The sequence below is a fragment of the Catharus ustulatus genome, chromosome 2 (genome assembly GCF_009819885.2).
Source record: "Catharus ustulatus isolate bCatUst1 chromosome 2, bCatUst1.pri.v2, whole genome shotgun sequence".
In the NCBI taxonomy this organism is placed as follows: domain Eukaryota; kingdom Metazoa; phylum Chordata; class Aves; order Passeriformes; family Turdidae; genus Catharus; species Catharus ustulatus.
In genome coordinates this window covers 19,649,817-19,793,995 of record NC_046222.1, presented here as the reverse complement: position 1 = coordinate 19,793,995, position 144,179 = coordinate 19,649,817, and the positions used below count along the sequence as shown (strand labels likewise).

General features: G+C 41.3%; 2 long non-coding RNA genes across 3 annotated transcripts; both read left to right on the top strand.

Moving 5' to 3' along the window:
* Positions 1-43,209: 43,209 nt before the first annotated feature.
* Positions 43,210-87,042, top strand: LOC116992857. 2 transcript variants are annotated; one of them, XR_004417121.1, is made up of 4 exons: positions 43,210-43,980; positions 62,263-62,387; positions 63,465-63,557; positions 84,097-87,042. It is a non-coding gene; the product is annotated as an uncharacterized LOC116992857 (long non-coding RNA). The 2 variants fall into 2 exon arrangements; XR_004417120.1 differs by lacking the exon at positions 43,210-43,980 and adding an exon at positions 51,605-51,938.
* A 20,797-nt stretch (positions 87,043-107,839) lies between these two features.
* Positions 107,840-112,256, top strand: LOC116992858. Its single transcript, XR_004417122.1, has 3 exons — positions 107,840-107,927; positions 108,493-108,615; positions 109,649-112,256. It is a non-coding gene; the product is annotated as an uncharacterized LOC116992858 (long non-coding RNA).
* Positions 112,257-144,179: the final 31,923 nt, after the last annotated feature.

Here is a 144,179-nt window from a genome sequence, read left to right as displayed (position 1 = left end):
GTTGCAGAGGGCACCTACTGGAACCAGCCTGGTACTGTGCACTGGGAAACTGTCCCTTGTGGCTTCATTTCATTTTGGTAAGTTCATTGCCTACTGTTTTGTAAATGAATGAAATACTGCTGCTTTTTCTCATTTTTGGAATAAACTGAAGATATATCTGCATCATTCACATAGAGGTATCCAAGCTACGTCCAAACAAGGGGAAGCAGGCTACAGAGAAAGAGACCAGCAGAGTAAAAAGGAATAAACCTTTGTTTAGACAGGTCTTCCTCTACACATAATTTTGTTATTGATTTGTAAGTTACGGAATAAATCATCTGGGAAGCTGCGGGAAATAACTCTGGTCTGTGAACACTGGTAAGGCAGAGAATTGGGCTAGGCTCAAGTCACGAATTGGGTGACAAGAACCACCCTCTCTGTCTACTGCTCTGGTTTCTGTGAGTGTCTCATTGTGACAACCCAGACCTGAAACTTATTCCATGAAAAGTGTCAGATAAAGCTGCACTGTGTTTCTTAGAAAGTCTCAAGGCTGGCACAAACATCCAACCAAGGAATGGGAATGCCATGTTGTTCAATTGATGACTCACAGCCATAAATAATAGTTAGTCAAAGAGCTAGAAGAAGTGACTAGCCCACAGACAGAATCCATATGTTGAAATATGTTTGCATTAATTTTTTGCTGAAGGGCCTTGTATAATGAGGAGATTAGTAAAAATCAAAGTCCTTTGTGGATAATTTATGAACAGGAACAAAACAAGGTAAGTTATGAACTGCAAAGGGTTCTCCTAGTTGTAGTCATTGGCTTGTGGAATTCAATCAATGCCTAATAATTCAGATCTTTTTTTAAAAAAAAGTAATTTAAATGAATACCATTAATCTGGCAGAGTGGACAAGTTCAAAGAGATCAGATGGTTAAAGAAACGCTTTGAAATAGCTGGACAAAGGGATCTAGTTGGTGTAAGAATAGTGCTCTTTGATTGTGCCTTTTAGTGTATCTGGTATCTCTTTTCTGCAGAGGCTTTTGGACAATAGTCAATGAGCATAAAGGGTTGCCATGAGGATGAGGACTGTCCATGATTTTGACTAGACTGGTAGATCAGACTATGAGCAAGAAATGCAGACAGAAACTTCATCACATCTCGCTGAGAAGCCTGACGTGTCAAAAGTTTAAAAACAGCTGTTTAAAAACCTGTCTGAGAATTGGCAGCAGGGAGGGAATAGAGAGCTGCCAGCTAAAAAGGGCTTAAAAGATGTGATTTTGAGCACACTGGTTAAATGTGTTTTTCCCCAAAGCAGCCATCCTGGTGGACTGGAGAAAGGGAACTTACAAAACTGTGTCCCTTGGTATGTACGAGAAGGGAGGAATAACTGTTCTGATTTTTTTCCAGATCCTCCTCTAGCAGCTTTTCTCCCTCCCTGCTGCTTCAGCTCAGGCTTCACATGTCTCTGGTGCATGTGCCAAGCAATCTGCCAGCCTCACGTTGCCTCTCCCTTCACTTGTCACGAGCACTGACCTCCAGCACTTGCATTAGCAAAACCTTTCCTGCAGCTAAGATCATTAGATTACTTTAAGCATGAAGAGGCTCAAAAACATTGCAGAGCACAGGATGATTGGTAAGTGTGCTACAGAAGCAGAGAAAATCCACTTTGAGTTCCTAAGGGCCAGAGTTTTTAAAGGGCTTACAAACCTGCTCTTGATAAGGATTCTTTCAGCATTTTCTCAGCAGAGATGAAGTCATTTCTAAAGTACTGCAATCTGCTACATGAAGGCAATGAGTGATTTTCTAATGCTACTTGAAAATCTGGTGTGAATCTCTTTCTTTGCTTTCTAGGCTTAGCCATACAGAAAATTTGTTGAAGTTTCTTTTCTCCTCTCCTTGTATCATGGCTCTCCAGTCTCACTGCTCCTTCCCAAATCAAGCTGCACCACACACAGAACCTCCTGCTGGAATATGCTATACATGGCATAGATTTCGGGTAGGAAATACATGCCTTTATACAGATGATGTGACACTGCTTTCAAATCAAGTATGAAGGATTTCTTGCAAGCAATATCTTAAGGCATTTCGGTGTTTTGGTGCTTGGTAACAATTTTAAATTGATCTGAATATATCCTAGACCTTTTTCCATAAAATGGCAACTTTTCAGTGTTGCGGGCTTTGAAACCTCCTGCTTTTCTTTGAAGTGTAGAGGAAGCTGAAAAACCCATTTTTCTTTAGCTGCCAGATGTGCAATCCCTGCCTCTCAGACCATCTGCAACATGAGTTCACTCTCTAGCAGCACATGTGGGTGAAGCACAGCAACCTGATGGCAGTGGGTGAGAGCACAGACAGTTTAATGTCATCTGGCATTAACAGGAGGTCAGAACTGCATGCTGGTCACAGCTTGGTAACACCCACTTCCACTAGAGAAGGGATAGAATAAAAAGACTGCCTCTGAAGAGATAATCAGAAGTTACTTCAACCTTGCTTTAAGCAGTAACTCCAACTCCATCATTCCTAAGCCTTTTTGGAAATGCTGAGAAAAGACATATTTAGGAGTGAGCAATCACTTTTGTGCTTATGAGAAAAACGTGTTCTAACCACTGTTTCTCTCTCTGTTCTCTTGGAACTTCCCCTTTTATCCATTGCCAGTTGAGCTTCCCACTCTAACCTTTTATTGATAGTTAATTGTAACCACACTACTCTGATTTGTCTTATCCCTCATGGCAGGGGCTAACAGCTCAGGTAATGGGCTGTGGCATGGTGACCTTTGCTTACCACAGCTCTGCTCTAAAGCAAACCCCATAGGATTGGTGCACTCAGGCTTTCTGCTCCTGGAGGGCAGTGCTGTCCAGAAGGGTCACAAATTTCCTGTAATGTTTTACAGACTGCATATGTCTCTTTGGGGGAATAATTGTTCTTCCTCAAGCTTCCAGGAGTTATACATACATAAAAGGAAGAGAAAATACAAGACACACAAGTTCTCCTTTTAATATCTCACTAAGCATATAGTGCACTTTCATGTCTGCTGTGCTCCAGGCTGTGTTGCTCTGGCACGGTGATGAAAAGCAGCTTCTTTGATTCATGCTCAGCTTTCTTCTCAATAATACCTGAGTAACACTAATTTGTAGTGGAACAAATCAGTGTGAATCCAGGAGCAAGTCCTCCTAAATGGCTTCAACATCTGCTTTCTTCAGAGAAGCCTAAGGAAAATAAAAGCATCCAACTTGACTCTTAATTCAGTGCTGAATTACGCTGTTACTCTGGTTACTCTGACAGAATTCAGCTGCTTTGGGAACTGGCACTGTGAATCTGAAAGATGTTGAGATACACTGGCCTCCTTCACTGATCTTTCACCAACTCCTCACACCAGCAGCAGGCATGCATTATTGTCCATCTCAGTTTGAAAGGAAAACACAGAGGCTGCAGCACAATGCTGTCCAGCCCTGTGACCTTTCTCATGGCTCTACGTTGTCTTCTTTGGAAAGAGAAACAGTGAGCTGTGACAGACAATGACATTTACACGTGTTGACTGCTAAAGTGAATATATTTATATGTAGTCATTTGAGAAAAACCAAATGTGATCTGTTTTGGGAAGATAGGCACATGGGCGAATTGCCATGTAAAAGGCAGGCTAAAAAACCATAGATGAATGCAAGAAGGCAGAAAAAAAATACTCTATTTAAAAGTTTGCATTCCTTGAATTGGTATTCTTCACCTGAGTATCAGTGCCTGGAGCACAGTGTGGATTGCAGTTTTGTCTGGTCTTGAGTATGGCGTGGGGAACATCCAGGATCTGCTGTGTGTTTCATTCACAGCTGTGTGCCTGAAATAATCTGAGATTTCATCAAATGTTTGTCTTCCAGTCACAGGTTGCACACAGGAAATAAATTCACAGGTATTCAATGTGGTATTGGATAGGATAAAATCAGGCTTGTATAGCCTCCTCTGAGGTACTGTGTAGTAATGGTTTGGTTCAGGGAGGTCCTCTGGGGGAGCTGGATCCTAGGTTTGGGGTGCAGGCAAAAGGGGGTCAGGATTTGGCTGGGGTCTCTCTTTCCTCCCTGCTGTGGGTGGAGAGGACTACACATGTAGCAGGGCAAAACCAGAGCCAAGGTCTGCTGGCCTCTGCAGCATCATGAAATAATGATAATTTTGTGATTTCAGAGGAAATCCTATGCTGCTCTCAAAGCCTGAGAAAACGGAGGAGCGAGAGGAGTGAGAGATAACAGTTTAAAGATAAGGAATTGGTATAGCTCCTCCAGACCCTGCTGGAGACCAGTCTCCATGTGAGTGACACTGGTGGATCAAGTCAAAACCAAAAAACTAGGAAATGGATCACTTCCATCCAAAATGCTCATGTTCTTACAATAGAGGGGGCTGAAAGGAATGGCTGAGATCTGGAGGAAAGGGCAAGAGCAAGGTTAGTTATCACAGAGACTGTGAGACTGTGAGACCTTGCTCTAGCCACCAGAGCTCTATGTCAGGGAGGTGTGATGGAAACATGTCTTGAAAGGGCTCTTCAGCTCTGCCAGCCAGGATTTTTTTTTTTTAATTCCCTCCTTCTTTGTCCTTGAATGCCCCATGAAAATTTCAGAATCAGTTTGGTTGACAGAGTGGATGAGAGAATGGCCTGATCTGTGCTCAGCTCCACAAAGGCAGAACAGTGTGAATAGGTGTCTCTTGTCTGGGGAAATGGGAAAAACCCTCACCCAGTATTTGCAAGGTAAGAGGTAGCCATGATTATTTGGGTTCAGTGCATTTCACATGATGGAGTTATTGGTAGCTTTTGGGAGCTTGCTTCTGATCTCCCTTCAGTCACAGGTGTTTGGGCTGGCTAGTGGTTTGCTTGTGTGCTTTTAGGGCAAGAAACATCTGACCTTGTAACAAAGGCACTGCTCCCAGCCTTAGAAAATCCAATGCTGTCCACATGAGGGAAGCTAAAAGCCTGCCTATGCTCTAGGGAATGACAGGAGGTAATAGTAGGCTCACAAACAGTGAACAAGGGACCCAGGTCATTTGCCCATTTCATAAGTGCACAAGGTGTCTTGGTGGATGAGTAACCAGATTATTCCCTGTGTCTTTTCCCCTGGAGCATCAGAGACACCTAAGAGATAAATGGTAGCACCAGCTAATGGCCCTGTGTTCCTGTGGAACCCTTCTCAGCATGCTTTGGTATTAGGATCAGGGAGCCACACTCAGGTCACTGCAGTCTCCTGCCCTGCTCCTTTTCCCAAAGTAAGTGACAGAGCAGCTGTAGTTTGAAATATTAACCCCATTTACTATCTCTTGTTCCATGTTCTACAGCCTTGAAAAATATTGTTTTGGCCCTTAGTCTGTATTTTAGGGATGAGGAGTGCCTCTTGTTTCAAAATGTAGATAGCCACTGAAGTCACAGTCCAGAATGTGAAGTTTTTTGTTTCTCAGTTTGCTTAATACTGTGATTTAGCTCTAAAAAAAACCCCAGTTTTGAAGCAGCGATTCATAAGCCCCTCATTTCATAAAGCCAGAATGTAATAAAATTACTGACAGGTTGACTGAACACTGTGTTTGTGTTTCATATAATAACTCTGAATTGGTTGCTTGAAGTATGGACACTTAGAAGTTCTTTCTTATACATTAAATATGGGGGGAAAAATGGGGAAAGTTAAAATGGGACAGTCTTAATGCACACTTTCATGGAAACAGGGAAGAAACAAACAGATTTGGGTGGGAATGCCAGCCTCTGAGAACAAAGAGGGTAAGCACAGCAACCCCTTAAATTTTCCCAACGCAAAGCAATGTTCTGGTTTGGTTTTTTTTTTCACCAGCTGCTGGTTTTCTTTTGATAAAGTCTTTTATTGTAAAGAACTAAAGAAAGGAGCAGCAGCTTTGTTGCATCCAACCAGAGGCAGGACTGTGGGCAAAGATAAATTTTTGCTCTTTTAAAGCAGAATGAGCTCTGGAGAAGCTGGGATAAACACAAGCAAGAGACAGAAAGGTGTAAGAGACAGTTGAGAGCCTGAAATGCAGACTCGGAGTGCCGATAGAAATGCAGGGCTGTCCTTCCACAGCAAATAGGTGTCAGCTTAGATGATGTGACACCATTGAATATAGGAGATCCCAACAGAAAGGCTGAATGAGTCACATGCCTAGAATAAAGTCTCTCCACATTTCCAGTCAACCTATATATACTGAGGTCTCAAACATCTAATGGGTCTTACATGGCAGCTCTTGGACACATCCTTTGTTAGCACTTCTTTTTCCTTATCCCTTCAATGAAATTGCTGATGATTTCTTCTAAAACTTAGCATATAAAAAGAACTATTTTATTTTCATTTTTCATATTCCTAAGAAGAGTCTGCATCATCATGAGAGAAGGAAACTTTGCTGCTGCTTTATATTGCTGCATGCTGCCATGAGTAAAAGTCTTTTTTTTGGGTGCTTCAGGGGAGCAGCCAGCTCAATATGAGCTGAGGGACTTTGTGTCAGATTCAGCTTCCTTTCCTTTTTTCCAAGTGTCAGCTAGTTTATTCTAAGTCAAACACTGACAAGGAAGCACATATCATAGTTAAAAGAGAAAATCTGTAAATGATCTAAATGTTTTCTTCTTAAAATGTGCTTCATTAACATGCATCATTATAGACATCTCAAAATAGTTTTTGAGTGAGTAAACGAAAAGAGGTCTTAGCCTGATAATGCACTGCATTAATTCTGTGCTATAACAGACTGACATGTTACATACAAGAGAAAGATTGACAACTTCATAGAGAAAGAAAATTGTCTACAACTATTAGACTGAGTTAATGAAAGAGGGAAAAAGGAGGGGGGAATGCTTGTATTAAGCACAATATGATCATTAAACTAATGAGAGGAACGTTATTTCGCCATTAGCTTAAAGAGTAGGAATTTATAGCAAACTAATGTTAGAATTTCAATGAGTTTTGTTTCCATTTCTTGGTGAAGTACGAAAAGTAATCCCAGCCTGCAGGAGCTAGAATGTTATATGCACACTCATACATTCCTATGGCACATGTCACTTTAGAGGTGTAATATATCCACCTTTCTGTAGGGAAGGAGTTGGGATGTTTTTGCCTATTCTGAATTGTTTAAACATGACTGAAGGTAACATTCACCTGATAGTGTTTAAACCTCACAGTGGATATCTTTGTCTGAGCTCACCACACTGTTCCCTCTGTCTTGGGGATAGGGGACTGGGGGCTTTAGGACATGGTCTGTCTGTTTGAACTTATTCATGCTTAAAGTTAAAATGAGGGGCCTCTACAAGTACCATTTCTTTCTTCATTGACTGCAAATGGTGTTCATGCTGTCTGCCTTGTGTTTGAATGTAAACACATTTAGTTGGATAAATGCTTTATGAGGGTTTGAATTCAGTTAATATATGATACTTAGGTGTCAGTATCTGAGTGTAAAAGGAGTGTTTAAACTCCCATCATAGCTGAGGAAGAATCTTGTCCAAAAAATCTGTTTAAGATGTGATAACTGCTTCAGATATCATGTCTAAACCATGAATTTTGTGTGATTAGGACAGGGAGAAAAATATTATTATGGTTTTAGATAAAAGTTGAAATTCAAACACCCAAATTCTGATAATCAAGATTAAGCAAGGTTAGCCATTTACTCCCTTAAAAAGTATGAATGAGTATTTTCCTTGTTTTGTCTCAGCTTCTAACAAACAGTGATTTAAGCACTCTTTAAACAGAGCCTGCTTCAGAAATATCATCCTAATAGTCACTTAAAAGTCACTTAAAAGTCACTTAGCCTTTGTGAGCTTGGCTGTTCTCTGTAAATTTATTAAACCACCCCAGTATCCTACAGCTTTGAGTTCTACCATACATTAACACATTGTCCCCCAAAATTAAGCAGTTCCTTTGTTTAAAACTGGTGGCTTGCCAATGTTCAGAAAACTTGTATATTGTGGAGAATGATTGTTCCTTATACACCTTTTTGGACAACAGTCAGTACCAGTTTTTTTCTTGCCCTCTGTCATATTCACTCAAACAAACACGTCTTTTCCATGCCAAAGTTTAACCTATATGTGTTCCTTTCCAGCTGAACAAGTTTCATGTCTTTCTTTGTCATCCTTCCCTCTGTGCTTTTCTAGTTTCTCTTTTGTTGGACATGGTCTGACTGTCGCAACCTGCTGTGTGTGGTAAGAACATGTGGCTTAGGGAAATGGTGAAATACTTTTTCCTTTCAAGGCCTTTTACAGACAGGGCTGATACATGGTTTTCCTTGTGTGGCCTCAGGCCACACTGCTGGCATTTTCAGAAAGGTATCCACAATGACTGGAGTTTTGCTCATAGCTAATGCAAACCCATTCATTATCTACATATAGATAAGGCAGATTATTTTATCTCAAGTACCTTACTTCGCTTTTAAGGGAAGCTTCACCTGCCACTTTATGTTTGGGGTCACTTAAGTATTGTGAGATTTCTCCAGAACTACTCACTGATGGTTTCAAGCTTTAATACCAAGAATTGCTTGCTGTTACTGGCAAACATCAGCACTGTTACATTTCCTGTGCCCTGGGTTGTTTCTGGATGTGTTCAGTGACAGAGAACACAGTTTGTAGATGGTGCAGGGCCTTGGTAGTGGGTAGCAAGTGGTGACCTCAGGATTCCTCACCTGCTCTATTAAGAAATATAAAAAAAGATTTGAATAAAAGCACTGTTTGAAAAGATACCAGAACTGGAAGTGTTTTTTATATAAATGTTGGCCCTTGGACCTTGTAAGATCTGCACATGTTGAAGGAGATTGTTCTCCTGAGGGCCTTACTTAGTTGTGCTTAAATCAGTCAAAGAGCTACAACAATGCTTTAGGCTCTGGAAAAAAAACCTATCTTTGAAATGTTTGGTACAAGATCAAATAAAATAATAGATGCTATCTACCATCCTAATTAGATGAACGTAATAAATAATGATCGGGCATTGATAGTACAAGATTACTGATGGAATTAATGAGCATCTGTAGATCCTTAGATGAATCCTTGCTGCAGCACTGCCCTGATGAGAAAAAGGCATTTGACAAGATTATGTTGGTTTGGTCCTTTAAGTAGATTTGGCTTGTACAATCATTTCTCGCCTTGATTTTGTTGCTTTATTATAGTCCACAATCACTTTGACCTAAAAAGAGGCTAATTTCTTAATTCTTAAAAGCTATGCAAAAGAACAGGGTATCCCCTTTCACTCATTTTATTTATTACTGTTCTTGAATGGTTGGAAACACAAATTAGGGCTAATCATAAACTGCAATGCATGAGATCAGGAATGTGTGAGGTTAAACTATTACTTTATGTGGATGAAATACTTTTATTTATATCAGATTGACAGAAATATTTTCCTCATGTATTGGGCATGGTATTCAACTTTAGGAAATGTTCCTGGCATAAATCAATTGGACTGAATTTGGGTTGATGGCAACCTCCCAAAGTATAAGAAAGACAAAACTAATCAATAGCACTTTTCAATGGCATTAGACTAGTTTTAAATAGTCAGATGTTCAGTTTCCTAGGAAAAGTAATGAAATTGTTAGAGCTAATCTTAATCCTTTAATTATGGAACTGACTAATGACTTAAACAGATGGTAGGCTTTCCCCCTCTCTCATTATGGGGGAAGGTTAATACAATTAGAATGAATATATTACCAAGCCTTCTTTCTGCCCTGAGTACATTACCAGTTTCTGTTCTATTTTTCTTACTTTTTTGAAATTTAATGTGTTTCAAGTTCTTGGGAATTAAGAAAGAAAGAAACAAAATAAAAAGTCATTAAGAAAATTTAGGAGCCTTATACTACCCAACATTGTGTTGCATTATATGCCTGTATCGGGGGGCAGGTGGCTTGATTGCTGAATGATTATTTTTAGGGTCCTCAGTGTGGTAATAGAGAGAAAATTACTATCTTCCCTGCATTTATACGGCATTTTGCATTCTGATAACTTGCCTCCTTCAGGACATTTGCTATGGTTGAAGGCAGCTGGAAATGCCCTCTCTCACAGGTAGAATTTTCAGCTTGGTTAAGCTGCAAATATCTGATGCTCAACCACCTCTGCTGTGGGAAAACTGGCACAGAAAGTCCTAGAAGCCTTATGGAATTTGATGAGTGTATGGCTTTTGTATATCTTGAGGAGAAGCATGCATTAAAGTCCAACAGATGAGAGAGTGAAACTCAAGCATACAGTGACAGGACAATTTGAGACCCAATATTGCCACTGTGCTGAGTCTTCCAGAGCTCTTTTTGCTGGAGAGCTGTGGCCCCATTCAGCAGGATTAGAAGCGCCATGACCAGCTAGAACCTACACAAAAATCCAGTCACTGGTGTAGCCACCAGTTACTGGCATCTCACATTGCTCAGTCTAAGACCACATGATATAGCTCTTTTGACTTAGTCATCTGATTGCCTTCACAGGAAATTTCCAGAAGTATGTCTTAGAGCCTTGTAAATAATTTTAGTTTGATTCTGCATGTAGCCTAGATCATTGACGTTGTCTGTGAGGCGACAGGGATAGCTTGTGGGATAGTGCTGTGAATTTTTCTCTCAGGGATCCCTCTTCCTCCTAGTAGTTTATTTTCCCTTGCTTTATCTCCTCTCCATTTTTATTAGTCTTTCTGCCAGCTAAATTTTATGTGATGTGTTTAAGTTAGTATGATGGGTAGTTTTACCTTTTGTATGGTAATGTCTGTTGCCATAAAAGAAATCCAAGAAAAACTAGGGGAACTGAAAATAATATTGGACTTATTTCTGAAAAGGCTTGCATGATGCAGAGAACAATTTGGGAAAAAGACAGCAGTGTCAGCAAACTGCCAAATGACAGCCTTCATACTGTATTTCTGTCTTCCTGTCAGGAGATTATGCAGTATCTTTATCACAGACCACATTTTAATAGGCAGTTCTGATAATCTCATTTACAAATTCACCCATTATACAGGGACATTGATTTTACATTTACTTCCAAAATACTGCTGTTCTATACAAGCAAGTGTTGCATATATTCTAACAAAAGCTATTTAGAAGATCTTGTGCTGTAGATGTTTGGGACTTGTAAAATTTATTTTGCACGCTTGCATGGCAACTATCTTACTCTCACTTCTGCACTGAAATGTGAAGAGAAGTGGTTTTTTTGGATGGGCATAATATTTGTTATGCATCTTGTCTCTTTTGTGCCTTCTCCCTCTGGTTATTGTTGGTTTCTTTGTTTTTCTCTGTTTCTTTTTCTGATTACTCTGAAGTGAGTTTTGAGAACACCTCTTTTACCTTTCCTAGTGTAGTCAGAACTAAGGTGGCCCTTTTCTGCCACAAATCTGATCAGACGGAATACAGCAGAAGAAATTATAGAAAAAATATCAAGGGTTAAATATAGCGTTCCTGATGAGAGGGAAACTACTTTTCTCATGTGGGCAAGGAAGGGAACATTTTTCAGGAAAGAAAGAAAGTCTAGAGTAGAGGAATTTGGTGAACATCAGATGAAATGGGATGAGTGTATTTTGGGTAGACAGACTATAGCAGTCTCACTGAAACACACTGATTTCAGCAGTTCACCTCTGTAACACAGAGAACTGCTTCCAAAGGACTTTTACACATGGATGAAATTTGGGGTCAGTTGAAGTGAGTTTTGTGTGATTTTCGTGGAATCTAGTCTGGCTTCTGGTTTCTACCTGTGCCCTAAATTGATTTTTAAAGTGAAATTTTAAAAAATTAAATTGATACATACTTCAGAAAAGATTGCCAGGTTTTATGTAAAATCACAACTTTTAAGATGGAATACATGTATTTTGAAGACGATTTTATATGGGTTTTTTTGTGAAGATCCACACATGGAAAGGAAATAAGGATTCACAGCTCAATGGGAAGAATCACTGAATACTGATGAACCATAATTTTCTATCACACTAGGATAAGACTATCAAAAATACTTTGTGGGAGTTGGGTAGTTACAAATAAAAATGAATATTTTAAAAAAGTTAGTGAATTGAATTAAAGCCTACATTAAAACTATAGTATTGGAACGATAAACATTGTTTTGCAAGTTTGGGTCATATTCAGGTCGTGTAGAAAAGAAGTGGAAGAAGCACTTGAAAATGTTCTAAAATTTTTTACACTTTTCTTTTAATGATAAAAGAAAAAAGATCAAGAATTCACCTGCAAATGGAATTTATTTTTCTTTTGAATTTAAACCCCCAAATCTCTTTCTCCTACGCAAATACATTTTAATCAGGTGAAAACTGCCAAATACTGTTATTTCTGCAGTACTGTAGCAAGTGGCTACAGATGGTACCTGAGCAGAGGGAGATGCTATCAAGGTCAGAGATTCAAAAAAAACAAAAAGGCAGATAAGCTTTAAAAGACTTAAACATGAATATTTTCTCCACATTCATTGTTCCATAGAGCTTTGTGGCCAACCTGAAGAAGGCAGTCCTGTGTCAGTGGTGAGGGTCATCAACCCCTGTCAGAACAAAAGATTGTCATCTTCGATTGGATCTCTGTTGCTGGATTATCCTGGTCATTGTTGGCCAAAGAAAGCAGTACAGGTATGTGGGTGTAACACTATAATTCTCACAACTTCACACTTCTCCAAGAGTAAAATGTGAGGTGCCATCTGTGTTCAGTGTTTTCTTTTTTCCTCAGGTGTGTGAGCTTTAACTAGAGGAAAAAGAAATTATCTTCTTTTTGGTACCAGATGTTTCCCCATGAGAGGCAAGATTTGGGTGCTTAGAAATTGACTTGCTGGTGAGAAGAGTTCTTTGTGCACTAGTTAAGAGGTTGTTTATGCTCCAATACCTGTGTGTTCAAATTCTTTCCAGACTTCTACATTTTCTGGTGTTTATATGCAATCTTTATCCAATAAAAGAAGAATTGGGCCATAAAATTGGAGCTGACAGGATTGAAAGGAACCCCTTAGATTATTCTGTCCATCCATCCTCTCTCTGCAGGGTGACATGAAGCAGACTTTCATGGTGGATTATGGAAGAGCACCAGACATCATCTGCCTGGACTTAAACATTTTGTGCTGTCCCATATGACATCCTTGTCTGTAAACTGGAGAGACGTGGATTTTATGGATTGACCACTCGATGGGTGAGGAATTGCCTGGATGGTCACACCCAAAGAGCTGTGGCTTGATGTTCATGTGGAAAGCAGGGGTGAGTGGTATTCCTAAGGGGTCAGTGTTGGACTGGCAGTGTTTAACATCCCTGTACTCCCTCCTGGAACAGTGCATCCAGCTCTGGGGCCCCAACAGAAGGATATAGACCTGTTGGAGTGAGCCCAGAGAAGGGCTACAAAGATGATCAGAGAGATGGAGCACCTCTCCTATGAACACAGGCTGAGAGGGTTTTCCAGCCTGGAGAGAAGGCTCTGGGGAGATCTTAGAGCACTCTCCCCAGTACATACAGGGGGTACAGGAGAGCTGGAGAGGGATTTTTACAAGGGCATGGAGTGATAGGACAAGGAGAAATGGCTTTAGAATGGAAAAGGAGAGATTTATGTTCAATGTTAGGAAGAAATTCTTTACTGTGAGAGTGATGAGGCTCTGGAACTTGTTGCCAGGAGAAACTGTGGATGTCCTTTCCATGGAAATGACCGAGACCAGGTTGGATGTGGCTCTGAGCAACCTGGTGGTCGAGTGGGAAGTGTCCCTGCCCATGGCAGGGGGGCTGGAATTAGATGTTCTCTAAGGGCCCTGCCAACCCAAACCATTCTGTGGTTCTATTGTATTTCTGAGACAAATTGGTATTTCTCTTTTTTAGCTGACCATGTCTGTCTGAGTCTGTCCTCTGTAATGCAATGTGTTTGTGTTTTCACCCACCAACTTAGTAATATTTTTAGATGCCTGTATTATTTACCTAAAGTAAAATATTTACGTCAGCAAAGCATTTTATGAAAGATGCCAAAACAACAACAGAGATTGCTTGACCTTGGTATATTTTTATTTATTGTAGATCAGCATCATTTCAGTGTCTGGAGCCAAACACCTATAATTTGTTTTCGCTTGCACTTTTCAATTTTGTAATGTATTAGACATATTCTCTTATATACATTTCTCAAGTTAATGGAGAGTTAAGGAAGTAATTATTCTTCCTTCAAAGTTTGTTTTAGCCCCCCATTTAACACTTTAAATCAAATCCCAAAATCAGCCTTGTGATTATTTGGCTATGGGACTATTACACTTTTGTTTTGGGTATCAACAGATGTCAGGAGTCAGCAGCACTCTGTTCATTTGCTACTCATAGGCCTATTTATAATGGTGATATACATTTTTGTTTTATGAAATGGGAAGATACAGAGAACTCTCCCTACTTATCATTCACTGTTCTGTTTCCTTTACTTAGTCTCCTAAATGTAAAAGTGCAGTTTTCATATTTAAAAGCAAATATACTGAGACTTCAAAATGGTAGGAAGTTAAAATGTCAGTGAAAAATTACATAACTCCAAATGGCAATGAAATGCAAGGTTATACAGTTATGCAACTATTCAAAATTCCAAGATGAGACAGCAAGTTGATAATTTCATAGCTGTTTTTTTCCTTAATTGAGTTTTTCATGCAGGCCAGGAAAGTAGTTCTCTTTTTGAGTTGGAAATCTCAATGAAAGCCTCATAAAAACTCTTCTTGTTAAGGTTAGTAGTAATAATCTTAAGAATACACAAAGTACCATAAGAGCAGAAAGAGTTTGTTGCACTCTGCTAAATGAGGAGCAATGTTGCTGGTCTTTTGTTCATCTCTACACAGTGCTTTTGTATCTTCTTGTCATTATTCATAGGTTAAGTTGGTAGAAAGACCTTTCTTGCTGCAAAGGTTAACTGAAGATTGGACTAGTGCACTCGTTCTGTGTCCTCAGCAGCATCTTCCACTTTTAAAATCCTGGTTAACACTGGATGATATTTTTCTCCTCAGATTGTCATTGCAAGATGTATAATTATAGTATTCTGAATAAGCAGGTTTTTCTCAATATGAATATAGTTCATGTGTGTGTCACAGCAACATCATGCAAGTACAGAGACTGTACAGGACAGGCTAAATGTTCTGAAAGAATAAAATTAGAAGGTTCATGAGCACCTCTGAATCTCAAATTGCCAGCTTTATTGGTGTGCATTGGGTAAATGAAATATATAAAGATTTTAGAAAGGTTTGCTTGATAACTCCAACCAAACATGTTTTGAGACACTGTGCAAAATCATTCCTGTCTTTTTGAGGATCTGGAAATGGCATAGTAGCCTGTTTTGGTATTAGAGGCAAAGTCTCTTCTTTACAGAACAGCTACAGAGTTTTAACCAGTATAAAAAAATGCCATGTGAATCAAACATCCTAGATCTTGGAATGGAGGGGTCTTTTCACTTTAGGCAGAGACTTGAGCAAAGAAACAGAGTTACAAATCAACTCAATTTAGTTCTACAGCTAAGACATCATTTTCCTACCTTTTCTCTACCTTTCTCTAGTCAGTCCTTTTGAACAGAAACAATTTTCTGTCAGGTCTCAGAAGGAAATTAACAAATGTAATTTTGATGTCATGCTAATTATCAGAGCCAAGAGACAAAAAAGGAGTGCTGTCCTTAGAGACAGCTTATGGAGAAGAACAATGAAACAGGCTACCCAGGAAAGTGGTAGAGATACCATCCCAGAGGGTATTTAAAAGATGTGTAGATACAGCACTTAGGGACATAGTTTCACAGTGGACTTGGCAGTGGAAGGTTAACAGTTGCGCTTGATGATCTTAGAGGCCTTTTGTAGCCTGAATTATTCTATGAGTCAGTGATTATGGGTGCCTGTCTCCCTAATGGGAAAAAGCACATTAGGAATAGGGCTCAGATGTGGAATAACCTACAGATCAAGCTGCATGTAGAAAACAGCTTGAGCCCAAGTTTCTGTGGTTTAAAATCACTGAAAAATTGACCAAATTGATGGCTGAAGCTGTCTAGTGTTTTCTCTTGAAATATAAAGTCATTATTAAATGACTGTGTAAGAGGCGGGGAATTTCAAAGCAAAGAGACAAAAACATATGAGATGGAAATTGTTTCTTGAGCACAAGGTAAACAGTTTTTAGAAAGAGTACCAGATTTCCCTGAACAAATAAATGCTTCAGAAGAAATATATTGGAAAAGTTTATAAGCAATGGAAAAACTTGTAGCTCAATCAGAAACATAGGACTGTCTTGAGAATTGAGTTCAAAAGGAGTTGGCCCTGATAAAAATCAGGAAGCATTTAACCTCAACTACTTAAAATATATACAAAGTGTGGGAGAAACACATAGCCCTTATTTCCCTCATAGAATACTGGAATGACACAGGCTTAAAAAAAAATTTATAATAATCAGAAATTCCCTTCTCCTTTCCTCCCCAAATACACTGCTTCACTTTTAAAGAAGGGAAATGCTAGAGTATATGGGTGAAAGACAACAATTCCAGTCTCAACATTTTCACTCTGACACTGAAAGAAAAGCCCAAGAGCAAGGCTATAGCTCTACAGTGTAATGCCTGTTTTTAGAATAAATTAAAAGTATTTAAAAGGAATCCAAACAACCATTCACCCTGTCATGTGACCTCAAATACCGGCAAGACTTTTCTCACTGAGCCTGGAACTCTTAAAGACCAAGTAGGGAACAAAATTCGATGGGAAAAGGGGCTTGGTTGGAAGTCAGCTTGGGCTGCTCCAATTGAATTATTTCAGTATTTCTGTTGTCTAGAAGATAAGCTGAAGAAAAACTGCAGTAGAGCTAATCTCTTGGCCATCAAAAAATGTTTGATACTGTCCGTATGTTGGGGAAAAATACCCACCCGTATTTGGAGAGGTGTGATTACTCCAGGAACCATAGGGCAGGTAAAGGCTAATGGAAAGGAAAGCAGTGGTAGTGAGGATTAAATTTTCTCTAGCTTCAACACTTCCCTTTTAATGAATAATATATCTTGAAGCAGCTACATTTTAGTGTTTTCACTAGGCCCTGTCACGGTCCGCACAACCTGAGTGGGGGCCATGATGGTTCGTTCGACCGCAGGGTGCAAAAGACAACAGCAAGAGACTCAGGTTTTGTTCAGCAACAAGCAGTAAAGCAGTTTATTGAGGGTCAACAATTCAGTTTTGGGGTAATGGTGAGAGTGAGAGAGATAAAAAGATGATGAAGTAGAGAGAGAAAGAGAGAGAAAGAGAGAATAGGGGGAATAACTACCAACAGATGGGATGTTCTTGGATCATCCAGTGATGTCTTCCATCCATGGGGAGAAAGAAGTCTCAAAGTCTTTTCTGCGAGTGATAATTTTATAGTCCATTCCAAGGCGAGGGGCCACTGGCCAAAAGGTGGGGAGATTTATGGACTATTGTGTTCAGAGGACCACGGCTTCAAGAATCAGGTGCAGAAAGTACGGCTGTTCTAGCCCCGTACCTGCCCGAGTCCATTGTACCATGATGGTACAGCACACACACCTCTACACAGCCCCTTGGCAAGCAGCCACCTTGGCCAGAGCAGAACTCCTGCCCAAAGTGAGATATGGGGTCCAGAGGTCTCAGTCTCTGACGATGATTGTGAGGCAGATCAGGCAATCTTCAGACCGACCCTTACAGGTCCTCAATTAAAAAGTTTGGGATATGTCACTAAAGCCAACAAAATTCGGATATGAAAAAGCTGAATGGTCTTGATGGTCTGGGGGAATAAAGAGAGGGGGTGAGATTTAGTAATGCAGTGTGTAAGACATTTAGCACTTAGGATTAAATAAGATTTTTGCCTCTAAACTGGCGCACATCAGCTAGAGATGTTAAAAAAGAAAATGGATAGAGGATGCCTGTGATCCATAGCAAGATGGGAAGGTCTAATACAGTCCCACAGTCTTCCAGAACAGAAAAGAGAAAAACAAATGTACTAGAAAAACAAATCCTGATGCCACTGTATCCTAATATTATGTCCCCTAGGTCACCTGAAATATTGGTAGCTCATGTTTGAAAAAGTAACTCAGGCTGGAGCACAAGGGAGGAAAGGCCACCAGAGTGATCAAGGATGTGATGTGCTAGCATGGTATGTGAGAATGTGGGATCATGGAGCAAGCCTTCCCCAAGAAACGGTGCAGGCAAGACATCTGCTGGTTGGTTGGATGGATCTTGGTACATTTATGAGTGTGATTATGATATGGCTGCCTGCAAAGGCAGGCAACAGACTTGATCTCTCAAATTGTGCTCCAGCAATGTGTTCCTAGGCAACCCAGCAGATAGGGATGGAAGATGCCACCTTTTATTGTTATTGGAGCACAATCAAAGGCAGAGCCTAAATGGACCCTGATTTCACAGAGAAATATTCTAAAGGTATGAAAGTCCACAAACTCCTAGCCACAGACACAGGTCATCACCACATATTACCATCACAGACAGTGAAGCTGCAGGCATGAGCCACTGAGTGATCTAACCTGCTGCTGAAGGATGTAGAGTTGTCAGTGTCTTCTTTTATGTTTGTTTCTGATTCTTCAAAATAAAAAGTTCAAACAGACTAGTATCTTAGCCAGAAAAAAAAAAAAAAAGCACACAAAAAACCAAACACTCAAAGAGCAACCTTCTCTGAGGACTTTAAATGATAAACCAAAGAGGAACAAGAGCATAAATACTTAAACTAAGTTTGAACAGCAGCCAAGCAATGTTCTCCTATATACAAGCATAGGTTGTGCCAGGACTTTAGCATTTTGTGTTCAGTAGGTGTCAGTGTTGTTGAATCTTATAAATCATAATGCTTTTGCAAAGTTAAACTGGTAATGAATGCAACTGCAGAGTGATAAGAACTATTTGGCATTTCCATGTGCTCTTGGAAGTAAGTTTTTATGGCTACTGCCCAAGATCACAGGTATTAAAAAACAGGTTTAGTGGATGTCATGACCATCCAGTTGAAAGTTTTCAGGGGCTACCAGTACTAAACATACGAATGATGAGCCTAGCTTTGTGCTTTCCTATACATGTGGAAACTTCCAAGCAGGTAACAAACTTTAACAATAGCTTTATATCATCCCTTTTTCAGGCAAGAAGACTAGAGGTAAAGCTGCTATACACCATCTTTCCTTCTCCATCTCCCCAGCCATTTTTGCACTTCAGACTGTGAGTTTTCAATTTTGTTCCTCAAATAGTACAATTCATTGATTTTATTACCTCCTTTCTTTTTCTGGTTTCTGCTTATTTCCAGAAAATTGCTGCTCAGGGTCGTATAATTTCATTTTTCAAAGAAATCTGAAAGTCTTCTCATGGTGAATTTACTATTAGTGTATTAAAATTGGGTAGAAGCACTTGAGAAAGTTCAAAAAATCATATAAAAATTTTGGGGTCAACCATTTTAAGGAACTGCCATCTGCAGTCTAAAAAATTGGAATGAAGAATCAGATTAAAGGGGAAAAAAGTAACTAATGCTGGTTGCTACAGTTTTAGTTTTTTCAAATGATCAATATCCCCCTACAGGGAAAGTTCTGTTCATGCTTGAAGCTATACAGAGCACACATTACAGCCTGGAAACCCCAAACTTCAGTTTGGGATTGAATATCTACAAAAGGAATCATAGGTTCTGTGTCTGACACAGCCATAATTAAGCAGTCTGAAATAAAGGGACTGGAATATAAAGGACAAGAAATAGGCAATTCTTACTTCTCATTTGGACCTTAGGTTTCCCACTGATGCCACTGGCACCTCAGCCTGGTGTACTTTGCTGGGTGCAGTGGCACTTTTCCTTCTAGCCATCCCTGCCAGTGACTGCTCTGCACTCCATTCTTGATTCTTAATTCCCTGCAATAAGCAAGTCTAGAGAAGAAAATGTTGACCCAATTTGTATCCTTTACAGTAATAATTATCAGTATTGTGCCACCCTGTCAAGCAACATCCTCTTTAGAGTCAATCTTCTTTTTGAGAAGTAAAAGCAAAGCTTTTCTCTGGCATCATTAAGTAAACTTCATAACCTACTTCTTCTTTCCCTAAGAAATACTGGAGTGTAGTTTTGATTGAATCTTGTGTTTTGCCTGGGTTCCCTCTGTGTGCTTTTTTTCTTTAGCTAAGATATTTTCACACAGGCCTGTTTCTCTCATCACTTTGCTTTCTTCTGTATTTCCTTTATGATGCCTCTCTCCTAGAAAAACATTTTAATATCTTTAAGGGATGTCCTCTCTTGGAGGTCTTGACAACTATATTTCCTCATTCATTTGCAGTATCTGTACTTCGTATTTCCATCAATCCACCTTTGCCAGCATGGGGGTTACTGAGCTCATTACAACACAAAATAAATGAGCAAAGGCCACCACACTTCTGTTTTGTAAGCACAGTGTGGTTGGCAGGCCTTTAACAACAAACACATGTCTCCTGCTAGCTTTTATGTGCTTTCATTAAACTCATCATAACCTCACCAGAAACTAGCTGGAACTGTTATCCTACTTTGCCGTGCATTCCTGCTTTTGTCTTAACCATTTGGATATTTTTAAGGCCTGTGATTCTACAAGATGTTTATGACATGCCTCCTGCACATGTGCTCCATGTGCCAGAACTCTTTCTTGCCACATCATTGCCTGTGTAATACCATGGAGACAAAATTAATGCTGGTAACATGTAAGTTATTTTTTCAGGGAAATACCTTTAATTAAAGAAGAGGCCACACCTAGCTGAAATGAATAAAATAAAGGCATTTGTTCTGAGGCTGGAGAATGCAGACAGAATTCAGCCTTCATTGTGGGCCACCTTTATTCATCTTTGGTACCAGATGAATAAAAAGTCAATGAATTAGTGACAAAACTGCATACTGCACAGATACATAAAACCAGGTACGTGACTGCATCCTTACTTGGTCTAAAAACTACTAAAATTTGGATTGAGTATATAATTTGAGTTCTGTTAGAATACTTTGATGCACATGAATTAACAAAGACAAGCATGCTGACAGATAAGATTTATTACCAAAGTATGTTGAGTCTTTACAACTTTGATAGTTGTTTCTTTTTTATTTTTTTTGCCACAGTGTATCGAGCCTTTTAAAAATATCTATCCTTTCCAAAATGCTATATTGAAAAGATTTTGGGCAGTGTATGAAATTTTCTTTACAAACCATTTCTTTTACTATTCTTCCTCTATAAATCTTGAATTGGAGCATCATAAAATGATCCGTGTTGAAAGGGACCTTAAAGATCATCTTGTTCCAATCCTCCTGCCATGGGCAGGACACCTCCCACAGGTTGCTCAAAGCCTCTACCCACCCTTGAACTCTTCCAGGGATGGGGCATCCACGGATTCTCTGTTCCAGTGTTTCACCACCCTCACAGAAAAGAATTTCTTCCTAATATCTAATCTAAATCTCTGTCAGTTTGATGCCATTCCCTCTTTTTCTATCACTCCGTGCCCCTGTAAAATGTCACTCTCCAGCTCTCTTGTACTGGCAGGGTCTTTAAGGTCTCCCTGAAGCCTTCTCTTCTTTAGGCTGAACAACCTCAGCTCTCTCAGCCTGTCTGCATAGGAGAGGTGCTCCAGCCCTCTGATTGGCTTTGGACTTCTTCCAACAGGTCCATGCCCTTCTTATCTTGAGGGCTCTAGACCTGGATGCAGTGCTCTAGGTGGGGTCTGCTCAGAGCAGAGCAGAGGGGCAGAGTGTCCTCCCTCACCCTGCTGACCACACTGCTTTGGATGAGCCCAGGATATGTTTGGCTTTCTGGGATGCAAAGGCACATGGCCAGCTCATGATAAGCTTCTTGTCCATCAACATCCAAATTGCTCCTCAGGGCTACTCTCAATCCATTTTCTGCCTAGCCTGAATTTGTGCTAGGGAATGCCCCAACTTCCATGAACTTGTAAAAAGTCCTTGATAAGAAGATAATTGCTTCCAAAGACTTTGTCAAAAGTGGTGAAGAGGATAACTGTGTAATGCAAGGGCATCTGATATCTGCTAATATTGAGAGGGTATTTACATATTTAAACTGACACGATGAAGTTGCCCGGAACACGAGTCAGAGATCACTCCATAGATTGAAGTCACAAATATTGCTCAATAAATGCCAATTAGCACCTTAAGCGAGACCCCTCCAAATCAGTTGTCACCTTTGACACTATGCAGTGCTCACAGTGACAAAGTCCAAATATTTCCTAACATTTTCAATAGTTCCTAATGCCACCCGCTCACATTTATGACAATTATTATTTGATGAGCTCTCATTTCTATTCAGAGAGGCAAAGGGCAAGGTTGTGAGAATGGTTAAAACATAGAAGAGACAAAAAATCTCCAAAAAACTCTTTTACTTTAATCTTGTGCATGCTTTCCTTGAGGCCAGACAGAGAGCCAGAGTTTAATGTAACAACACTGGACCTCAGACCTAGCAGGGTTTTCCTCAGTTAGCCTATGTGGGGAAAGTCTCTGTGAATGCATTTGCCTTTGTTCATATGGTGCAGGAAATGCAGACAACACCCTGAACTGACAGATGCACCTTGCAGATAAAGGTCAATGGAACCCAGCGCCCCACAAGTAGCCCCTGATATTCCAGATGAGGGACACTTTCATGGCCTTCAGGGATGGAAGAGATAGGGGCTAGTGTACATCATCATGCTCAAACCTGCAATTTTATTTGCCGGTTTTTGTGTCTTGTCACAGCTTGGAGTAATGGGAAGCATTGTTTGTCCTTTGTTTGACAACAGTTTATGTAAAGGCAGTTTCCCTTAACGTTTGTCCAGATCTTTAGCTCAGCAGTGGGGAATCTAATTTATTGCAAAACAAAAAGAGAACACAGTAGAAGGTGATTGTAAAACCAAAATTATTGGCAGGGGACAGTCTTGTACCTTAAAGTACTCAGACTTTTTAAGGTACAGAATTTCGGGCTGTGTCAGTGTCTTTCCAGTAAAACAAAACTGCATTATACTTCTTCTGTGAAATAAAAACCCAAAAACCCAGCTTTCATGGACTACTGTCCTGACAGGATGAATCAGAGAACCCTTCAGGTGTGCTTTGCACAGAGCACAAGCTCTCTGAATGAGCAAGGTAAAGTTAAATGGATCCAAAACCTGCATGGACACAGAAGTGACAATGCTGCAGTAATGAAACTGCATCTCATAAACATGTGAACTCTGCCCTTTTTAAATACCCACATCTCTTTGTTTTGATGACACAGGCTTTTAGGCTGCCCATGGTTGTAGGGCACACGAAGAAGCTGCAGGAGTTGCAAGCACATCCTTGTGAGTGGCTGAAGGGAGAGCTCTGCAGTGGTTTCAGTGACACCTTAGTACAGGAAAAGCACCTCTCTGTGCAGTGCAGGGCAGCCACTGCACTGTACCCAGAGTGTGAAACATCTGCCAAAAAAACCAGGATGCTTCAGAAGGGCCAGGGTGCAAGTCCACACCTGAGCAAGCACCTTCAAATCCAGCAGGTACAAAACAGACCAAAGCTCTGCAGTGCAGATTGGAGAGGTGGAGGTGCTCACCTGCAGTCACTGCATTTTCCCTTGGGAAGAAGTAGCTAAGAAATGGGAGAGTGTAGCTTTAGCTTTCCCAGCTGGGAACAAACACCCTTGCAGTGCAAAGACAAAGAGGTGAATTTTTTAGGTCCCCCTCTCTTCCCTACTCGGGGGTATGTTTAAGAGAGTCCCAGTGAAGGTGGCTTGCCCTGTGCTGTTTCACAGAAGCAAATTGTGAGCATTTCTGTAATGATTTATGGCATGGTTGTACTTTAGGAAGCTACAGATATTTTGGGCATTTCTCCTCTCAGCTGAGGATTCATAGCTGACTGGAATAGCATGGACCAATTGGTATGAATTAATGCAATAGAGATAAGTGCTTATTAGGTATATTGGCAGATTCTCTGTGAGTAAGCTTAGGGTTCAGAGATCAGTTGTACAGACACAGGGTTTTACAAGTGTTGGATGTTGTCAGTGAGGCTCTAACAAAACTCCCTGCAAAACATGCTTATAAAACCTTAAAAGCAATTGAGGCTATGTTGCTGATGGGGAGAATTTTTTAATGTGATATGATAAGCTTTGAGGAGAAGAGGGTAGGCTCACCTTTATTTTCTTTTTAAATTGAGGTTGACAAAAACCTTAATTTATTTTATAAATATGTATGTAATTGGTGGCATGGCAGACTGCCATGTGCTGTTTTACCTTGAGCACTGATAACAGAAAGGATGTTACACAGGAGATTAACATTATCTTTCCAGGAAAGAATAGTACCAGGTTGTTTTTTTGTGTTTAAAGTCTGTGCTGATGGCAATATCTGTGGCGGGTGGTCTCTCATATAGCTCAGAATCTCACAGTTTTCATGTCATAGTGGCCAAAAAGTGTCCTGAAGACTGCAGGTCTTCTCACACATAAGAAGGTTTGCTTCTTCTCTTTCTGGCAACAAAGCCATGCTACATCAACTGTTTGATTTTTTCAGTTTTCTGCTGTGGAGGAAGCTATGGGAAGGGGCTTGAAGTAGCTGCTACTGTCTAAACATAAAGGTCTAACTGAGATAAATCACTGATATGCACTTCTGGTTAGAGTAATTGAAAGGATGATTCAGGAGCTCCTGATCTTGGCTGCTGCAAGGTGAAAGTCTGTATTAGGTAGACTTCTGACTCACTCTATCCCAATATCATTCAGAATCTCTAATCTGAAAAAGCCTACTATTTAATAAGCCAAGTAATGACAATTCCATAGAGGCTTCGTGGTGTCTTGACTAAACACATTTCCATTCAAGACAGTGGGACTGCAGCTACTTCTTCCATGTTTAACCAAACACCAAGAGATAAACTGTTAACTGTGGATATCTCTCATTAAGAATTTTAGGCTTGATGAGAAACTTGCTTCTGCAGTGAAGCTCTCCATCCCCTCTTACCACACCTTGACCTGCCTACTGGCGTGGTTTTGGATTGCACAAAGCAGGCACCTCTCATGTGAGTAAAACCCAGAAGTGTCACTCCTGCACACTGCAGGAGCTATGGTATTCCATGGGAACATGGAATGGTTTGCATATACCCCAAAGAGGTATGAAACATTAGTACCAACTTGCTATAGATCTGCTCCTCAGTAAACTTGCTAATACAGACATAGTTTGTATGTCACCTCTGTGGTTCTGAGGCCAACTACATTCAAATAGTTACAAATCTTTTTTCGCATCCCTGAGGTCTGGATCAAGCACGATATTCACAGCCTTCTATGCATGAGCTCTATGAGTGACTTTGGAATACATATAGTGGATTGAGAAAGAGGGGACAGAATTGCTGAAGCCTGAAAGGCTTGATCCATCAATATTTTGAAAGCTTTTTTTACCTTAAGATCAGCTATCAGCTGAAATGGCTACCTGAGATCTGTTGAATGAGAACCCATAAATCACAGAGAAGAAGGAAACTTTTTCCTGACAGCTGATCTGCTATGCTTTGGAGCACAGGTATGAGAAGGCCTCTAACATATATCTGCCAGTATAACTTGTCAGTCCATCCTGAGATGCTTTTAGTGGAAAGACTCCCATGTTAACTGCAATCAGTTTAGACTGATACACAGCAAATGATTGAGTTTACCTGGCATTTTTGGCACAAACATAAACTTTTTGTTAAGTGCATTCAATATACAGTAGTTTCACGAATACAAGCCGCACGGATTATAAGCCGCACCCCCGGTGCCTCGACAATGTTGCTGTCTTTGTCAATAGATAAGCCGCACCCCGAATATTAGCCGCACTTTCGTTCGTGCGCAGCTTTCACAAATTGGCCAATTAGTAACAGGATCGCGGCATAGCGGGCTTTACTGGCTCGGGGCGGGGCCAGGAAGGCTCGGCCCGCTCATGGTTGCCGACGGGGCCGGGTGGCCCAGCTCAGCGCCACGGCTCGGCGGGGCTGGCCGGCTGGTGCTGCCGCCGCCGCCGGGCTCGCTGGCCCCCCTCTCCCGTCAGCACCGCCCCGCTGCCGCGTTCGCTCGCCCGGCTGGCAGGGCTGCCGCCGCCGGGCTCGCCGCCCGCCCCGCTGCCGCTTTCGCTCGCCCTGCGCCGCGCCTCGCGAGCGCCGCGCCCGCCCCGCGGCGCTTTCGCTCGCGGCGGCGCTTCCGCTCGCGGCAGCGGCGCTTCGCTCGCGGCGGCGGGGCTTCCGCTCGCGGCGGCGGCGCTTCCGCTCGCGGCGGCGGCGCTTCGCTCGCGGCGGCGGCGCTTCCGCGAGCGGCGGCGGCGCTTCGCTCGCGGCGGCGGCGATTCGCTCGCGGCGGCGGCGCTTCGCGAGCGCCGCTTTCGCTCGCCCCGCCGGCAGGGCTGCCGCCGCCGCCACCAGGCTCGCCGGCCGCCCCCTCCCGTCTGCACCGCCGCCGCGTTTCCTCGCCCTGGCCGGCACTGCAGGCCCCCGCACCGCCGGGCTCCCCCACGCTGCTGGCCCCGATTATGCTGGGCTTCCCCCGCTGCCAGGCAGCCCCACCCGCCGGCCTTCCTGCTTCTGCCATGCTCCCCTGCACTGCTAGCCCCAGTTCTCCCGGGCTCCCCCGCCATGCTGGCTCAGGCTCTGCCGCCCTCCCTGCCCCGCCCTGCTGGCTCAGGCTCTGCCGCCCGCCCCCACACTGCTGGCCCCGCCTCTGCCAGGCTTTCCCACCTCTGCCGGGGCCGGCCGGGCTCCAGCTTGGCTTGGGGCTGCCGCGGGCTCTCACTTCCGTGTTGGCAGCTTTTAGAATTTTGTTAATAGATTAGCCGCCCCGGAATATTAGCCACACTTCCGGGTTTCCACCAAAATTTTGGTCAAATTGGTGCGGCTTGTATTCGTGAAATTACTGTAATTGTATAATGGCATATAGCATGCAGTTGCAATAACTTATTGGAACTAATCCTAGCTCTATTTTTTGTGGTTAAAAATAGATATAATGTTGTTAAAAGTCACCTGAAAGTTACTTTGTCTGTTGTGGATGTGTGATGAAAATCCTGAGAGCCTCAGAAATTGAATGTTGGCACCTGTGAGATTTCATTTTACTCATTGATGTGTGATGCAAATGTGAGCCAAAGCAACTGACACAGTATTGCTTGTATCTCACATGCCACTGCTGAAAAAAGTGTCATAAAAATGAATCACCTCTGCCCTGATATTATTCATGTTGTCTATAATATCCATGAATATAAAAAATAAAATCAAAATACAGGGAAAGTGAGACCAAGTGAAAAGGCAACATCTCCACTGCTCTGGAATGCTTGTTCTAATGCTGGTGTGCAAGAAACTCTTAATAAATGTGATGGGGATTACCTGAGCCCTCAGGGGACGTTTTATGAAGACTTTCCTTAAGCTGAACCCATGCTAATGTTCCATGTAATTTTCATCCATGTGCGTTTGGAATGAACTTCATTCCCCAGCAGGAGGGAGGAAATAAAGACTGCCCATGGACAGCTGAAGTTAAAATATTTCACATGACCCAAGGTAATGTTCCATCCCGTGTTTGGATAGGTGTGATTTAAAATACATGGTGAAGCCTGATAAAGGACAATTTTCAGAAGAGGGTTTTTTTATGCCAGTGAAATATTTTAATTTTTCCAGGGGTCACTTGCGCTGAGTTTCTTCTCCAACTCACCCTAGGCAGGAGTATGTGTTTTCCCAATTACAGTGGATGGGTAGAGCTGAACATCCCTAGGTCAAAGACACCCCTTTCAAACAGGCATTGCCATATGTTTTCCACAGTAAAGGAAAAGTGCACTGCAGAAATGATGAGGTTTGGGAAAAGGAAAAGCTTGTGGGGCAAGGAATGTTCTGGCGACACTCACCCAGCCCCAATACACATACACTGTCATTTATAGCAGTGAAACTCCTCTTAAAGGAGACCTCCAAATATGAAAGGACTTGTCTGCCTTATTTTTCAGTAGAATTCTCCGCTGATCCATTCATATAGACACTACACTTTTGCTCAAGAGATTACTTCATGCCCGGAGGCACAAAGCTGCTCTGTGTGCTTCTCTGAGCCCTCAGACAAAATGTTCCTGAAATGCCACTTGTGCCATGGTTGCAAAGCTCGAGTCTTCCACAGCTGGCAGCAGCTCTGCCAGCTGTGGGTGGTGGGATAACAAAGAGACTTGCTTCTAAAGCTGGAAGCAAACTGCTCAATTACCCTTTCTTCTTTTGTCTTGTGGTTGGATACCCACTGGTTTGCTCAGCACTACTAGGAGCCTGGATGGTTTAAGCCTGTGGCATAGCTTTTCAAGCTTCGATAAGATCAATTTGGTGTGTCAAATCTCACCTTTGAGGGACTTTCCTCTGCCCTGGAGGATGCTGTTCTGTGTGCTGACATACTACATAAATATTGCTGTTCATTTCACTTCTGGTAGTTTTAATATGCATTTCTTTACTCCTGCAATCAAACTTCACCACAATATAACTAGAAATGTTTGAAGTGCTCTATTTTGAAGAAACATTCATGCTTTAAACTGTGTAGCCTGTGTACAATAGAAGGCCAATCTGTAGGGTCACTGACACAACAGACCCATGTATCTGTTCTTCCATATTATTATAACTTTTTGAACAAGCCATCAGATTTTTTTGTTGTGAATTCTGGGTTTATGGCAGCTAGTCCAAGCACTATTAGTCATAGCATACAACCTAATTCACCCTCCCTCTACAAAACCCTACTGCATCTTTATTAATTTCAAGCTTTGACTGCCTAATACTTTTCTCTTCTAAACTATCAGCATTTTCTTTGCAATCAATTAACAACTGTACGTTGGTAGCCATTCAAATAATACATCAGAGCCCTTAAAGGTCAGTTCCAACACTAAGTGAGCAACCTTGTCGTACAGGAGGTCTTGGTGTAACTTGATCTTCCTGCTGTAATCCTGCACTGAGTACTGAAAAGCCTACTCAGGCATGCATTGTTAATTCATTAAAGAAATACAATATTTTTAATAATTTAAAATCCTATTTTAGAGCTCTGAATGCAGTATTTCTCTGCAAATAGTGTCATACTGGATTTTTTTTGCTTTTAATGTTTAGGATGTTAATAACAAAATTTCTTCTCTTGTTAACTGTCATCAAATTGTAATGGGTTTAGGCTTTCTAAATGCTTAAGAGTAATGATAATTGTGGTGAATGCAGTCCATCTTCTTCATGTACGTTTTTAATGCCAATAGAATAGATTCCTTTATGATAACAGAAATTATTATAATGCTGGCTGAAAATGAATACATTTTGCTATAGTATACGTGCTAATACATTCCTAAAATTAAATTGCAAGCATTTCAGTCTTTAAAAAACTTTTCAAAGATTGAAATATATGGGATAATACAGTATCTCTTATGCATTATAGCATACTAAAAATGCTCAAGCAGTCATACTGTTCAATAAACTGAATTTACTAGCCTCACAGAAAAGCACTACAGAGTTTAATAGAAAAGGTAACTTTTTTTTACATGCTTTTGTACCTTTCCATGTGATGCAGCAAAGAATGAATACTTGTGGGAGGATGGCTCATAGCTGCAGATAGGATAGAACAGTGCCTGGAGTCTAACTCAGCAAAGCATTTAAGCAGCTGCTTTTACCAGGGTGAGAGTCATCCCACTGAGCTTGAATGGGAGACACAGATGTCCTCATTTCCCTTTGACCTTCAGGAGACAGGGTGCACTGCTTCCTACACAGCAAAACATGGAGAATAAGATATTCTGCCACTGTGATGGGTTCAATGTGAAAAACTGGGATTTTGGAAGTAGTAGATTTTCTATGATCCCATTGTGTGGCTTTAATTTCCAAGCTGTCTGAAGTTAGGCTGGTTTTCTTTCCTTGCATCATCAGAGGGAGCAATCCTGGCTCAGTAGGGTTGTTTCTGACCACAGAGATTCCTCTCCAAGTGCATTGTACAAATGCAGAATAATTTAGGTTGGCCCAGTCCAATCTCTGGCTTCAAGCAGGGCCAGCCTCAGTGTCAGAACATATTGCTGAAGAATCAATACAAAATGCAAAATCAAGCTGACAGTGTTTTTAGTTCACAGTAGGCAGTGCAAAAGGAAGGCCACTGCTGGTGCTCATTCTCAGGCAACTGGAAATTTGCATGAAGGCTGGAAATGGTGGAGCCAAAGTTAACACTTATTGCCATGGACTACTGAAGCCTAAGCTTCAAAGGCTACCACAGTCTTTTCCAATGGAAGGCTTTTTTTCCTAAGGAAAACTTGCAGTAGTGTTTAAAAGCAGTGCTTCATGGATGGTTTTTTGCCACAATTTATTGACAGAAAAATGCACTTCAGGGAAGGCCACTTTCCTCTCAGACAACTGAATCCTCTGTGGGAATTGCCCTGTGTGTGTGAATGTCTGATATAATGCTTCCCCTGCAGCCCCTCTGGTCGTGGGCCTGGCTGTCCAAAAAGTGTGTTATAATGATGGCTGGCTATACAAATGTATATATTGAAGGTGAAGAATAGAGGAAAAGTCTAACCTTGCCTTTTTAGGTGTTCCTCTCTCTTCTCTCACCTTACAACTCTTCCCATGTGTATAATAATAACAGCTTGGATATCATCCTGCAGTGCCAAAGTGCCTGTCCTTCCTGTAGTTTCACCTTGGCTGCCTTTTGGACAGCTTCTCAGCCTCTTGGGGCCACACAAACTGTACAGTGGGGTGACACCAGGAGCCCTGTTGAAGATCCACGAGCGAGAACGTGTTGAAAATGTGGGAAATATTGCACACTGATATTTTGAGAGGTAGTGCTCTCTGGTGCAAGGAGCATGCCTCCCTGCTTCTTTAGGGCCCAGTGCAGGAGGCAGGAGAAGAAGGAAATACATTTTATTCAGGAAAAGCGCTGGACAAGTCAATACAAGAAGTATTAATGCACAGGTGTTTCCTTTCTTTAGGACTGACCCAGTGTAGAAGTCTGCCTTCACAAGCTTCTGCAGAGGCTCTATTGATTAACTGGCTAAAATGCAGGTTTAGCAATATTATAATGGCAGAACATTGTTGTTCACTTACGGAAAAAAAATGAACTCCTGCCACTCGTGAAGAGCCACAGCCAGATGGGAGCAAAGGAAGGCTGGAAGCAACTGCCTTGCTCAGTGGGCAGACCTGGAGCAGGGGAAGGATTTCTGAAGCAGCCTTCACAAAGGAAATGATGCTCTTTTGACTCACTAATTCCATGAATTATATTACTTTTTCTCTGGCTGACTTCCTGATCAGATCACTAGTGGTGTTTAGCCTCAGTTTTGAAATTAAGTGCAGTTGCTTAAGTGCTTTTCTGAATTGCATCAGTAGAAGGGCTGATCCTAGGTCCATTGAAGTCAACAGAAAGGTCTCAATTCAGCCTGATGCAGCTGAAGCAGAGATGATTAGTAGCCTTAATGGATGCTGCTACCCGAACACACAATGTTTTGGCTTGTGTCCTCAATTTAAATGCTGAAACTGTTATTCACTGTGGGGGAAAAGGTAAATCCAAGACTTCATCCTGTATTTTAGGCATTCAGCTTGTATTAGTTACTGATAAAGATCATGCATTCTGATAGAAATTCTTCAGAATGGTTTTTTACAGATTTTTTTCTAAGGAACACAGATTACTATGTGCTTATCTGGCAGCATAGCTTGTGTGTAGAAGCCAAAAATAATTGTATTGACTCCTCCTGGCTCCCCTTTAGAAACAAAAACCAGCAGTTCATTGTCAGCTCTTTCTCAGAAGTCAGAGAGAAAAGTTTTCAAGATGAGGAATGTGGTATGCACCAGCACACTTCTGCTCACAGCTAACAAATACAGGATTCCTGCTTTTCAATTTTGGTTTCAGGAACAACTGCTTTTAGAAGTGCCTTATTTAAATGGGCCTATTGTGGTAAATACAGCAGAGATGGCAAGATATCATAATATTTTAATTTGTCCAACCCTGTAACAGGTAGTGTAGATAACAGTCTAGGATTACAGATGAAGCAAGTGTATCTCTCTAACTTTGCTGCGCCAGTTTCAAATATTTTTAGTTAACAGGTTTTTTTTTTTACTTTCTGCTTCCAAGCTGGTACATTTATGCTAAGTACTTTGAGAAAACAGAAGTCTCTATGAGAGCTTTCCTAAGATGCCAAATATTTGTAGTGTTTGTAAATATACTTACTGTATAAGTGTATATGTGTATGTTGAAGATTTGTGCGTGGGAAAGGAGATGGCTCTTAAATGGTTAGCCAGGGCACTGAGGTATGTCAGCAAGAAAGCCCATTTCTGATTTCCATACTGGCAAAGAAGGTCTGTCAATTAGCCAGTGCAATGGAGCTGTGCAAAAACACCCTTGCCAATGTAAGCTATTGCTAATTACTAAGCTGCTTTCAGAGGCAGGTTTTTAAACATTCAAAATCCATAGCAAATATGGTGTGCCTGCTCCTAGCCCTCTCCTTATCCTCCTTCTCTCCCTGCAAAGGGAACTACTTTCATGTTTTATTTATTTGTAAAGAGCTTTGCAGTAATGGGTTCTTTAAGTCCCCTTGATGCTGACATCTTTGCATCATTTCAAAATAGCACAGAAAAATGATATTGTCCTCCTGGTGCCGGGGCTCAGCATGAAATTCCTGTCACAGTGTTTGTTGTTGCAGCATTTCTCTGAGCTTAGGGATATTAGCTGGCAGGAGATTTCCTCTCTCAACAGAATTTTAAATTTTGGTTCGATGCAGAGGTATGCAGATAAGGAGCCCCTCTGGAGTCTGCATGGCAAGGAGGGCCCAGCTCAAGTTCTAGTCTACCTCAGCTGCTGTCACTACAAACTTCTCAAGAACCATTCCCTTGTTGGGAGAAAGGAGAATGGGAAGGAGGAGGAAAGCACACTGGCTTTCTGAAAAAGTTACTTCTCCTTCCACCAAAGATTCTCTTCTGGATGTCTGATGGTTTGTGAGAACTGATGTGTCTGTTTGGTGCCTTCTCTATTCCTGTCAGTAATAGCTTCCCATTGTTACGCTGACTGGTGCTGGTGTGGAATTAGAACAGGCAGTGCCAGGGAACAGGGAGTTTCCTACACCTGCTTTCCAGTTGACACATTTTGGCCCTCTATGGCAGGCAGCAGGGGTAGAGATTCTTATTTACTTTTATTACATGGAAGCTTTGCTCATGACATCAGGCTGCCCATCAGGGATAAGTAAGGAAAAGTATTTCTTATCCTTCTCCATTGAAGGAGTAGCTTTGATTTTGCAGCCAGGCCTTCAGGGTAGGTTTCTTCTATGGAGTTTATATATTTTCAGTCATCCTCAGAGACCTCCCTCAGTTACACTGGTGTAGCACCTCTGCATCTGATGCAGTCCCTGGTGATTTACCCACCATGAGAGAGGTGTGTGTCCTGGACTCTCCTCTCTCTCTGCTGCTTTCCAAACAATGAGCCAAACAAAAGCTTCAAAGCAGAAGCAGTAGCCATTTGTTCATCAAGAGTGCCTATCAGTTTCTTGCAACAATGCCCATGGGTGTTGTTATTTTTTCTTTCTTTTTTTCCCCTTCTCTGAGCAGCCCCAGATCTTCCCATACCAATAAATGTGAGTTATACATCTATCTAGGACTGGGAGAATATCAAAAGTGCCTAGCTCCTTATTTGTTGTATCTGGCTCTGTTCCAGGCAGCTGATTAATTTTGATGATTCAGAATCTTTGGCAATAGAACACTAAAAATATGAAAAAATATACAATAAAATATATTGAAAGCAACTTGAAATGTCAGGTAGAATTCAGTGCAAATAATGTACCCATCAGGGGAGATTAATGGCATTTCTACACAACACTTCACTTCTTCTGCATTCTAGATGGGAAAATAACCTGTTATTCTCACAATTAATCACAGCTGTAGATGTGGGTATTCTTTGCATCTGACAACCTCTGCTCTCATATGTTTTCTACCACATGTGTGCTTCTCTTCCCTTTTAATTATTTCTTTGTATCATTCAAACTGTCCTTTGACTTCTCCTGCTTGCTAGCAACTCTCATTTGCAGGTGGCCCTTCCCGTCCTTCAATCCTTTATTTTGTGATGTGGAACATGCTTATTTCTGAAAGGATTTCTTTTTTCAAAAGGATTATTTGCTTTGGCTAGTTTGGGAAAGAAATTGTGCTTTCTCCTTACAGCTCAGGTTTTTCAGCAGACCTTTACGTGAGGGGGACCTTTGCTGAAAGAAGAGGAAAATTACTCCTCCCTGGTGTGATGAGGATGTCAGGCATGGGTGGTGTCAGGTCTTCACTTGGTCTATAAGATTATCTAAACCAGATGAAAAGCAGGAGATTATCTCTTCCCCAGATGATGGGCTTTGGTAAAGAAACTTCTCATGCTGTTCTTGGATTCTTCTTGCAGCTGGTGAAAGTGGCCAAGCAGACCTGAGGACCAACAGACCAGTGTTGCTGTAATGAGTTTCACAATGGAGACCCCTGAAAAACCACAGCAGTGTTGACAACAAGGGATTTTGCCAGAAAATACTTGAATAATTTTCAGTTCTTTTCCCTTGGAGATGTAGAAAAAGGACCATGGAAGTGATTCAGGCTTGCCATAATGCAAATGTAATGACCCTCAACATAAGGTAAGACTATGTCTGAAATGACTGTCATGTAGGTACCAGTATTAATTTGGTTTTACTGGGGAAATGTAAGTCATCAGTGAGAACTGAGTTCAAAACCAAAAAGCAGGACTTTCAGGTCAGGGACAAAATTATTTTGCCCTTTGTTTTATTGGCTGCTAGTTCAGCAACACTGCCAGGCTCGTACGTGGCTGGGGCAAGAACAGAGAGCAGGAGGCATCCTGCAGTGTCACCTGGTGTCACACCTGGTGTCACACCTGCCAGCCACGACATCCTGCTCTTTGCCTTCAGGGAGAGCATCTCGTGTCTGGACTCACCCGTCCCACCAGCACTCTTGAGGGAAGTAACGAGTCCCAAAGGAGAGCTCCTCATTGCTCATACACCACTTTGCAGTGAAATAGGTTCCTCCCTTTCAGCTAAGGTTCTGCTTTTAGCTTTAGCAGAAACCTGACCTCCTTTTGCATTGTTTCCTTACTGTCTTGTGCCTCACATTTGCCTCCCTTCCCTCTCCCATATTTTCCCTTCCCTCACCTTAAAATTGTACTATTTGCTGGTTGCCTTATCCCTTTCCTTTGCTATGATGTAACAATATGTATTTGTTGGTCAGTGTCCTTTGCTTTTACGTTACTTTGACTTGCTTTGGGGTTTTCTTTGTCTTAGCACTTCTATGCTCCTTTTTTTAATCCCTCCTTTTAATTGTTCCTTCTCTTCTCAGCAAGTCACACTATTCTGTTGACATACTTTTTCTTTCTTTGCTCCCTTTAGTCTCCCCAGATCCCTTCATTCTCTCACCTGTGACACTTTTACTTCTAGTTTCCTTTACTAGAAACTTCATTTGACTATTCCAGTGCTTCCTTTAAAGAGTTCATTTCCAGGAGAATTTGAGGATGATGTCATGTCTCACGATTTACTGCAGGTCTGAATATTTTCAAAGAGCAGTATTTCTGGATTGTAGCCAAAGCACCAAACCCCTCATTCCATTATGTAGTCTGGCTAGATGAGGAGATGAGTGTGAGAACCAGCTCCATGTCTCAGGCATGAAGCTTGAGCCTGGATCTCCAGAAGCCTCTGGAGAGGGTTTGTAGCTCAAACCCATCCAGAGAGATACACTGGAAGTTGGTAGTGCGGGAGGACATCAGCAGCTGGTTCCTCACTTGTCTCAGCGTGGAGTGCCAGGGGCCACAGCGGTGCTGCTGTGACAGGTCTGTGCGCTGCCTTTGCTCTGCTCCCAGCGGCGGGGCACGCACATCCCAGCAGTGCAGCACCTCCGGCACGCCTGCTCTGCACAGGGGCTCGAATCAGGGCAGTCCGTCTCTCTGGGGAGCCGCAGCTCCGAGGATGAGGAGGGAGCTGTTTTCTGCTCCGTGCCGCTGTGAGCAGCCTGTCAGCGCTGCTCTCGGGCGGTCCCGCTTGGAGGCTCAGGAGCAGCTTGTCCAGCTGCCAGCGCCTTGCCAGCAGGTTCTGCCTGCGGGGAGCCTGAGACGAGGAGAGCAGAGCCGAGCGCTGCCATCCGCTGCGGTGCTCATTGAACACCCGCCTGGCCGTGCGGGGAGGGCGGCGGGGGAGCCCTGACCGCTCCCTCCGGGGTGCTGGGGAGTAAGGGCGGGCACCAGGACAGCTCCTGGACCAAAGGGCTGGCACGGGGGAAGGGCGGGGATAGCACGGGCAGGACGAGTGATCAGTGAGTGGTGATCGGTGAGGTACGGCTGGCAGGCTTGTGCCGGTGTGTGCTCGCCCGGCGAGTTCCCTGCCGGTGCCCGCAGCGCTGCCCTCCTTTATGTCTGCTCGGCTTCTGCCAAGCCTTTAACTGAGTGGGGGCTGGGGACCGCGAGTGGGAGCTTGGTCAGCACAGAGGCACTTCCCCAGCGCGGACCTTTATTTATTCCCTTTCGGCTGCTTTCCCATCTCCTTCTACCACCAAGGCTGTCCCCACCCCGAGGGAACCTGCGTTCCCTCCCGGGGCTGCCCCTCTCCTTTCCTTCTCCTCCTGCCACACACCGATGGGAGTACTAGGAGTGCTCAGAGCCGAGGTGCGTGGTGTTTGACCCAGGGCAAAGGTCTCCTCAGACTCTATTCATAAGAAATAAGTGAGGCAATTCTTCTTTGGATGCTTCCCTCCCCACTGCCCTCAGCAGGCAGGTGCGTGCTCTCCCTCCCTGCCTCTGAAGCCCTCTGAGCACCATCTCCTGCACTGCCTCTTTCCCCAGGCTCCACGTTTCTTGCTTTCAGGCCCACTCACTAAATCTCTTTCCTTCAACTATGCTTCTTTCAGAAATCCTTCTGATGGCTTGTTCTCATTATCTTCATGAACAATTAGAGTGACTCTGTCAATGTAATTTCTATGCTCTTTCTCCTTGTCTTTGAGCAGTGTGAGTTATACCCCTGCTCTGTGACTGCAGCATGCCCCAGCTTTTCAAAAGATGGGGAAATATTCAAAGGTGCCTAAAAACTTCCATCCTTCCACAGCTTTGTGGCTATTTAATTTTTTAGAGGAGATTATTAAGGCTGGCTGCAAGAGAGGGTAAAGAAATCAGTTAAAAAAACTATAACAACAACAAAAAACCTGAGGGCTATTATTTCCTCTTCTAGGAGGAAAGCAAACAGGGCCACTGAAACCAGAGACATCTGAATTTTCAGTTGGTACACAGAGTTTGCTGGATGCCTCCATCTACCCCTGGTGAAGGAAGGATTGTTTGCCTGAAAGCTTCATCTCCAGGAGAGCTCTGCTTAACTGAGGCACCAAAACTACCTGTGATGCTAGTGTGCATTGAGCAAATGTTTAAAATAGGGTAATGCTGGCTCTGCTGATACTGAAATTCTGGCTAGGCTTCTTTTCAGTGAGGCTGAAAAGGATGCCACCTTGCACAAAAGGCATAAACATATATTTGTATGCAGAGTCTTGGATAGTTCTGAGATGATATTTGAATTTAAACATTCATTAAAACTGAAATAGCTTCGAGTCAGTGGGTGAGCTGGGAGAGACAGACAGATAATGCTACTGTGAATGGGGCCATATAGTGATGCTTTGTTCCCAGCAGATTGTGCAGATTCCAGTAATGTTTTGTCTTTATGTGTTTCTCACCTTCTGTCTTACCTCTTTAACTTCCTGAAGGAGCAGGGAAATAATTGAAGGTTGTGCTGGCTTTCTAAGTTGCTGTAAATAGCCAGGAGAGGCAGAGTTTCAGGGTAGTAAAGTCGATTTCTTGCCACTCTTAGAGCTATTGACACAGGCTCTCAGGAGGCTGGTGCACACAGCACCAGGGGTCCCAGGCCCTGCTGTCCTGACCTCTCCTTTCTGTTTGGAATTTGAAGATCCTGCGGGTTCAGGAGGATTGCCCTTGCCACCCCAAGGCAATCTGGCTCCATTCAAACCCCACGGCAGCAGGAGCCTGCTCAGCTTTCCATAAGGATTCACTGTTTCATCGTTTGCCATCTTCTTGCAGTTTAATAATAGGCATCTGGTACCTGTCACTGTCAGCTCCCAGGTACTATATTTAGACAGATCAGTATGGTGATCCCAGTGTTCGTGTCAGTGGGCCACCCTAGAAATAGCACTGAAATAACACACTAAATAAAGCAGCACTTATGGGAACAAAAATAGAGAATTTTGTTCCGTTACGTACAACAAAGAAATTAGAACCTCTCTCATTTAAGGTTTTAATACAGAATTGAATTTATTCTGTACCACCCTCACCTCATTTTTCAGTCTCTCTCTTTTTCTTTTTTTTTTCCCCCCCATAGATATTACCTGTGGAAAATCCTGTAGGTGGAATGGTAAGACAGAAGCTCCAATATTTGAAACTGAAACAATAGAGATAATTTTGCATCTGCAAAGAGATAAAAAATAGCTTTCTGGAAGGGTGTGGCAACCACAGTATTCAAATATTCCTATTAAATGAAGAAGTGTGGAATAACTTTTAGAAGAAATGAAAACATATTCTTTGCAGATTCTTAAACCTACCGAAGTCCATTTTTTCCCCCTAGAAAACAAGTAGAACACAGTGTTTTAGTTGATATTTCATTTATATTTCTGACATTTTTGTACAGCCAGGAATGGAAAAGTAATTAATTAAAAATCATGAGTATCTGGATGACTGGAAGCTGTGGAAAAAAAAAACCAAAAACCCACAAATCACAAAATATGCAGTCATTACTGAGTTAGGTAGAAAACCCCAAAACCTTGAAACCCAAAACCCGATGAAAGTTGTTTAGAGTGTCAGTGTTTTGGAAAAAAAGTCTGTTTGGATAAACTCTTAAAAATATTTTCAGAAAATTGGCAATGTGAAAAATGTCTCATTTGTCACATGGGATTGTAAAAATATCAAAAGATTTCTTTCCAGTGTTCAGTTTTTCTCATTTTTAAAAGGGAAATTGCATTTCAAAGCTGAAAGCTATTCCAGACTCAAGACTGAAATGTTTTATGAAAATGTCATTGCTTTTAAACATTTTTAATGAAAATTTTGCAAAGTTCATGGCTTCACAGAATGTTTTGCTGCGTTCAGTTCCTCGTTTTCTAGGAAGGCAAGTTAATTGTGAAAAGCTTTTGGAGGAAGGTGCAACAGAGCAGCTTCCCACTCAAAATCTTCCATAACCCAAGATGACAGTCAGTAGTTTTGTGGTAATTTTCAACAGCAGTTCCTCATATTTGCATGCTTAATGAGCTTCTTTCTTAACTTCAGAGGTTTTGTTTCCACTGTGGATTTGTGGGTAAACTGCAAGAATAACCCCAGATCTCAGTTTTCTTCTTGGATACAACAGGCTTTTGGGTTTCCAGGGTATGTGGTGGTGTGTTTTTCTTTCATTATCTTGGCAAGGAGAGTGAGCATCTCTTGGTCCCCAGGTGGAAAGGGCAGGTACCTTCCTCTGCTGTTGAATCTGCAAGGAGTTGGATAGGGACCTGTCTGTGGGCTTTTTTACACTGCTGATATTTCTAGCTCATGAAAAGGAAGGGAAGGAGGGGAAGGAAGGAAGGAATCTTCCATGAGTTTCACAAGGAAAATGCAATGTCCTCACCTGCAGAATCTCTTAACCTCTCCCAATGGAGCATCCTCCATGTAACCATGACAGCATGTAGAGTAAACCATGGTTTTCTCCTTTTGCTCCACTCCCTTAAAAAGAGGTTCTTCCCTGTTTGGCTGTGTTGGTGTCTCAAGCCAAGCCCCTGCTGGGAGCTTGAGGAGAGCATTTCTAGCAGCTCTGACGCTGTGCTCCTTCTGGCCACCCCACACCTCCCAATGAAGACCCCCTTTAGTCCCAGTCCTGGTGCCTCCAGGCCCTGGGAAATGAGGACGGCAGCTTCCAGCCTCTGCCAGAGAGACAAGGTCATGGGTAATGGAGTGTGTGTGAGGCTAATGTGACCTCAGAGCACTTTAAAGGGCTGTGTTCTTTCCTTCCACACCAAAGGAAGAGCTATTGCAGGCAATTTGGCAGGAACTAGCCAGCAATTAATTGAGCAACAATTTCAACCATTGCAAGGCCTTATTGCGAGGGTATTGATGGCAAAGTGACTGATGCCTCCCAGGCTGCAGGTAAATGTGATTCCTGGTGCTGGAGTCAAGCTGACCAAGGGGAGTCAGTAATGACAGACTTGTGCTAAAGAAACAGGCTCTTGTAAGAATGAGTAACAGCAATATACTATATCACATGTAATGTTACACATATCTGTATGTTTCCTGATTTTTAATATGAAACAGTCTTGTTTAAGCCTAGACAAACAGAAACTATCTGGCTGTGGATTTTGGCAGCTAATGCTGTTAAGGCAGGCTAAGTTGAAAAAGTTTGACTCTTCCCCCTTTTGTGCCTTGGTTGATGTATCTGGAAGTGGATATTCATGTGGGTGGTGTGAGGAACAGTGCTTTTCGGGAGGACCAAGGAGAGGAGAATCCCCTTTTTTGCTGTGCTGGGCATCTCTGTGCCTCAGGGCTCCTTTGTAGTCCTCTTCTGAAGTGGGGCTGGTTCCTCCATGGCCACTTTTAGGGATAAAGCCCCCCAAACATGGAAAAGTAGGCTGCAGTGTTTGAGAAGGCTGCCAGGGTACACTGCTGAGCCTGTCTTCCCTGATGGCGTGGGATTTGTTCAGCTGTCAGTGCTTGTGCCTCTCCAGTCATGCTGCAAGCCTGGGCAGGGGAAACAGTTACACAGAAGCAAACGATGAACATTATTCATTATCCTGATTTTGCTGGGAGGGCTCAGCAGTTCAAGAGCTCTGAGGGAGTAACTGAAGCACTAAAAACAAAGAGCTGACTTGTTATGGTGCTTGAGAGAGGAATAAAAAAATAAATGGGAGAAGGGAGTTCAGATGTGTGGGAGAATGCTGGTGGCTGAAATTTCAGCCTGCTTGAGAAATTGTCTCTCTTCTTGTATTACTGTCTCAGCTGGAGTTTTTGTGGGGCTGCTGTAGCTAAATTTCAAGCTGGATGAAGTTGACAGAAGCACAAAAGGGAGTGTTCCTTGCTCCTGCCCCAACAAAAGAGGGGAGGGAGTGTGGGAGTTGTTGCTCTCACAGGACTCGGTTTTCTGCTGCTTCCAGATAGATCTTTACTCCTCGATGGTCCTTCTCTCAGGAAGGGTAGAATCTGTGCTCAGTGTAGCCACCTAAACTCTGGGATTCACCTCAGTTTTCTATTCACCAAATCTAGGTACAAAAATTTTGAACCCACTTATTCTCCAGACCTTTCCCTGGTGATGAGACTTCACAAGGCACTGTAGTGCACAGTGCTTTGCTTAATTTTTGCACTGGTGGAAGACAAGAAGTGCTAAGTTATTAATGTTTCAAATGAGATATAAGTCCTAAATCCTTGTTAATCCTTATATCCATAGCACAAAACCATACAAAGGGTAAGATGTGCAGAGCCTCGGCTCATAAGAAGATGCAATTATGGAGTCAACTGCAGGACTGGGCAGTGACGGGGAAAAATTCAGATGTTTAATTTGGTGTGGAAAAAGCGAGGTTCACAACTTGTATTTTCTATGTCCCAATTTTATAAGCCTGACAAATATATCAGGATACTGATAGAATGAATAACTTCTGGTTTTAGCCAGAATAAATTGTCTCTCTGTTAGTATATCCCTCTCATTTCCTGTCCTTGTGGGTTTCAAGTGAGATAAAAAAGAATTTTAAAGTAAGTTGGAAAAATCATAGCAGCAAGGTGAGGAAATTGTATGGTAACTTCTGGCTTCATCAAACAGCCAGGTCTAGGTCCATCTGGGCTATGTTTATAATCTAATTCCCATAGCCCTTTTTCCTTGCATACAATTTTTCCATATTGCAAAATACTTCGGTAAGGTGAATGGCTGTACTGGAATGGGTAGGGAAAATTAGGCAGAGCCAAAAAGCAAAGCTTGATACATTCAAACCATCTTTCATGATTTTAGAAGCCTTTCCCTCTCCCTTCCCTTGGTATTACTGATGGATGCAGCCTATCTGGAAAATGGACATGCATACACTGCTATATAGAAGTGGGTTTTGACTGAGTCCTAAAAGATTTTAACTCATCCATCAATTGATTATTTTGTCATTGCTACATAAGGCTGTTCAGCATAGAGCATCTATTACTGAGGCTCTGATTGAAACATTGCCCTTGTTGTGCAGAACTATTTAACTTTGTCTCTTCAAAATGAAATGCGAAATGTTTCTTATCTTGCAAAAAGACAGATTTATTCTCAGCCTTTTGAAAAACAGGTACGTAACCTGAAAACATTGCTTTCAGTGGGTACCTGTACAGGTGACAAGTTTTCACCATCGAGGCTTAACTTTCAGTCCTAGTGAAAATAACACATTGTGAGTAACACAAAGATTGGAATGCACGCGTCCTTCCCCCAGAAACTCCCTATTTTGTGGCTTGCACAAGCACGCTTGGCAGACAGATGGAATACGGTTTGGAATTAGCTGGTCGGGTTTTTACTTGAAGGAAGGGGTGGCGAAGACGACGGCGTGGAGGGGGTGGTGGTGTTATTATTTTTTCCCTTAAAGGGTGGGCTAGGCTGGGATGTGGGGTGTTTCTCGGGAGCGCAGGCGGGCTGGCCCCGCCGCCGCCGCTGGGTGCCAGTGCAGCCCCGGCAGAGGCAGCGCGGCCGCCGAGCCCCGAGCGCTCCGCCCTGCCCGCCGCTCCTCCGCGCCTTTCCTGCCCCATTCTAACCAGCGAAGTCCCCGTGGGGCCATGCTCCTGCGGGACTCAGCGGAGCGGCTCCCCCTGCTCGCATCGGGCTGAGTTTTCCCACCCTTGCAGAGCAGGGTCAGTGCCGAACAAGGGAAGGACGATGTTCCTGCTCCTTGCCTCCCTGTGCAGCTCGCCTCAGTTGTCCCTCACTGTGGACTCCTGGGGCTGGAAACATCAGAGGCTGGGAATGAGGTTTATCTAGTCACCACTCGGTTGATTGACTAGAAAAAGATTTAAGCTTTTCTGAGTAACCTGGTGCTGTGGGAGCCTGCTACTACCCTTTGGTAGTGCTAAGAATTTGTGACTTATTTAGTGCAACACCTTTGGTTTCAGCAGAGGGAGGAAAGGGCATCACTTCTTTCTGATAGCATCACTTCTTTCTGATAACCAGCTCTCTTTGTTGTTTCAACTTGGAAACTTAAGAAATCAATTATACAATTGATTTCCAAAAGGTAAAATTGGGCTGGGAAGCTGTAGACAAGGATTCTTAGTGTGCAAATGCAGGAGTGGTAATGTATTACCTTTACAGCACTTTTAAACCAGCAGCTTCCCAGCTACTGAACTGGTGTTCTAGAGGCAGAAAAGTATTGTCTTCACCTCCAAAATAAAAGTAAATGAGCTATGCAAATAAACTGACTTTCTTCAGTCGCGCAGGGAATCCATAGCAGAATAGGAAAAAGAAGGTAGAACTCCCAAATCCTGCATACCACCACTGGCTACATAGAGAAATGCATAAATACAACTACTAGGAGAGCTATGTCAAGATATGTAGCCAAAAGCCTAATGCTAGGTGGTCTTTTGAAAGCTACTGCTTCTAGCTAGTGCTATGATACCATGAAGGTAAAGGGACCATGAAGCTGCTGTTCAAAAGCACTTCTACAGTCAGCAAAAGTTCTCCTTCATCAGCAGGTTTATTTATTTTAGTCAAGTTTTATAGCTTGAAAAGAGGATAGTGCCTAATGCCAAGTTGTGTTTTTTTTGCAGATTAAAAACCTGGAGCCTGCCATCTCTGAAATGGCCATAAACATCCACTAATAATGTTAAGGATCACAGATGGGCATCAGGAGGAGCCTAGGCTTTGAGAAGAAACCTGTCACTGGGGCATCATTTCTCCAGGAGCTGTCAGGAGCACTGTCTCTTTTGAATGGTTCCTGTTCACAAAAGTAACAAACATGTCATTATTTTGTATTCCCAGAGAGCCAAAAGGAGGCAGTCCACTCCAAGCTGCCTTCAAAAGCAAAGATTCTGCAATCAGAAGCTGCAGCTCTGTGAGAGCTGAAGGAAGACGTGAGGGAGGAAGCAGAGAGCTGTAAATGATGGATACCAGTCAGGTGTGGCTTTAAAACATGCCAGCAGGAATGCCTCTTGGCAATGCCTGCATAACAGAAGCTGCTGAGATTGGGCACGACTGACAATGTGAGGTTGTCACCTCTGTCTCATGGATATCCTGTGCTCAAAGATGAAGGTAAGAGGTGGAAGGGGAAAGGGTATATGACCAAAAATGAAGCTGAGGTACAGCTCCCCACATGGGTGTCCTTTCCATGAGGCCACAGTGCTGACCGGGTCTGTTGAGCCTTGAGTTTCATCCCTCTCTGGAATGAACAAGTAAAATTCACTCACCTTGGTCTGTGACATACTTTCTGTTTTTCTTGCTTCTCCTCAAAGTAAAAGCCTTCATGCAGAAAACAATGTTCTTTCTGCCTGTGTTTTCACTTTTCAGCTCCCTCTTTTCTTGCTCCAGCGTGTCACCAAGAATATCCTTTTCCAGGAAAAAACGCATCTACTCAGTGTTTAAAGCATCACATTTCTTCTAGTTAGAATTGAAATAATGCTAATTCTATTTTCTTGCCTAATTCTATTTCCTTTCCAGGCCATGCCAATTATGAAGACATTCCTGCTTAATACAGGTGTTCTTCTCCCTTTATCATCCAGATCCATTTAGCAATCGAGCGTCTGTGACATCATTCATCACCACTGACTGCATTACAGATGCAGCCAGCACCACGCAGCCTTCAAATTGGGTGGTGGTAGTGGCAGGCGCCTGCTAACAGAGCAGAAAGTGGAGGCTGGCTTGCAAACAACCTGGTGGCTGCTAATCTATGACACAGGGAAGGTAAATACTGTGGGGTGCCTGAAATGTAATACCCAGGCCAAGTTTGCCTAAGCAAGATCAAGGGTATGGTGGAAGGTGACCTTGGTTGTCCCAGTTCCTGAAAAGGCAGTTGTTAGCCATCCATCAACTTGCTGCCCACACAGGCCATCTCTCCTGTCAGGTTTGTGAGACTGGGAGGAAAGCCCCTGGAAATTCAAGTACCCAGGGGGATGGGGGAGCTTGCAGCACCGAACTCTGGAGGTGAATAACACGTGACTGCTTGTCTTTGGCAGCTGAGCTGGGAAGCAAGAAGGAAGGATGGGAGAGAGAGACCTCTATGAGGCTGAACGGCATTTCCATCTTCAGCTGTCAAATGTGAATGTAAATTGGAAATATCAAACACTATTCCCAGTAATGAATATGCTTTTCACTTGTGCATCACAGCCTACAAATGCCTGAACATTTCCATCCCCTCTTCCACTCTTGTTTTTTGGTTTACTTGGATTTCCTGTTTTTAAATTCCAAATACTGCATTATAGATGTGCCTAAGTAGTTGCAATGAAAGAAAATGATGCTGCCAAGTTAAAAGGGGAAAAAGAGAGTATCCTACACAGTGTACATCAGTTGTCACCATAATATTGGTTTATATTTGCAGGTCATCGTGTTCTGAGATGGCAGTGACCACTTCACACAAAACCTCCCCAAGTGCTTGTTTGTTTGGAGGGGTCTGGAAGCATGGTGGGTGCTGAACCAGTGTAATGAGCTGGTGTTTGCAGCAGCACCAGGTTACTCGCTAAAGTGTGTGCAAATGTGTGTGCACGCTGTGACTGTGACCTGAACGTGCTGGCTGCATGGCTGACTACCAGGATGCCTCAGACAGCTGCCTGTGAGGTGGCCTCAGGGTGACAATGGCAACAAAGGAGCACCAGCCCCTGTGTCTCTCTGAAGGAAATGGACTCAGCTGCTATCTCAACCCTCTCAGTTTCTCTCCTTGTCTCTTTTCCCCTGGCAGAGGTCAGCTAATTACAGCCTCAGTGGCTGTTTCAGTGGCTGAGTTCCCCCCACACTTTTGAGCACACCTTGGATAAGGTGAGCCCATGCAGCTGTCTCTCCACAGATGAGCTGGGCTTTGCTGCCCACCTTTGGGGAAGCAGCTTTCCCCCCCACCAGTGTGACTGCCCCTTGCCCTGCAGAGGAGAAGGTGGCAGCTCTGGGTGTAACTGCATGGGCCAGGTGCTGGAGGACAGGGACTATGAAAGCTGTGGGAGACAGGGCTGTCACACTCACAGGGGCTCCTGCCCTGATGGGAAATCTCCCTAGCCATCAGGGATTGCCTTACCCTTTTATTTTGGTCAGGGTAAAAAAGGAACAAAAGGACAAGAGGTCTCTATGAATACGAATGTCTGATGCCACCCTGTCTTTCAGCTGGCACATTTCTAGGAGTTTGTCTTTCTGTGCCTTAGGACAACTCCAGTGACAGAAAATGAGCTGAGCATCCTAGTGTATTCTTCTGTTCCTTCCCTGTGTCCTTCAAAAAAAAAATGTTGGTGGTTGAAACTTTTTTTTTAAGCTCCTTCTTTGGCCTCTGAGAATTTTGGTGAAACTTGGGTCATGTTTCTTCAGATTTGTCAGGAACTAGAGATGTATTTGTCTCTTTATTGTTAACCGAGTCTGCACCTTCAGCTTGTAACAATGTGGTCCAAACTACTGGGAATAATGTTGTGTCCTGCTGTTGATGAGAATGGCATGGCTGTGGCTGTGGAGTCACTGAGCAAAATTTGTGTTTTTTCTCAAAACAGAAGGGATCTCAGTAGTGAGCAAATTGAAATTTCCTGGGCTTGTCAGAGACACATGAATGTGGTAGTTTTCATAAGGCCAGACTTACTTATCATCAGTTTTTCACACATGGTGTGGACCTATGTTGAATTTTTTCAGTCTGGGTAGAAGAAGCAGAGGTGGGAATGAGACACCAGGTTGCCCCTGCTGTGGCACTGCTGTGAAAGGGTACAGGGGGCACTCCATGTTGGTGCCTGCTCCCAGTCACACATTTTGGCTTGAGGGATAGACATGTCTGCACAAAGATATGGATTTTTCTCTGCTGTTTGTAGTGGAGTAAAACTCAGCACCTACTAAAGTCAATGCTTTTGCATCAGTGTAAAAGTGAAAAAAATACCTCCCCCTGAAAAAAACAACAAAATACAAACTCAAACTCAAATCAAAAAACAACCTCTCCCAGCAAAAAAACACCACAAAATTGCAAGAAAAAGGAGGCAATGGGTCCGGATTTACTTTTTCTGAAAGATAAAATTATCTAATTTTTAATTTTTGAAAATTGTAATAGTCCTGTTCATGAGCGTTCAATGCCTTTTAGCAAAGCTTAGAATTAAAATATTTTTTTTTAATGACAGTTTTTAGTAAAACATCCTGCAGGGTATGCAGGAAGGGAATGGCTGAACACTTTTCTTTGCTGGTGACTATTTTGAGTCATGTGGTGGTTGGGTCCTTATTTGCTGCACCAGAAGATGCTTGTTTCTTAAAATTGTGCAGTGAGACAGACAACCAGTCAGAGTAAGGACATTAGTGCTGAGTCAGTTTTCCAATAGAGATGTGAAGGTATTAGCTGTATCTGTGGATATGAAAAAATACATTATCACCTAGTGCCTCTTAAAACTTGCCAATTTATTTATATTCTTCACGGGTTGGATGTCTATTGCCAGAATTTATGGCAAACATTTGAGATAAAGGTAGTTGTAGGTTTGACAACAAAAGTGATAAAGAAGCTGTGGAGGGCAATGAAAATTGATGGGGAGAGAGAGTGATGAACAGCAAAAGGGCCATTACGGTCAAGTGATGGGGTAGAAGGTGAGAAAGAAAGAGAAATGGGCTGTTTGCAGTAATTTGGATATCTTCAAACCACCTTGTTCAGCTGCCTGTGAACATCAGCTTACTTTATTTAGTGTTGCATTTGTTGGTAATGTCACTGCAGTGAAGTGAGATACCTGAATTGTCCATACTCATGCCTTTTTGTTTGTGAGCTGCAATTTGCGTATTTTTTCTCACTTCTTCCCAAGCCTAAGAGAAAAATATTCCCAATACAAACAAATGAGGGGTGTAATTTCTAGGACAAAGACCTAAAAATTGCTGTCTTTTAACAAAAGTACTCTTTCTTTAATGCACTTTCATATATTCAAAAAATGGTCTTGTTTTCATGGACAAAAGAGGGAAAGGGTGGTTTTGGAGGTATGTTGTTGGATGGATGTGGGTTTTCCCTGGCAGCCAAGCTCTCAAGGAGGACTTGCAAGTCTATTATTTTAACACTAGAAGGGTGCACGTGAATCGGTTTCTCATGCAGTTTATAAAAAAAAGCAGTAAACATTATGACCCCTTTACCTACATCATGCTTTTACTTACTTTACATCATGCCTCTGATGATAATGCAGTTACTTGTGGAGGCAGCTGGTCCTTGTCAGGCATAATGTAATCAAAATCCAACTGCTAATAAAAATGAAAGAAAAGGGTAAGAGAGGAAAATTTAGCAGCCTCTCATATCACTAGTGAAGTTTTGATGACTTAAAATGTCAAGAAGAGGGGATGCAGCATTTAGGGAGAGTTTTTTTAAAAGTTTTTTTCCATCTCTGAAGTTTCTGTGACCCTACTACTTCTGCTTAATGCTGGTAGCTGGAACAAAAGTATGAACTGTGTTCCCTTTTCTTTACCAGATTTAAGTGTGGAGAGAAAGGGAAAGTACAAGTTTCTGGAAAGCAAACCAGAGAAACCTCAGAACGGGGAAAACTTCTGACTGAAGAAATGCTGATAATTTTGGGAAATTCTGCTAGCTGAAATTCTGTTCTGCCCAAAGCTCTGGGTAATGCCACAGTGAAAGTCTCCCTTTAGCTCATTTCACATTTTATTTGTTTTGATTTAAAAATTGCCAGGGAGGTAGAAGGTGGACAGATGTGCTCTGTCAGACGTAGCAGGAGTGGGTATGAAACTTCTGTGAGTGCTCCTTGTCTGCTTCAGCATAAAGTCAGCCAGCAAATTGAAATCTTCTCCAACAAGGATTTAAATTAAATTGACTGCCTTTGCATTGGGTCAAAGCAAGAGCATTCATATAATCAATTAATGTGGCTCAGCTTTGCGGATGGCAATCTCCAGTTGAGACAATAATGAACAGATGGGGTTTGTAGCTTATTAAATTGCTACCTCCGTGGCATCTGTGCCATGGACTAAAAAGCAGGTAGGGTCATGTTTTGCATAAATGTATTGCATGACCTTGGGGGAGTCTTTCAATTGCTTTCTGCCTTGGTTTCCCTTCTCCCAGAAAGGCTTTAAAGCATGAACTCTTCAGTGCCTACTTAGGAAGATGATTCTCTCCCAGTGGCTAAGACCTACATTTGGAGTTGCTGACGGTAAAAAAATATTGGTTGAGCTATTTTAATAATGCTGATGTAGACCCCTAGTTTAGATGCAGCTACATGGGCAAAAATAAAGCATGGCTTTCTGCTGGATAAATACATTCTCTTCGTGAAGTGGTTGTGGTTTTTTCCCCTCTGGAAATGGGGGGGTGGCAATGCCTTAATGATGTGCCAGAAGTGGCTGTCAGCATGCTCTGCCTCAAGCTCGGAAATGACCAGAAGGAACCTGGATAGATGAGTGCCTTGTTAAACCTGAGGCATAGATATTGCCAAGAGGAAGGGTGTATTAGCTGAAGTTCAGCTCTGTGGCCCCTCAGCTTATAGATGGGCTGGCAGAATGAGCCCCTGACTTTGCCTCGTGCTGTGGGAAGATGTATCATGGGTCTCAGCAAGAAGGGTTTGCTCATATAATCACACTTGAAAGCCCTCTTCTAGCACAAAGCAGGCCTGAGCAGCTCTCTAACCCCGGCTGCAGTACGTTCCCAATCCCACTTGTCTCTTTTAGCTGCAATAATGTAATTGCTGCTATTAATAATAAACTGACAGGCTGTCTTTAAATAACCGTAAGGCTGACAGACTAGTGTCGGTTGGATGCTCCAAAGTTTGACTAACAGCAGGGAGAAATGGAGCAGCTCCATTCTCAACTCTTCATGCAGTTAAAGAAAGGCTGGCACTGGGAAGAGACAATGGAGGGCTGACACGTGGCACTGGGACGCCTCAGGGACTTTCTGCACAGCAGTTGCTGTGTGACTTGCCTGGTTTCTCTGGGAAAAGACATTTTCATGCTGACAAGTGAAATTTCTGAGCTTTGCTAGAAGTTCTCTTGTCTTTTAGCAGGTGTAAGTTTAGGCTCCTATGTAAATATGTATGCAGCCAGTGGCCAGCAGAACCAGAGTGGAAGAAGAAGCCAAATTCCAAGCTGCCTCTCCATTTACCCTCCTTGGGTGAGCTGGGCTGGTGCTCCAGTGATGAGGCTGACTGCCTGCAGAGACATGCAGCCAGGTCAAAGAGATGCTGTAATCCTGCAAGCTGTCTCTGGGGAGCTGGAGTTTAGCCCAGGCCTCTCAGCACCTGTTACCAGCATGGTTTGTTTGTGTTGGTTTTACCTGTTCTGTCCATAAAGGAAGCATTTTGAAAAGGGACTAAGGCAGAAGGATGGGACCATAGGATCAGAAGACAGTGTCAGGGCAGACACCAGCAGAGGCAGAGTGGAGGGGTGCGTGGGGAAGATCATGGCGCCTGTGTTTAGATACGCCACAGGTCTCTGACAAGCAAAACCCAACCACTCAGGACAGCTACTATGAGGGGAGGGTATCCAAATCTGACACGTTTCCAAGGCTGGGACCTAATGTCTGCTTCCAAAGCCTCAGTGGGGGATGGAGTACTTCTGCAAACTGGGTTTTGCGAGAGAGGATCTGGCAGCATCAGCATGCGGATGGGCTGCTCTGATATTCAGTGAGCTCCCTGTCAAATGAGAGGGGATGAACAAGATAATGAGCCAAGGAGAAAGAAGCCTGGCATGTGCAAAAGCCGTAAAAGAGCTTGGGTATTATCTGTGTATTTTAACCCCTGAATTATTTTTTGGATGATCTAGCATGCTTATATGAGGACAAAATGGGTTTCTGGCCAGCATGGACATTTAAAGTCATTTTTGAATCTCTTTCAAAGCTTCATTAATATCTGCAATTATGGGCAGCTACAGTGCACTTGACCCAGCGTGCTAGTGTCACCAGGCTAAGCTGAATGAATCAAAAAACTTTTTATCACAGTCTCTGACCCTGCTTTGGATATAGACACAGGGGGTGAGTAGTAAAATCTTTTACCCGCACCAGGTGACCAAGTCCGTGCATCTATGCAGTATGTGTTCCCCTTAAAACCATTTTTGTTTGCTTATAAATGTCTTTAATACTTAAATGAGGTTATGGAATTTCTGTTGTATTTAAACTATTACATAAAATGATAGTTTCCAGTGATGAGAACAATTAAGCATGCAGGATATAATGAAACTTGATAGAGATTCAGCTGCTGTCCCCCGATTAGTGTGCACAGCTGTGCATGTGTGTCAGCATTTGCAGGTTAAAGAAGCAATTAATCTGAGCAGGGTGAATGTGAAACTCTTATTTGAGTACACAGACAGATTGTGAACCTCAGTCCCTGACTATTTTGTTAAGGTCACAACTCAAATTGCAACCAGCTAAGTCTGTTCTTCTCACATCTCACAATTCTAATCAAACATGAGGGGTGATACTGGTGAATGGTGGCATAAATGCACATTGCCAGCAATTTATGCACGTAGTGTTAACTGACATGGTGATTCATATCTGCTATGATTAAGAGCTGAATGGCTTTGTAGGTCTTGATAAAATTTCTGTGGGGTTAGATTTCTAAAACAATAAAATGTCAAGGAGTAACATTTGATATTTTTGCTCCTGAACAGGCTTTGTGTGCTTGGGCGAGCTCACAAGGGCTCTCAAGCATTTGGCACAAACAGCACTAGTACCTACAGCAGTTGGTGTCCCTTGCACTTTGTCATGCTGTGAGATTTGCAGGGTGTGCTTGCAGGCTCTGTGCCTCCTGCTGGGCAAACAGGAGCTGCAAGTGCCTTTGAACATCCTTGTGCTCTGCGTGAGGTGAGAAGGAAGAGAGACAGGGAGTTGTCTGTTTAATTTCACTTTAAAAATCATACATTAAAGACGGTGCTATTGATAATCTGCTGAATGTACTGACACTCAGAAAGAATGGAGAAAGTAGGTTAATAAATCACCCAATATCCACTTTAGTCTGCATTTCAATTTTCATCTCTCAGAAACACAAATTGCAGCTGTTCTTTAAGTTGTCTGATCTATCCTCTCAAGAAGCCAATTTTGTTTTTAATTTCCTCTGATGAGACTCAGAAGATGCTGGATAAAATATGAGGTAAGTTCTTTTATTTATTTATTTTTGAGACAGCCTTCCGTGTGTAACACGTCATGGTTTCTTTCTTTGCTGCTAAAGAAAGTGCTCACCTGTTAAAGCATTCTTGATGGAAGAGTTGTCAATGAGAAGTGTAAAGCTCCAGACTCCTCTCTAGCAGGAGTAAAGAAAATATAATCAGTAAAATGGGTGATCGAAGCAGGTGCAAGGCTTGAAATTAGTCAAAACATTTTGAAAGGGAAAGAAATAGCAAAAAGACCTGAGCTGCAAAGGTTTCAGTGATGTATTTCTTTCTCCCAGCTAGGCTGCAGTTAGAGAAGTTCCAGGTCTAATTCCCAGTGCACTCCATAATAATAAAGGTATTTTATTAAAATATTAGCAGCTGGGAAGGAACTTTGCAAAATGCTGTAAGAAAAACTCTTCTGCATAAATAGGATTATATGGAAGTTTTCAATATGGTAATTTAGTTGGGGATTTTTAAAATTTTTTTCAGTTGCTATGGGACTTTAAAGCCAGGGATGTAAACAGAGAAATCAAATTTTTGGAACCAGCTGCTGTATTATACATCACCAGCCATTGCTCTCATACAAAACTGTCCTGTCTGCAGTAATGACAAGGAAGAACTGGAAAAGCAAAATTAAAATCTCTTTACATGATAAAAAGGGACATTAATTATGTATTAATTAATAGCATACTACAGAAACCAAGGAGGAATCAAAGGAATCTGATATCAGCCTATGTTATTCCCCATTTTTTTGTGCAGAACTTAGTGTATGGTGTAGAGCATTAACGTTATTATAGAGGTTAGTAACAGAACTGAATTCACAGAAAGCCTGCATTTGACTTTTTTTTAGTTTGTTAATTATCTGTACCAATAGTTCTATTAACATGTTTACTTGAAACTATCTGAGCAGGATTTGAGGATGCATTTCTGTTAATGAGTTGTCCTGGAACTATTTGTCTAGTCCTTTCTCTGCCCAGGCACCTTCCTGCTTTGGACTGGTGCCAGTTGAGACCTGCTGCTGTTTTCCTTCTCAGATGGGAGGTTTGACATTTCCTTTAAGAGCAAGTGTTGTCTAAAATGACCACTCAGGCTTCCTTCTGGACAAAACTCCCCAGACATTTTTGGACAAGTGTCCTTTTGCATTGAAAGAATGTTGAAAGAGCTAAGTCTGACAGTGTAGAAAGCCTGGGGGTTTTGTGTGGTCAAACAGTACTGCAGAGCCTAAATTCTGTCTGTGCCATGTGTCTTGTCCTCTCCAACCTATGGATGGTGGGAAAGTCAGTGCCAGAGCCCAGAAGCAACTGTTGCTCTATTTATGTGCTCTTTGCCAGTTCTTGCTACATTCCCCTTTTAATCTTCTTTTTATATACAGGACAGTGAGACCAAAATTTTCAAATTCATTTTCAGAGAAGATGAGAGTGACCAATCTTCTTGTGCCCAGATTGAAACATAAAATTTGCTGCTTTGACTAGCACAAATTATAGAGCAGAAGGTGAAAAGGAGGAGAAAAGGATAAAGGAGGTGAGGAAATGGAAACAAGCAAAGAGGACAGAGAAGAGTGTGAAGAGATAAAGGGGAATGAGGAAATAAAGTCAACTGTGCAGAGCAGATGAATGCCCTAGCAGGAGAATTAGTGAAGAAAATGAGTCTGTTGTGATTTTTTGTTACTACTACTGGGAAGGCTCCAGAAACCACCTAACTGGATGGATGCTGTAAAAGAAACTATTTCTTGAAGGGAAATACGCACTACTTGTTTTAGCATACTCTCATGGAGAGCTGCAGATAACCACTGGAAATAAGATAATGCTGTTCTAGCTGCTGGTGGTACCTAATCATCCTTTCTCATCAGCCTTGTATCTTTTTTAAACAGATTTGCCCTCTGAAGTGCCTGGAGTGGGGTAATTTAAATTTCCAGCCAAAGTGGTAATTAAATTTCCAGGTAATTAAATTTCCAGGCAAAGTGAAGGCTGCAAGGAAAAGGAGAAAAGTGAGATACTTACCTCCTTGCAATCAGTGGGATTGCCTGTTTTGCCAGAAGGAGCCAGGTGTGGCACATTTACCCTAAACCAGGCTTGCTAGGCTGGCAACTTGACTCCAGGACTACCCACAGCAGTTGTGACCTGTGCCTACTTTGCCATGAAGTCGTCAGTGTTACGTGTGACAGAAATTCACACAAAGCTCTTGAGTAAGCCTGGTTAGCTCAGGTAATCTGATTTCATGGTCAGGTTTTCCAACCAATCTTCCAGAGCTTAGGGTTTGATTCTGAGATTGTTTCACTGTAATAGGGAGCGACCTGGGAGGAAGTTGTGGGGAGGTAAAGCTTCAGCTGCAGAATTGATGATGTTTGACCCTGTAACTCTGTGCTCAATTGAGTCATATTCTGTTGATAGCAAAAAGGATAAATATATGTAAATGCAGCCATGGCAGTTTCAAGGCCCCAGTGCCCATGTGCCCAGCATGGGGTCAGGCATTTTAAGTTGCATTTAATCAGACAAGAATATGGATCCAGGGTGTGACTTTTCACACATTGACAACTGTTCACTGGCAGCAAAAGCCAGAAGGGATAAAGAGGCAGAACATGTCAGCAAGGTGTCTGGTTAACCATAATGGAGCATGGGGGGTTTCATGTGGGTGGGAAAAAATGAACCTCAGTGCCCCAAAAGTTGGAACAACTGCTGGAGAAAGTTTTGTAACAAGTACCGCAGGAGGCAGGGCATTGTGTCTTGCCATTTCTTTCCTCGCTTCCCTACTGGGAGTGCCAATTAGATCCAGCTCTGATGGTGGCTTTTTGACACTTTTGCTCATGGGGAAATGGACTCACACTAGTATTTCATTGCATTTAGGCTTTTAAAGAACATCAGAGAGAAATGACTTTGAGCTGCTCTGTCTGAACTGGATGTTAGCCAAGACTCCACACAGAAATGGAGAGAAGGTCTTGGTTTGACATGACTATTCCCTAGTGTGTCACAGGCTTTCTGCAAATGTACTGGGTACCCTCAGTTATCTGTATCCAGTAGGAGTGTGTGCACCTCAGATTATTTTAGATGTTGTTTCTGCACTATTAGCATTCACAGGCAAAACCTATTAGAGGGGAAAAGGAAAATCAGAGGGGGAAGGGATTTGAGATTTTATGTGAAAAGAGTGTTGCATCCAAATCCCCCTGAAAATTAATTCAGTTCATCTGAATGCCCTTTGAAGTTTGTGAATTTGACTTCTGGTCCTCACCAAAATAATGCTGCAAATGAGACTTTAGGTCAATTGTCTTTTCCAGACATCAGCTGAGACTTTACTTCACTATCATTAACCAATTTGTATTTTCTATGTCTGTGTATTTGTGTTTTACATTTTCTGTGCTTTCTGAATGTTGTAATTGCTGAGATATACAATAGATAACCTCAGGATGGGATGCTCTTCATAGAAGTATAGAATGGTTTGGGAAAGGGATCTTAAAGATCACCTGGCTCCTTCCCCCTGCCCTGGGCAGGGACACCTTTCTCTAGACCAAATAGCTTGAAGTCCCATCCAACCTGCCCTTGAACTCGAGGGTGTTTGTCTTAAAGACATCCCGCCAGAGTTTTCTGGTTATGTAGCTATTTTTCTTGCATAATTTAAATCTGTTTCTTGTTTGAGCTCCTGCAGACATGGGGAACCACTGTTCCCTTTCTTTTTCACCTTCGTGAACTCAAGGCTGCTGTTACTTCTCCTTCCTCTACTGTGTTTTCTTTCTCAGGGGAAACAGCTGGTGACCTGCAGTGGAGGGTGTTTTTGAGGCCACCTGTGGTGCTCCTATGTTGTGCCCAGTTGGTCTCTATTTGCCTTCAAACCAATGCTTTCCAGCAGTACAGACTGCTTTTCAGCAGTGTAACAGAAGCTGAAGAAGGAAAACATCGTGTGACTGTGCTTATGTACCTTTCTATAATGTTCACCTTTCTTGTGCCAGCCAGGCATCATGGGCTTGTGCTGTCCTTGTGTACTCCATGTCCTCGTGCTGTCCCCATGTACCCTGTGCCAAAATGCCACCCAGCAGCCCCTCCCCAGCTGATGTGCTCCTGCCTGCATCTCATACTTAGTGTGTTTGGTGCAACTGTATCCTTCACCCTTTTGGAGCATTTCTCCCATTTGCCAGGACAAATCTGGTCTTTCCTCTGCCACACTGCTGCCCTGCTTGGGGGATGTGGTGTATGGTGGCCGTGCACCAAGGCCAGTTCTGCTTTAGGACAGCAGGGAGACAGGGCTGAATTTTTTCAGCTGATATACATGTGTGTATGTATACACTGGGCTGGTCTCAGAAATCCTGCATTTATATGCAGACTCACTTCTGCCAAACTAAGAGTCTCTTCTATTTACAGTTTTAGGATATATGTGTGTGAATTTCCCTCATTGCTTGGCTTTCCCCTATTGACTGAGGAAAGTATATTAGTGATTTATTTATTTATTTTTAAATTCTAGTCTTTTTTGAGCTTTCCTTTTCAAAAATTTCCAGCAGATACAATGGATCAGGCATAACAAGTGATGCCAAGAGCAGGAGAGAGAAGAGTTGATGGTATGTGTGTGAAGAGAAAGGACTTAGATGCAGCTGTCTGTGTGCTATTACCAGGGGTTTGGGGACACAATAAATAATACTGCTATTTGCTTGGCTTATAAACACACACAGCTTAAATTTAAATTTCTCACCCTGTTACATAATTTTTTAAGTTGTGCAGCTGTAGCAAACGAGCTAAAATGTTGCCCATAGCGAAAGGCATGCAGCTCCAGCCTTGGCTGAAGGAGGGAGAGCTGTCCTTGGCAGTGGTTGTTTACACCAGTGCCTCCACGCACAGTGTGTGCTGATATGGACCAAATAAAAAAGATAAAAATCTGTTCATGGTTTTATATGGTATCCTCCTGACTAGCTTTTGAGTCCTCCAGCAGCCATGGAACCTGAGCAGCCAATGGAACATATCTATGTCAGCTGTAAGTATGAACAGAAATGGGGGGCAAGCAGGAGCAGATGTTCAGCCCCCACTGCTTTCTGTCATCCTCTAGTGGGAAAGACACAGGCTTTGCCCATGGGTTTGCCATGGCTATGGAGACGTTACACTCCACACCTGTCAAATAAATCTGTGTCCTCTCTGGAACTGCTCGTTTGGAGGTGTCTGCATGTTCTTGATGAGCAGGACTCCATGCCCAGTTATGTGCCATCCAAATCTTCCCACACTATGGTTCTGGATCTGGGTTGGATTTCAGGTCTGGTCTGAGAAATAACATGAAATTGCTAAGGATGATTCATCCGTAGGGAAATTCTTCAGGCTTCTTGATGTCTTTAGAGCAGCCAAGTCTGAAAATTAGACATGAACTTTCCTAAAGCTTATTTCGGCTCTCATGAGAGCTGCAATAGAATGACAAGCAGCATGCTGCTTTCTTTATTGTTTCAGTTCAAGGACTGTCTACAAAGAGTCACAGTCTTGTGCTTAGCATTACACAAAATTATTCATTTCCTAGCTATACAGAAAAGTGATTGAATTGCAGATGATTAACATATGTTATGTTTTCTCTTCTATTGCCTTCCTGTCTTTGTGGTGCACCTTCGTAAATGGCATCAGAGCGCTTTGCTTCCAAGGAGCTGTCTCCCTCAGAAACCTATTATCAAGGCTATTTCAGAAAATTTCCTCTTCCTTGGTACATCTGGTAGACTGGCTTCAGAGTCCAAACACATAATTGCTGCATCAACCTGACCCATGCCAGTCAATGTCTTCCAGCTCCTATCTGTGTTCAAAGATGGTTTTTTTAAGGGACTCCTCTCCAGGGTAAATGCAGGCATTTTTACTCTGGGCAGTTTTTCTAGGACAAAGAACCCTTAACAGCTTTCCTTCAGAGCTGCTTTAGCTCTTTGTATACAAATCTGGCTGCCACATTTGATTATGATCAGCAGTATGGAGATTTTATCAACCTGTGTCTGGCACACAGGTGCTACTGATTAGCACACACCTGAGATTAGGCTGGGTACACCAAAGTGGCATTTAAACTACCAAATTCTTCTCTGTCTTGGTTCTGGCTTGTTTTAGAGACAAGTACGCTGGTGTTTTGTGTTCAGAGTTTTGCCCTGAGACTGAGGCAAAGACTAATTCAAGGCCTTCAGCCCTGCTGAATTTTAGGAATTTTCTGTTGTTTTGCAATGTTAATTGCCTAATCATTGGAACAGCAAATGTCATCTCATGTAAAAGAGTTGATGATAGGAACAGTGTGATCATTTTTGTCTGATTTATTGCATCACACAGGCCAGAGGAATTTTTATATGAGCTGGGACAAGACTTCAAAGGAGACAAAAAATCTGATCTTGATTTAATCATCAGATACAGAGAATCAGCCAGAATACTTGGTAAATTTTCCAGCAGCTAATTGCTACCATTGTTAAAAACTAATTGCACTGCACTTTATTTCTCTTCTGTCCCCTTTCAAATTGGGTCATTTCGCCTTGTTACACTCTTGTTTGATGAATTGACAGTTACTTAAATAATGTTGTGCTCCATGTCTTGGTCCCCAAAAATTGTGATGAAGCTTCTCCCTTAACTTTCCTCTTGGTAAACTAACCAGTAGATTCCTGAAGTCTCTAAGGACATTATTTTGGGTTTCTCTAATTATTACATCTCTTTTTCTCAGCTATTCATAGATATTAATCCAGTTCTGGGTTCTTCAGCAAAAGAGAGAGGTGGAGCTACTGGCAAGTGCAGACAAGAGCTGCAAAAATAAGTAAGCTGCTGGAGCACCTTCCCTGTGAGGAAAGGCTGAGATAGCTGGGACTGTTCAGCTCAGAGAAGAGAAGGTTCAAGGGGGAACTTAATAATCTGTACAAATACTTGAAGGCAGGGTGCAAAAAGGACAAGCCAGGCTCTTTTCCATGGTGCTCACTGACAGAAGAGTCGATGGGCACAACCAGAAATGCAGCAGGTTCCCCTCTGAATGTCAGAAAACACATTTTTCCTGTGAGGATGACCAAGCCTTGGCACAGGTTGCTGAGAGGGGTGGTGGAATCTTCTTCCTTCGGGATATTCAGAACCTACCTGAACATGGAGTGGGGCAGGGGGCAGACTAGATGAGCTCCAGAGGTCTCTTTGATAATTAACCCTCTATTCTTCAGTAATTCAGAGTCTTTCTTACATGGCAGACAGCAAGATTTAGCACAGCATTCTGGAGAAGGTGGATCAGAATAAATACCACTTATAGCAGATATAGGAAATGAAGGCAAAGAGAGGTGAGTTGAGCCACAGAGGAAGGCAGTGTCAGAGGGTGTGACCTGCTTCACTAATCCTTGCTCTGGCCACCTTGCAAATGCACAGGTCTTGTTTTTTCTAAAAAAATAAGACCCACCAGTTTCAAGGATTTAGCTAGAGAATTTCCAAGTGTTTTATCTATTTATTTCCAAGTAGATGGAAATCTTAAGCAAAGAAAGATGACATGACTTACATTATGTCATCTAGCAGCTCAACCACACACCTGGCTACACACCTTGGCTTTTTAGAAAAGCAGAAGCAAAGATCCATCAATCCTCTCCTGCTGTCATGGAGGAGCAGGCTTACTGCATAGCAAACTCCATTTGCAGAAATGCTTTTGAGCTGGATTAAAAATGAGTTGGATGTGGAAAACGTCCTCCCAACTCAAAGAACAGTGGTGGAAAATAAGAAAAAAAGAGCCTTAAAGGGATTCAGGGTTTACATTTAACTGAGATCCTTTTCTGTACCTGTCAATTTATGGTGCTGCAGGCTACTTTTTAGCTAGGTCAGTGGTTTGTGGGTATCCAGTCAGATGAGTGGCAAAATTTTGCTCTGAATGCAATGCTTCAACAAAGCTCCATAGATTTATTGTGATATAAACCTCTTGGAAATTGTGCTTTCTTGGCAGACCTAACAGAGGTTATGAACAGTAGTTCTGAAATCAGCATTTAAATAACATTTCAAAACCACTAGAAACCTCATTATCCTGAATATATCGTTTTAGTGGTCATACAAGTAGTGAAAACACAGTGAAACAAATGTGCAGCTTGTAACCAGGGAAAAAACAACAGTACTGCCTAAATACTTTGTTGATAAACATTCAATTAGTCACTAGGTACCCTTATAGATCAGTACATTCCCTGAAACTTGGTAAGGTAAGAATAATCCAGAGGTAAATATCCATCCTGTTATGGGAATTTCTTTGTGAACTTGCTACAGGTCATGATAAATACAGATTTTAACAATACAAGTGATGTCGTGCTATTACCCAGGTTTTTCTAGGTAAGTGTAGCTAAATCTGTGATCATCATTAAACAGAATTACAGTAAATTCACGAATACAAGCCGCACTGAGTATAAGCCGCATCTCTGGGTGTTGGCAAACATTTCGGTTTTTGTCCATAAATAAGCCGTACCCGAGTATAAGCCGCTCTGTCATTCACAGTGAGGACCCGCATGCAACAAAGTTGCGAATTAGTAACAGAACCGCGGGAGGGTGGGGTTTACTGGCTCGGCCCGCTCGGGGCTGCCGACGGGGCCAGGTGGCCAAGCCCGGCGCCGCTGCTCGGCGCCGGCCGCCGCTGCCACTGGGCTCAGTCACCCCCGCCCGGCGCTGCCCCGCGGTGGCAGGCAGGGACGGAGCTTCCCCCGCTCCTATGGCAGCGGCGGTGGGCGGGGACGGAGCTTTCCCGCGCCCGTGGCGGCAGGCGGGGACAGAGTTTCCCCGCTCCTGCCGCGGCGGCGGCAGGCCAGGATGGAGCCTGCCTGCTCCTGCCGCGGCGGGCAGGGACGGAGCACCCCGCCTCCTCCCCGAGACGTGGCAATGGCGGCGGGGGGCCCCCCCGTCTCTCCCCCGGGCTGCGGCAGAGAAGGGAAGGAGGGAGCTCTCCCTCCTCTCTCCCCGCCCCCCGTGCTGCCTGCAGGCAGCCAGGCTCCACCTGCGGCGCAACAGAGTAGCAATTTGTAACAATCGCAGAATGCCAACTTTGCAGCTGCTCGGCTCAGCACTCTGGCTGGCACTTCTGAGGTTGTAAATGTCAGAAAATTATTCACATATTAGCCGCTCCTGAATATTAGCCGCATTTCCGGTTTGGGAGCCAAATCTTAGTCAAAATGGTGCGGCTTGTATTAGTGAAATTACTGTATGTTTTCCATTTTAATTCTGGAAGCGTAATTCTCAGTCCCTACAGGAGTGCATGTCCTCATGTACATGTGCATATCTTGCTTTCCTAAATTCCCCCTGACCATAGCTATGCCAGTCTACTGGAAAACAGTTCTTTTAAAGTGTGCTTTTAACTTATTGCTGTCTGCCTATTCTTCATGAAGAAAAGCATAGTGTGAGGGGCTGGAATCTGGCATGGTAGGGACCTGTAGCCTCTCTTCCTCATAAGCCCTGTCCATCCTGGTGAGTGGTCATCCTGAACTCCATGGTAGGGATGTGGCCATGTCCCTGGAGAGCTCCAACATCTTCTTGTCTCCTCCCTGTGATGGCATTGTACCAGTGCATCTGCCACCTCTGTCCTGGAAGCACAGGAGCACACAGGGACTGGTGGAACTAATGATGCTATTTGAAGGTGTGCACCCCCACATCTGCTAGCTACAGATGCTTGTTGGGTAGCATTGTGCAGGTGGCAATGTTGGCAGGGTGGAAAGCTCACCTCCACTTTGCCAGTGATTAGAGCAATGTGGTCATTTAAACAAGAGAAAATGTGGAGTTAAGGTAGGAAGGGAGCTGGGAATTGCACTGAGATTGCTGAAGCACAGGTACAATTTCTATTCTCCCAGTGTGCCTTGTGTAGATGCCAAGGGGCTGGCAAGGGTGATGGGTTTTGCAGTACTCTTGGTCAGTGAAGTACTTCACCTCTGAAGAATCACTCCCAGTGAGGCAGGGCTCCTCTCCCTAGGAAGCCATGCCTGCCCTGGGAGGTCATACAGCCTGGGTTTGGGGGCAGTGTCTCCCATTTGTCCTCCTCACTTCTTTGAAAAGACATTTCCATATTTTGTAATTGACATTTACCGTGCCATTTTCTTCTTTTTTGGGGTCAGATGGGGACCCCTAGCCTATCCTTTTCACCTACCCCAGTGACTTTGTGGCACCAGGGTAAAGAGCTTCTGTGAGAAGTCATTCTTTAAAGTCAGTGAACTCCCATACACTTCACAGACTTGGCAAAAATGTTTAGATCTTATTTGTTCCAGTTTTTATTTTTTTACCCTCACTCCTAAGTGTTTTATTAATTCTTTCTTTTGACTGTCTCCTTTGCCAGCAGTTTCTCTAGGCTGCGTTTTTGTTGTTTTTTTTCTTTTTTTTCCTCCTTCAGTGTAAAGCAGCATGATTCATTGTATTTCCTTCTTAGTGATCTCTCCTGGTTCCTCACCCCATGTTCTCCACTGATCAGACCCATTGGTGATTAGATGCTCAGCAGAAGTGATTTTGCAGCCTTTGACACCTTGCATCCCCTGCTGCCTGGATTTCAAAGAGGTAATCAGTCCCAGGGACCTGCCACTGACCCTTTGCTCAAGCTTTTGTCATTCACCTTTTACTGTCTCTTTTCTTAAAGAGCTTGAAGTATCTTGATTTTTCTGTGAGGGAAAAAAGGACACATGCACTGAACCCATAATGGTTTTACCACACTTTCACAGTACTTTCACCTGAAATGGTATCAGATAGTGCCTCTCTATCACATCTCTAATACCTCTTGAAATTAAACCTTCAGCTCCTATTCAGAGACCCCCCCTTTTGTACCCTCAAAACCAAGGGACAGTCAGTGAGCTGGAGGGGTGATTCAGTTCAGTTCTGTCCTTTTTAACCCCTTGTGCACTGGCAGCAGTAAGTGCAGGGCACCTCTGCTGGACAATGTCACTCCTTTGGAAACCTCAGCAGGATTTCCCACGGATGTGGGTGCAGACAGTGAGGCTGTTCCCAGTGTTAGCTGTAAACAACTGAACACAAAAACATCTGAATGCTCAGCCAAGCTCTGACTTGGACATTAGCAGGAATCCTTTTTTTTCCTGGGTCTTACTGTTTGGTTTCTTGAACCGAAATGTCTGACCATGACCAAGTCTGCTCTTGGAGTCCATCTAGCAGCCTTTGTTGTCTAACAGATCACATCTAGTGCCACGAAAAATGGAAGATATTTCTACATATTTTTCACATTATGTTTGAATTGTTATGAGTATTAATAAAGCAGCTAAGAGTAAGGAAACATATTAGTGCTATTTAGATTATTTAAGTAGCCATGATTTCTCCAGAGATTTAAAATTCTGCATCAAAAATCCTAAAGGCTACATTAAATCAATTGAAAACACAGAGAAAATTGACTTTAAAAGTATGAAACCAAAAAGTCCTATAACTCATCCCAAAGCCCCTTGATAAGTCTTTGATGAATACATCAGAAAAAAAAAAGGAACTGGAAATTTATTTCCAAAAGTATTATGTGCTTATTTTAATTTTATTTTTTCTTCAATAAATGATAAATTTGAAATATTTCCTTTGGGTTTCACTGTAAATAGATGAAGTAATAATGTTGTATTTATTTTTTATTATTAAACATCTCAGAGAAAATCAGCTTCTGGTTTACCTCAAGTGCACTGGCAACACAAGTAGCAACAGACTTCCAGATGAAGGAGCCTATGCGGAACATGTTAAATGGTAAGAAAAACTTGTGTGCTGAGTCTTACAAAAAGTGTAAGGAAAGGAAATTCTGCAGCTTGGGTTCCAACATGCATGTTTACTTTTAAATCCAAATGTGGCCAGAATATTCTTAATGAATGTAGGCTCATTTTTTTTGTTTTTTTTTCTCCTTTCTTTTCCCTTCTTCTTCAAAATGCTTCCTAATTTGTAGTGTTTGTGCCTTCACTATTTTTAATTATGCTGGGAATGATTTGTTTAAAAAACTGCAGATGTTGGGTTTGCTGTAAATCAAACACTGTTGTGTTTTTCTGCCTGGTCACCTGGGTCATAGTGCTATTCTTGTTCTTTAGTTGGATGAAAAAATTTATGAACTGGTGACTAGCTAGCTGTAAGCTTCAGATAAATTCTTGTGTTTGAGGTATAAATGTACATAGATCAGAAGAAGCTGTGTATGAGGCAGCTGCACAAGTGCCGTAGTCTTTGCTGAATAAAACGGGAGTCAGAATCTAATGCATTTATATAGATGTGATTTTATGTTAAGAGTCCTTTACCTACATTGAGAGTTTCTTGCAAAGGGCTTCTTGGCCTCTTGCTCATCTAATGGTTTCATCAGATGTATATATAGAGTTTTATACAGTTTGCACTGCTAGGTAATGATATGCCTAGTAATTAACCATATGCCTCCTTAACCATGTGCTCTTTTCATTTGCGTTTTTTGTTTGTGTTGTTGTTGTGAGCTTTTTGTCAGTTGTTTATTTTCTATAAAGGGGCTTTCCTTACTCTAGAAATTCTCAGCAACACAACCTGGGCTTCCTTTGTTCTCCATTTCTGAGAATTTCTCCGTCTGGGAATGCCACTCCAAAGGCAAAGCAGCATTGTCACCCTGCCTCGAAGGGAGCCAAGGGATGGAGTGGCATTCCCAGACAGAGTGGCATTCCTGGATGGAGTGGCATTCCCATGGCCTTATCTCTCCTGGCTATGAATGGCTGGAATGTGGATTAGTCTAGCTACTGTAATGTTGTGCCCAGCTTTGGAAGAAACACTGCCATGAAATCTCTCTTGCGCAGTATCTTGGCTTCATGAGTCCTTGGGGAAAAATCAAATGGACTTTGTTCAAGTCTAATAGTGGACAAGAAGGGCTGGTAATCTTAACTCAGTTCAGATATCACAGAGGTGTATGCCTGTACCTTTGGTAAATCAGGCAGTATTTTTTCTGGGATTTCTGCTGTAAGAAACCCCCTGTTATTGCAAGGGTACAGGGAAGCTTATGGGCGAGTGTCTCCACACAGGCATAGCTGTGCTCAGAGCTTCTGTTAGCTACAGTTAAGAGGAGGACGAAGCCATGTTCTTCCTCTATGGAGCAGCAGCAAATTTTGGCCCAAGAGCACAACAGAGACTCATACCCACACCTCTGAAGCCATAGAGAGGTGCCCTAATTGCTGTGTCTCATGTCATTACACAACACCTGGTTGGTGCTTGTTAAAGGTGTGACATTGAAATGAAGAGGCAGGAGAACAGAAAGGAAATATGTGGAGGTATTTCTCAGGATGTTTGAAGACCTGTGAAGGGACTTGAAATACACAGCTTTTGTGGTTACACATAGGCACAAATCCTGATGTTGCCTCAGGCTGAGCAGGAGGTGAGAACAGAGCTGTGTAAGCCTGGCGGAAGGCAGAGCCCGCAGCTGGAAGTCCCTAAGCACTGGGTGGTTCTGGGACAGGCTCACAGTAATGTGTTGAAATATAAGCTGGATAATACAATAATTTGAATTTGACAGAGTTCAGATGGAAACAGAGGGAGAATTAGAAAAATCATATAATCCTTTCCCCATACACAGCTTGACTCAAGGTAGATTTGGTGAAGCCCTCTAGCCAACTTCAATTAGTAGTTCCTGTGCAGTCCCTCACTTCCAAATCATGTAATGCTGTAATAACTGTCTGCTATTTAAAGTCAAAGAAAGAATATTAAACTGCTGCCGTCTTTGAAGTTCACAAGCAGGGAATCATGGTTACTAAAGACTATTAATTATCTCAGCAGTCAAACTACACTAGGCAAAATTCCAGTAAAAACGCCAGACAGCGAGTCTGATGTTACACTGCAAGATTTCCTCAGAATAATGTCTACAAACCAAGAACAAAAACAGTGTGCAAACTCTAATCTCATTGAAACAGCCTGCAGAGGTACATATATAAATCAAGGGTTAAGCAGGAATGTGTTTTTCTGAGGAAAGTAAAGGCACTTTCTGTGTTTAATTAACAGAATGCTAATTGGGCAAATGAGGGAGAATTAAAAGTGAATCACTGAGTGGCTGTAAGAAATTGCTGGTGAAGCTGTTAGAGCTGACTACTTGACCTGTACATGGAAATTGCAAGTCAAGAGCAAATCCTAAATTTGATAGTTATAATGAACACTACGATGTTCAGAAAAATCTAAATTCCTGAGCCAGGAATATGTGAATGCTTTGTATGGGCTGACCTCCTTGCACTGACTGCATTTTTCTGCCTCATGACCCTGTGAGTAATATTGCAGGTTTTTTCAATGTGGAAAAAATTTGATGCATCTTTTGTATTCATCAGAGCTGAGGGCAGGGAGGAAAGGATGTCAAAGAATAAGTTTTTGCTCATGGGCAGTCACATTAGAAGATATTTGGGAAAGCCTTTATTCATAAGAAATGGGACCATGCATTTCACCATGGTTACCATAAGTGTAATTTAAAGCACACAGTCCTTGAGCAGCACAGGCAGGGATGTGATAAGTCTCAGAGTCCAGCCTATGGAGAGGGAAAAAGCAAAAATCTCTGAGCCCATGCTCATATTTGGCAGACTGCTCAGGAGCAGCTGCTCTTTGGTGGTTAAGCCCATTGTTAGGACAGCAATGAAAGCTTCCACTCCTTCCAGTGTCTCTCTGGGAATTCTGTGTGAGCTGCTTGGAGCAAGCCCCACTGGGCATTGATAGCTGTGGGCTGATGGAGAGAGAGATTTTGCAGGCTGAGAAGTCCGTCTGTCCTGCAGTTCTCTCTTGACAACCCTCAATGGCCATAAAGTCCAGAGGACCACATCCCTTTTTGTGACTGTACAGAGGCAAACTGCCTGAGGCAGTGAAAGCAGCAACCCAGCAGAGAAAAACAGTTGGTATTACAAGAGGTCTTCCAAAACACTTGCAAAGATAAATAAACAGCAAATTATTCCAATCATGTGCAAAAATCATTTAAGTTGTAGCTGGAAACAAGGCTGGGTGAAGCACTTCATTCAGTCTCCTCTTATATGCATGCTATTTTAAGGACTGGAAAGAGGCAAAGTGATGAACATGGAACATAAGGTCCTCTGGCTCTTAGAAGGGGAAAACAAACCACACATTTTAGTTGTCCTTCATCCTAAGATAGTGACAGCAGGCTTGAGATGTGTTTGTAGCAGTGTCCTGTGTCTGATATATACATATATACAAAAGAACATATGTATCATCTTAAAAAGGCATTTTCAAAATTAATACCTCGGCCTATAATTTAGTTTTAGACTGCAGATATTTTATTTCTTGTTGCATGCCAGACACTTCTCTGGCATATTTGGATTCAGTGGCCCTCCCACATCAGCTCTGGAAAATGTAGTGACTGAGCCAATGCCTCTGAAATTAATGAGTATCATTCCATCAGCCTAGGGTGGCCCTGGCAGCAGTGTGTGCATCGAGAGGGCCAGCAGGCTGAGAAGTGCTGGGCTGTAGCCCACATTTATCCATCTGAGCTTCATCGCTTCAGTCAGTCCCATGACAAAATCAGGATCTATTGGATTTGTGCAATAATATATTGTTTCTTCGCCTGCTACCAGTGACAGCATCTATTTTTCCTTCTTGTGTCAAAGTCATGATTTGGACTAAAATTGAGAATTGAGCATGTTCCTAAAGCTACAGTGAATGGTCAGAGCTGAGTAATTGCATTGGCACTTTGTACATTTGATGAGTGTCAGGATCTTGGATTCATGCATTGTTTTCTCAAAGACTGAAAATGATGTTCAGCATATTATGGACCCAATTTTCCCTGACACTTGGGGCACTTAGAAGATTTGGGGACAGAAATGTGTACCAAGTTTTGCACATGGAAATTAAACAGGGTATGAAATCTCATTAGTTCTTCTCAGAGACTGATTGTAGGTTAGATTTGGGCATGACTGGTTGGGTGGATTGTGCATTTGGGCATGTCTTGTGAAAATTCAAAAATTCACTTAGATTTTATTCCATAGCATGAGATTTATTTAATTTTTTAAATTTTTTTAGTGAAATGGAAGAATTTAATTTTTGAGGTGAATTAGGTTATGAGTTGATTGAGCTAAAATATCACTACTTTCATTCCAGAGATTACTATGATTATCTTCAGTTGCAGAGGAAAAAAAACAACCCCAAACCAACCAAAGCCAGTTACAGTTGCATATCTTTTAGATGCTACATGATGATATTTTAAGAAGATATACAACCAGTAAGTTGTAATTGGTAAAATAATGTTTAACTGAATCAGATGCCATGCTTGGTTACTCTGTCCTGCCTTCTGCAGCTGGCAGATGTTGATGGGGTGCTTGCACCTGCAGAGAGCTGTGTGCCAGCAGAGCATCTAAATGTTTCTTCAGTGGGCCTGTCTACCCTTAGGATGAAAGACATCTAAGCTGGCCACAGCTGCTCCCCAGCTGGCTCTGTTTGTGTCATGCTGTGGCACAGCAGAGATTTCCCAAAGTCCTCTGAATTGCAGAGGACTGGAATCAGAAGTAATAAGCTTGGCTGAGCACGAGCTGGCTCCAAAGGAAGCTAGAGGTGATACCACTGCACTTTGCTCCCAACTAATTACCTATTTTAGTTCAGCACTTAGCCAATAGACACTTGGGCGAGCTTTCCCTGGAGCAGCTCCAATCAGGCAAGGTTTTCTGAAATCTCGTCCATGCCATTGGAGTGTGGGCATGCAGTTTCCAGAGCTGGATCTGGTCCTCATGAGCATGGCAATAAAACACAGACTAATGAGCCCTGCTGGGCTTGCACGAGTCAGTCTCTGCATGAATGGCATGGTCCCCTCCAGAGAGAGGGGAAAGGGAGGACTGTGTTGGCAGAGGTTCCCTTTACAAGTGGGAGGTGGAAGTACAAAATGTGGCATTGGGTACTTGTATACAGACCACAGACCACTCGAGGGGCTTTCTCCAGAGAGTCCCCCAGTGAGAGGAAATTTTGTGTGTGTGTGGTGCCACTTGGGTTTGAGTGGAAAGCTCAGACCTCTTAATTATCAAGCAGATCCCTTCTTGCCTGGTGACCATCCTTGGACTCAGAGCACCAGAGGAGGGGCCATGACCCAGCTCCAGAATTCCTGGTCCAGCACTGCTGCCAGCAAATCCCAGCAGTGTGGCCGAACTGTGCATAACCCCAGCTGAGACTGTGGCTTTACTGGTGTCAATTTTCATGCAGCATCACTGGATTAATTTCACTGATTCCAGCTTGCCTATAAGTACTGAAATGATGCCTCTGCAGCACAAGACCACCCTGTGTGCTAAGATCCACACAAGAAACCTGTCCCAGGACTTGAGCTTGCTTGTGTTCAAAGCACGTGACTCGTCCTTTAAGTGTGATAAACTTTATATACAAACATATATATAAAATTACCAGAAATGTGCTTATAAAAACAGTATTGAAGCAAAACCCCTGTAATTCCATAAACCATAACATAGGAGATAAAATATTTGCTTTTTGAAATCTCATTCTGGGGCAGGAAAGGAACCTGTGGATAATTGTTCTTTTCTGCCAAGCACCTTTGCTGGCTACTTCAATATTAACATTAGTTATTCAGGTATTGATATGGTTTTAACTGATACAGTTACTTATAGTTTGGTTTTATAGTTTTTTTTCAAAGATTATGGTGGACTTGCAGATGTGGACTTCTGAAGTCCTCAGAAGCGGCTCTTATGGGTTCCCTCCTCAATGGCAGGAGCATTGCATAGTGCTGATCACAGCCTTTTTAATTAAAAAAGAAACCCAAACTACAAACCCAAACAAACAGTGGGGAATGGTTGTAAATGCAGCTATAAAAACCTTGCTGGCAAGAGTTTTGGCATGCCTTTATATATTGGCTTCAGTTTTTGGTTTCTTGCCATTTTCCCTAAGGTCCAGGTTTTCTCTGTAAGTCTCTGTCACAGGACAAACAAGTCCCAGCAGCCAAAGCCATTTCAAAACCTGAAAAATTTCCTGTGCAATCAGTCAGGTCATCCAGTTTCAAAATCCATTATTGTTTATCATATGTGGTGGGTCTGAGGTGAAGTACCAGTCTCATTGATTTTGGCACAGTTTAGATCCAACCTGAGTGGAAGGCATGTTAAAAATTGAAATGCACTGGCACTACTCTGAGATTAAAAAAAAAAAAAAAAGACTTTCCTAAAATCTAGATGTAATTAAGAAACTCACATGACTCTAATCTGAAATAAACTAAAATCTTAAACAGCAGCACAAGGGATCCTGGAATGTAGCCAATGTAGCCTAGGATGCACTCAGGGTACTATGGTGCTCTTCAGTTCCCTGCCCTCTTTCCTTTGGGACTGGCATGTTTTACAGCTGACAGCCCTGGAACTTGGTTCTACATGAAATGTTCCAGGGAAATCATTGGAAATTAGATCAAAACAATTTAAAGAAACCTAAAGGGTTAGAGAAAGTGATGAATTTCTTGCAATCCTTAGCTTGCATTCATCAAACCTGTGGAGGTAGGTCATCTAGGATAAAAAATCCATGCTGGGTCACAACAGTATGTGTTTTGACAGCGTGATTGTGTATCAAAATAGCCAAAAATCCTGCAGTGTGTTCCTTGATGGTGATGAGGAGGATTTTGAGATCCAGTGACTTCATTAATAGTGCTGTATCCCTTCACTTCACTCAGTGAAATTTCTCTGGCATACAGGCTGACTTGGTTAATGAGATATGACACTTGGCATGCTACTAATAAGAAGGAGAAATGGGAAGAAATGTATGCATCACTTCTGAAATGTTGCTGCAGGCCCCTTTTCTGTACATCTGGTATATATTTCTAATCTTTTGTTTTGCAGAGTAAGGTGCCAGAAATGTGGGAGTCATCAGCACTTAGTTATTTTCATAAAGAAGGTGCTGAAAATCTATGTAATTACAGACCCATTTCAATTTTATTCTCTGCAGTTGAATTATTTCAATGTCTTTTTTATAGTCAAAATGAACAAGTTTAGTTTACAAATATTTTATTACCATTAGGGTAACTTGATTTCTGTTATCATCATTTTACAACTGTAGTATTATTAAAAGTGACAAATGACTCTGTAGTCAATTGCTCTTCTGAATAAATGTCATTTTGTGTGGTGGTTTATTTCTTCTGCCAACCTTTGATCTAATGAGAGGCAGCAGATTTTATTTGGCCTTTTTTTTTCACTTTGGCATGTGACAGCTTTGCCTTAGTGACAAGAAACAATTCATTTTCAAGTAAGGCAGCTGGAAATTTTGCTGTAATGAAAGATTTGGCATTTGGCATGGCAACATTCAGGAATCCTACAGCAGGCTTTGGCAGTGCCCTTATCCGTGTATTTCTACATTTACATCACTTTTTAGCAACAACAAAGAGATGCAACAGCTTTTTTCCCCTTTTTCTGTAGGCCTGTGAGGGGCTGTCCTGAAGCCCTGGGGATTTCAGCACTTGACACTTTAGCTGGTCCCTGACTTAATTCAGTGTGTGATCGAGACTTTTCTGGCAGTGTCATCCAGTGAGGTCTACAGTGACCGCAGTTTTAGGTACTGACCTCCCAACGTGCTCCTCAAATTCTCCCTGCCAGCACTGTGCTCCCTCCCAGAGGCTTCATGCTGGTTGTTGCCTCCATGTCCTTTCGGGCAGGTGTTGGTGCTGAAGGTGGCACCAGCTGCTCCTCTCCCTTAATTGACACTGAGCTGAAGTTGGACTTGAAGAGTTGGCCGAGATTGTTTGTTTGTGATGAGTGTTTTCCTCAATCCAACTGCTCACACATGCTGGGGACAGCTGGTGTTTCCCACCTGAAGCTGTGGAAGTGAGCCCAGTGCTGGAGTCACTCCCCAGATGATGAGATGACTTTAAAGTCCTCAGTAGGCAGGTCCCTATGTGGGCTTCACTCAGCTGAACAGGAGGGACTCCAGTTACTCCATGATTGTTATCTTTCCTTCTTTCACGTGTAAGCAGACTAGCAAAACCCTGGAATAACTCTTGCCCTATCAGTCAGTGTCAGATAGCATTTACTCTTTAAGATCATAAAGCCAATATAGATCTGAAATTCTGAAATGTGAGAGAAAAGTGGTAAACCTTTGCTATTTCCTTCTCTGAAATAGCTGGCATCAATTACAAGTCCAGCTGAAGGATGTATTTTGGTTTTGGACAATTTACAGTTCAGGCTCTTTGATTATTTTTTCCTAAGACATCCAACTGCATTTACTCATTTTCCCCTCTTTAAAACATTAAGTAGAAATGCTTGGAGGCTTTTTTACTGAAAACTGGTGACATTAATTTTCTAAAAACGAGGTTACAAAAACATTTGATCCTACATTTAAAATATGCATTTCTTTAAAGGATACTGCAAAGGCCAGTCAGTAGAAATTGCTTTGAGCACCCTGGTCTAGTGGAAGGTGTCCCTGCCCATGGCAGCAGGGTTGGATTTTAAAGTCCCTTCCAACAGAAATGTTTCTTTGATTTTACGAAATGCTGTGACTATTCTTTTCAGTGTTTTAGTCATTTAGACTAATCTATTTAAAATCAGTTTATTTGGATGGATCTCATAAGTTTTATAAAAGTTTGACTACCTGAAAACTGTGTAACTTAAAAACAGGGAGAAAAGAAGACAGAAGGAGATCATGAGTGGAGGGGGAAAATAGCATGGCTTGGTGAAATTGTTCCAAGTATGCCATGGATCAGGCTGGAGGCAGTCATGTGTCTGTTGTGGCAGAAAACTCACGGTGAAGAGCTTTGGGGGCATACTAAAACCACTGTGTTTTCTGAGATGTGCCCTCAGTGAGCATTTGTGTGGGAGCCCTTATCAGCAGATCTGGAGATGCTGGAACTCCCAGACAGGTGCTTTTCAAGGACAGGTGGTAAGGAGGAAGGTGGAAGCAGGGAGCTCCTGCCAGGGAGCAGCAAGGGCAGTGCTGTCCAGTGAAGGACAGTGGGGCAGGGGCACCAGCCAGAGCAGCATCCCATGCTACCCAAACAGAGAGTCATAGGTTGGCCAAGAGCTTTGCTGAGCCCATGGCATTGAGGTAGGTGTGAGGTCAGGCCAGGAAGAGCAGTTCCCAGACTGGGGTCATGAGTGGCCCAGGATGGGCTCCGCTGTAATGTGCCTGGGGTGAGGAGCAGCATCAAGTGCCTGAGATTAAATGAAATGTGTGAGCATTGACAGGAGAAACACTCACAGGTCAGGTATTGCTCTTTGAGCCCAGCATGGGCTACATGTGGATGTCCCTGTTTGGTTAAGGATAATGAATTTTAAGTTTGGTGTGTTATATTGTCATTGTATTATTTTATTACCATTTCTTTTAATGAAGCAAGATTTTTCCTCCTGCCCTCCTGGGATCTTCTCATAAACCCTTTGTAAAAAAGGGTTATTTCTTTGCCTCCCTTGGCAATCCAAAATCTAGTTTTCTGATTTTGGGATGGAAATGTGGCAATTGCTGCCTGTTTTATGTTGACATTTTTATTCAGTTCCTGGATTTAGAGATCCTCTCTGATTTAGTCAGTGAATCCCTTTGCTATTACAGGCATAACCCTGATTCAGATTTACTGCAAGAGCTAAAGAGACTTCTCCCTCTTCTTTTCATCAGCAGATATACTGTGGGTTCCAGCACTATATGGGGTATTTATATGGTTGCAGAGCTGCCTGCTTGGTCAGGACTCCATTCACCCTTCTCTGCATATTGCTCTAGCAATAGATGCTTCTGATTGAATCCAAGTGAAAATAACTCCCTAAAGCCACTAAGTGTGGCTTAGGGAGGGTATTTGGGAGTCTAACTGCCTCTGCCTCATCCACTCTTGACCCTCTAAACACTTCTGCTGCGTGTGCTCCTGTAGAGCTCAGCCGGTGCCATGAAAACGACCCTGCTTTTGCAAGAGCTGGGCTTCGGAGCTGGTTAATTGCATTGTGTTTAAGCATTAAAATTTTGGCAGAAGGTTTTCTTTCTGCCACCAAACAATTGTTCACAAATGTTTCCATTATTCAGCCACCTGTATGCATGCCTATCAAAAGAAGAGCAGTCCTATTAATAATTACTGTCAGCCGTGTGCAGTGATGCAGTCACTTTGCAGCATTCGCTCTTGGGGTAATTCCAGTCAAATGGTCTATTTCAAATGTCAGCTCGATGTTCCTGTTGTAAAGAGGAATGTTTTATTACAGGAAAATAAAATTTACTTGTAATCCTGGTCTACAGTCTGAAGTGATAAAGGATGACCAGGATTTTAAATTCCATCTTAATGTTTGTTAGACATTTTTTTTCTTCTTTTTTGTAGTCCTTACATAGACTGGGGTGATTTCTCCATTTCTTGGACTAGCCATATAATTTGAAAGCCATTGAATAGGGCCTATTTATCAAATTATTTATCTTAGGTGTAAATAAGAGTCTCTGCAGTGCTCTGCACCATTCTGTTAGACAAAGGTGGTGAATGCATTGGGAGCAATGGGCCCTTCTCTTGCCTGTTTGGGGTCTTGGGGAGCTACTGTGGTGAGGGCAGGTCCTTGTGACCACACATGTTCTTGCTGACCTGTCTGTGCAAGTCCCTGACTTCTGGCAGTGCTCTGATCCTTATGGAACTTTTTTTTTTTTCTCTTGGTAGCCCTCATTGCCCTGTGTTACTGGGCACTGGGGAGCTGGAATGTCCCCAGCAGAAGCATCCTTCATCCTGGCACTTCTCAGGTTTTCTACATTGTTAAATTTTATCTTAACCCCTGAGTTTTCTCACTTTTACTCTTTTGATTCTCTCCCTGATGCTATTTAGGGGTGGGGAATGAGTGAGTAGCTGTGTGGGCTTAGTTGCTGTTTGGTATTGAACCATGACAGAAAGGGCTGCTCCCTGCCCTCCCCAGGAAGTCAGTGCCTGCCCCTGCCCTGGGGATGAAGGGATGGGGCAGAGGGTGAGAGGCCAGGGCAGCCTCCCAGCTGGGGGATAGGGCAGGGCTGCTGGTGCTGCAGCTGGTGGGGAGCTCTGTGTTAGGGTTAGGGAGCTGTTCCCAAAAGCATGGAAGCATTGAACGTAGGGAGAGGCTTGTTAGAGACAGTGTTTTAGTTTGGAGTGTTTTGCTAAGAAAGGCAGGAGCTTTTCTTTGAAATGGAGAATGTAAATCCCTCTCCTTCCAAATTATTATAATTTTGAAATCAAGAGACTCTTAGGCAAAGATATGGGAATTAGGAATAACAGTTCTTTTCTAGGGAAATTAAAATAGAAATACAGTACTACAAAGAAACAAACTCCAAACCCTGACAGAGTCAGAGTACAACCTGACACCATGTCAGGCAGGGTGTTGGTAGCAGTCCCATTAAATGGTGGCTGCATCCTCCTGCAGTGACAGATGTGGCTCAGTTGGAGCAGTGCTCCTGTACAAGGTGCAGTTTCCCTCTGGAGGTCCAGTGGTGATGTGGAGAAATCCGGTTTTCCTCTGGAGTCCAGTGGAGAAAGGGGCTACCTTAGTGTCCCAAAACCTCTGTTTTTATCTTGGTAAGAAATGTTGGGCTCTTCCCCCTGGCTGGAGTAACTCCCAATGGGATGCAGTAATTTTATCAGTCACACAGTGGGACTCAATGGGACATTAGCAGAAAATGACTCGCTGGAGGAAGGATGGGTTCTGAAAAGATAAAGAACAATGGCCTGCCTGGTTTCAATGGATGGCCCATTAGCAGAATATTTCCCGTGGAGATAAGGATCACTGCCCCCACCCTCAACAGGTGGTGATAGAATAGATACCTTTTATCACACTCTGTATTGTAACCCAAGACAGGCAGTGATGTTCAAATTTTATATGCAAGGATTTTCACTGCATTACTGAGCCTCACAGACCCCTGAGGTTAGATGTTGTGAGCTGAAGGATAGAATCCCTATAGGAAAAGATTAGGCACCATTCTCTGCACACCACAGGGGCCCTGCTTGTGCACTGGGATCAGCTTGTTCAAATTTCTAAGCCCCTTGCCATGTGGTTGGGTTTCCTGGGTTGCAAAATTGGTGGTGTATTTGGGGTAGAATCTGCTGACACCCACACTGTTGATACAGGCAGACAAAAGGACCAGCGTGAGCCAGCATCATGTTATTCATGCTTGGATATTTGTATGCCATGGAGTTCTGCTACAATGACTTTTATTTAGCTCTCCCCTGAATTATGTTGGCCATTGAGCTTCATCAGTGCTTTTGGTTCTAAGCCCAAATAGCAGTGAAACCTATTGCTGCTAAAACTTACTTATAACCACATCTGCAAGAACAGTTTATTAAATCTTATGCTTTATTCGGGTTGAGCAATTCTCAATGTTTCTCACAGTGACAGGAGTGTCATTTTCGTGTTTGGCATCTTCTTTGTGTTTTTCATTTGTTGGTTTATTTGCCTAATAAATATCCCAGTTTTATCCAGAAATAGCTCATATTACCAATTCACCTACTCTTGGATTTTTTTCCATAGTATATCTTGGTAAAACTCCAGGGCAGAGGGTGTTCAGGCTGCTGCAGAATGAGCCTGAATAACTTTGACAGACCTTGAAATGCATCTGTATGGATTAGATTACCTCAGAAGTAAGAGGAAATTTATATTTATTGGAAGGTACCAGCCATTTCTTACTACTTTTGCTAGCACTGAGAAAAATGTTTAGGGTAGCACTTTGGAAAGTATACAATTAATATTACAGGGACAGTCTCGGGGCTGAGAGATCACAAAACCGGTGTGCTGTATAACTTACACTAAAATCTCACTTTGAGAAGACACCATTTAAAAATGCTCTTACTCGACACATCTGCTACCCCTGTGCAGAGTCATATCTGCTGACTTCAGTCACAAATAAGTTCTTACCTACTTTTTATTCCCATCAGTCCTGCAGAGCCAACACAGCTGAGGAGTGTGGGTCGACTCTGGAGGACTGACAACCAAATTAAACTCCCCTCAGGTGTTCTGATACAGCCACACCAAAGCCAGAGGAGTCAAACTGGCAGAGAGTAGTTGAGAAGAGACCAGAGCTGCAGAAGAGCAGAGATTAAAGCAGCTACTTCAAATCTAACATTCCAGCTTTCCAGGCTAAAATAAAAAAGTCCAGAAATGTAGGGTGAAAAGAGAGGGATGATGGTGTTGCTTCCAGTGTAAGACCATTTGCATCTTCCAGTTCAGTTAAAAGCACTTTTTTCCTTTATATTTAAAAGCTGTTTGGGTGTTATGTGAAGGAAGAATTAATGCTAAGTGATGTTAATGCTGGCCTTTCCTTTTACCAGCCTTTTAGGAAGTCGTGTCTTAGCATAGATTTTGATGTCTGCAATACTTGCTTAAACGCCAATATTTCTGTAGGTTTTGCCATTTTTGAAGATAACACTTATATTGTTTCTTGCTTTTATTTCTCTCATGAATACTTGTGAAATATTGAAATCTGCATTATGGTTTTGGGCAATATTGTCAAAGAGAGATACTAAAATATCATGAGCCAGACCTCCCTAAACTGACTGACACCTCCTTGAAAATGTAATGCATTTATGGCTCCCTGGGGTGTAGGATCTCATGAGGCATGGCTTTTCCCAAAGGAAAGGGGCCTAAGAAGATGGGATGGCCAGAAAATAAGAAAGATGCTTTCAAGGAAAGAGCAGATGTTGCTGTATTTTTCTTTTTAATTTCCCATTTCACCTTCTCATTTAGAGGGCATCTTGGAAAGGATGTTTTGAGACGACTTTTATTGAGTTCTTTCAACATGAGCTGAAGTACAGAGAGGAGGAAGGAAAAAGATCTCCCTGTACAGGATAATTGCTGCATTTCCATGAGCTCTATCTCCCCTTTTCTGTCCCTACTAGAGGACCCCTGGCTAGAGAGAGATCCCATGAGGAAAAGGAAAATACCTTGGCTGGGGTAATGATAACACAGAGTTCAGGACGCTGGGATGCAAATATCTGTCATGACCATCCCATGGTCCCAGGGATACCTAATTCCATAGATACACATATATATATAGATATATATATATATATGTGTGTGTGTGTGTACATTTAATCTCAAGTGTGTTTGTCTTCAAAACCTCACACTTGAGTGTCTGAGACCTGGCTGCCACCAAAGCAGGACTTTCTGCTCCCAGCAGCTGCAGCAGCCAGCTCTGGGTGCCCAGCTCTCCTGCCTGTTCCAGGCTGTCCTTCCTGAAGGCATGCACTTTTGGAAGGCAGCTGATAAAAGCGCACACACACTGAGCTACCGTGCAAAGTAATTCCAGATATGATGAGCCTATTGTGTATATGAATAGACCTTTAAGGCATGTGGGAACGAAACCTTTTTTGATCTCCTATCTCTTCAGAACACTTCATGCTGTTGCCTCTCTCTCTTTACTCAAATTCTGCTGTTTTTTTTATTCTTCTGCCACGTGCATGGCATATTTAAAAAAGGGAAAAAAAAAACCTCTTTGAGGACCAGTCTTCCAGAAGAGATTAGTGAAGGGGGGAGTGGTAGAAGAAGGAGCTGCTGTGAAAGGCCCATGTGAGGTAGTGTTTTCCTAGAAGGTCACATTGTACCAAATTTTGCACATACTGCTCCAGATGTTGGAGACAAGTCCAAATGTAAGAAATTGAACTTATTCCACACAAAGTATGGTCAAGCCACACTCAGAAAACAGGAGGCAAATTCCCACAGGTATTACTAAGAAAGTAATACCAGATTTAGGGTTGCACAGACCAACACTTGCTTATTTTTCCTGCTTTTTGTTTTTCTTCTTTGATTTTAATTCTTCCATGAAGGTGAGGTTAAGTAAGAGGTGTAATTTCTCCCTAGCTCAGCAACAAAATGATATTTTGATCTTGCACCTGATTCCAGGCAAAAATAGAATCCACTCAAGGGGACTTGGCACGACTGGCATCTCTGGAATGACTTTGGCTCTCATCCCCAATTTTGCTCTGAAAAGATAATACTGTAGCCTTAACATGTACAAGCTGCAAAGCTGTAGGGCTCCCCTGTGTCTCAAAATAATTTGCAACACATTTTTCAGTAGATTTGGAACAAGATCATTGCATTTCAGGAGGGTCCTCTTTTGATGAGCTGAAGGGAGGGGGACTAACCCCAGGTTGGGAAATTTTTAATGTAGAGAAAAAATTAGCATATGCACCAAAGAAATTGGAAGAATAAAACCCTTTCTGGTTTAGCACTGTATAGGGCTGAGAGCATGGGAACTAAGGAAGCCTGGCTCTCTCGGGGCCTCTCTTGGCTGGCAGACTTTTTAATTGAATTTTATCCTAAAGCAGCAGTACAAGGTCACCCCTTTTGGACACCATGAAGTCTACTCAGGAGAATACTGTGAGGAGAGATGTTCAGATGGAGAGCTGTCCATTTGGGGTAAAAACTGGGTCCATGTAGATGTGCTCAATAAGGCACAAACTGTGCCTGAAGCAGCTTGCAGGCTTTGGGTGACTGTAGCATTTTTCACTGCAGACCCCCCACCTCAGCAGTGCCCTTTGGGGATGTGAGTTGTGGCTCTCTTGTTTTCACAGAGTTCTAAGGAATGTAGTATTTTCAAAACTTTGACCTGGCATGAGTTTGGTAGGCATTAACCTCTGGGATAAAAAAAAATTTTTAACAAGATTCAGCACTGGATTCATATGTGAAAAGTTGGATAAAAGAGGAGTTTTATGTATTTGTTGATGTTTTCTGCTCTTTGTGCATCCTGTGATCCTTCCTCCCTCCCTTCCTCTCTCTTTTAGGTTTGTTACTAGAAGACAGGAGGTTTTGGATCTTACACAGGGCACTGGGTAGCTCAGAGCCTGAAGGGCACCATGTGCCACACTTGTCAGGCTGGAAAGCCAGGAGCAGGAGAAACTACTGGGGAGTGTGCTGGGCTCAAACAGCTCCACAAGGCAGTGTAGCCCCTCTTGGCCCCTGCAAAATTTGGAGGATTTTTCTGGCCATTTGTGTCTCTGATCTTGACCTGGCCTCAAAAACAGTGTTACTGACTGTGACTGCAACGTGGTTCAGCTACAGGAGGATGATTTAAAGTGAGGATCTGGGACCTTAACTCAAGACTTCCTTACTCATATCAGCTTGCAAAGCTGTCTTTCAGTTATTTTAATGTCATTCTTGCATACTTTATTATTCACTGTCATGTTCAGTTTAATGTGGGGTGACCAGATGCCCCAGCATGACTCAGTCAGTCTTTATCCTTAATTAAATGTCCTCTATGCATCTGTTTTTTCCTTGCTGGTTTCTGAAGTCACAGAAATCTAATAAAGTTTTCACTTTTCTGTTATTAGCAAACAGTGTTTCATATCTTGCTTTACAGTTTTATTATTCAGTCAGTTGTAGAGCTTAAAATTGCATTATAAAGCTCCCTTGAATACTCTGTGTTTTAATATATGCTCCCTTCTGTAGCAGCATGTTTCTAAAGCTTGTGCTATTACATAGTGATAATGCAAAATTTTATATTTTAAAATCATCAACTGTAAAAATAAACCAGTAAAAGTTTGTAATTTACAAGGCTGTAGATGACATCTTCAGATCTTATGGGTTTAAAAATGTATTGGTTCAGTTTCCCATATATATCAGTCTGAGATGGAATCTATTAGGCTCTGCATACACACAGCATATTGCTGCCATTTACACTAGATGCTGTCATGTCTTTGAGGGTGAACATAAAAACAAAAGATGGGAAAAATAGGAGTATGGACTCTGTTAACTAAAGCAGATGTTTTCTAAATATGCAAAGTCATAGGGGTTCAGTAGACATGAAATGTCAGAAACAGGCAGAAATCTGTTGGTAGAAACAGGCCAAAATCTTGCAGTCACATATGGATATGCTCTAAATTTATGCATCTGAATTGTGGTGATTTTAATAGAAGTGTTTATGGATGTCATGCTAAGGATGTGCATGAGAGGTTACAGGAATGAATGAAAAGTGATAGTTTATCTTAGGGCCAGAAATTAATTCCACATAAATGTGAGCAACAATGAGTTGGCCTTGCAAGATATTTGGTCAGTCTCACAAAATCAAATGTGTGATCAGAAGAGCAGGCTACCCTCAAAAACATGCTTTTAGCCAGAGAAGGGGTAGGAAGCAGACAGAAAGAATAATATGGCGGAGCCCATGGCTCAAACACACGTAGCTGATCTGTCCTCCAGACCAAATTTGGTATATTGGAATGATTACTAATCGCTGCAGATAGCTGAGCTCACTCGTTTGCATGCTTTGAGACAGCAGGTGTGGCCACAGCAGACAGGGAGCACTGGAGCTGTCCAGCCCCGGGGTGAGCTGCTCTCCCTCGCCAGTGCTATCTGGGATTTTGGGGCTGAGGGAGAGTGAGAACCCCCAGGGGTGTGAGGGAACAGCTCTGCTGCAGGATGGGGTGCTCCTGCTTAGCCTGGCACTTCACCCACCACAGAAATGGCTGAGAAAGTTTCCTCAGGCAGTGATGCTTTGAGAAAGGTAATCTCAAAGCAGCTACTCAGCAACAGCTTGCAGGGGATGGCATGGTCTTCATCTCACAGAAAGGGACTTTCTGGAAAAGGGGTGTGTGCGGCTGTGGCATAGCTACCACAGTCCCCAGCTGCCTCCTGAGGATAATGGTCTGTGTAGCTGTGAGCTTCTGTGCTCTAGAAAATTATTTTTGAGAAGATGAATGCTTTTAATATTTCTTTAATCATGGAAGAAAGAGCAAAGAAGAAAGCTGTGATGAGAGACACATCTGACTGTTGCAGGTATAAAGAGCAACCCTATCATTTGTTCAGATCAACATTACTATAGGTACATTATAATTTGAAAGAAAAAAAAAACAACAAACCAAAAAGACCTCCTTTTAAACTTTATATGAAGATGCTTTCAGAAAGGTAAATCTGGGTACACTCTAGCAAAACTGTACTGTATTGGTGGGAGAGTGTTTGGAGAAAAAGGCAGGGAAGTCTTGGGGTATAAAATCAATGAAGAATTGCAATATATCTCAGATTGTTTTGCACTCAGTCCTAAGTGCACATTTACAGTCTGAAAAAAGGTCTGATACCTGATCAGCAAAGGTTGTGGAGTATTATTGATTTTCAAACATTCTTGAAAGAAACCCTTTTCCCAAGTACCTATTGTAGTTCAAATAAATATATTCTGGACAGAGCAAATGTGTGTTCATTTGATTAAAAAGGCATCAATTTTTCATTATTCCATTTTTAGAAATCACCATATTTCCACTAGTACATATCTCTGTATACCAGGACAGGGTGATTGATTGGACACATGTTCATCGAAGCCAAAATAGTGCATTTCAAACCTATTTATTGCCCTGCAAAGCAATTGAATTGTAACATTGTTTTATTTTTTTCTCTCTGCTGTGGTCTCCCAGGCTGTGGGACTCAGTGCTGTTAAAACAATAGAACCATTCATTTAACTGAGTAGGTGCTTGCAACTAAATGTATGGCATCATTATCATTAGCTTCAGTTCCATCAACAGGGTGTCATTATCGCATTTAACTTAATTAGTATGGAAGCTCCCTTAAAGAATGCTTCATAGAGAGGGATGTTGTAAATGCATTCTTGACTTCTAGTAAATAAACCAATAGGCTAATGCACAGTGAAGAATTTATAGAAGCTGCTGGAGTGGAAGGCAGGCGGAGTAACACGTGCGCTGCTGCTCAGGGCGAGGAGGTGGCAGGGGAGGCAGAGACAAGCTCACCCAGCAGCTGCTTATCGTGAGCGCTTTATGGCACAGCATTAGCTCTTCAGGTGTGCTCTGGGGCGGATGCACAGGTTCAGGAGGTGTGTGCAGCTAGGGAATTCGGCACTGTTGTTCCTGAGCACGCTCATCCCACTGCGCTTCTGAGGGTGGGAAGGCAGCAGCCATTTCTGAATTGCTGAGGTGCATGCAAAGGTGATACTTGCACTGTTGGCTCTTACTGTGTTTTTGTAATCTAAACAGCTCATCTACAGCTATGGAAAACATAAAAGGATCTATTTCAAGATATTGGCCTCCCTGGTTGATCAATATACCCTCATCCCTCCCCTGCTAAGCTCCTGAAATCATGTCTCAGAGTTCCGTGAGGAGTTACAGCTGCACAGCACGCACGTCTGCCTGTGACATTCGTAGGATGGGTTTTTTGCATTGCAAGTATACACAGATGAGCTGTCTAATGAACAATTAAAAAGATAACCAAAGACAAGAAGTTAATTGTATTCCTTACCCAGCTGAATAGGCATGTGTCCCCTTCCACCCAATACCCTCCACTCTTATTTGCAGATAATAGGAGAGCCTTTGAGTTTCTCCTTGCTTTTTCAAAATTCTGCACCTGAATGCCAGCCTTGTCTACTCCCAGTTAGGCATAGGCACTCATAATGCTCAAAAGAACGTGGCAGCTCCCTTTTTTTCCCCCTTGCAATTCAAAGAAAGGAAAGGTAGTATGGTCATGCTCTGGATGAATATGAGTTTGTGTGGCTCTTTGGCCTTTCTTCCATAATAATCTATTGATCAGGTTTCACAAAGAAGTTGAAGGTATTTACTTCCTGCAACTTGCCAGGCAATGAGTAGATGGAAAGTCTCAGACTGAGCTCAACCCTAATTAGACTCCAGGGAGTGAACAGACCAGGGGAAGAAGCAGGAATAAAGATTAGAAGTGTCACAAAAGCGGGAAAAGTTTCAACTGGTGTTCCTATGAGAATGGTTCTGCAGGAACCCTGGTTTTGTTAATTCAGCTAACTCAAATTCGTTCTGCTGTTTGGGTGCTTACTGTTCAAATGAGTGTCACAGCTTTCTCTTATGATAGTTTGGTCCAGAACTGTATGTTTTTGGTTTTAATTTATTTATTTTTTTTAGTCAGAGATTAGCTATTCTTTCTTAATCATGGAAAGCCTAAAGAAAATAGAGAGTCACAATACAAACATGCAAACTGACATCTCTGACAAGGACAGATAAGGAAAATACAAATTTTCCTGCAGGCTGCCTCAATGGGACCATCTCAAATTTGCTCTTCCTACATTAGGTAGAATATCAATAATTAAACATCTTCCCAAGGAACCCTGAAATCACTTCAAATGAATAAAAAGTTTGCAATCTACCTCTCTGCCAACAGAGGCAATTTGGTAATATATGTTTGATTGGGGGCTCAAATTAAGTCAAGCAGAACTGCTGTGCACAGCTGCTGCTTCTGGCTCCTTGAGGCAGATCCAGCCCTTAGTGCTCACCTTGTTTACACACCTGCCTCAGTGGCGTGGACAAATCAAGTGTGCCTTGAGAGGGGCAGTGACTCCAAGAATGGCATTTCAGTGTGCTAGCTAGGATGTGCTGAAGTTTTCTGAAGGAGGTCAGCTCAAAGAAAACTGAAGCTGGAGAAAAAGTAATTAATCAGGATTAATTTGTTGTTATTATTATGGTTGATGTTATTATTCTTACATTTCACAGATTCCAGACATTGGAAGATAACTTGTCAGACTTCACAGCAGCAGGAGGTCCATGATTCAATGGATTTAACAGCAAAGCTATAAGCAAGCATTGGACACAGTTCCTGTCTGATTGATTGTAATGGACAGTATGTGAGAACACTTCTGACTGAGATTGCAAGAGGCTGGGAGAAAAATCGGGGACATTGGGTCAAACTGTTGCCAGAAAAAAAAACCATCCAGCAAGAACTGGAAGAAACATCAGAAAAAGTTGAAACTAATTGTCTTAAACTTCTAAGACAGGTAGGGAAATACATCAGAAGATGCTGAAGTTTTTTTTATTGTGTTGATCAGCAGTAACAAGAGGGAACATTTTTACTCTGTCATACTCATAGATGGCTAAACTTAGAGTTCCTGAGGCAATTCCTTTTTACTGTTCAGTTGTATTTTACAGACCACATGCTCATGAAAAGTGAACTGTCAAAGTAGGTATTGAACAAAAGCACAGCTCTTTGGGTAAACTGGCCTTGAACCTTTGTCATAGATAAAATAGGTACAGCTGAAGTATTTGAGATATGAAGCCCCCGGTGGGGCCCAGGTGGACTACAGCAGAATGACAAATATCTGAGGAACTTAAATAGTTTCTGAAAGAGTCTGTGGCTGAGCTACCTGCTCAGGTAAATGGCAATGCTTTTGTGAGATATGTATGGATTTACTTAATTGAGACAGATTTTGAATTCCTAATCCTAAATTATTTGCCCAAAGCTCTTACCTCCACTCAAATCAGGGAGAGATAGGCTAAACCAACTTGCAAAAGAAGGTACATGCTGTTTCTGATGTAAGAATTAATGAAATTATTTTGAACACAATATGAGGAGATATTGATGTTTGTTTTCTCTGATTAAATTTAGTGCCTTAGGACGCATAGATGAACATGAAGTCAGAATGCCAGGGGAGTAAATAATGAGTGTGTGTTTTAAGCTTGTATCCAAATGCACTGCTGTAACTTGATTTGCAGTAGGCATTTTGTCCATTGTACAACACTGCACTGCAAGCTATGGAGTTTACAGGTGTTAGCTTTGTCATAGCACGACACCTCCTTGTTTCTCAGTTTTAAAAGAAGCACGTTGAATATGATGGGGAGAAAGTTTATTGCAAAACTGTGTAAAAGGCCACAGAATTCAAAGAAATTGTCTTCTCCTACTCCTGTACAGCTGCTGTTGCTTTTGCTGCTCTGAGAACAAAAACCAGCCCATGTATCAGCTCACAGCCACTCCTGCAGACAGACCTGTGGCTGGATGGCAGCTCTATGTGCATGTGTGCCTGGGGTAAACTGAGTTTAGACAGTCAAGGTGGGTCTTGTCATGAGGGCCTCAGTCCAGTGCTACTCTTATTGTGACCATTTATTTTCTTTACACATAATTGTCTGTGAGGGACCTTCCCACACTTGCACTTGTAAATAACTAACGAGGTTAAGTGTTTAGTGCCCATTTTTCTCCTTATTTCTGCGAAAGCTAAGGGATCCTCTGGCTATTTTTACTATTCCAAAAAGTATGTCTTGCTAGGTCAGCTGGATTAAGCTGGCATGCATCTGGACCAGACTGCATTAAAGCAATTTTTCCTCTTCTCATTACCTGAACTCATTCATTCACAGCTTGGTACTGAGAGTGCTGTTCTGAATACACATTATTTGGGTCATCTTCCCCTCAGCCCTCTGAGGTACAGAGAGAAGAGCTTCAGATTTACAATTCAACATTAGATTTACCATTTCGCAAAGTCAGAAATAAAATTCAGGGGGGAGAGTAAATGGCTTACTCAAGTGCCACACATAAAGACAAAGAAAACAAATAAATCCCTTTATTTGTGGAAAGAATTTTTCCTTTCCCCCCTGCACATCTTCATGCATCCTGCCTCTTTCTTTTTCACTGTCCAAGGAGAAAATATTTTTTGTCTCCACAGCCTACTAGGAAGGGTTCCTCAAATTTATTTACATGGAAGTCGGCAGTTGTTGCACTGGTTAGCTTTATAGGAGCAGCAAGTGCTGCAATGACTGAAATTATGCAAACTGTGTGTGACATCCACAGCTTCATTGCTAGTGAACTAACAACATAACCAAGTTAAATCCACAGTATGTCCGTTTTACAGAGGCATAAAATTCAGAGCATTTAATAATAAATCAGGGCCTTGCATGTTGGGGGTGGGTCTTAAACTATAATCAATTTTGATAACCAATTCAATCAAGGAAACACATATGCCCTAAGGGAAAACGTATTAGCAAATTAATTCACTGTGATGAAGCAAACTTCTTTATAAAAAGACAAATGAAAATGAGAAGGATCTTATTACTTATGCATGTGGATGCTCCCTGTGTTATTTGGTGTTTTAGAATGCACGCAGATTATGGAGAAAAGGTTATGTGGCAGAAGTGTGCAAAGTGGCTCTTGACCCAGCAGCTCTGAGAGGCTCATCCTCCCAGGCAGAAAGGTCTGGCAGGCTTCTTAATATGCTTTGTGACCTGAAGAACCTGCTCAACAGCTGGAAGCGATACAAGAGAAAACTCAAACCCAGCTCTTTCGACCCCCATGGGAAGCTGGCAGCTCTCAAGTGTGATGACTGTCCCTGGTACAAAGGAGAGCTCACGTGCAAATGTGTGAGAGCTTTGTAGTGCTGTGTCTACATCCTGAGCTGGCTCCTGAGATGAATAGAGAGCTAATGAAGATTTCGGAGGACTCACGTAGCATGCTCTCCACAGCTCCTGCCTCCCAGGAGGGGAGTGTGTGCTGCACCTGCCAGAGCCCCAGGGCTCTCTGGAAGTGTTGCTGCATGTGGGCTCTCCTGCAGCACCACTGCTGATGGCATTGTGTGAATAAACACCTGCAAGCATGCAAAGCTCTGCTAAGCACAGCAAAGGTGCCACTGGCCATCCATCCTTACGCTGTACTGAAGGAATGAGGTGGTCAGGATACTGGTGGAGGCCCTTCTAGTCAGCTCAGTAGACAGCTGAAATATAATAAAAAGATGGCCTTGGTATGTGTTTTTTTCCTGCAATTTCCCTTTGTTCCTTTTGTAGAAACCTTAGAGAAACTTTAGCTGTTTCTATACAGTGAAGAAGATCTTGCTTTAGCTAGAAGGTCTTTTCAGCTAGTGGTTGTTTTTTTAGGTAGAAAAAAGCAACCCCTGCTGGGAATTAATAACACAGGCTACTGCAGGAACATATGGTCACTTCTAATGGCTGTATTTGTTATTAATGAAGTGACAAAGAGGTGACTTCACTGATTTGCTTTAGAAGAATCATAAAGTCTAACAAGATTTAAGATTGGCTGGTTAGCTCTGTTAGAAACGAATATGTAGTCAATTTTTGGAGAAAATGCGTTTTAATCATACAGGAGCAGAAATCACTTATATTATAAAACTACTGGAGATTAATTTTCTTGTCTGTAGATACAGAGTTCCTTGGAGCAAGTAGTTATATCAACCCACTGCAGGTCAAGAATTAAATTTTTTAGCTCTGGATATGAAATTTAGCAGGGTACTGTCCCATGAAATATTGTTTTAGTCCATGTTTTTGCACAGGTATCCAGGTGTGTGTAAAACACAAATACAGTAGAATAGACAAAACATTTTGAAAGCCTTGATTTAAATGTGAAATATTAATGTCTTTTAGTTTGTCCTTGAATTGTCTTCTGTGCAAAATTGTCATTGAATTATTCAAAGACAACAAGCAAGGACTGTTCATAGTCTGACTGAGTTCCAATTTGCAACCTTACTGGGGAGCGAGTTAAGCAGAATTATGGTCCTGAGTGTATCCCAGTTGCTACAATGCTCTTAATCAAAAGGTAGCACCATTTAATAGCTAGAGAAAGAGGTAATTTGAAATTTGCTGTGGGATTGGCTAGTAGATGTTTTGGTACTGGCTGATATCTGTGGAGGTCTGGTGTTCTTGTTTGTGTATGGTGGCCACATACCTGTAGCAACGCTTCTGTGTTAAGCAAGACTTAGAAAAGTCCATGGTGCAGCTGGCTGAGAACTGCTTGTTAATGCTACTGAGCTAAAGGAAAGCTGGTGAAGAGGAGCTTCTGCAATAAGTCACTGAGCTGGGGGAGAAAAAGTGTCAGAACTTCATGCATGGTACAGTTAGATGAAAGGAAAACAACAGACTCATCACAGTTTTACCCAGTGCAGGCTGTGGCAGTGCTGATGCTCAGGAGTGAAACCCCTGTGCTGTGAGGCAGGTGGAGATTTTGTGCTATGGTCAAAGGAACTGCTGAGGTACTAACGTAGGGTGGGGCTGTGCCATTCTGGGACAGGAACAGCTTGTAAGTGGAAGGTGCAGCTCTGGGAGAGTACAGGCAATGCATGGAGCCAGCAGCAGGCACTGCAGGGGAGGCTGGAGCTGCCCCTCTTGGCTCAGCTCTGTGGGACTCTCCAATGGCCAGCAGGGAAGCAGAGGCACCAATCCAGCCATCTCTGCTACAGGCTTCCTTAGCTCTGGTGCTCAGCTGCCTCATGGTGGTGGGGATGAATGTTGGGCCTTCAGCTGGGGCTTTGAGTTTTCTCTCCTAATTTTTGCTTCTGCATGTCAAATGATGAGTTTTCTAAATGCAGGCAGACACAGGCTAATCCTCTGTCTTTTCTTGTGCAATTTATTCCCCAAGACAGGAGATAAGCTCCAGCATTTCAGGTATCTCAGCCATGTCTTACCTGGAAGGGGAGAGGTGATGGCACCTTTCCCAGCACATTGGCACTTGGCTCCTGGCTCCTTGGGATCTCTGCTTGACGTGGGTTGTCTTGTTAGCAATCTGCTTCTTTCTGCTTTGTGGCCAGAGCAAAAGATGAGAGGATGGCAATTCAGTGCTGATAGTGGCCATGGCTCTTGCAGCATCCTTGGAGGCAAGCAGGAGAAGACAGAGACCTGGCTGTCCTTGCTAGCCTGGGATACAGGTGGTCTCTGGCCCTTTTGGAGCTAGCACCAGCCTGGCATGGTGTGGATCAAGATCTTTTAATTTGATGGTGGGTCCTATTTTTTTCCTGACCTATCTGAAATATTTGCAAGGAGTACATAGATGGACAAAATACTTTTCTTTCCCTGAGATATGTCTCACCACAGGTTTCCTCCTATTTCCTACAGGGACTTCTTGTAGGAAGAACAAGGGAATATGGCTTGTGGGCCCACAATTTTGCACTGAGTAAGAGCACAATCTAACAGCAAAGTGCTCCTTGACACGATGACACTCTGTACTTGGAAATATTCACCACAAGACTGGTCCAGTATAAAACATATTAAACACAACAAGTCACTGTGATCTCTCTGATTTAAGCATTAGACTTGCCTTGTAAACAACTCTCTTCCCTGGCACTCTGGGAAATTCAAGGCAACCTATAAAAAACAGAAGGCAATCATAGTATCCATTCTTTGCTGTAACATGGGCAAAAATATCCTATTACTGCCTCTGCTCTTAGGAATTTGTCAGTAACTTTTGTGTTCTGTACAATGTTTTTCTATTTCCATCAGGTTATCAGCTCTCACCCCGGCCATTGCACTTTACTGCACAGCAAAAAGCAACATGGGTACTTTTTTTTGGCATCAGTAGCACTCTTGCTGTAAACTGAAGCAGTGAACTAACAGGGTTTCATTGACAGTGTTGGATTTTCACAGCAGACCCCCTGGGGCATACCAGCTCTGCCCCTAATGGCAGCCTTTTGTGCCATTGATTTTAAGTGTAATAGGATGGCACAGCACAGAGGGTATTGGAACAGCATTGACAGTTACTCTACACTCTGGTTGGTCTTGATTCCTTCCAAGCAACGGGTAATATATGAGGCTATGCATGCATAGGTGGGTGTGATCAATGATATTTGGGCCAGCAGTATCTCAGGAGACCTTAAAATAAACAGGTGGGCCTCAGGTTGCAATTAGAAAGTTCTAGGCTGATAAAAACATTTGATATGTTACATTTCATTAGGAAAGGTAAAAATTTCCTATCTGTGCTTTTACAAATCTAGAATATCTCCTGTGCCTGGGAAGGATTTACCCTTGCATTACAGTTCTGACTGGAAACTGATGTGAGCACGTGTATTTTAGGGAAGGAATAAAGGATGGGGGAAAACCTGCTGTTTTGGAGTACTGGGTGTAAAGTGACAGCATTGGTGTCTGTAGATAGCACCAGGTGAATTTTTATGACCTTTTTATGGGATGCTGTGGGACCTGGGACTTGTCTGTGCCAGGTTTATGTGCCATGTGAGCAGTCTGTAGCTTCTTTTGGCTCTGCTGTAGTTGGCCCTGCTCTAGCAGTACCTTGAGGGCTTTTTGTGCACCTCTGTTTGCTCCAGAAATCTCTACTACATTGTCCATCCCACCCTCTCTCATCTGCCCTGTATCAGGGTGCAGCTGAGAAGCCCTGTAAGTTTGCTGCTGGTTAATGTGTGCTGCTTCACACGGCTGCACAGAGCCTTGCCCTGAGAGGTCGCTTCTCCCCAGGTTTTGAGCAGGTTGTATCCGCATTCCCTGGCAGCAGCACAAGGGCAGCAGACTAAACCACCTGCAGCACAGACCTCCCAGTGCATTCTGAGAGAAAGGCAAGCGAGCAGTGAAGCAGGGAAAAGAGGATAAATGAAGGAAATAGCAACCTCGAGACAAATATGATATGATGGGCAAGATTAACTTACCTAAAGGGACTAAGGTAAAAGAAGCAGGAGAAAAACAAGACGTTTTTAATGTGATGCACAACCCATTAATCAGCCTAAAATGTTGTTTGTGGTAGCATTCTGTGCCCTACACAGTATGCAAGGTCTATAAATCTGTCTGATCTATATGGAAAATTTGTGGGTCAGGACAAGCAGAGAATGCAGCATCAAATAGAAAAAAGCAACTGCCAGTAAAGTCAGTGATAAAGAAGTATTCAAACAAACACAGGCTACTGGAAATGACAGCTTTAAAATGCTTGCACAGTGAGCCCCTTCTTGAGGCACCCAGTTATTAAATATGTTTCCTTATCAAACACTTGGAGATGAGCAGCTTTGATATTATGGATTGCAAGTTATTGTCTGTTTCTTGAGCTTGCTTCTTGTTAGTTACAGAAGACCCTGAGTTACAGGATAATTAAATGAAAGAACCATTTCAAGGAATTATCTGGATAATTAGTTATGATAAATATGATTTTGCTTTAGAGAACTGAAATAATAGAAACCACTGAGTTGAGACAAGAAATCATATGGGATGCCTTTCTTGTGAACATATTTATTATCTGTTTTAATTAGCAAACCAAGTCCTAAATGCCTAATGTAAAGTATTTGTCTGGAGTTTCTGTTGGTTAAATGACTTAATTTCTTAAAGTCTGTTAAGCTGCAATTTATATACACATCTTTCTTTCGCTACATAGTGGTTTTACAAAAGGACAACAGAGTTAATTATGGAGAGATATTAACGTTTTGAACTGAGTTGGATTTTTTTTCTCTGTTGAGTCCTAGATTTGAAAGTTTTTGTGTATATATGACTTACTTCTAGTGGCTGAAACCCTTAAAGTCCACAAAAGCTACTACAAACAATGTTAATTCTATGAAATTCACCAAAGCAAGAAAAGTCTGACTGAGATTGAAATGCTTTGCTTAACTTTTTCTCTTATGCCTATCTCTGGATGCACACCCAGGTGGGAACCCAAGCTATTCTCTGGCACCCAAATGTTTCTCCTAACAGGAATTTCTCAAGACTTTCCATGATCAAGAATACCCAAGGAAGCTGATCAATGTTGGCCTTTCTTACCAGGATTTAACAAGTTTTGCATTTTCTCTAGGTCTCAGTTTATAGTTTTAAGAGATTGAATGGCACACAGAACAAATTCTCAGAGTAAAATTACCAAACCCACAGAGTTCCATTTGCACCTGGAAATCATTCCTATGAAACTTGTTGTCTCTGTCTGCATTCTGAGTACATCAAACATGCATTATTTATTACTGTTGGAGAGGAGTTTTTTGGAAGCATTGGAGAAACTACTTGATTTATAATCAAGATTACATGGGAAATCAGGATCCCAGGGAAGTTTGCCAATGGAAAAAACCCTCCCTAAGAGTTGTAAGGCAGTTCATTAACGTAACATCCACCTCACTTGCTTTTAATGATATCCTGATGGTTGAAAATCCTGACCTGGACACAGAAAACCAAAGAGCCATGTTATTCCTTCCATGGCTTTTAGAGCTGGGCCTGTCATGGTGCTAATGGAGCTGCAGTCAGTGCAATGAAGGCACCTCCCCTGGTAGGGGCAGAATAATTGATTGCACCTGATCCCCCCTATTAGAGACATGCTCTGGATTCCTGCCTCAGTCCTGTAAATAAAAGGTTTCAGGTTTCTTTTCCTTGTGTACTTGCTGTTAACACACTGGAGAATGATAGTTTGATAGCTTAATTTGCTTTTCTCTTTTTTTATGATAGCATTTAAAGGAAACAACATGCTGTTGACAAGTGCTGTAACATTAAAGTTCCCTTAAATCCAGAGTCCTACCACTGACCTGTCAAGATTGTTTTGTTTTTTTTCCATGTGAGTGGCAATAAAGAAACTACACTAAAAAAATATTAGGACTTTCATCTGCTGTGGATTTAATGTTAATTATAAGCCACAAATTCAAACGAGGCTTCCTGATGCTTTGGTATATTGTAGTAGTCCAGAAGGAGATCTCAAACACACCTGAGCTAATTTCAGCAGAAAGCTGCATTCTGTCTCCTGACTCCTTTCTGAATTGAAGCAAGACTTGGCTGGATGTCATGTAGAGCTCAGCCCAGTCTGGTTGGCTCCCACAGCAGCACATGGGGTGCATTGTGCAAACCTTTACAGGAAGAGTCTCTTCCCCATGGCAGGCAGGCAAAGATCCCTTCCCACTTTAGTTCTACTTAGGTTGTATTTTGAGAAATTAAGGGATTCATTGACCTTGCATCACCCTTCTGACCTGCATTATATTTTACCTCTTAATGCAAGACTGGATTCTTGTAATTCCTGAGCCCCCGTAGAGATCTGCTGTGCAGTCATGATTTTCATTGAGAATTTGGGGGTTTACTTAAGTCCTGTCTCAAAGTGAAATTTAATTTCTCAGCAGTTATCATCATCATCATCACCAGGCCTGTCAGTCTTCAGAAAATTAAGCTTGTTCACAGCAATGGGACCTTTCAAGAGCTACATAGTTTTGCAAAGTATATCGTATATAGCATTTTTTTTCTTAGAAAAAATATTTTACTGTTTTTCATATATTTGCATGAGTACTTTCAGGAATAAATTATTTAATAAAAAGAGATGGGATTTGGAGTCTGGATGCCTGAGGTCTAGTACTTTATTAATGCATTGTTTTCCCTTTGATCAAATTATTTTCCTTTCCCTATGTTCCCATTTGTAATGGGTGAGGACTCAAAGTTATTCTCCTTGGAAAAGGGCTGGGTAAACAATGCTGGGTGTGTCAGGCATTTCTAAATTCCCACAAAAACATATTTTTTGTAAAAAAAAAATCATCTGATACTTAATAAACTATTAACTCTTATAAAATGTATTACTTCATTAGAAGGGCTTCTCAAATGCTTTACTGTGAATTTAATGGAATATTTCATCAAAGTTTATCAAAACTATTATTTAAATAACATTAATTGATCAAGAGTTTTATAATATAATTGAAAATTCTTACAGCATTTAATAGATATTTAGCCAGAATCTTCCATGATATTTAATTTCATTTTAAGCAAAGTCTTCCAGTAATGAATTTTGATGCCTTGAGAGGTTACCTAGAACAGAGGATAGACAGTGTTAAAGGAATAAAGCAGGTATTTATTAAAAGGCCTTCAAAAAATGCACCTTGGGCAGTACAAGAGCCTGGCCATGGCTCCACCCAAGGTGGCCAGTGTGTCATGTTTTCACACTTTTATAAGTTTTGGTCCATTTACATATTGGGGTTAATTGTCCAATTACAGCTTCAGATTATGAAGTCCCATCCTCCCAGACTGCTCTCCTCAATTTGCTGATGTTTACACCTTTTGGGCCAAAGCTGCAATGATGTCCTTGGTTCTCAGGCTGGAAAAGGACTGCTTTGTCTAACTAAACTGTGAGGAGAACTTGCTAACACTTCATATGAAGTTCAGAGTCACCACATCAATGTAGAACAGAATCTGGAAAATATAAAAGCTAAAATTTAAGGCATCAGTTTGAGAAATGAAAATGGGTAAGACCCATGTCTTAAGAGTAATACAAAATTGTAGAATCATTTCCTAATGGGTTTTAGACTTGATCAGTTCTAATTGCTGTAAAGTTTGTGAATGCAGTGACTTCCTCTGGAAGAACTTGTTAATATAAAGGCCACATAATATAAAGGCCAAATAATTTTGAAGGGTTTTTTGGTAGTAGCCGCAGAATATTGAGACATATTACATGTTGTCCTGAAGGACACATCAGGAGAGTTGTTTGTGCCCCACACTTCTGCATGACAGGAGAAATGCTCCTATGATGAGCACAGCTGATTTATACTGATTTATAGATCCTGCTCAGGAAAGACCTCTCTGTTTTTTATGAGGTACAGGATTTAAAGGATTTCTTTGTCTCATTGAATTAAATCCTCCTGCAGTCCCAGGCAGACACCTTACCATGTTGCCTCCCCAAGCCAATAAAGCTCCACTGTAAAATACCTGAATTTCATGCTCCTTAATGCTTCCCCAGAATTCTCTTCCTCTGATGGTTAGAAATCATGCTCCCAGCCTAACCTTATTTATGTCCAGCTTCTACCTTTTTGTTCTTGTGCCAATACTGGCCTTTAGCTTAAATAGCTCTTCTCCTTCCCTGGCATTTACCTCTTTGATATGTTTATAGAGAACAATTATATTCCCTCTCAGCCTTCATTTGTTAAACAGTTTCTCTTTTTAGCAAAGGTTTCAATTTCCCTGATCATTTTAGAAACTGTTCTGTGCACCTGCTCCAGTTTAAATAGCTTAAATTCATCATTTTGGGGACTGTGTATCACCAGAGTGCCCACAGGGTTCCACAGGACATTTCAGTAGTTCCCCGCGCAGTGTCTTGTGCAATTACCTTTGCTCAGTGTCACTCGTGATAAAATAGCTCACTCATGTCTTCCTTCTCATCAAATTGATGCCCTGCCACCTTCTACCTGAATTTCCCATCCATCCCTTACTACTGCTGTCCTCCTCTGCAAGTCCCTTTTCTCCAAACTCCTTTAAATTATCATGTTTTATTGTACGGCGACACTCACAAACTTTGTCTTATCAGCATATTACTTAACTGCCTTAAATTCTTTTTGCTGAGTCCTCTAAAATAAATATTGCTGAATAAGACTGCCTATGAAATCAGTCTTTGAGAACACCCATATTTACCTCCTTTCAGTGCCTTGCGAAATAGCTGCTCCCATGGAGTCATATTGTCTAGGTCATTTCCCATACAGATTTATGTATAACAGATGTTCTTCTCAAGTCCAAATACACTGTAGAAAGTAAGTTAGATAAGGCCAACCTATTTCACATTAAGCTATTTTGAATTTTATTTTACCACGTCCCCTTATTTCTGTAACTTTGACTATTGCTTTGCAAATTGATTTGGATATGTCACTGAAATTTATGATTGGTATTTTTGATGTGCAGGCAGTATTTTTGCTATTGCTATTACAGTATATTCCCATATGGTAGTTTTCCTAGAGATTTTTTGATAGATATCATTTGGACACATCAATTTCATATGTACTTTGGCCTTTTTATTCCACCTTATTTTAGCCCCTGTTTTATAGTGATCCTACTTTTCTGCCTTTATTCCACATTATCTGAGTATTCTGTACTGTCAACTTTGGTGAAACTATGCTAAAGTGAGTGAAACTACGCTCAAGTGCTTGTTTAGCTTATGGGTCTATGAAGATTGTTTATTGATTCCATCTTCAGTGTATCATGACTTTGCTCTTTTCTTATGTATCAAGGTAAAAAAAAGGTTTACTGTGCATTTACTTTTCCTTTGAACACTTTCCACTTGCACTATGACAGTTCCTGATTTATCCTTTACATAAACCTCCAATAACTCTTTTTCTTTTTGTTGATCATTCACTCTTTCTGAGTATATCAAATATTTTAAGATTCTCTCATTCAAGCTGTTGTTTCTCCTTAGATTCTGGCCTAAAGTATTCAAAGTAGACACAATACTAAAGCAAAGATTTTACACAACGCTGAGTAATTAATAGTTCACATATTTCACAGGCTATCTTCCTGCTTTTATATTGTGGTTTTGTGCCTTTATGTTATTTGTATTAGCCCCACATTGCTAAACTGCACTTCTTTTGTAATCCCCTATAATCCTCACACCCTTTTATGCTGAATTGCTACCTAACCAGTTGTTCCCTATCTTGTATTTGTGCAAACTGATTATTCCTTCCTAAGAGTTGTGCCCCATGTTTGTCCTCCCACTTGTATTGAATCTCATTTTTGCAAGCTCTTTATCCAATTTGCCAGTGCAATTTGAATTTCAGTCCTGTTCTCCTTTGTTCTCACAGCTTTAGTCATTGTAAATTTCATAACAAAATGCAGCATCCCATCATCCCCATCATTAATGATAGTATTGAATGGTCTTGGGCTAGGGACAAAGTTGCAGGACTAAATACATTCTTTCATTTTTATAGCAGTGTATTGAGTGTTGTTGTCTTAGGGTAAAGTTAAGCAGTGGATTTAATTACTTGTCAGTCTTCATCTCTTTCTTGTAGGCATATTTGCTATAATTTTTAATGCAGATTTTTCCACCCAACATGCTCTATGGAGTTTTTCCTTTTTCCACACTTAGAATTCATATACCAGATTTGATTTTATCCACTTGACTTAGAGGGTTTTTAATGCCTGCTCATTTAGATCTCTGACATCTTTGGTTCAACCAACTTCAATAAACAGGTCTTAAAGCTCACCTGCTCAAAATGAAAAGACTGTAATTATGAGCCAGGATTGTCCCACCTTTAATACAAGATGATTTGAATTATAAACTACTTTTCTACTATTTGTTGTATTATAATGTCCTTATCATTTAACTGTCTACATATCACACTGGTTTTTGTTGGCTCAATGATTGATCAATGAAGAATTTTTCTGCTACCAGCCTAGACGCTCTCAGTCCTTTTGTTGACAATAGGCTTTCTTTTTTTTGGCCTGTTTTGGGGATTTTCTTGGTTTAGTTTGCATAAGACTCTGCTGCCACAACATATATTTAGCTAATTACTGTTTTGTAACACTGTCTCTGACATTCCCCAGTGGAAACAGCAATGTTCTTGACTTGGTATTTGGATTACTGTTTGCTGTGCCTGGGTGCAAAGGAGTCCTGAGGATGCTTAGGTTCTGGTTTCAGAAAATGAGTTGGGTGTGCTGAGGCACTCCAGGGACTGGGGAAAAAGGCAGAGATGGATACCTTATTTTTGGTCATGTGCTTGCTCTTGAATTCCAAATATATCTAAAAATAATGACATTATTTTGGCCTTAAGCAGTCACTTTGGACTCACCTGTAACAGCTGGAGGTTTGTGCCTTGGCAAGGCTCAGGAAGAGACGCAGATCTCAAGCAAGACAGATATCTATCAGGCCTTTACTTTTGAAATTGGGCTATAATTTCTATTAGAAATATTGCATTTTTTCCAAATTAGAACATTCCTCTCCCACTAAGTGTCGTCACTGTATAAATGGCTAATGATGGTCGGCATTCTTGATGACACAGCCAGCTTTTTGTGCAGCTTTGAAGATGTCTTGAGGAGGCAGTAAAACTTGCCTGTGGAAAATAATCCTGAATGTGAAATAGGACTTTGTTACATGAGAGACACTTATCCATTGAGTTGTCTTCTTTTTTTTTTTTTTTTTTAATCAGATATTAGAATACCGAGTTATCTGAAGTTGCCTTTTTCTGAGGAATTGATGTCTAACACTTTGATTTTTGCTTGGACTCTTACTGAATGAAAACTTGTCGGGTTGTATTTTTGTATTTACATGAATTGGATAACTTTGGAAAATGAAAGCTCTGCTTTTGTCTTTTGTGTCTATAAGATCTGATTCCTTGCTTTCTTTTTTCAGCTCTTTGAGCACTAAAGATTTACGTGTACCCTCTATGTATCTGAAAACTAGCCAGTAATCCTGCTAGATTTTCATGTAGGCTTTGTGCTGCTTGCAAGATTTTTTTGGAAGCAATCATAGATATAGCATTTCTTCATTACATTTTGATATGTATTCTTTCAGTATCTCCAGAAATATTCCTCTGCTTTTGGAGATAGGAGGCCATTATCATTCCATTAACAAATTTCTAAATATGAATGGTTCCAAATTTTTAGAACAAAGCATTCACAGCCATGACCTTCAGACTGGTGAGCCACAGTGCAGCCGTAAACTTTGAAATGTTGTACAAAAAATTATATATTTTAAGTTTATTTTATGTGTCACTAGCAAATTTGATAACATTGTTTGCAATAAAATGTCACTTCTTTAATAGGCCAAATTATGGACTATTATGAAACATCGATGTTTAGGAGAAGGGGAAAGCTTATATAAAGCAAAACCAAGATGAAATAGACCTTGATCCAGGCTGTTTTCTGGAATGCTTTTTGGTGCTTGTGAATTCTGACTCCTTCTAGCTGTGATGTGATGCTCCTCTGTAGTGTGACAGCTTCAGCTTTCTGCCTGAATGATCTCATCACAAACATGCACTAAGAGTCAAAAATGAAAAAATGAAAACTCTCATTTTGCTTATCTGCTCATCTTCTTGGTGAGGAGAAACTCATAATGTCTGCGCAGAACTTCAGACATAAAAATGCTCTATAAATGCTTAGTGTCATTTCGATGAAGAGAGAGAAGGCTGAGAATGGGATATGATTGCTATCTATAAATGCATTATGGAGGTAAACTCTACAAAGGAAAAGAGAAATTTAAGGTAGAGGACAATGCTGGCACAAGAAGAAACAGATGTAAGTGGGCCATGAATAAATATAGACTGGAAATAGGAAGGTTTCTATTAGAGCAATGCAGTAGCCTTTGAGACAGAGTCACAAGTCAAAATCTTTCCTGGTTTTAAGATAGAATTTCAAGTCTTAGAGTCACATACTGTGTGCTTGTGCAGAGGGAAACTGAAATTTTGGGAATTCCTTTCCATTGCTCACAGAGCTGACCAAAGAAATGTTTGGCTACAATCAGATGTCCTTCAGAAGGTCTCACCCCTCACAGTATGGTCACAGCCTGAACATTTTATTCCTCTGAAGGAAAGCAGAGACATGATGTGAACTGGTTTTGTTTCTCTGAAAAAAAATCTTCATCCTTTCTTTAACTGACTGGTACCTTATATCTAAAGGTAGAATTTTTTTTACATCATATAGCCATAAATATGCTGCAAGAGCAAAATATAACTTCCTGGAAGTGGGTTACAGAAGCTTTAGTGAAGTTTAAGTTACACACCAGTATAGGTTTTTTGGTTTATTTTGTTTTGGTTTTGTGGTTTATTTTTTTTGGTTGTTTTTTTTTTTCTTTCTTTCTTTTGCTAGAGCATTCATTCCTGTGATCCTAAATCCCCTTGCTTCTGCTGTCAGGGAAATAGGAAAGGAAGGCTATGCAAAGGGTGTGTAAATGTAGATGCAGTTAAGCTTAATATTTAAGTGCAAGTAATCACCTGCCTCCAAGTGCAAAAAGTGAGGATGTTATTTGCTATTGAATCAGGTCAGATAACTTGGATTTTTGCACGGGAACTTAGCCTTCTCAAGACCTACAGGAAAAATATAATACAGTAGGAGCCACAAAAAAATATAATACAAAAGGAGCCACATAGCTGTCAGCAGGATATTCCAGTTGGTCGACTTGACTTAGCCAGTGCAAGTAGCAGAGTGGAGGGGTTTTTCTTTCATGAATGGGAAGAAAAGCTACTCCAGAGGCAGTTCACAACAAGGACATAACAAACTTTCATTATTATCAAAACAGCCCTGTGGGACTACCTAGCCAGGCTGGGAATATAATAGGGAACAGATAAAAAGCCTAAAATCTACCATTTGGAAATCTACTAATTTGATGGAATGAAAATAGTTTCAGTGTGTGGAATTCTTTGTTGTCTAGCCTTAGGAAGAGTCTTGAACTTTAACGTTTGGAATCATCTGCTACAACCTTCACAGGTAAGCACCATTCTGGACAGTTGGATTAGGGTTATGTGATGTGTAATATTTCTGCACAAAGGAACCAGAATTCCTATTTGTGGAAACAGAAGCTTACTGATAATTGTACTCACTCCACACTATTAATTAGTGGCTAAACAATGATATTGCTGTTGCCATTGACAACTGAGTCTATAACCTTGGGTTTTTTTAATATTAGCATTAAGAAACAAAAATCTGTTCCCCATTTGCTATGGTATAGAAAAGGAAGAAAGATTCAGGCTTGCAGCTGAAAAAAAAAGTAATCTGCGAAGAGCCATGCATTCAAGTTGGCCTCTAAATTTATATTAATTAACAAAGAAGGCCCTGGTGGATAATTTGCCTCCAAGTGGCAGCCAGGCTTTCTTCTTGCAAGAGAGAAACTAAAATTATACTGTACTGATCCAGAGTGACTGTAGGCTAGTGCTCAGGGCTTGGTTTTGAGGTGAAAGTAATTTCAAGATTCCAGTTCCAGGTTGATAAATTTAAGCTGTTCTTGTGAGACTTGTGCCATAACCCAAATGAAATATTTCTGACTGTGATCTTCATTTTTTTGCCTATGAAAACTGCAGGCTATATTTGTTTCTTGGGTGATAAACTCTGTGTTATGTTTTGTGTTGCTAATGTGGTGCAAAGCAGCTGCAATGCTCTGTGGATTGGGGCTAACTCTTCTTGGTGGGAGTGGGGCTACCTGGGGGAAACCTGGGCTTTCACACATTGTTGAAAAACCAGATAGCAGATGTCTGTTATCTACAGCTTGCTTTCCCGTGTTCAAACTTTTCCCTACAGAAAGCATCTGCTAAAGTTATTTTGAAGTAAAATGTGTGGGTTAGGGAAGAGTAGATTTTTTGATAATATACGAGGAACTTCATGGTGTGAGGTCAGAAAGTCATTGAATGGTGTCATCCTGTATGACACTGATCTCTGTCAAACCACAAACCATCCCCTACAAAATTGTTTAATGCTGCAAAAGAAATAGTGCTCTATTAGTTCCTATATTCCAAGCTGATACTGGAAGGTTAACCATTTCATTTATGGCCCTTCTCTTTTACATGCTTTTTTTGTCAAATTTTAAATCACAGCTGATTTAGTGCTGCCTGCACCAATAACAGTGATGACATCTGTGGAACAATACTTTCCAAATCTGTTAAATCTTCCTGAAGGACATTTGCTGAAACAATTTTCTATGTTTATATAACTGGTTGGGTCATTAAAAAATTGAGAGAGGATTAAAAAAGAGGTGGGGAAAAAAACCTCACTCTTTCTGCATTTACAATTACAGTGATGCTCTGACAGGGAAGCATTTGAGCACTGCCTCAACAGGGCAATCTCAGTATATTATAAACAGTATTTGGCTAATATATTGCTCCTACTGGTTCTATGTACCTGAATAATGCAGACCATCAGTGGGCTGAGAAAGACCCCAATAAACTGGACAAAAGTAATCAAATGTGTCTATATTAGGATACAGAGCCCCACAGAGGCTAAGTCTCACCTCCCCACTTGTTTTCATACAGTATGAAATACAAATTAAACTGCGATATTTTTCTAGATGTGGAATCCTCTGGATAGTAAAGATTATTAGCTTTGGAGGATATGTCTACATAAAAAATGGCAGCGTGGGAAGCACACTTTGCTGGTGTTGATTAAACTGGAGCACACATACCCCAGTCCCTGGCAGGATTGCAGCAGTCCCACTGGAGTCCATGCTGCCACAGCTTCTCACTTCCTGCGAATTACACTGGATTAAATCTACCATGGGACGTTCCTAGCTGGCACTTCAAGCCTGCTTTTGTCAGCTGCATAGAGATGCTGTGAATGTAAAACAGGAGGAAACCTCTTACCAGAGTCAAGTACATGTCCACCCCCACTGCTTCACTCAGAGACTCTTTCCTTCCTTGCAGGTTCAAGGGTTTTTGTGCCAAGATGGGTGACGGTAACAGGTCACAGAGACCTGCAGGGCCACTACTGCCCCTCCTTTGCACTGCTTCGGCAAGGGGTGACCACTCCAAAGAGAAAGCCAAGATTGGCAGGTTACTTTTTTTTTTACTAATAAATCTTCCCAAGAAGAAGCCTCTGCTCTGTGGGAATTTGTCCTCTAACTGCTCTGATTAAGTGGCAAAGGTGGATTACTGCTTCTGGTAAAAGTAACATACAGGACTGGGAGAGAGACTTCAGAGTTAATTGAGTGCTATCCCTGGCTAGCACAAGCACTGTATTACATCTCCTTTACTGTAAGACTGTATATTAAAACCAGGTTTTTGTCCCTCTTGTTCCCTTCAAAAAACTAATCTAATTCTTGAGTCCATATATTTCAAGCTCAAGAAATCCAATTTAAAGCTTGTGCTCATTTTTTCTTGGGTGAACTCTGATTTTAGCCTAAATAATTTAGTGCATAACAATCATGTTCCTTTCTGTCTCTGTCTCAACTTTCTTCTTGACTTTGCACCAAAAATAAGTTCTTCAGTCCTTTGATTATTCCTATAGTTCTTCCTTGAACCTCTCCCATTTAAAATTTTATTTCTCTTAATAGTAAGTATCCTTCCCCACCTCTACAGAAACAGCTCTTGTTTATGTGTGCTTGGATTTGTTTTTTTCATGTCTGCTTTCCCACATATTACTGGCCCACAACCCTCTTACAAATCAACAAGCAGAAAGAAATCCATCTTCTTAACAATTTCCAAGGGTGGAGCATTCAACCTTGGGGTGGTTTCAGTTCAAAACCAGGCAGAAACACCAATTTCATGTAATGGTTTAGATTCACCAATTTGAGATTTCCTGGGCCAATGCACCAAATTATGTGTTGGATTTAGTGGCCAAATCACCAGTGCACCCACTGGAATTATCTACTAATTTCCTGCTGTGAGGTAGGATTAGGAGAAAAAGCAAAGCAGGCTCAAACTTTAAAGGGTATAAAGAAGAACTTTATTAAATAGAAACTGAAAGAAAAAAAAAAAAGAATCAAAATAAAACCTTCAGACACTTCTCCTCCCCCCTACACCCTCTTTTTTCTTACACTGACAATGTACAGAAAAAAATCGGCCAGTTTACAATTTCTAAAATAGTCTTTCTCCAGTTCACTTAGGCAGAGGAGTCTCTCTTGTCAGTCTTTGGAGACTTCTCCAGAAGAAACAATTGTCTCGTGGTTTCAATGTCACAGTGAATCAGCCACCCGGGAGAATGGAAATCTGATCACTGTGCAAAAGTCCCCGCCCTTGACTTACAGCTTTCCCTACAACTGTTTTTGAGGGCCATGTCAACTTATGGGGTAAGCAGTTCAGAAGCAAAGGTTCTCTTCGTCTAGCTCTGAAATCATCTTCCTCTCTTGGAACAGAGGTCTTATTCTTCTTCCCTGGGGGCAAAGTGTCTTCATCACTCTCTGTTCAAACTTCTCATGGGATCACAGCTACTTCAAGATCTGCTTACTTCAGCGCTGGTGCCTCTGCTCATGTCTGTGGTTAGAAGGCTTCATCCACCAAATGCATTCCATGAGTTAGGGGGAAAAAAGAGTCTGATATATATATACACACACATATATGTATATACGTATATATATATACACACATGCATATATATCATATCTTCTCCATAGCTGACAAGAGAATTTCAATTCAGGTTAGGGCTTCTTCTCATCCCCTCCCATCTGGGACCTGACTTTTCTTCTTGTCTGACCATGATGTCTCCATCTTGTTTCTCTGCATGTCTTGCTGTCCTTTTCTTTCACTCCAGAGAGGATGGAAGGTCTGCAAGTCTCATCTGTGCAGTGAAAGAGCTAATATCTCACCCGAGGCCTGCAGCCTGTGGTCCCTGCCAAATTGCTGCCGGAGCTGTTAATGATGGACAATTCCTCGGCAGCTGTGCTGGGGGAAGCTAGGCTCTTAGCAGCGGCAGTGTGCTGTGGGAGGCTCACGCTCTCCTGCTGTTTCTGGTGAACCTCAGCAGCAGCAGCATTCCAGCCGAGCCACGGGCTGGTCTGACGTGCTGGGCTAAGGACCAGCCCGGCCATCGCTGCAGCAGCGGCAGGGCCCGGCTCGGCCCAGCCATGCAGAGGGGCCAGGCCTGCCCCTTACTGTACTGAGCAGAAGGGAAAATATTGTTTCCCAGGGCTTGTTAGTTTTAAAATGTGTGTTCAGTGTTCTCAGTGGTTTAATGGGTTGTCAGTTCTCAAAGCCAATCACTGATAGGTTTTTGTCAGACATAGAGGAAGCTCTCAGCAGCTCCTCTCAGAAAAATACTTCCATGGGTGGCTTCTTCTGTCCTCACCAAATGTCATATATGCAAAACCAGCACAAGCCTACAGGAGAATTTCTTGCTATTAGTCCCAAAGATTGTTATCTTTCAGTTTGCGCTTTTAGATTTCTTTCCATTTTATTAACCTAGTCTTCAATGGTATCCACTTCTTTGTGTATACTGTAGCCCAGTTCTTCTCTTCAGTGAAAAAAATTTTGATTTGTGAGTTATTTTTCTTTGTTAATTACTCTGAATGTTTCTTCCCTGGTTGTTAGTGACTTTTATGAAGTTATATAAAGTGAAGTCAAAGCTGATTCTTGAGGAACCTCATTTCCTAATTTCCTTTCAGCCATAAGCCTTCCCTTTCAAAAAGCATACTCTATGTCTGACTTCAGACAGCTTCTCATCTTCACAATTTCTCTGCTAATCCCCATCTCTTCCTGTTTTACTATTAATTCCCGGTTTGTTATCATAGGCTTTGCTAAAGTTAAGACAGATGGGATCAATCACGTCCTTTGTCTAGAGTGTAGGTTATCTTGTCAAAGAAATGTATGAGGTTAATCTGGTACAATCTACTTTTGTTAAGCCCATGCTGTATTTTATGCCATTTTCATTTGACCTCTATGTCTTTAATTATCTTTTTCCTTAAAAGCTGTTCTGAAGCTTTACACCACTGAAGTCAAAATTCAAGGACTATGGTTATCCACACACCTTCTATCCAACTAAATACAGGGACCACATTTTCTCATAATTTGTCTTACAGTGTCGTACTTGGTAGATTTACTGCAAAGTATTGCTAGATTAACAAGAAGTTTCTGATTACTGTAGTGCACTTCTGGTTCAAACTCTTCATACACTTGTCTTAGCAAGTACTGGTGTTTATTGGAAATTCTTGCCCAAGCAAAAACTACCCATGGAATTAAGGGTTGCATACACAGAAATGTAGTGAACAGAGGACCACAAATAAGACAATTTTCATGGCAGTTTGGCTAAAAAAGATGGAGAAAAAACTGGAACTGGTCCCTGGAAAGTGATTTAGTACCTCAGCTCCGGCAAGTCTCACTTTCTTGTTACCTGTCATAAGGGGAATTTCCTGATTTGCCCAAGGGAAAAGCTACACTAATGTAAGCTTCAATCTGTGACTGTGGAGGAGGCTCTTCAACAAGGGGTTTCTGGGCCGCTCTCTCTATTAGTTAAAAGTACAGAAGAATATTTAAACCAGAATCTGGGAAAGATCCCACATGTATGGAAGTAATACAACCACCAGTGCATCTCCAAAAAGGATAGGAAAGGCAAATCTGGCTGGTCAGACCCCAGCTGAATGACATGAGCATGAGCAGTGATATATTCAAACCTGCAGATGATATTAAGAATGTTTTCTGGTTAGTCAAGTACTGTGCTGATAGTGAGTAACTTCAGAAAGTGTTGTCCACAAGACCTAGAAGATGAAAAACCTGTAGAATTAGAGAGAAATAACCTCTAAATAAATTGTGCTTGTGCTACACTGAGCATTTAGATGGCAGTTACAACTCAGGGAAGAGATCTTGGAGTTGTCCTTGACAGTCCTCTCAAATCACTGCTTGGATATCACATCAGCCAGAAAGTCAGCACAGTGTGAAGTATCACTATCAATGTATGGAGAGCAAACCAGAAAACACTATTTTGCTCTTATCTAAAACTTTGATGCACTTTTTGAGTACTTTGTGTGATTCACAACTTTACAATTTAAAAAGGACATAGTGGATATAGAAAAGATAGTGGAAAGGGCAACCAACCAACTAGGAGGGTTGTAGCCTCCAATCCTTTCTTAGCCCAGCTATTAGGGCCGGAGGCTTCACTGAACTTGTTGATTTTCTGCAGAAAGAAAATCTGACCCGATTGTTCAGGAACTAAAAAACTTTAATACTAGAAGATAACAAACAGCAAGCCAAAGGGTTTGTACTGAATGAACTGGGAAAGATGGTACAGGAAGGATAGTTCCATCCACGAGGGGAAATGGACAAAATGAGGTGTGAGGGCATGTCAGGGGTATTTATAAACTTGGAGGAGGGGAGGATTTAGGGTGGGGTTTAGGCACAAGGTCTAAAAGGGAAGAAAAATTAGGAATATTAAAATTATTGCAGCAAAAAGGAACCAATGATAACAAGGGAAGCAGAGAACTTTCTGGCAATGATAAACATACTAGAACTGGAGGATACTGGGGGTGGTTTTTTTTACTCACCACTATTGCAACGGTTTTCCCAGAGCCTGAAGCCATGGTCATCTGCACTTATATTGGAGCTAACTCCAACAGAGGGTGAAGAAATTTTCTTATGAAGAAATACTAATAAGACTGTGATTTTCTCAGGATGGAGTGGAGGCTAAGGGGAATATGGTGGTAGTTCATTACATCATTGATTGGCAGGTAAGGTAGCACATATCCAGGACTACACCTAGGGTGTCTAGTCTGAGGGCTAGGTCTCTTGATTTGCTAACCTGGAGCAGACTTTTTCTTGTGCAAGATTAGTACAAGAAATATGCATTAAAACTAGCAGAAATTGGTTTGAAACAGACACAACTACTTTTTACATCACAGAGAGTTAATATCTGAATGTTTAGAAACAGGAGGCTGTGAAGGTAGGTTGCATCAGTGGGGTCAGATGAGAAATGCACAAATTAATGGACGTTTATTTAAGTCCATAAAATACAGGTAATGGAATAATCAGGGATGTACACCATAAACGATTCAGTCCAGGAGTTGTGGAACCTGCAGGAGTATTAGAAGGATAAATAGTTAAGTAACTGCTTCTCTCTCTGCTAATGCAGAATACTGGGCTAATAGTTCTGACTCAGCAGTGCTTCCCTATGCTTTTTGTTTTGCCTGGTCCCCTGACAGCATGGGATTTGTTGCTGTAAGTGGATTCCTGAATGGGAAAAGGCTGTCTCTCAAAAGGGTTCACAGCTGTTTTCCATAGGAATCATTCCTATTCCAGTGGGAACTACTGTGTATTGCCCAGTGTTTTACCAAAAGGTCTGTCGTAACCTTAGCTAAGACTGTGCATTTGATTCTGGCTGGCAATCAGAGATGCTCCTTTTCTAGCTTTTCAGTCTGCATGTACTATCTCTCTGAATAAAGATAAAAATAAAAGTAAAAATATGTGTACACATATGTGTACACACAAGGAAGGATAGAAGTATGGTTGTTCAAATTCAATATTTTTGAGTAACTTTGGTTGGGGGTGTGTAGAGAGGCAATTATTTATTTTATTGAAATCCTCATTAGTTTCTTATAAGCCCTCCCTCTTAGTCAGTTCCTCACCTTATAAATTTCATTAGCTTGGTGTGTTTTGGGTAGTGTAGAAGATTTGCCAAGATAGAGAAATTATAGACTGTTTTCAATTTCTTTCAGTTGCTTTTTACCTGAGTGGGGAACCTACCATTATGTGGCCAAGTAAGAAAAGATGTAGCTGTACCATTCAAGCCCTTTTCAAGTTAACAAGGTATTTTGTTTCTGACTTTTGTCTGTCCTCACAACTGGCCTTTTCTAGTTTGTCCTTTAAAAATACCTGTGCATATGAAGGATGATGCAATGCCTCTCAAAATAGGGTCCTCCAGAGATTGCAACTCTGCATACAGAAGTGTTGCTCCTGAACAAGGGTCTGCTGGGGGGAAACAGAGATTGGGCATGCCGATGCAGTTGGTTGGCAAGACGGTAGGGTGAGGGACCACAATTGCAATCCTGAGCTTATCGAGAAAAAAAGAAGTTCACAAGTATATGTACTTGGGAGAAGATGGAGCCTTTAAGGAAAAACAAAACTGAACTCAACTAAACAAGGAGGGAGAACAACACCTCTGAAAAAGTGAGAAACCGAACAAAAAGTCTAACAGACCTAGGTGAATAAGGTTTGGATCCAATTTAAATAATAACACCAGCCATTAAATACCAGCTAAGACATTCACAGTGGTAAGAAGCAGAGGGATGCAAATGTACTAAATTGAGCACAACCGACCGTGAGGGACATTATACCACTCCCACATGGTACAAGTCAACATCTGCTTTTCCAGGAGGACGGTGGCTTTCAGTGGAACGTCCTGCTGAGCTGTGTGCTCCTGCCTAGATGGAACTTGCAGCAGCCACTGAGCCCCCTCCAGGCTTCATTGGCAGCCTAACGTGCTGAGAGACTGGAGGTAAGAGACAGCACACCCCTCTCTGGAAGACAATAGTTGTGAATATTTGTCTGTTTAAAATCAAATCACAAGCCTCAGAGTATGGAAAACTGGCAGAGAATTGAGAAGGAGTGATTTCAGCTCAGCTGATGACTGAGTCCTGCCTTTGCTATCAAAAAACGTGCAACGAAGTGGCCCTGCTCTGTCTTGCAAGTGATAGTCGCATAGAACTGACTTGCTCTCTGTCCTGTATTCAGTGTCCTAGCTAACACAGCCTGGAAAGTACCAAGTATTTAAGATTCAGGCAATCATTCTCATAAGAGCATTTTTACGTTGCATGCAATATTTCTCTTTAAAATAAATACTTAGGAAGATGCTTTTTCACCCCTTTGTAATCAAAAAATATCCCTGACATCTCTACTACAAATTAAGCAGAATTCCTTGTAATTTAAGATCAAAATTTTTATATAAATTAGATGACTGTTTTAAAATAACAGCTCCAAACTACCCAGATGCACTATACTGTAAACTGCAGTATTTCACACCATGACTTCAGTGCTGTGTTAAAACAATGAAAGGCTAGAAAATGGTGATTGATACAGAATTCAGTTTATCTGCCTTAGGAGATGTGATGAAATAAAGATTTGTGTGTGTACAACTTATGATTTATCTTTGAAACTGAAGGCATATGAGCCTCCAATTCTATGTATGGCCTATGCAACAGCCTGGACTGAAAGCTGCATTCTGAATTGCACTGTTGTTCCAATTGACTTCTATGTCTGCATTGAATTAGGCTGCAAAAAATTGTGTGTGTAAGTCTGCCAGTGAGAGAGATTTGCTCCATTTTCTACTGGGAAATAGACTTCCCAGTTTCCTTTATGCCCCCCTGAGAAATTAGTAGATTCCTAAGAATATTGCTGAATAATATAGACTTGCAGTGGGGATCTGTGTCCCATGGTTTCCAGTTAGTATGTCTTTGAGGAAGTGGACTGTGGAAGATCTTTTAAAAGGTTATGTTGTTCTAGTAATTTTTTCTCTTTTTCTTTTATTTCAGGGCAAGAAGATTTTGTGGTTAATAGTGAGGCAGACTGGAATATAAATACAGTTTTGTGCACCCCAAAAAGAGAAGCAATAAGTGTTTGTTAGTCTCCCAGAGGTCTAAAAGTCTTGTATGAAGTACAGGTGGTGTGGTGGTTTTATTACAGCACTTTTGCAATGTTTTCAAATTCTCTCAGTGTTCCACTTTTCACATGCCTTTGGAATATTAAATTCTAATTCATAACATCCATACAATGACATATCTGTAAAAGAGGTAATTTGCAGATTAGCACTGGGTCAGAGGAAGGGAAGGGAGCTGGACACCGTGGGTAGCTCTTTCCTGCTGAAGCTGTAGGGATCCCTGCTGTGGCATTCTCTCCATCAGGGACAGGTCAGTCAGATCTGTGATACAAAGCCTTGCTTGAACTCTCAGGAATCAAAGGTGGCTTTCCAGGATTTTATTTGTTTCCATTTACAGTTTAATGCATAGAATCAGTTGATCAAATTTCCCTCTATATTCAAAGCATGGATAAAGGGACACATGAAGCTATGCCTGCCTGAGAGGGCAACATAGTGCAACAGGAGCTGTAGAGTCAGGGCTGGATGCCCAAGGTGTGCACTGCCTGCCTGTTAGTAGCTCTAACATCAGACTGGGGCTAGGGTGCCACACAGGTAGACTGTGCCAGGTGTGCCCTGGCACACTGAAGAGCATCCAGTTTGCAGTCCAGAGACTTCCCAATATGAACTCAAACAGGAAAGAGAAATATTATGTAATATCAAAGCCCCTTTCCTGAGTGGAACTAAAATCTATCACTGAGTCTACTTTGAGTGGAAAGTCCAGTAGCTTGGGCACTGTTTTTCTCTAGAAGGTGTGCATAGTCTTTGCACTGCGCAGTACAGCCAGAAAATTTCAGGAGAAATGGGGTTTGGAGCAGAGGCAAAGAATAGCTAATTAAATTATTTTCATAAATAAAACATAAGCTGCTATATTTGAATCTAGACTATTATTTTTCTTCTTCTAGGAATCTGGAATGAACTTTGCCAAAATATTAGGATTTCTGACTGACTTGTCACTCCCCCTCAGCCATCTTTCAAATGGGTCAAAATGTAAATGCAGTATCTTGTACATAAAGTGAAGTCTTCCTCCAGCAGCTGATTCACTGACAGGAAGAGTCTATTGCCTAGCTACAGCTCAAAGAAGATTATTCTGAACTTTTAAGGTGGAAATATATGCTTTTTGGTGCTGAAGATCCTGAGCTTGACTCTCAGTGTTTATTGCACTGCAAGAATGGAAGCAGCAAAGTCATATTTTCTACAGTGTAATGTGGTGCCACTGTACCAGCTGACACCAGTTAGTGCTATACGCTGCTATCCTATTTCGGCAGATGTAGGGATGTAGGAACAGCCTCTAAGGCAATGGTCAGTCACTTAGGAAAGTCTCAGCTACTTGTTGCACTTTCTTCTGGCATTTTAGAGGAAACTATTCTGGCCACAAGGCTATGGTGTAGAGGAAACAGGAACCTGGCTTTGTAGAGCTCAGTATGTTCAGTCATATGCCTCAGCACAGTTTGAGTACTGTTTTTATTTCCAAACTAGTTTTACTTCCAAGCAGTTGAAGAATTTTAGGGTTTTAGGAAAAAAGGCTTTTGAAAGTTTATCTTTGAAGACATGTCTTTGGTGAGTATCAGCTAATGTAGGACCACTGAATTAAACAGAAATATTTGAGTATCATCAAGGGGGTAATTCTTTATATCAGCTGAAGCAAACGCCTCAAATGTAGCTGGAAATGTACCATTTCATGCTAAATAATTCTTTATGCATTTATACTTTGTTTTGCATGGCAGTCTTTTACCCAAGATTCTAAAAACCTGAATAGACTTAAGCATCTTCTAGAAATTGTGACTTCTGATTTCTAGCTATAGGTAACCAAGATGCATTCTCTAACACACAAAAGACAGTCTCTCCTCCCTCCCTCTTTTCTGTTTTGGGTCTTCTTTGCACTGAAGAAACTCTGTCCCATGCAGACCCTCTAGCACAGTTGGTGACTGTCCTAAGAGTACAAGCTCTTTTCAGCAGGTTTAACATTATGAGGCCACATCTCTCATGTAATAAGGACTCTACAGTGCATCTGGGAAACTTGGGGCAAATATCCATCCTATTTGCCTTCAAAATTAATTGAAAAAGCGCATCACTGGTAGCTTGGTGACTGCCTCAGAACACACAGACTGGTTTCTGTTTTGGATGTCATCTATCCATAGCTCCCATAAAATTTATGGACACTAGGCACAAAGACAGGCAGTTTTCCTGAACCTGTACCTCAACACAATTTCAGCACATCTCTCTCTTTTTTTGTGTCATTCTCTCAGAGTATGTTCACATTCCAATGTTTGCTGATACACTGATGGCAATCTTTCTGTATGAACAAGAGCAAATAATAGCTTTTGAGAAAGTATTATTGAAAGGTGTGTTAAAAATTGCTCAGTAGCCAGAAAGCAGTTACCTTATTTAAGTCTAAGCGAAACATTAGAGACTTTTGAAGATGATAAATAGTCTGTTTGGATCATTTTAAAAGATTCGCTAAGCAATGGCTTCTTTTTCTAAATGCTAAAACCCAAAATGTCATCTGAATAAAATATTGTTTATGGCCACCCTATTAGGTTAGCTATTGCCTTTAAGGAAGCCACATACCTAATGGATCTAATTGCTCAAGGAGCACTATAAAATTCCATTTTTCTTTTGTAAAATATGTTAGATCATGTTCAAGCAAAAATAGTTTAGTGATTAATATTCTTTCTAATTCCAGAGTTGGAATCTGAAGCAAGCATTGAAATGATCTGCTGAAATTGTAAATAGCATGCATGTGGGGAAAAGATAGCAAGTTTGTACTAAATTGTACTTCTAAAATATTATAAAAATAATGTTCTGAGCATAATTGTATTCCAGTGGAATGGATAGGTGCCTGGCAACAAAGCTGAACAAATGTATACATACCAAAGAAAGTAATATCTTGATGGAAAAAGCTTTGGTTAAGCTTTAGCTGTGTATGCACAGATTTTGCTGGTGCACACAATGGGAGACATTGAAAATGAAAAAAAAATAAACTACTTTACAAGAACTGCCTTTGCAGGACATTGGAACAAGACTCATGCCTTTCTGGAAGGTCCTGGAAGATTTATTTCTTGGTTCAGGCAACACTCCCTTCAGCAAGAACAGCTGAACACATGTTCATTAGAGAGCATTAAATAAACCCCACAAAATTAAAAAAAAAAGATAATTTCATATTTTGATGCCCACTAGAAAATAAGACATTCTCAGTAGTGAGTTGGAGAAGTGTAGGGTTTTGGTTAATTTTTGAGGGGTTTTAGGTATTATTATTTGTGTGCAGGCCAAATTTCAGTTCAAGATCAGCAGGTTCCTGGATGTGTGCTTGGTGATGTCAAGCTCAAGGTTTACACTCTAAGAGTAACCACTGCTCTGTGCAATAAATTACAGCTCTCAGCTGCCAGTCAGTGTCTAGTCAACCTGTTGGGAGCTTTAATACTGACAGGGAACAAGGCTGTGATGAAATGCTCCTCTTGAAATGTAAGCACTTTCCACTGCAGCCCCAAAGAAAGGTCACATGTGTTCAGATATGGAACAAGGTAAGTTGTTAAATATCCTAGAATTATAGAATGGTTTAGATTGGAAGGAAAATTAGGGCTCATCTAATTCCAACCCCCCTGCCATGGGCAGGACCTTCCACTAGACCAGGTTGCTGAGAGCCCCATCCAACCTGGCTGTGAACACTTCCAGGGATCGGGCATCCACAGCTTCTCTGGACAACCTGTGCCAGGGCCTTAGTACCCTCCCATTAAAGAATTTTGTCTTAATATCTAATCTAAATCTCACCTCTTTCAATTTAAAGCCATTCTCCCCTGTCTGTCACTCCATGCCCTTGTAAAAGGTCCGTCTCCTGCTCTCTTGTAGACACCCTTCAGGCCCCGGGAGGCTGCTACAAGGTCTAGATAAACACATCCTGTTGTATGAGACACACAATGTGAAGCACTCAGATAGCTGGGGGCGATGCTTGGAGGGTGCATTTCCTGCAAAAAGGGATTTGCCTTGGGCATCATCACTGAGGGTTCCAGCATTGCAGTGCAGCTGGAGAAGCAGTGGTGGGATGGCAGCAGTGGTGAGATGACTCCCCTGGGGACAGAGCTGGGCCCTTCAGGTGTCACTTTAAGCAAATGAGTAACACTGTTCATTTCAATGCATAGTGCCAAGTGTGTGCTGAATATTGTGCTTAGGTAGGAGCTTAAAATCACAGCTGTCTGCCTGCTGCTTTTTTGTGCAAGCAGAGCATCTTTCTTAGCTATTTAACTTGTGGAGGCTGTGGCACTCCAGCCTGAACAACTTGCTGATACTTTTGGGGCTATTGGAGTGATGTGCCTGGGCTTAGATGCAGAGTTCCCTGCAGCACTCAAATACAGAGTCATGTGGAGAAACCTATCGCTGTTTGCCAGGCTTCACTTCTTCAATACTAAGGCTCTGAATTCTTGTAAATAGCTTAAGATTTGGATGTGAGGGAGCAGAATGCTTGGAAACATTGGTTACATTTCTTTTGAGAGAGGTATTTGTGTCTGCACTGAGTAAAGGTACAATATCCTCAATAAAAAGAGCTGCATTTCCTCTCATGATTATACAGCATATTTCTTCCTCAGGGGCTTTTCTGCTTATGCTTGAAAAATCATTTCACCTACCACTGCCACGGGTTACCCTGGGATCAAAAGGAAACGCACAGCTGAAGCACAGCTTGCTGCTGAACATCATCCTCTTTTAATGTAATTATAATTTTGTTGTCACTGGATGGTAGAAGACAGAGAGGATCAATTCAGTCAAGTCCCTACCAACTTTTTCTGAGATGGACCAGAGGAAGAAGCAAAAAAAATTCCAAAGCTTTTGGCACCAGGAAGGGAGCAGAATTTAGGCTGAACTGAGTTGCAACTGCCATTGGTAAGCAAATTTTTGTAATCAACACAGAAACTTAACATATTGTACAGTGTTTCAAAGATATCAGCTGTGGCTTGGTAACCTCCTGAAATATCCCTTTTCTTTTCTTCATGAGATGTCCACAGCTGCCCACTGCCACCTTCACAGATGCATGTTGAGGTTTTTTAATATTTTTGGCGAGGAGCTGCAGACAAAGAGGGAAGTGAGGACTGAACATTCCACAGAGCACTGCTGTGACTGTGCCAGATGCAGAGCCCTGTGCCTCAGGAGTACAGACAGGGTCAGGGGGCTAATGGTCTCGATACTTCTGCTTAAAAATGATGGCAAGAAGAACAATTCAAGAAGGAAAAAATAAGAGAGTAAGGTCAAGTGTGGGGTATTTGATTCAGAATTCCAAACTGCTTGCACTTTTTTCCCCCCTCAAATATTTATTGCCTTCCACCCAGGTTTTGCTTTATAGGAATGGCTGGGGAATTGCTCTGCTTCCAAGCAAAATGACTGCTGGATTAATTTCAAGTTTCTGGTATCTACTCTGTGACTGGTCCCTCACCAAGAAGACCAAATGACACATATTCAAAGCAAAGAGGTAGCAAATGCTTCAAAGACTGGAATAAGTTTGTGGAAATGCCTGCTAATAAGATACACAGTCACAGTATTTGGATTGGTTCACAAATGATTTAAAAGAGGGAGGGGAAAAAAGGGATGAATATCATCACATAATTTATTTGCAAAATAAATAAATATATAAATGGAATAAATCGTTTGACTGGCTCTGTTTTTTAACATAAGAGCTCAATGGAAATGAAAGAGGACTCTGTAGTTCTCATTACTGAATTACATTTTTTTGAGCTTGACTGCGAAAGGAAGAAGTGAATGCTTAGATGTTGTTTGACCAGAAGCTGATGAATGCACTCTTTAGAATGTAAATATGCTTTTTCCAGCAACCAGAAATATGTAAAATGTGAATAGACTTTATTTGCAAACTGATTAGACTCTTTCTCAGCCTCATAGGGTGTGAGGAGATACAATTAAACTCACATAGTAATTGGATTTCCCCCCCGCCGCATACCCCTTATTGCTCACATAGGGCCTACTTCATAGTTATACCTTTTGAAACTACAAAGTGCAGAGAGAAATCATATTTGCTCATTAAGTAGCTGATGATGATCTGAAAGACCACACAGGCAGCAAGAAACAGTCCCCTAGGTGTACAAGCAATATGCAGTCAGTCAAGTTTTGCAGCTCCCCAGGAAAGTAAGCATTTTAAAAATAATTTCCTTTATATATTAAAAAAAGCCATTTTAATCACAAATATAATCTGGAATAAAGGTCAAATACAGACTAAATATCATGGAAATATATGACCATTTGATAACTCTCTAGCATGCCTTGTCTAGCACTCATTGATTGTGAGCATTAGCCAGAGGTATATAAACACTTATAAATATTGTATGCGTGAGCCTAGCTGCACTTAGATCGATGATTAATAGGTCTGTTGTTGGTAATCTATGGCATCTCTTTTGCATGGAGAAAGCAATTAGAAACACATAGACAGACCTTAGATGATACACAGCATAAAACTGAAAGCCTAAAGTACCTGCATGCAGCAGTCTGAATTAAACGTACAGATACAGCCCTAGCAATCCTTGTTGTAGTTAGTAGGAGTGTCAAAGCTCTTAGGCTGAGAACACAATTTAGTTTGCTCTTATCCTTTGCATGATCCCTAATATTTTCTGTGGGTTTTTTTCCTATTTTTATTTGATGTTTAATATATTACCCTGTGATAAAAATAGAATGAAATCTATGGCACCTGACCAGCATTTTTAAGTAACAACGCAATTATAAACTAGATATTACGTGGAATTAATAAGAACAGCATTGGTTACAAACTGAACAAGTGTTAAAGCACCATCCTTTGCAGGGGTGCAACCCATCACTTAGTGATTTTTCCCTATGTCCTCACTGGTGAGGTCTGTGGCACCCTGCAGGTTTCCCCAGGCTTGCCCTGAGGGGTACTTCTTCATCTAGGGGATGAAGTTTATCACCCACAGGAGTGTGGGGTAGCAGCAGGGCTGGGCAGGGTATCAGGGCCCCAGATGTGAAGGTGCCTTGGGAGGGAAGCAACATGAAGCTGAGGAAGTGTGGAGCTGATGTTAGGTGATGATTTCCTCTTTCAGAAACCTTCTTAAATATCTGCAGATTACTTAAAGATCAGCAGATTACTGTCTGTGGGCACATCAGTCAGCTGTCCTCCCACTCTCAAGATGTCACCTGTAGCTTAATTTCAGTTGAATTTATGAGATAGGTAGAGAATAGTGAAGGACCACAAGCTGCACAAGCTGGGGGTTGTGTGGAGTCCATGGACCCTCAGATTGCCTGGCCAAAAAAGTGATCCCTGAGGCTCCCATGAGATATGTGCCCCCATCCCTCCACACTCTCTCCCTTGGGAGATGCATGGAAAGGGTGGGGATGGGAGAGCTGGGAGCAGCATGGAGGCAGTGCTGATGGACTGAAATAGAGATGCTTGTGGTGGAGACAATCAGAGGGTAAGGAAAATGTGGGAATACACATCTGAAGGGAACAAGGCTTCCACAAGCAGAGCTTCCTAACTGTGTAACAGACTTATTTGCTATTCTGTGTTACTCTGCATTTATTTTTATTTTGGGAAATAGGTGTTCAGGGGTTTTTTATTGCTTTAAATTTCTGTTTGCATATCTGTAATCTTGTAGAAGAAATTATGAATGCTCTGCAGCAGCTTATTCAGAGATAGCATTTTGCTACTACAGTTTCACCTGAGGGAGAGTAATTGTTAATGTGGGTGGAATTTTTTTTTAATTAGGGAATTAACCCCTTCATAACTCCCCCCAAGGAACTTTTGGGAAGGAAAACATACCTAATTACGAGTTTCTCCATTTAGTTCATTAGAGAATAACAGAGTGCTTGATTAAACCATAATTTTACATTAATCCCCAGTTTTGGAATTCTTTTCAAGGTTCAAAGAAAAAAATTGCTTCTTCTGTCCTGAAATTTCTCCTGCTGATTCTCAGGCAAGGAGAAACTTTTTCAGCCTTCATATAGTTTGGTTGTAAAGACTTCATATTTTTGCATTAACCACCACAGCAGGCTGTCGATAAGGGGTCTTTCTTTGCTTTGTCTTGGTACCTTTAAAACACAGGAACATTTGAACTCAAAACACTTTCCAAGCTTGGCTAAAGATCTAAATTCAACCTTAAAGCACCAGGTAATTCATGTCCAGTTTAAAGTCCTGTCCTTAAGCTATTGTACCTACAAATTGAAAGGGTCACCAAACCACCAGGAGATCGTTCATAGCTGCAGTAGGTGCCACAAGCCCTCAATGCAAACAGTAGGCAAAAGTCTGATGTTAGACACACAGAGAGGTTCAGACTTTCCTCTGAATTTCCTTACTTTTTGTGCATCCAAGGTCAGAACCTTAATGTTATCTGAATATATCGTGTTTTGTGATTTAATAAAGCAATGCTAGAGGCTAAAGGTCTAACTACTGAGTGAGTTATTTTTAAAATGTCCTTCAACATTGTGAAACTCTTGTGGATAAAATAACTTTTTCATACAAGTCATCAGGGAGAGTACTGGTCAGGGGATGATAAAACTTACGATAGTGGCTGCTCACCCAATTTAATTTTGCTGGTGTTCACAGCTGGGGAGCTTCCAACACAGCTGTATGTAAATTAAACTTTTGAACTACTCAGAGCCAAAGAGCCTACAGGGCTCGGCTTCCCTTGAAACTTCCTGGTCAGCAATGGAAATGTTTGTGTGACTTGGCAGCTGGTTCATTCTAGAGCCTCCAAAAGGCAATACTCCCTGCTTTCCCTTTTCCCTTTCCAGAGCTACCATTAAACAACACATCAATCAACAACTTCTCTTAATTTCACACAGGATATAAACCACACCTCATTAATAATGTCATCCAGGTAAGTCCCAAGTCTGTACCAGAGGCATGGAAATCTCCAGGAATCTTCCAGGAAAGGAAATGTCTCCTGTGTCAGTGCATCACTATTTGTGAAGCTGAAAGTCCATTTATTCTACTTCTGTCCTACCCTGGGAGTTGAATTTCCAGTTTCAGGTGTCCCCTCCTTTAAGAAGACTGACCACATTCTCTTTGTCTCCATTTCACATTGCACCATTTTACTTTATCGCACAATTTATTGCAAGCCTCCCCCATTCCTTTTGATCTAGCTGGAGTAGCAAGCTGTTAGAGCTGCTGCTGTCTGTGGCATGCCTAGTTATGGCCCCACTCATCTCTTGGTTCTGTGGCTTGTCCTTCTTGAGAGCTCCCATGCTCGGCTGTCTGTCGAACAGAAGCTGATCCAAGCTGGTACATGCTGATCTTTGTCCTCTGGTGCTGTCCTGCAATTCATTAGTGCTAAACAGAGATCAGTATCTCAATCTGCAGCTCCTGTTTAACACATTACTTCAGCATTTTGATGTGATTTTCCAGGCATCTAAGGATAAGAGGAGTGGTAGGGGGAAAAGGGACAAGTGTTATTTTTTAACTTATGCTGCACTGAAAACTGCTCAAACTCCTGCCCATTAAACTGTGGCACATGATATGCGATTACTTTCCCAGGCATAACAAGTGGGAGTTTTCCTATCTAATTTGAGACACATAAAAATGAAGCATCTCATCAAAGGTAAATGTTTAAACTCTGTCTGTAGTCAATAGAGATAAAATGAAGATCAATGGCTCCAGAGAGCAATTAGTGCTACTACCTTAGATAACTATTCTAGAATGACATAAAAATGATGAATCCTCTCAAAGTACTTCCCTTACTGGAGAGTGAACCTAAGTAACTAGCTTAGGCCAGGTACTTATTTTAGGATGCTAAAAATTAAATTGCATGAATCCCACTACTGGGTTTAAGGAAAATAGAAGCTAGCAAGTAACTCTTTATTTGTAGAATCTTGCAGACGAGCTGAATTGGAAATGAGAAGTATTGTATAGGACAATCGTTTTTATCTTTTTCAAGCTGTGTCTGCTTTGCTCCAGGACGTCAGTTATTACCCTGCTGCCATGAAGGATTCAATTGGTTGACCTTGCAAAACACCCAGTCCCATGTCTCTCTTTTTGGAAGGTTAGCATATCCATTACTCAACTTTGATATTTTTTGATCAGAATATGATTATAATATTTGGTAATATTTTTTTTGTAATATTTTTTTAAGTACCTCCAGCTTTGGAACATGACTTGGCAGCTAATACTCCTTTTAAAACTGAATTGAAAGAAAAGAGATGGCCACTGACTTGTATGTACTGCAGGTTTAAACTCAGCTCGACAGATTTTTGTCAAAGGTGAACTGTTTGTGCCTCTAACTATTAATTTTCTTTCAAGTTAGCATGACTTTTATAACTTGTACATTGTAAATGGAAAAAGTCGTGTTCCTATTTTAGAGAAATGGACTGTTTTCCAAGCCCATTTTGACAAAGATATTAAACTGTTTATGGCTGTTTCAGCTCATCTGAGCTTTATGCAATAATAAAACTTTACACATGCGGACAAAGTTCCACTCACGATCTCTGCTTAAATATAGGATATCAGTGGTCTCGGGATTTGACCTCATTGTTTTAGGAGAACTGTGACACTTCCATGCTTGAATGCATTTGCAGGAAACATATCTATATGTTTCCAGGGTTATGGGACTTGAGATTTACTATTTTGTGAGGATATTGTGTGGAGCATTTTGTGCCAAGTTCCTGAATTCTTACTTTGAGTCATTGATACCTTTCTGTTTCTGTCATTTTTACATTCTCTGTAGTGACTTTAGCATCCACTATTCCTCAGCATCAGTCTGAAGTAAAAAATGCCTGGTTTGAGATATTCACATTTTGCTTTATCCTGGTTGTTGTTTTATTTTAAACTACACGTTAATCCCAAGGTTCTAATAATAAGTTTCTCTGGGTGTTTTCTCCCAATTGTAATCACCATCTGGTCTCTTATCATAAACTCAATTACCATGATTGCTAACTGCAATTGCAAGATTAGCTCTTTAACCTTAAATCAGTCACAAATTCCTCTAGATTTTCACCTTCTGATTGTTTAAAACTTCTCTCTGAACTGTTTCACTTTTATGAGCGGCAACATTGTTCCCAAATTATCCTCATTTGCCTGAGTTAACTGATAGCTATTACCACAATTTTTCTTTAGCTAATGTTTTTTTCACTGAGGTTCTCTGGTTCCATGCAGAGAGGGAGGAGTGATTAATAAATTCCTATAACTCACAGGGATATTTAATTGCTTTTTACCAAGTGCAGGCCAAGATTGTCCACGTGTTGCTTAGAGAAGCCTTATGACACATGGGGAGAACCCAGAGCTGTACTGAAGCAGTCTCCTCACAATCTTGTAGCCTTTTCCCTGACAATCGAACAGGATTGATTTTTCACACTGCAAGAAGAGGCAGCTCCTAGATGGTCAGCTTCACTGCTGCACGCATGTTAAGCACAGAACTTTTACTTCCTTAGATAGTGGGGAGGTGGCATGTTGCCTGCAGGCAAAAGCCCACAAAACAACCCAAACCTGCTACTCAAAATCCAAAATATGAAACTAAGCATCTGGCCTCAATATCAGATACTATGCATGCATACACATTTCCTCTCTTTTATGTGCTGAGAAGCCTGTTTCTGTCTGTCCTTTCCTTTTTTAATTTGCCTTGGTCTCTTAACCTTCCTTCTTGGCCATCCAACAACTAATCAGTGCAATTAGCCTCTGCCTCACTACACTAATTGCTGATTTCCTCACAATTACCTGAGGAACCTGCACAAGGAAAAAATAAAATGAAAATCAAAACCCACAGTGACAATGGGCTAGAAAAAATGGAACCACTGAAAGGGTGAGATATTTGTCACTACCTGATTTTCCTGTATGTGTGCGCAACATGTAATTTGTTTTTATGAATAATGGAGCAGTCTGGCACAGAGCAAGGAAGGAACTGAAAGCTTTACCTGTGTTAGGACGGGCTCAAAATTCTAGTGAAGGATTTATCATTACTTTATCAACTTTAAATGATATAATAACACAGAAGTTTTCTGCAAAGGTCATATTTGCAATAGCATAGGTTTCATTAGCATATCGCCTTTCTATGAGATAAAAAATATGAGATTTATGGTGAAACATCACATACATCTGGGAGATAAAATATAAGAATATGTTACTTTCAGCTCAATGAAACTGAATTCTTTCATTTTGAGACCTTAGGCATGCAAGCTGCAAACAGGGAGTAGATTTACCATTACACTGATGACTGAACAATTGTTTTAATTTTCCTGGAAAGTAATAATTACTGTGAATATAGCCAGCCAAACCCTTTCAATACCAATGAGTCTAGGTGAAAAAATCCTAAAGGGATTAATTCAACTACAGAACGACTACCCACCAAACACACCCCCCCACAAAAAAAAAAAACAACCTCATAAAAATCGCCGAAGGAAAGCATAATTGCCAAGCATTTCTTTGCTTAATTCATATGCATCCTGTTCCAGAAATTCTTCATGAGTATTTATATTGGAAACATTTGTATTGCTTTTTACTTCTTTCCTCTACATCTGTTTTGCCCATGGAAGTGACAGTATTTTCTTTGTCAAGCTTGAAGTAAAATATTTTAGCATCTGCTGGGAAAAAAAAGTTACCTCAAGGTACAGCAATTCTTTCAAGAGTAAACACAAGTTTTCTATTTTCTGTAGTTGATTTATTATCCTTGTTGCTTATAAAATTTTAATATAGACTGAAAAATTTCTGCAATAATTCAGAACAAATATCAAACAGGTTGCCAGGTTTCTACATCACAATCCCTCCTTCAGCTTTGACATCCAGTTGTTACCTTCTGTATCTCTTCCTTCCTCCCTGCCTCTCAAAGGTAGTAAAGTAGTGTGTCTCAGGGAGCAGCACCTAAGGGTTGGAGCTCCTGGAGAAGGGTGAAGCAGCAGAGCTGCTCGGTTTAAGGGCCTGGCAAAAAGAATTGAATAAGGTAACGTAATGCTTGGTACATTCAATGGAATAAGTAGTAACCCAAGAAGATGCACAACTGGCTCTATTGGTATTTTGTAAGACCAGGGCAAGATTCCTGTCTCGGATTTCTACTCAGATCTGAATGGAAAGTCAATACCTGAACTCCTTGAAGGATGAAATAAATGGAAAAAAAAAATACTGCGGTGTCTGATGCAAGCAAACCATTCACGGTGTGCACATTCCTGGGAGTTGTATTTATGCAATCAGTTTGCCAAAGTCTCCCAGAAGGGGAATGAAATCATAAAGTCTCCAAAAGGTTACATTGGAGTAGAAAGGAAAGAACTACTTGCTTTTTCTTGTCTCTCATGCACAGGTTGTTAGTGGTGCAGGTCTTTCTGGGCTTGAGGAAGAAGACAACCAGCTCACAGAGTGAACAGAAAACCATGGCAACATTTCAATCACGCACTCTGTTAAAGCACCCTGAGGAATGAATGGCAGCAGGTACACCTTGCTAAGGCCCTGGGGGCACTGATGAGCCTTAGTGACCCTAAAGAGCATCACCTGAGGCCTCTAGCCACACCTTATACTTAAACCAGCTCTGGGTTCTTGGGCCCTGTTTGAGCTTTGTGGAAGGAATGTTTCTCTTCAGTGCTGTCTGTGCTGTTGTACATTCCTGATCTAGACCCCAACCTCTGGACTGACCTCCTGACTTGACTTTGTCTATCATTAAGGTCCAGCTTGGTAATTACTAGACCTGATCCTAGTGCTGGCCTGTGGGCTGGTTTTCCCTCCTGGCATTAGACACGCTTTATTGCCAGGAGCTTGCCTTATGAGCTAGGCTTTTGTCTGAATTTGGCTGCTGGACCTTCTCTTCCTGAATATCCTTGGAGTGAGGACTTTCTGCTTCTTGCTGTGGGATACCTTTGGTGGCTAAGCCTGATTTTGCTACAACCTGATGCACGGAGGTTCCTGGAATGCTCCCAGCAGCCTTACTGCAGGTGAGCCCATGGTGTTATGCCAGAGGAGAGTGAGAGGCTGAGGAAGTGTGCACTGTTCTTCCTCACAGATTACCTAGTCTAGTGAGAACTTATAGGCTCTCCTAGAGGTTTTTAATGTACTTGCTTTCAGCAAAAAGTCTTTCTGCTGACCTCATGAACTAAGCCCTACACCTCTTTGAGGCACAGAAGTAAAGAGCTGGAGCAGCTGGGAACAAGCACCTGCTGCTCTAGGAGCTGTAGCCCACATGCCACAAAGTGCTGCTACAAAAGCACCTCCACCAGGTGAGGCATGTGGGGTAACTGTGTCCTGTTCTCTGCCACGTGTGTGGCTGCATTTGAAAGTGGTGCTTGAACTGTAATGCTTCGGGTCCAGCTTGTCAGGGGAGCTGTGCCAAGGTTAAGATAACTCTCCACCTGATTGTGAGCTAATTGGTACACAGGAGAGCAACTCCCAGCCAACTGGAGGCACAAGATCTACATGGAAATAGGATGAGAGGCTTCTAAAACAGGAGGTGGAGAAAGTGTACTGCATTCAAAATCCATTAGCAGGAGCTTCAGCCAACCTCAAGCAGTCACTTCTAATGCAGCTAAAGGAAGGTAAAAGTGCTGAGCTTAATGGTTTTACTGATAGGTCTGTACTTTTCGAAGTAGTATCTGCATTTACTTAAATGCTTCCATGCGTATTTGCAAATATAACAGCTACTGATGCTTCTCAAAAGTATTTGAAATAATTTGTGTGTCTGTGTGCCCAAGTGTTATTCAGTGAGTGTTGCTTCAACTGCCAGACACTAAAAGCCCTTCAGAATAAGACTTAAAGCGACTAAAAGGATACTATGGGAAAGTATTCATAAATTAAGCAAACTTTCTACATGGCTCAATAATCGAACTAATATTAGAGTGGGTGCACACTCACAAGTGACTGAAATAGCTTGGCAAGATGTCTTTGTATGGGTGATGTCGGTCACCTCAGCTGATCTGTGGACCTGTCAGAGCTGATTAAACCTGTGGTGCAGGTATTGCTCCACATCCTTCAGCCCACTGAGGTTTCTGTTCCTGTGCTTCAGGAGCAGAGCAGTAAATGAAGCTTTTTGTCTGGCAGGTAGCAGACAGGAATCCCATAAGGAAAGTAAAGGTGAAAAGTGAACAGAACTCGTCCCCTGCATCACATTCTCAACTTCCAGAACAAAGAGCTACAGGATTAGCCTTACAAGGAGAGAGAGGAAAACCATACCCAACTGCTGGCTATTTCTGGATCTTGTTCTGAGCATATAATTAGAAATTAAGAACTTAATGAAAGAATATTTTATTTCTCATAAAGTGGTCAGAAGCAGAGTGCAATTTTCTTGATTTCTTTTTTTTCCCCCAAGACTTTCACACAGCTCAGTATTCTCTTTTGTTCTGTATTTTTTTTCTTTTATTCTGTGGAGCTGTGCAGTTTCCTTGACATTCAGCTTTTGAACTACTCACTTCCTTATCGAGAGAAGGCCTTTATATATTACCTGCAGACTACAGAACAAAAAACAAGTGCAGGATTTTTTTTTATTTTTAATTATTTTCAAAGTTTTAAAATATACTTTTCCATTGTACATGTTTCTTGAAAAGTTTGTTATCTCATATTCTTAAGAGGCATGCGCACCTGTGTCCCTAAGTGGAGAAATTCCATTAGGGTGGAAATAGGATAAATTCTAATGGGCTGCAGAATGGTTGCTTTAAATCCTTGGTTACTTTTAATATTGAGCACATAGCACCTACTAGAGTTAATCTTATTTCCTTGATTTTACTTTAGTAGGTTTTTCATGAAGATAGAGAGCAGAGGCAGAGTTTTTGTGAGATGTTGTGTTCTTCTCTTTCATAGCCATGTTGATGAGTTACCTGACTACATAGTGGCTGCCTAGTCTCTCCCAGAGGGCAAAGAAATAAAGCATAGTACATTTTAGAACCACGTTTTAGGAAGTGTTTGTGTAGGGTGGATGGATTTTGATGGCCACTGCAGGAGTGGAGTATTTGTTGTTGCTGTGGAAATGTGTTGCTGGGGTTTATACTTTAGTGTGGCATGCTTTCATCACGTAAAAGTAGTTTGTATGCTTGGAATGAAAGTTTAGCAAAGCTGGAGAGACAGAAGTGTAAATTTGGAGGAAAAAGGCAGAACCTAATGGATGGTGACATCTATTAAATAAAATTTTTCACTTTTCCTAGGTCAGGATGATGTGATGATCAGAGCTTCTATGCATGACTTTTCTAATTAGGAAAACCCTAATAAAATATGCAGCATGTTTTACAAAGGCCATTTGGCCTACTTTGACTCTTAAAATCTTAAATATATAAGTATCTTAAGTAGTAATTTCACGAATATAAGCCGCACCTGAGTGTAAGCCGCATTTCTGGTGTGGGAGCAAAATTTTGGTCAAAACGGTGCAGCTTGTATTCGTGAAATAACTAATTATCAAAAAGAACACTTATTGTGGGGGGATTTTTCTTTTCTTTTGTTTTTTATTTTTGGTTATTGTTTTGGTTTGGATTGGGGTTTTTTGGTCCATTTTGGTAGATAACTAAATAAAGCTATTACTGCTCTTCACCAGTGTTACCTCTCAACACCATTATGGCTTCAGCACTACTATAAAACTTGTTCCTTTTCTGTCGTGCCAGCTTCAGATTGGAGGAGGTGCTGTGCCAGAGCCAGTATTAAATCTACAACCAGTGCACAAAGCACTGTCTGAACTACTCCAAGTAATCACAAAAACTGGAATTATGAGCATCCATGATGCTTAATCAAATCTGCTTCAAGGGAGACTGTGATAGAAAACTGATGGAAGTAGCAACTTAGCTGTTTTTCAAGGCCAAAAATGTTTTAAGAAATGCTTCTGCCCCATATCCTCTGGTGGTTAGGGCTAAGTAGTGAGTGGGATGGTGAGCTATCAGGTTCCCACATCTACTGACACAGAAGACCCTCGTTTATTATGCTGGCAAGTGTCCTAATGTCTTTGCCTTGGCTCTCCGGCTTGTCTGCTTGAATTCCCTTTAACAGCATTTCTGCCATGGTCACAGCTTGTTTGAGAAGAAAACTGTGCTGGGATAGGTATTGAGACATACAGATAGTTTTAACTTTTGCTTACTGTCAAATGAAGTAAATTTAAAAAAAACAAAACAAAAAACCCAATAAATCTATATCCATCATCCTTTCCACAAAGAGTGTAATTTGATCCTTGCCTAGTTAAATTAAGTACTTCTGTGCCAAGGCTGTAGTGAGAAATGTGGAGCACGGAGATTCTTTCTGTAAGCTAGACAGTAGCCTTAAACATAAAACTTGCTATTTTGGTATGAATATTGGAAGCAGCAATCTTAAAATTTACTTTCAGATGACATTTATGAGCTAAACTCAATCATTTATATTTGTGGAAAGCTGACATTGAAAGAACTTGTCTTTAAACTAGAGGGGATACATGGGAAACTTTTTTACATTAGAATACTTCTATTTATAGGATAGATTTAGATGGGGAACCTGGCAAGCTGCCCCAAAAATACAAATCATTGGAACTTTTTGGTCTTTTTGTGCCTGTCTTATCACTTTAACATCACATCCACAAGGTATTGACTGTAATGGCAGCCCTGGATATTTATAAACATTTAGCTAAATTGAAGAGGAAAGATTTATTTTTTTTTTTTAATTGAAGAAGAGCATGGAAAGTTACAGCCTGATTTATGTGTAATTATGCATGCAGACAGATCTTGGTATGAACTAGGGAAAAATCTTTTGTTTGAACTTTCTGGAGCTTCTATTCAAACTTTTTAATTAACTTTTTCTGTGTAATTCTCAATATGTTTCTATTGTAATTCTCAATATGTTTTGATAGCATTCAGGGAACAAAAGGTAAGGCTTACCATGGCTAATTTAACACCTGTAAATTCCTGCAGATGAGCTAGTAAAGAATGCATGGCCTTTTGGGAGGGAGATGGAAAAATGTAAGCCTTGGGTTATAAAAGCAGTAGTTCAAATGCTATTTATATTGATTCATTGCTTAGTTGTATTTTTCACCTGTGCAATAATAACCATATTAGTCCTAATGCTTTTATGCAGATAAATATAAAATGCAAAACTTTTCAAAGTTTATTAAATCAATTTTATAAAAGTGAGAATGATCCGTGAACAAAATGTCAGACCAGGATTATTTCTGCACCTTTTCCATGTCCTTCACCTCATGCTTTGTTTGGGGGATGGGAGGGTTCTTTAAAGTCTTTTTTTATCTCTCTGAAATATTTATAGCCTTAAAAGAATCACATATGGGAGAGCAGTTCAGTGAGGAACTGCAATTGATGGAGAATCTTAAATTTATGTACAGTGTCAGTGTCTTATTGAATACTTGCTGTCTATTCTACACAATATGTTGTGTATGAATGTTGAATTAGTCGACCAAAATTTAATCACATACACTCTTGTGCAGAAGCCAGCCTTTATACTATGTAGGCTGAAATTTTTTGTTCTAATGGATTGTGCCTTGAAACTGATACAAGAATACTTTGAACAAAACTTTTATAGATTTAAAATGAAATTATCTCATCTCCAGAGAAGAAAAACTTGGAGTTTAAGTACTGGTATGTGCAGGATGCTTTTGCCATGAAGTATAGACTCTAGAAGGTTTCAAAAGACTTCATAAGGATTAACTTTTGGCTCAGATGCAGTTAAGTAATGCTCCAAAACCCCAAAAGGTTAAACGACCCAGATTTCTGTACTGGAAGAATTTCATGAGACTTTATTTTCTGCATGTGTAGGGTGAAGAAGCTAAGCATCAAGACATGAAAGCAGCTGAGAACAGAGTTCAGGACTAAAAATTTTGATTTTTTTTTTTTGTTTGTTTTTTGTCTTTTTTTTTTAATTCTAAAACAAAATGGCACTTTTCCTTGTGCAAGATGGGGGGTCACTAATTTATGTTCCTGTCTCAGATGAAAAAGGCAGTGGCTGATGATGTGCTGAGGTGAGAACTACAGCAGTTATTCGTGTTGAATTGCAGTGGGATGATATTTTTATAATCCTGATTTTGGGAAAACAAACACAGATCCAGAACCATAACAACTGAGGTGCTAGAACAGAGAGCATTCTTGAACGGCCTAAGGGTTTCAAAGTTGTGCCCACTGCGTCCCAAGTGTAAATCTTCCTGTTCTAGTGTTGGGAATGCAACTGTGCTGCCTTGAGATGAAACCCCTAGTCATGTGACTCCTTAATGGCAAGGAAGGTTTTTGATGCCTTTATTGTAGTATGGTTTTAAAATGGAATTTAAATGTGAGTTGTTACACTGATGTGGATGATGCTGGTGCTTTCTGAAGGCTGATGTTTACTACCTCTTCTGCTTTCTTTTTTCTTGTCTTCCTCTTATTCACGTGTACTTAGAAAAGGGAAGGTAAATCAATTGACTTCTGAAATCAGGTTATATTGCCTGAAAACATGTTTAAAGTATCCTCTTGGTATTCCCTCTTAAAAGTAACTTTCATCTAATACTACTCCAAGTTCCTGGCTTTAACTCTGTGTCTTCATCTGATTTGCTTTGACTTTCCTGAGCATGCCATGGGTAGGTAAGCTCTTAATGTAAGTTAGGCTGGGGTTTTGCTGCAGGCGTGTTCATGGGGATCTAGATGGCAGAACCACACTCCCCTGCACACATCTGTGGTATCAGCTGTGAGCCTTCTCCAGCTGGCACGGGCATTTCCATGGCACTGGGGTGGTGCTCAGGGGCTGCCAGCCTGACCTAGGGCAGCTTAAATGCAGTTCTTGGATAGAGCTTCCACACCAGTCAGGTTGAGGACAGGAGTTCAGCTCCTCTCATGCTCCTTTGGGCCACTGATAATGCTGAGGCAAAGCAAATAAGCTAAATTCTGTGCAGTGTTTTCAAAATAGATGTTCTTTCACATTTAAGTGTTAAAAAATCATGTGGTTGAAGGTGCTTTTGTAGAGTGCCAAAAAGCACTTGTGTTTTTTGGTTTTTTTTTGTTTTGTTTTTTTTTATAAAAAGCTTCTCCTAAGTCTTTGTGCATGCTGAATGACATTTTAAAAAGTCAAGCACAAAATGGCATTCATCAAAATGCTTTTTGGTTAACAAAAACAAAGTTTTATTCCTTATTATTTTCATCACTCCTATAGCTATTTTTTTTAAACAGTCAAGCTGTTTTCAGAATTTCTTCCCTGAAAAAGAACATGGTGTGTCTGAAGGCAATGTGGGGTGGAAAATTTCCTATTGACACAGGCATTATTCTTCAAGATTATTCTGACACTTTTACTGCTTGTTAAATGTGGGAAGGGTAGGAGAAAACGCAGAGCTCAGGGTGTGCACTTGAGTATGTATGCATGCAATAAAGGTATGGGTGACTAAAGTTAGCTTTTTTATGAGTCTCCAGAAATTTCAGCTCTTATTTTGAACAAAGGTTTGGAAAGGTTCATAATTCTTCTGAATTGCTCATCTAAATCATTCACCTAACCTTTTAATTAAAAAGAGGGCTCTGCAGTGTCTAAATCAGAAGACTGAGTCTTGTTTCTGCCAATTATTTTGTGTGTGATTTGAGAATGCTGTGTGTTTTAATTTTTATCTTACTGTAATACCACCTTGATTCCTTGGAAGCATGCTGACTAATCTTGGTAAGGGAACATATTTGATGCCAGGTGAGGGCAGGAACAACTGGTACAAGAATGCTCTGGCAGAAACACCAAAATAATTCTGATTAAGATGAGATAAGCTCCTTTTAATATACTTTTCCATATTAAAGGAAAAAAATCATAGATAAATTCAATTATGCAAATAATGTATGCTGTAGAACTTGTTTTTTCTGTGCTTTAACTTCTGTTCATTGTGATATTTTATTTTTTTTAAGTCAAATTGAACTGTTTTTCAAAAGAAAAAACTGTGCTGTTCTAATCTGTACACTCTGTATGTTTAAACATCCTTTGTGGCTCATTACCCTGTAGGTTTAACAGGTCTGGAATTGATTGTGATTGTTCAGAAAAAACTGCTTTTTCCCTGTCCTCTGACCTGCAGCAGCAGGAGCTGCTGCTCCAAGGCGGTGAAGGGATCTCAGTGGGAAGGTCACGCACAGGAGGTGGCTCTGGCGCTGTTAGTGCCTCATAAAGAGATTGCCACCCTGCCAGAGAGCCCTGTCCTGCTACACTTGTTAACTGTTCCCTTGTGCTGTGTGTGAGAGCTGTGCCTTTCTCATTTCAATCGAAATACAAAGGTTTGGCATAATTGTATGTTAAAAATAAAATGAAATTGCTAATTCAGCTTCTGAGAACTTGATTGGGGAACCTGGGCTCAACCCTGAGCTCAGTGTTTTTTAAAGCCAAAGTTGCCAAACCGCCCGCTCTGGGGACAGACGTGCCAGAGATGTTTGCCTGTCCTGCTTGGCCAAGGTGGGGGTGTCTGGTCGTGACTGGATGCCACCACAGCAGGTGTGCAGCTGGCTGGCCCTGATGCCCATGGGGTACAGCTGGGCCCCCTAGCTTCCCCAGGGGAGTAATTAGTGCTGCCTGGGGGGGTAATTACTGCTATGATCTTGGGTTGGCGAGGGCGTGGATCCCTGGCTATGGGGTCTCCCACCCCAATGGCTGGGAAATAACACGGGTCAAATCCCATTCCTCACAGTGGGTGTTAAGTGTTCATGTGCCTCGCTGAGTGCTACATGTGATGAAACACTGATTGCTGCAAACAAGCACAATTAACTCTAATTATTCGTTGTTTTGGTTGTGTGATGTTTTGAAGGGCAGAATGCAGTTCATGCTGCTTCTAATTCTTTGATCTCGCTTGTGCCCTAGGTCAGTGTACTAAATATTCTCTCCTGAACCACAAAAATTCCTCATTTGCAGCTATTTTATTTCAGAAGGTCCTAAACCCCATTTTCAGTACTTAGGCATCTGCCACTTTCTGCTTTTGTATCTACGATATATAGCCTGAGTGCAAATTACTCAGCAGTCCCAATGTGCTCATATTCATTAATTAGTGCCATAAAAACCTTGAGATTTATTTAGTAAGTCTGGATATGCAGAATATTTTACTTTCATTTAAAATGGTATTGTGTCAAGGCCTTTCTGAAATTAAATCTGTCTACAACTTAGTAGCTTTGAGCTTTAGACCTGTGTTTAAAATAACTTTGTCAAGGCATATTGGAGTTTTTATTGCTATATTAAACCACTTTTTATTATGTCATAAAATGCAAAGGCAGTATTTACACTTCCAAATATTTTAAAGATGTAGCCAGGCTTTAAGAAAAAATGGCATATTGGCATCATTCACTTCAGTGAGATCTTGCTTCATGAGGATGCTGCTGTTTCACCCTCTCATTATCGTGTGGATGTGTTTGTTGGAGTATGCATTACATCTTGGTTAATGTGTTTTCTGTGGGTAGAGAGCCTATCAGACAGGCAGCCCTTAATGGATGACTTGCCAGATGTTGCTGCTGTAGACACTGCTGGCCTGCTTGCAAGGCTGGGGAATTGGAAACTGGGAGAGCAGGAGTTTACTCACAGGGCTGCCACTGTGCCCTTCTTGCCTGATCTTGAATATTCTTGAGCAAACCACTTAACTCCTCTAAGTAACTGTGCAATTTTTTTGTGCAAACGGGTACTGAGTTGCTTGAAATAACTACCCGTTGAAAAAAACATTTGGATACGTGCAACTGGAAACTTCTGGAAACATGCTATTATTATGTATACTGCTTTTCACTGTGATTCAAATGTCATTTGCATCAAAGACAATATTTTTTGACCATTGCTTTTTCTATTAGGTGTTGCTCATTGAGAATAATCCTTGCCATGTTCCCTTGCACTGCGTAGAAATCCTTTGCGTACTAAGAGTAATGTGTCTGTTTTGCTTGAGTGCCTGTGAATTGCTTTGGCAGAAGTACAACTTCATATTTTAAAAATATTTATTCCACATTGTCCTATTCATGTACCTTAGCACTGTTCTTCAGGGACTTGTTCTGAAGAATGAGTACTACACTGATAAGTAGTCAAAATTCTGTGTTAGTGCAATCTCTTGCATCAGCCAAGGCTGCTGACAAGCATAATATTTCTACAACAGGCATTTGACCTTTAAAATTTGGTCTTGGATGGCTTAGCTGATTCACATTCATCCCAAAATTGCTGTGACACTTTAATGGGGATGAGCCTGATGTTCAGGCTTCGCAGTGAAGCCTGTTTGGAACCAGGATGCAAAGTGTATGTTGTCTACAATACTGGACTCCAGGCTTCTCTCTGGGTTTGTCTAATATTTTGCTGTGCATTTTTCTTGGATCTTTGTGGGTAGGGTCATACAAAAAAATACGCCAGTGTAGTGATGCTTTTGGCAGGCTTGTCATCTAGATTGATTGTTGGACCCAAGATCAGTCAGCAATTTTTAGCTTTTTGGGTTTGTTTGTTGGAAAGCCAACTTGGGCTTTAAAACATGTAAGGAAATCCATTCTTCCAAACTTATCTGAGATCATAAAAGCATTTCTTTTGGAGCTGAAATGAAATAATGATTTTTTTCTTTTCTTTCATGTTCTGTAAATTTTTTTTCGTATCTCAAATTGTTGGAAAAAAATAGTGAAATTTGCAATAATTTTTTTCACGTACAAGTAAACCCTAAGTATTTTAATGCTGTCAGATTTCCACTTTGTCTGTATAAAATACATTACTTTGAAATGTTTTGGCTTTTAAAAAGATGATGTTTTATGATAGAACTGTTTCCTCAGTTTTTTGCTTATTCTCGGGGTAGCCTTGTGGGATTCCCATTGCAAGAGTGACTGATTTGAACACAAATACCATATTTCAGCTCAGTAGTTCTCTTTGTGTTCTAAGAGTCTAACAAAGTCTGTCATAAGGGGGAGTATTTCCCAAACAAGAAAAAAAATATTCCCAAACCCAACCAGCAAATGTCTACCTTGTCTCTCAAGTTTCTAAAACAGAAATCAAGGACTCTTCTAAACTAGGATCCTGAAGGAGAGCCAATTTCAAAGGCTTCCTTTGGAGATTACTGGATTACTGACAGCAGACTGAAGACATCACATCTGGAGGTAAACCTTGAAGAAATTCAAGACCATATGTCTGACAAATGCTTTTAGTGTAAATGAGCAAAGTAAATATCTGACTAAAAATGGTGAAAATTAAAAAATTCAAATCATGGGAAAGACACTTGTGCAAAGAGCATACTAAGAGCTGTTGCATGGCTATGTTGGAAACACTCATGTGAAGCATCCTCTGGGCTGTCCAACTCTCTGCTGCTTTTGTTAGTCTTTGATCTATGTCTTTGTATTCACGCAAGGACACAAGTGTCTCAAAGGTGGAGAGAGGATCTGTATTGAAGATCAAGGATCAAGTTCCATAAATGCTCTCAGTTTTGTAACTGTTTAATATCTGGGTCCTCTGCAGGACACTGTCACCTGCTCTAGTGGCTCATAAAGACAGCAGCTCTGATGCAGCTGGCACTTGAGGAGTGAGAGGAAGTCACCTAATGAAGACCTATTGCCCAGGTCTTGGTGTTGAAAGCTGTGTCCACATGGCTGCACAGCTTGTACCAGTGCTGTGAATGCTTGCTGCTTGCAAGGAAATGTTCTACCAGACTCACAGAAAACAAAAAATTGACTTGGGGGTCAGATTAAAACAGGGTTTTGTGGGTTCCCAGTAAGTGCCCATGCTCAGGGAGGAGAGATGTGCTATGTGAGCTGCAAACCAATCAAAACAGCTGGAATTTTCAACAGTTAATGAGAGCAACTATCTATTCAGGCAGAAGGTATAAGCAAATAGCAATTCATGGAGATGATTTCACAGATAATTTCTGAATAACAATTTATCTGAAAATCATGAGCTGTTCCTGTTCCATTCTGGCAGGAGGTGGGAGGCATTCAATGACCTACATTATTTATGACTTATTCATACAGCTCAGAATGCATCGGCATCTTTTATAGATGAAGGCCTTCCTTCTGCAGGGCTGTGTATTTAGGATCTTTCAAAGCTGCTAAACTTAATTTAGGAAACTGGTGTATATGTGTGACTTCCTTTGTCTTTTCAGTCTCTGTTAAAGAGTGCTTCCTTCCTTTTTTTAAATTGCATTGATTTAACTTTTTCACATAATTGGACAAAATCCAAAATCCTCTAGAATAATAAATTTTTATGAAAATCAAGCCTTGATAAACAACTGATTAGATTGTTCTCAGGTACTGTACTGACAATAGTGGACTCTGCTTAGACCTTTGATTTTTGTTTGAGGAAAAAATTCAAAAGAGCTGTTACTGTGCATCCCAGTGTGCAGCACTGCAGGTGCTGTGGAAAAGATGGAATGAGTCACAAAAGCAAAGAAGTGGTAGCGATGGTGTTGGTAACAACCTTTTCCATCCTGCAGTCGCCCAAGCAGCCGCTGGTAATCAGGTGCAAGTTTATGTACTGGACCAGAAAAGTGGTTGGCTATAAAGGTTGAGGGCATAGGAAATAAGATAGTTTTGTGTATGCATGCAGTCCTGTTTTTTAATTATTCTTACTTGTCCACCCAGATAATGTTTTGTTTTGGGTTTGCCAGATACGTCTTTTATGTGTACTACTGGTAATTACAACACTGGTTTTGTAGTTCATTCAATTGCCTGTTTTGCTTTTGTGCACCTCAGTCTTTGAACATGTTGCAGTGTGACCTCTTGGTGTATTTTTTCTTTAAAAGCCTGTTTAGCTGATTAAACTTTGGCCTAGGAGCCCAAATGAACCTGGAATACTAAAACTAGAATCTTTGGTTCTTTGTTCATATAGATAGGATCAGTGTATTTTTGGGGCTATCTCTATCTAGTAGCAAAGGTGATCAGTTTCCCTCTCTTGGTCTCTGTGTTCCCTGTCCCAGTGTTTGCCAGGTTAAATGCTGCTGACAGGAACTATGAGCAGCTCTCTCGCTTTTACACTGATATGGCATTCACCCTCTTAGTTCATCCTAAGCATACATTCCTCACACCTTTGCAGGTTAGTCCCGACTCTGCTTGGAGAATCCATAGATTAATAGATATATAATCATCCTGTTGATTTAAAAGCAGAAATGCCTCCCCAATAGATATATCTTCACTTCAACTGTGTGTTTGTGATACTCACTATCTTAGTGGGTTTTCTTTCATGCAGACATATGGCTTTACATTTTTGTAAAATCTTGCCATTTTCTCTCTAAAACTTCTCCTTCTGTTTATCATCATTCAGAAAGATGGCATGTAATAGTATTTCATACATTAATATGAGGAAAGTTTTTGGAGCTGCATTTAACTTTAAGAAAATTTTTTTCATTTCAGCTTTCATACTTTTTCAGTCCCCTAGATGAGGGGATTACTTGTGACTGTCCTTCTGATGATCAGTCTTCCTTAGAGATGACTTGTAATTGAGGGCGCAGAATATTGTGGCTGGGATCTACTGGAATTTCAGGAGGAAGATGTTTTTTGGGTGTTGGGACCTGGGCGTTTCATTTCCCCAGTACTGCAAGTGCAGATTGTAGTGAGAACACTCAATGTCCCCTCATCTCCCTTCACTAAAACAGCTCCCCTGTTCTGTACCAAGTGATTGCAGAGAACCAATCTATGTGCTCATCCAGGAAAAAAAAAAGGAAGAGCTGAGGAAGAACACTCATTTCAGTGTTAACAAAGTCAGGTGTCCCTCTCTGGTAGGGATGGGCTCCTTAAGTAGCTGGCTAGCCGCCACAGTTCTAATAAGGAATCAAACAAGAAGGTGACAATATGAACAGCTGGCTCTTGCTGCTGGCTGCAAGAGCTGCATACCCAGTACTATTTCAGCTCACCAGTGGGAGGTTGGAAAAAATCACAGCTTTTAGTTAAGAGAGCTCTTAGCCAGATCTCTCAAATCATCAATATTGATACATTTACTGCTGCATGGGGAGCTATAATGGTTTGGAAAAGTTTTACAGAAGAAGAAATCCCAATAAAAGTTGTGAGTGTGAGGACTTGGGAAAATGTAAGAGAAAACAGAGCAGAATCAAAATGGAGGAAGAAAGCTGGTGACAAAAGTTTTTACCAGGGACATGGCTAGTAGGATGCAGAGAGGAACAGGATTATCAGTTACTTCAGACAAAATCTGGGGTTTTGTTTTGTAACCAGAGCCTTTTTGGTCTTGGTCCTGGTGCATTTGAGGGAGACCAACTAAGGATGTGCCTTAGTTCATGATTCCCACTTTCCATTTCACCCTGAACAAGAGGTGCTGGTTTGTAGCTACAGCACAAGGAAAACAGTCAATGAGAAAAAACAGAGCCTGTCATGAACTACGAGGACAAATCTACTCTGGGAGATGTGAACATCTTCTCTTGTTGCCATAGCCAGTTTTACCTGGCGAAAGCAGATAGGCAAATGTGCAACTGATGTGTTATGAGCCGTATCTAACCAAATTAATCTTGTTTCTATGGGGAAAATAATTTTGTATGGATTTCTCTCTTTAAAACGAAATATTTAAACTAGCTGCTCCTTCCTGCATTTGTGTATGTTACAGTTTTTCAGAAATTTTGCTCTCAACCTGCCCATCAGCTTATGGTCAACTCATACCCATCAGTGTATTTCTATTTGTAAGGTTAAAACAGCAATGCAAATCTAAATGTTTTGATGCTTGCTTGTGAAATAGCACATTTTTCCTGGTATTAAGCAGCTTTTTTCAGAGCAAACAACTATATCCCTTCTACATATGATGACGCAAAAGGAATATTTTTCTGCTTAAATCTCTTATCAGCATGTGCATACGTGGACTGAATAAAGGCAGGAATTTGCATGTCAAGTTACTGCTGTGCAGCTGTTGCCCTTTTCATGATGCACATGATAATTTTAAAAACACGAGTTCTTCTGCAAGCACATCAAAGTTCTCTAACAGAAAATGGTCACTCTTCTCCCTCTGCTATTAAATCAAGCCCACAGGCACCTCTACCTTGATTTATTTTTTATAAAAATTATCCTCATCTATTATGCTCATATAGATTGCTTCCTTCAAGATGCTTGCTTTTCTGCTTTGAATCATTCATTTGATTGAATTGTAACTAAAATAGCGTAGATTAAAATACCTGTGATCAATCACTTGATTCCCTGAGAGGAATCGCTTGGCAATCCTCACTTCACTGATCTTGTGGCTTTATCCGCATTTCCTGTTGTTAGTAGATTTCCATTTCGACTGTTTCATTTCTTTTCTTTTTTTTTTTTTTTTTGCCTTCCTTATTTTTCCTTTACTTCCTGTATATTACTGTGAATGTCAGAACATGTCTCTTTTCGTACTCCATTTTTTAACTGGGATATTGCTGTAATAACACTAGATTTTAAAGGATGCCAGTCCTACTTGTTAACAATAATGTTCTTGTAAGAGACTTTAGGTGTCAGTCACTGAGTTACAATTTTTGAGAATTTTTGTTTTTATGAACTTGAGAAAGTGGATGTGTTGGTTGTTCTTGTTTTCTGATGGCTTTTAAAGAAAAACCTGAGTCTCTAAAAGAAAAGGCAACAGAGAAACAGTAAGTTGTATTCCAGCAGACAAAAGTTTAACTTCAAGTGATTTTGGCCACATATTTCTAAGGAGCAACGTGTTTCCAGTGTGAGTTTAGATGGAACTTAGATGACCCTACTGCTTCAAAATCTTTCGATACTTATCTCAAATGCTGTTTCGAGCTTTGTAGCTGTCTGACCCCGTGTGATATCCGAGTAGCTTCCAGTATTCATCCTCATGTTCTTGGAGATTGAATGAGGCACAGCGAATTACTTAAGTAACATCATGCAGGAAACTGATGGTGGATCCACTGCAGCATAGCCTTATCTTCTTACTGTGTTATCTTTAATTTTTAATAAGTCTGACTCAATTTTTTGTGTAAGCCTGTGTCATCAGAGGTGGTTAGCCCCAAATTCTCTCCCTTTGGGAGAAACTGCTGAGATGTATCTACTGATGTGGGAGCAAGCTCTGACTAAATATGAGCACTGGGGATACCAAAATCTGTATGACCATATCGACTTTAGTGTGTTAGATTGGATAAAGGTGCCAGTTCTGCCAGTGTCTCTCAGTTGTCCCTGTCGAAGTCAAATTCTACAAGAGGCCTGCTCTATAGGTGTTCTTTTGTGATTTAATATTCCTGTAAGGATTTTTCAGTGACACTGGATTGCATGTGCATGTTTCTAATCTTTGTAAGCAGTAAGGTAAATACCAGGTTGGATTGGTTTGCATAATGTCTTCAAGTGTTTGTTTCTCCTTGTGGCTGGAATATATTGATGGTCACTTTTTGGTGCCTTTTATTTGGATAAATTTAGCTAGAAGTCCTTACCACATGGAGTAAGGTTTAGCACACACCAGCACTTCAGGATGTAGTTTGCTTGGGTCATCCAAACTGTGCACTAGGGTTTAAATATTGCTCTCCCTCTTTGTCTTTCCCCTCCCAGCTGGGGAATAAAAATATTTTGAATAGATTTCTATTAAAACTTGTAAGATTTGAGATTTTCAGCCACTACCCAGGATGCCTGGAATGAACATAAATGTGAATAGCAAATCACTGAGTTGCAATGCATGAATTATTGTTAATAAGCAGTCTTGGTTTGTTGTTTTTTTTCCTTGCAATAAAACTCATCTTATGGATAAAATTTTGCTAAAATGTAGGCAATAGGGGGGTAAACACTTTCTAAATAAATTTTAGTGTTGTCCCTGCAGGATCCTGCTAGTTACTGGGTAGTCTTAAAATTACCTCTCCTCCTCAAACCACTTAAATCTTTTAAAATAAAAAAACACCGCCCAAATAACATGTCTGTAGCACAAAGAAAGACTAGTTACTGTTATTTGGAGGAAAGGGGGGCTAATTTTATCTTATCCCTGTCTGATACTACATTTCATTAATTTCTGCTGGAAGAAAAAAGCAGCAGGTGTCCAGCTCACACCCATCTTTTTGCTTCAGACAATTTTCTCTCTTTAATTTCAATTCAGTAATCTATTTTCTCTTCCTGTTCTTTACTTTACTACCATCAGCAGAGCGAACAGGACACCCAGAGAATGGCAAACAGGATGGTGCATCAGGTTGCATGTTTGCTGTGAGGAAGGGCTCAGAAGAGGGGGACACTCAATCCTTTTGAGGGCAAACAAGAAGCAGCCTGATTTTGGCAATAAAAATGGTGTCTACCCATCACAACTGCCTGACTGAGGCTGAAATCTAGACAGAAAGGACCCAGACTCCCTGGTTAGATGTCTTCACCAAAACAGGCCCCCTGAAGGCTGACATCTCCTGGGAAAACAATACAGCTAGCTGCAAGCAGCCCATGGGACTCCTGCAATGTGTAGAGGACAGCTTCTTGGTCTGGGTATCAGACAAAACAATCAGAAATGAGTAGTTGCTGGATCTGGTGCTTACCAGTGGGGGTGAGCTCATTAAAGGAGTTAAGATTGGTGGCAGGCTGGGCTGTAATAACCTTGCCCTAATTGAGTTTGTGGTCTTTAGGAGCAAAGTCAAGATCCTGAACATTGAAAGGGTGGAATTCCAGCTATTTAATGGGGAGGTGAATAAGATCTCTTGGGTAGCTGTCCCTACAGACAGAGGGGCTGACTAGAGCTGATGTCTCTCTAAGGCCACTTTCCTGAGAGTCAAGGGTTATCTATCCCAGTGTGTAGGAAATCAAGCAAAGCAGGCTGGTAACTGAGATGAATGAGCAAGGATTTGACTCTCAGACTGAACAGGAAGGAGGAAATGCAGAGCCCAGCAGAGGCAGGCACAGGTGACCTGGGTAAGAGTACAGTTTGAATTGTAGGGAGTCAGGAAAGCCAAGGCAACAGGAACTGGAAAAGGACCTGGCAAGGGATGTGGAGAACAACAGGAAGGGATTCTGTAAATACATAGGTCAGGAAAAAAGGCCAAGGAGAGTGCACCCCTCCACTCTTGCCTCCCCCCCAGTAAGCAAGAAGACTGAACTAGTATGACTGATATGTAGAAGGCTGCAGTACTCAGTAAGTTACTTTCCTCAGTCTTCAATGGAAGTCAAACTTTCCTCAAGTCTCTGATCCTCTGAGTGGGTGTGAGGAGAATGAAGTCCCTCCCAGTATAAATGAAGAGCAGGGGTTTGGGACCATTTGATGAAGCTGAAAAAGCCACAAGTCTATAGAACCTAATGACATACATCCCTTCAGGATACTCAAGGCTGATGTTGCCAAGCCAATCCAGCACAGGAAAGAGGAGGACTTATTAGAAGGGGTCCAGAGGAGGGCCACAAAGATGATCAGAAGAGATGGAGTACCTCTGTTATAAAGACAGGCTGAAAACTAACCTGGGTAAAGATCAGGAGAAAACTTGTTTTATTTATCAATTATTTATGAACCCCCTAAAAATCCAAGTCAAGATGTGCTGAGTCTTACTCTACCTGTGTGAGAATCAAAAGTTTTGGAGGGAGAATAAGGAGGGCAAAAATAAAAGCAAAATCAAAAAATCTCCAACATGGATTAAGCCCCTAGAGGCTCCTTCTTTGTTTGGAATGATTGGTATAATTAAGTTTTGTGTCATTCATTGCTTTATACTTGTGCTGACCTGTTTGCTGGATCAGGGTATATTTAAGAGACTTTAGCTTATATCCATCTCTAAGCCAACAGGCTCAGTGGTAAAGTTGAGGATTATTAAAAAAAAGCAGACTACTTGCAGTTCTGTATCTTCAAAATAAAACAAACTTCCAGATTTGAAAAGGACTGATTTTTTTTTTTTTTTTAATTTTTTTTGTGGTAAAACCCAGATTTTTCCAAGTAGTTTGTCACCATATTTAGCAGCTGAGCCTGGGGCTGGAAGTAAATTTGCCAATGTGCAGGGATCATTAATGCTGGCTGGAGAGCAGTGCAGCACTTGTTTCTTGGCAAGAAATCATGTAAATAATCAGCAGGGTCCCAGAAGGTCATCCTCCAAGTGTTGCCTAAAAGGCTTTTGCTCTTTTTCTTTCCTCTGTTTGAATTGATCCTGTCCAACAGGGTCTGGCTTTGTACATAAATCCTTGCTTAAGCTTTCAATCTACACTCTGGCTGCGCTAAGTTGACTCATACTTCTTGGTGTACAAAACTCAAAGCATATTCCTAGTTGGACAATGCTGATATTTACTAGAGCTGTGCCCTGAAAAGCTCTGCTCCCTTGCTGCACTGCCCATTGTGTCTGTAACAGCTGGTTCAGGCTCCTGCCTTACTCTGTGCTATATTGCTCCACAATGGGAGCTGGCGTGGCTTGGCAGTACAGACATGGCTCAAACTTGTGCCTCTGAATTAGTTGGTCATGGCTGGTAAATTCCACTCTGTTCCCAGTGCCAAGCAAAATGAAGAACTAGCCCTAGAAAAAATGCACTACTTCAGCTTTTACTAGAAAAACCTTTTGTTCTATGTATTGCAGAATTTTTAAGAAACTCTTTCCTATGTCCAGAAACTGAAATATGCTCCTAAAATTGATCTGTTTGTCATGATTCTGGATCTTGATAGCATGCTGTTAGGGAAAAGAACATCTAGGTAACTGGTTCCACTTTGTTTTCAATTTATCAGATTGGTATAATTTGGTGTTGAAGTCATTCTGTAATAAACAAAGCCCTGAAGTCCTTTCTTGTTTCTCTGCTCTGTTAAGAAATCATATGTTTGGACTTGCCAGCATCTTACAGCCCTGATCCTGCCTTCACCAAGATGAGGATTAAGGTGCCTCCTGAGAAGTTGTTAAGTATGTCGAAGAAATAAGCAATTCTTGTATCTCTCTTCCTTTGTCAATTTTACTGAAACAGAGATAACTGTTTTGAATTTGATCAAAAGTGAATTAATAGAAAATGTGATTATAGATATGGTTGTCAGGTAAGCAAAAAATCTGTACACTGAGAATATTTTGAATATTTGATTTTTAGATTAATGTTCTAAACTTCCCCTTTCAGCTGACTGACAAACTTTACAGTATTGTGAGGAGGCAGAACTGTCTATAATTTTTTAGTTGACTAATTTTTGAAGACAAGTAAAAGTTCTCTGAGATCACGTGCACCTTTTGAATTGTTGGATCTGGAAAGTTTTGATGGATGACAAGTAAGCAGGAAATTCAGCAGATCGCATAATTCTCTAATTTGTGTTTCCCAGCTTGGGATGATGAAGTGAGGTGAATAAATTTAGGTTAGTGCAAAATATTTATCTGCACTTCAAAAAGCAATATCTTAAATAAAATCTTGTAACTTAAAGAACTGTATCCCTTCTGGACATGCTGGTTTTTAACTCTGACTCCAGCCAGAGACACGTAGATGCAGCACTGTGTGAGCAAAATTGCTTTTGACTTTGGTCAGAGTAGGCTTTCACAGGACAAACAAGTGTTTGACCTAAGCCTCCTTTATTTGGGACACAACATGGCAACTTTCATATCCACTCAGGCACTCTTATTCCAAGGTCACATCACAAAGGTGTATACAGAATGAACTATGTGTTGTTCAATTTATCTGTGTCAGGAGGACAGAAAGGGGAACTGACTCTGTTAGATCTTGATCCAGTTGTGTTTTCACGGCCAGGTGCTGCTGTTGGGGTAATGATACCCCTGTGCTCCTGGGATAATGGATGTCAGCGTGATTCTTCTCTAACTGGCCTCAAATGCTTTTTTCAAGACATGTAATGGTTTGATAGCCCATCAGGATGTGAACTGTAGAGTGAGTGCTTTGCCTTGTATGAATTCCTGATTTTTCTGAATACTTCACCTTCTTCGTCCTCTGCTTTAATGAAAATAGATGTTAATGTATATGGTGGTTGCGAAAACTCATTGCTGTTACATGTAAAGATGAAAAGAGCCATGTGAGCACTGAGCAGTGACAATGCTGTGGACTGTGATGGAAGCTCAGAAACCTACACTGAGGATCCTAGGTTTAAAAAAAAAACAACTAACCAACAAAAAAACTTGTAGATAAATGGTATATGCTCCTACATCATTCATGGCATTAAGAAAACCAACACAAAAAAGTATAGAAATATTGTGAAATTTCTCTTTAAACCCTTTGAAGTTACACTGTACTCTGCTTCCGGCATTCAGAAATTTGGTTCCATAAGCACTAACTGTAATTTTAGGTTGCACATGGAACTAATTTCAAAATTATCAAGAAACCCACCAAAATAGTTAAATGTCACCACTGACAAGAACAATATGCAACATTTTATTAATATGGAGGCACTTTGTTTCCCAGCGTTTCTTACTGAGAAATAGCTGTCTTCAGGGAGCAGGAGCATAGGAATTGGGAGTATACTCCCAATACTTCTGGTATTTGGACTGTTCTTTAAGTTCACTGTTTTTTTTGTGTGTGCATCCTTTTTATCTATATGAATGAAAGCTGCAGTTCTTGTTCAGGTCCAGAATGGTGTCCTTCTGTTATGTTAACAAATGGCAGCCTGATGGAGTAATAAATAATTTATGAACTTGGGATATTGATTTTTCTTCAGTGCTTATAGGAAATTATACGCTTGTGGCTTCAAGAAATAATTGGTCCAATTTAATCGCATAAAAATTATAGTCCTTTTTAATTCTTTTCAAATGGAAATTTAATGACCGCTGGGTGTGTTACAGAACAGAAGAGAGGATGTCTGCTTGGACTGAAGGAATAGGAGGGCCAGAAACAGCAGGTTTTACAGG